This window comes from Triticum urartu, chromosome 2 (genome assembly GCF_003073215.2).
Source record: "Triticum urartu cultivar G1812 chromosome 2, Tu2.1, whole genome shotgun sequence".
NCBI lineage: Eukaryota > Viridiplantae > Streptophyta > Magnoliopsida > Poales > Poaceae > Triticum > Triticum urartu.
In genome coordinates, this window is record NC_053023.1 from 102773222 (window position 1) to 102917400 (window position 144179).

General features: G+C 44.0%; 3 protein-coding genes, 3 long non-coding RNA genes and 1 other non-coding gene across 7 annotated transcripts; 6 read left to right on the top strand and 1 right to left on the bottom strand.

Annotated features, from left to right (window-relative positions):
• Positions 1-23620: 23620 nt before the first annotated feature.
• TRNAW-CCA lies at positions 23621-23692 on the top strand. Its single transcript has one exon. It is a non-coding gene; the product is annotated as a tRNA-Trp (tRNA).
• A 182-nt stretch (positions 23693-23874) lies between these two features.
• LOC125536141 (developmentally-regulated G-protein 3) lies at positions 23875-29467 on the top strand. The gene is made up of 10 exons (XM_048699287.1): positions 23875-24046; positions 25155-25208; positions 25724-25897; positions 26006-26077; positions 26171-26230; positions 26973-27082; positions 28319-28618; positions 28715-28906; positions 28989-29040; positions 29113-29467. The coding sequence occupies exons 1-10, from the start codon at positions 24005-24007 to the stop codon at positions 29161-29163; spliced, it is 1107 nt and encodes a 368-aa protein (XP_048555244.1). The 5' UTR covers positions 23875-24004; the 3' UTR covers positions 29164-29467.
• Positions 29468-31887: 2420 nt separating this feature from the next.
• Positions 31888-35042, top strand: LOC125536142 (very-long-chain aldehyde decarbonylase GL1-9). The gene is made up of 2 exons (XM_048699288.1): positions 31888-32558; positions 34042-35042. The coding sequence occupies exons 1-2, from the start codon at positions 32319-32321 to the stop codon at positions 34576-34578; spliced, it is 777 nt and encodes a 258-aa protein (XP_048555245.1). The 5' UTR covers positions 31888-32318; the 3' UTR covers positions 34579-35042.
• Positions 35043-36626: 1584 nt separating this feature from the next.
• Positions 36627-37543, bottom strand: LOC125541202. The gene has a single exon (XM_048704668.1). It carries the CDS (start codon positions 37385-37387, stop codon positions 36947-36949), a length of 441 nt encoding a protein of 146 aa, XP_048560625.1. The 5' UTR covers positions 37388-37543; the 3' UTR covers positions 36627-36946.
• A 20526-nt stretch (positions 37544-58069) lies between these two features.
• On the top strand, positions 58070-59111 carry LOC125536143. The gene is made up of 2 exons (XR_007294920.1): positions 58070-58319; positions 58674-59111. It is a non-coding gene; the product is annotated as an uncharacterized LOC125536143 (long non-coding RNA).
• Positions 59112-67891: 8780 nt separating this feature from the next.
• On the top strand, positions 67892-68866 carry LOC125541203. The gene is made up of 2 exons (XR_007297456.1): positions 67892-68027; positions 68433-68866. It is a non-coding gene; the product is annotated as an uncharacterized LOC125541203 (long non-coding RNA).
• Positions 68867-71916: 3050 nt separating this feature from the next.
• LOC125536144 lies at positions 71917-72574 on the top strand. The gene is made up of 2 exons (XR_007294921.1): positions 71917-72118; positions 72469-72574. It is a non-coding gene; the product is annotated as an uncharacterized LOC125536144 (long non-coding RNA).
• Positions 72575-144179: the final 71605 nt, after the last annotated feature.

Genomic DNA, 144179 nt, shown 5'->3' on the forward strand with positions numbered 1-144179 from the left:
AGTCTTGTTAACAAACCCGTTCTGATAATCATGAAACCAGAGAAATTTCGAATAACACTAAGTTACCTGAACGGGGATATGCACATCCCCAATAATAAGTGTATCATATTTCTTTTTGACAGAAGGAAGAGGAAATTCAAAACCTCCAATTATAATCGATGGAATTTTTCCAATGGAGTTGATACTATGAACTTGAGGTTGTTTCCTCGGAAAGTGTACCGTATGCTCATTACCATTAACATGAAAAGTGACATTGCCTTTGTTGCAATCAATAACTGCCCCTGCAGTATTAAGAAAAGGTCTTCCAAGAATAATAGACATACTATCATCCTCGGGAATATCAAGTATAACAAAGTCCGTTAAAATAGTAACGTTTGCAACCACAACAGGCACATCCTCACAAATACCGACAGGTATAGTAGTTGATTTATCAGCCATTTGCAAGGATATTTCAGTAGGTGTCAGCTTATTCAAGTCAAGTCTATGATATAAAGAGAGAGGCATAACACTAACACCGGCTCCAAGATCACATAAAGCAGTTTTAATATAATTTATTTTAATGGAGCAAGGTATAGTAGGTACTCCGGGGTCTCCAAGTTTCTTTGGTATTCCACCCTTAAAAGTATAATTAGCAAGCATGGTGGAAATCTCAGCTTCCGGTATCTTTCTTTTATTAGTAATGATATCCTTCATATATTTAGCATAAGGATTTGTTTTGAGCACATCAGTTAATCGCATACGCAAAAAGATAGGCCTAATCATTTCAGCAAAGCGCTCAAAATCCTCATCATCCTTTTTCTTGGATGGTTTTGGAGGAAAAAGCATGGGTTTCTGAACCCAATGTTCCCTTTCTTTACCATGTTTCCTAGCAACAAAGTCTCTTTTATCATAACGTTGATTCTTTGATTGTGGGTTATCAAGATCAACAGCAGGTTCAATTTCTACATCATTGTCATTACTAGGTTGAGCATCATCATGAACATCATTATTGATATTTTTACTAGGTTCTTGTTCATTACCAGATTGTGTTTCAACATCAGACATAGATATATCATTTGGATTATCAGGTGGTTCAGCAATAGGTTCACTAGAAGTTTGCACAGTTCTATCATTTTTCTTCTTCTTCTTTTTAGAAGAACTAGGAACATCAATATTATTTCTTTGAGAATCTTGCTTGATTCTCTTAGGGTGGCCTTCAGGATACAAAGGTTCCTGAGTCATTCTACCAGTTCTAGTAGCCACTCTAACAGCATAATCATTTTTTCTTACTATTCATTTCATTAAGCACTTCTTTTTGAGCTTTAAGTACTTGTTCTACTTGAGTGCTAACCATAGAAGCATGTTTGCTAACAAGTTTAAGTTCACCTTTAATATTAGCCATATAATCACCCAAGTATTTAAGCATATCGGAATCATATTTCAATTGTCTACCAAAATAAGCATTGAAATTTTCTTGTTTGACAATAAAATTATCAAACTCATCAAAGCATTGCATAGCAGGCTTATATTGAGGGATATCACCTTCATCAAATCTATAGAGTGAATTTACCTTTACTACCTGTGTCGGGATATCGGGATCAGGAGGTTCTTCAATAAATAAAGGATTAAGATCACATGTTTCTTCAACAGGCGGTATATTAAGACCATGCATTTCTTCAATAGGAGGTAAATTCTTAACGTCTTCAGCTTTAATACCTTTTTCTTTCATAGATTTCTTTGCCTCTTGCATATCTTCGGGACTGAGGAATAGAACACCTCTCTTCTTCAGAGTTGATTTAGGGATAGGCTCAGTAATTGGAGCAGGAGATGGCTCAGGAGCTGGCTCAGGAGGTGCCCAATTATTTTCATTTGTCAACATATTATTCAATAGAATTTCAGCTTCATCCGGTGTTCTTTCCCTGAAAAGAGAACCAGCACAACTATCCAGGTAATCTCTGGAAGCATCGGTTAGTCCATTATAAAAGATATCAAGTATTTCAGGTTTCTTAAGAGGATGATCAGGCAAAGCATTAAGTAACTTGAGAAGCCTCCCCCAAGCTTGTGGGAGACTCTCTTCTTTAATTTGCACAAAGTTGTATATTTCCCTCAAAGCAGCTTGTTTCTTATGAGCAGGGAAATATTTAGCAGAGAAGTAATAAATCATATCCCGGGGACTACGCACACAACCAGGATCAAGAGAATTAAACCATATCTTAGCATCACCCTTTAATGAGAACGGAAATATTTTGAGTATATAAAAGTAACGCGATCTCTCATCATTAGTAAACATGGCAGCTATATCATTTAACTTAGTAAGATGTGCCACAACAGTTTCAGATTCATAGCCATAAAACGGATCAGATTCAACCAAAGTAATTATATCAGGATCAACATAGAATTCATAATCCTTATCAGGAACACATATAGGTGAAGTAGCAAAAGCAGGGTCGGGTTTCATTTTATTTCTAAGTGATTCTTTGTTCCATTTAATTAATAAACTCTTAAGCTCATATCTATCTCTGCAAGCTAAAATAGCTAAAGAAGCATCTTGATCAAATAAATAACCCTCAGGAATAACATGCATATTTTCATCATCACTATCATCATCGTATTCAGATTCAATAATTTCTCTTTCTCTAGCCCTAGCAATTTGTTCATCAAGAAATTCACCAAGGGGCACAGTAGTATCAGACATAGAAGAAGTTTCATCATAAGTATCATGCATAGCAGAAGTGGCATCATCAATAACATGCGACATATCAGAACGAATAGTAGAAGCAGGTGTAGGTGTCGCAAACTTACTCATAACAGAAGGTGAATCAAGTGCAGAGCTAGATGGCAGTTCCTTACCTCCCCTCGTAGTTGAGGGATAAATCTTGGTTTTTGGATCTCTCAAGTTCTTCATAGTGTCCAGAAGATATAAATTCCAAGTGACTCAAAGAATAGAGCTATGCTCCCCGGCAACGGCGCCAGAAATTAGTCTTGATAACCCACAACTATAGGGGATCGCAACAGCTTTTGAGGGTAGAGTATTCAACCCAAATTTATTGATTCGACACAACGGGAGCCAAAGAATATTCTCAAGTATTAGCAGTTGAGTTGTCAATTCAACCACACCTGGAAACTTAGTATCTGCAGCAAAGTGTTTAGTAGCAAAGTAATATGATAGTGACGGTAGCAGCAACAAAAGCAAAGACAACAAAAGTAATGTTTTTTGGTATTTTTGTAGTGATTGTAACAGTAGCAGCGGGAAAGTAAATAAGCGAGAACCAGTATATGGAAAACTCGTAGGCACTGGATCAGTGATGGATAATTATGCCAGATGCGGTTCATCATGTAACAGTCATAACATAGGGTGACACAGAACTAGCTCCAATTCATCAATGTAATGTAGGCATGTATTCCGTATATAGTCATACGTGCTTATGGAAAAGAACTTGCATGACATCTTTTGTCCTACCCTCCCGTGGCAGCGGGGTCCTATTGGAAACTAAGGGATATTAAGGCCTCCTTTTAATAGAGAACCGGAACAAAACATTAGCACATAGTGAATACATGAACTCCTCAAACTATGGTCATCACCGGGAGTGGTCCCGATTATTGTCACTTCGGGGTTGCCGGATCATAACACATAGTAGGTGACTATAGACTTGCAAGATAGGATCAAAAACTCACATATATTCATGAAAACATAATAGGTTCAGATATGAAATCATGGCACTCGGGCCCTAGTGACAAGCATTAAGCATAGCAAAGTCACAGAAACATCAGTCTCAGAACATAATGGATACTAGGGATCAAACCCTAACAAAACTAACTCGATTACATGATAAATCTCATCCAACCCATCACCATCCAGCAAGCCTACGATGGAGTTACTCACGCACGGCGGTGAGCATCATGAAATTGGTGATGGAGGATGGTTGATGACGACAACGGCGACGAATCCCCCTCCCCGGAGCCCCGAACGGACTCCAGATCAGCCCTCCCGAGAGGTTTTAGGGCTTGGCGGCGGCTCCGTATCGTAAAACACGATGATTTCTTCTCTCTTATTTTTTCTCTCCAAAAGCAAATATATAGAGTTGGAGTTGGCATCGGAGGGTTTCCAGGGGGCCCACGAGGTAGGGGGCGCGCCCTAGGGGGGGCGCCCCCCACCCTCGTGAGAAGGAGTGTGGGCCCCCTGGTCTTCATCTTTGGCGAGGATTTTTTATTGTTTTTTCTTAAATGTTCCGTGAAGTTTCAGGTCATTCCGAGAATATTTGTTTTCTGCACATAAAACAACACCATGGTAATTCTGCTGAAAACAGCGTCAGTTTGGGTTAGTTCCATTCAAATTATACAAGTTAGAGTCCAAAACAAGGGCAAAAGTGTTTGGAAAAGTAGATACGACGGAGACGTATCATCCACGTACCCTCGTAGACCGAAAGCGGAAGCGTTAGCACAACGTGGTTGATGTAGTCGTACGTCTTCATGATCCGATCGATCAAGTACCGAACGCACGACACCTCCGAGTTCAGCACACGTTCAGCCCGATGACGTCCCTCAAACTCCAATCCAGCCGAGTGTTGAGGGAGAGTTTCGTCAGCACGACGGCGTGGTGACGATGATGATGTTCTACCGACGCAGGGCTTCGCCTAAGCACCGCTACAGTATTATCGAGGTGGACTATGGTGGAGGGGGGCACCGCACACGGCTAAAAGATCAAACGATCAATTGTTGTGTCTCTAGGGTGCCCCCTGCCCCCGTATATAAAGGAGCAAGGGGAAGGTGTGGCCGGCCTAGAGGGGGCGCGCCAGGAGGAGTCCTACTCCTACCGGGAGTAGGACTCCCTCCTTTTCCTTGTTGGATTAGGAGAGGAGGGGGAAAGAGGAGGGAGAGAGGAAGGAAAGGGGGGGGGCGCTGCCCCCCTCTCCTTGTCCTATTTGGACTAGGGGGAGGGGCGTGCGGCCCTGCCCTGGCCGCCTCTCCTCTTCTCCACAAGGCCCACTATGGCCCATTAAGCTCCCGGGGGGTTCCGGTAACCTCCCGGTACTCCGGTAAAATCCCGATTTCACCCGGAACACTTCCGATATCCAAACTGTTGGGGATTGTAGTAATTTCAAAAAAAATCCTATGCACACGCAAGATCATGGTGATGCATAGCAACGAGAGGGGAGAGTGTTGTCCACGTACCCTCGTAGACCGAAAGCGGAAGCGTTATATCAACGCGGTTGATGTAGTCGTACGTCTTCACGATCCGACCGATCCAAGCACCAAAACTACGGCACCTCCGAGTTCTAGCACACATTCAACTCGATGACGATCCCCGGACTCCGATCCAGCAAAGTGTCGGGGAAGAGTTCCGTCAGCACGACAGCGTGGTGACGATCTTGATGTTCTACCGTCGCAGGGCTTCGCCTAAGCACCGCTACAATATTATCGAGGAGTATGGTGGAGGGGGGCACCGCACACGGCTAAGAAAACTATCAAGAAGATCAACTTGTGTGTCTAGAGGTGCCCCCCTGCCCCCGTATATAAAGGAGCAAGGGGGAGGGGCGGCCGGCCAGGAGGAGGCGCTCCAGGGAGGAGTCCTGCTCCTACAGGGAGTAGGACTCCCTCCTTTTCCTTGTCCAAGTAGGAGAGGGGGAAGGAAGGGAGAGAGGAGAGGAAGGAAAGGGGGGCGCCGACCCCCTCCTTGTCCAATTCGGACTAGAGGGGGAGGGGGCGCGCGGCCTGCCCTGGCCGCCCCTCCTCTTCTCCACTTTAGGCCCATGAGGCCCATTAACCCCCGGGGGGGTTCCAGTAACCCCCCGGTACTCCGGTTTTATCCAAAACTTCTCCGGAACACTTCCGGTGTCCGAATATAGTCGTCCAATATATCAATCTTTATGTCTCGGCCATTTCGAGACTCCTCGTCATGTCCGTGATCAAATCCGGGACTCCGAACAACATTCGGTACATCAAAATATATAAACTCATAATGAAACTGTCATCGTAACGTTAAGCGTGCGGACCCTACGGGTTCGAGAACAATGTAGACATGACCGAGACACGTCTCCTGTCAATAACCAATAGCGGAACTTGGATGCTCATATTGGCTCCTACATATTCTACGAAGATATTTTATCGGTCAGACCGCATAACAACATACATTGTTCCCTTTGTCATCGGTATGTTACTTGCCCGAGATTCGATCGTCGGTATCTCAATACCTAGTTCAATATCGTTGCCGGCAAGTCTCTTTACTCGTTCCATAATACATCATCTCACAACTAAGTCATTAGTTGCAATGCTTGCAAGGCTTATGTGATGTGCATTACCGAGAGGGCCCAGAGATACCTCTCCGACAATCGGAGTGACAAATCCTAATCTTGAAATACGCCAACCCAACATTTACCTTTGGAGACACCTGTAGAGCTCCTTTATAATCACCTAGTTCGTTGTGACGTTTGGTAGCACACAAAGTGTTCCTCCGGCAAACGGGAGTTGCATAATCTCATAGTCATAGGAACATGTATAAGTCATGAAGAAAGCAATAGCAACATACTAAACGATCGGGTGCTAAGCTAATGGAATGGGTCATGTCAATCACATCATTCTCCTAACAATGTGATCCCATTAATCAAATGACAACACATGTCTATGGTTAGGAAACATAGCCATCTTTGATTAACGAGCTAGTAAAGTAGAGGCATACTAGTGACGTTTAGTTTGTCTATGTATTCACACAAGTATTATGTTTCCAGATAATACAATTCTAGCATGAATAATAAACATTTATCATGATATAAGGAAATAAAATAATAACATTATTATTGCCTCTAGGGCATATTTCCTTCAGTCTCCCACTTGCACTAGAGTCAATAATCTAGATTACACAGTAATGATTCTAACACCCATGGAGCTTTGGTGCTGATCATGTTTTGCTCGTGGAAGAGGCTTAGTCAATGGGTCTGCTACATTCGGATCCGTATGTATCTTGCAAATCTCTATGTCTCCCACCTGGACTAGATCCCGGATGGAATTGAAGCGTCTCTTGATGTGCTTGGTTCTCTTGTGAAATCTGGATTCCTTTGCCAAGGCAATTGCACCAGTATTGTCACAAAAGATTTTCATTGGACCTGATGCACTAGGTATGACACCTAGATCAGATATGAACTCCTTCATCCAGACTCCTTCGTTTGCTGCTTCCGAAGCAGCTATGTACTCCGCTTCACATGTAGATCCCGCCACAACGCTTTGTTTAAAACTGCACCAACTGACAGCTCCACCGTTTAATGTAAACACATATCCGGTTTGCGATTTAGAATCGTCCGGATCAGTGTCAAAGCTTGCATCAACGTAACCATTTACGATGAGCTCTTTGTCACCTCCATATATGAGAAACATATCCTTAGTCCTTTTTAGGTATTTCAGGATGTTCTTGACCGCTGTCCAGTGATCCACTCCTGGATTACTTTGGTACCTATAGGATCGAAAGTATGTCTAGAGGGGGGGTGATTAGACTACTTGACCAAATAAAAACTTAACCTTTTCCCAATTTTAGTTCTTGGCAGATTTTAGCTATTGTAGGACAAGTCAAGCAATCATCACACAATTCAAGCAAGCATGCAAAGAGTATATTGGCAGCGGAAAGTAAAGCATGCAACTTGCAAGAATGTAAAGGGAAGGGTTTGGAGAATTCAAACGCAATTGGAGACACGGATGTTTTTCCCGTGGTTCGGATAGGTGGTGCTATCCTACATCCACGTTGGTGGAGACTTCAACCCACGAAGGGTAATGGTTGCGCGAGTCCACGGAGGGCTCCACCCACGAAGGGTAATGGTTGCGCGAGTCCACGGAGGGCTCCACCCACGAAGGGTCCACAAAGAAGCAACCACCCACGAAGGGTCCACGAAGAAGCAACCTTGTCTATCCCGCCATGGCCATCGCCCACGAAGGACTTGCCTCACTAGCGGTAGATCTTCACGAAGTAGGCGATCTCCTTGCCCTTACAAACTCCTTGGTTCAACTCCACAATCTTGTCAGAGGCTCCCAAGTGACACCTAGCCAATCTAGGAGACACCACTCTCCAAGAAGTAACAAATGGTGTGTTGATGATGAACTCCTTGCTCTTGTGCTTCAAATGATAGTCTCCCCAACACTCAACTCTCTCTCATAGGATTTGGATTTTGTGGAAAGAAGATTTGAGTGGAAAGCAACTTGGGGAAGGCTAGAGATCAAGATTCATATGGTAGGAATGGAATATCTTGGTCTCAACACATGAGTAGGTGGTTCTCTCTCAAAACATATGAGTTGGAATTGTGTATGTGTTCTGATGGCTCTGTCCATGAATGAAGAGGAGGTGGAGGGGTATATATAGCCTCCACACAAAATCCAACCATTACACACAGTTTTCCAATCTCGGTGGGACCGAATCAACAAACTCGGTCGGACCGAAAAGGTAAACCTAGTGACCGTTAGAGATCTTCGGTGGGACTGACATGCAACTCGGTAGGACCGATATGGTTAGGGTTTGGGCATAACGTAATCTTACACAAACTCGGTGAGACCGAGTTTGGTAATAAGCTAACCAGAGAGTTGGTCAGGGAAACTCGGTGGGACCGATTTGCTCTTTCGGTGAGACCGAAAAGTTACAAAAAGGAAACATAGAGTTTACACTGCAATCTCGGTGGGACCGATTCGCTCTTTCGGTGAGACCGAAAAGTTACGAAAGGGAAACAGAGAGTTTGCAATCCCATCTCGGTGAGACCGAGATCCCTATCGGTAGAACCGAATTGCTAGGGTTTGGCAGTGGCTTATGACAAGTGAAACTCGGTGGCGCCGGATAGAAAGAATCGGTAGGACCGAGTTTGGCTTAGGGTTTAGGTCATATGTGGATATGGGAAAGTAGTTGAGGGTTTTGGAGCATATCACTAAGCACATGAAGCAAGAGGCTCATTAAGCAACACCTCATCCCTCCTTGATAGTATTGGCTTTTCCTAAAGACTCAATGTGATCTTGGATCACTAAAATATAAAATGAAGAGTCTTGAGCTTTTGAGCTTGAGCCAATCCTTTGTCCTTAGCATTTTGAGGGTTCCACTTTCACATCCATGCCATGCTAATCATTGAGCTTTCCTGAAATAGTCATCTTGGAATAGCATTAGCTCAATGAGCTATATGTTGTTATGAATTACCAAAACCACCTAGGGATAGTTGCACTTTCAGTACCTCCCTGCTAGACTTATAGCAAGACACACATCAGGTCTGGTACACAGCATTGCATACATGATAGAGCATATGGCTGAAACATAGGGAATATCTTTCATTTTCTCTCTATCTTCTGCATTGGTCGGGCATTGAGTCTTACTCAATTTCACACCTTGTAACACAGGCAAGAATCCTTTCTTTGCTTGATCCATTTTGAACTTCTTCAAAACTTTGTCAAGGTATGTGCTTTGTGAAAGTCCAATTAAGCGTCTTGATCTATCTCTATAGATCTTAATGCCCGATATGTAAGCAGCTTCACCGAGGTCTTTCATTGAAAAACTCTTATTCAAGTATCCCTTTATGCTATCCAGAAATTCTATATCATTTCCGATTAGTAATATGTCATCTACATATAATATCAGAAATGCTACAGAGCTCCCACTCACTTTCTTGTAAATACAGGCTTCTCCAAAAGTCTGTACAAAACCAAATGCTTTGATCACACTATCAAAGCGTTTATTCCAACTCCGAGAGGCTTGCACCAGTCCATAAATGGATCACTGGAGCTTGCACACTTTGTTAGCTCCCTTTGAATTGACAAAACCTTCCGGCTGCATCATATACAACTCTTCTTCCAGAAATCCATTCAGGAATGCAGTTTTGACATCCATTTGCCAAATTTCATAATCATAAAATGCGGCAATTGCTAACATGATTCGGACAGACTTAAGCATCGCTACGGGTGAGAAGGTCTCATCGTAGTCAATCCCTTGAACTTGTCGAAAACCTTTTTTGACAAGTCGAGCTTTGTAGACAGTAATATTACCGTCAGTGTCAGTCTTCTTCTTGAAGATCCATTTATTCTCAATTGCTTGCCGATCATTGGGCAAGTCAACCAAAGTCCATACTTTGTTCTCATACATGGATCCCATCTCAGATTTCATGGCTTCAAGCCATTTTGTGGAATCTGGGCTCACCGTCACTTCTTCATAGTTCGTAGGTTCATCATGATCTAGTAGCATGACTTCCAGAACAGGACTACCGTACCACTCTGGTGCGGATCTTACTCTGGTTGATCTACGAGGTTCGGTAGTAACTTGTTCTGAAGTTTCATGATCATTATCATTAGCTTCCTCACTAATTGGTGTAGGTGTCACAGAAACCGGTTTCTGCGATGTACTACTTTCCAATAAGGGAGCAGGTACAGTTACCTCATCAAGTTATACTTTCCTCCCACTCACTTCTCTCGAGAGAAACTCCTTCTCTAGAAAGGATCCATTCTTAGCGACAAATGTCTTGCCTTCGGATCTGTGATAGAAGGTGTACCCAACAGTCTCCTTTGGGTATCCTATGAAGACACATTTCTCCGATTTGGGTTCGAGCTTATCAGGTTGAAGTTTTTTCACATAAGCATCGCAGCCCCAAACTTTCAGAAACGAAAACTTTGGTTTCTTGCCAAACCACAGTTCATAAGGCGTCGTCTCAACGGATTTTGATGGTGCCCTATTTAACGTGAATGCGGCCGTCTCTAAAGCATAACCCCAAAAATATAGCGGTAAATCTGTAAGAGACATCATAGATCGCACCATATCAAGTAAAGTACGATTATGACGTTCGGACACACCATTATGCTGTGGTGTTCCGGGTGGCATGAGTTGCGAAACTATTCCGCATTGTTTCAAATGTAGACCAAACTCATAACTCAAATATTCTCGTCCACGATCAGATCGTAGAAACTTTATTTTCTTGTTACGATGATTTTCAACTTCATTCTGAAATTCTTTGAACTTTTCAAATGTTTCAGACTTATGTTTCATTAAGTAGATATACCCATATCTGCTTAAATCATCTGTGAAGGTGAGAAAATAACGATATCCGCCATGAGCTTCAACATTCATTGGACCACATACATCTATATGTATGATTTCCAACAAATCTGTTGCTCTCTCCATAGTACCGGAGAACGGTGTTTTAGTTATCTTGCCCATGAGGCACGGTTCGCAAGTACCAAGTGATTCATAATCAAGTGGTTCCAAAAGTCCATCAATATGGAGTTTCTTCATGCGTTTTACACCGATATGACCTAAACGGCAGTGCCACAAATAAGTTGCACTATCATTATCAACTCTGTATCTTTTGGCTTCAACATTATGAATATGTGTATCACTACTATCGAGATTCATCAAAAATAGACCACTCTTCAAGGGTGCATGACCATAAAAGATATTACTCATATAAATAGAACAACCATCATTCTCTGATTTAAATGAATAACCGTCTCGCATCAAACAAGATCCAGATATAATGTTCATGCTCAACGCTGGCACCAAATAACAATTATTTAGGTCTAATACTAATCCCGATGGTAGATGTAGAGGTAGCGTGCCGACCGCGATCACATCGACTTTGGAACCATTTCCCACGCGCATCGTCACCTCGTCCTTCGCCAGTGTTCGCTTAATCCGTAGTCCCTGTTTTGAGTTGCAAATATTAGCAACAGAACCAGTATCAAATACCCAAGTGCTACTGCGAGCTCTAGTAAGGTACACATCAATAACATGTATATCACATATACCTTTGTTCACCTTGCCATCCTTCTTATCCGCCAAATACTTCGGGCAGTTCTGCTTCCAGTGACCAGTCTGCTTGCAGTAGAAGCACTCAGTTTCAGGCTTAGGTCCAGATTTGGGTTTCTTCTCTTGAGCAACAACTTGCTTGCTGTTCTTTTTGAAGTTCCCCTTCTTCTTCCCTTTGCCCTTTTTCTTGAAACTAGTGGTCTTGTTGACCATCAACACTTGATGCTCCTTCTTGATTTCTACCTCCGCAGCTTTCAACATTGCGAAGAGCTCGGGAATAGTCTTATTCATCCCTTGCATATTATAGTTCATCACGAAGCTCTTGTAGCTAGGTGGCAGTGATTGGAGAATTCTGTCAATGATTCAATCATCTGGAAGATTAACTCCCAATTGAATCAAGTGATTATTATACCTAGACATTTTGAGTATATGCTCACTGACAGAACTATTCTCCTCCATCTTGCAACTATAGAACTTATTGGAGACTTCATATCTCTCAATCCGGGCACTTGCTTGAAATATTAACTTCAACTCCTGGAACATCTCATATGCTCCATGACGTTCAAAACGTCGTTGAAGTCCCGATTCTAAGCCGTAAAGTATGGCACACTGAACTATCGAGTAGTCATCAGCTTTGCTCTGCCAGACGTTCATAACAGCTGGTGTTGCTCCAGCAGCAGGCCTGGCACCCAGCGGTGCTTCCAGGACATAATTCTTCTATGCAGCAATGAGGATAATCCTCAAGTTACGGACCCAGTCCATGTAATTGCTACCATCATCTTTCAACTTTGCTTTCTCAAGGAACGCCTTAAAATTCAACGGAACAACAGCACGGGCCATCTATCTACAATCAAACATAAACAAGCAAGATACTATCAGGTACTAAGTTCATGATAAATTTAAGTTGAATTAATCATATTACTTAAGAACTCCCACTTAGAAAGACATCCCTCTAATCTTCTAAGTGATTACGTGATCCAAATCAACTAAACCATAACCAATCATCACGTGAAATGGAGTAGTTTTCAATGGTGAACATTGCTATGTTGATCATATCTACTATATGATTCACGCTCTACCTTTCGGTCTCAGTGTTCCGAGGCTATATCTGCATATGCTAGGCTCGTCAAGTTTAACCTGAGTATTCTGCGTGTGCAAAACTGGCTTGCACCCATTGTAGATGGACGTAGAGCTTATCACACCCGATCATCACATGGTGTCTGGGCACGACGAACTTTGGCAACGGTGCATACTCAGGGAGAACACTTTTATCTTGAAATTTAGTGAGAGATCATCTTATAATGCTACCGTCAATCAAAGCAAGATAAGATGCATAAAAGATAAACATCACATGCAATCAATATAAGTGATATGATATGGCCATCATCATCTTGTGCCTTTGATCTCCATCTCCGAAGCATCGTCATGATCACCATCGTCACCGGCACGACACCTTGATCTCCATCGTAGCATCATTGTCGTCTCGCCAATCTTATGCTTCTACGACTATCGCTACCGCTTAGTGATAAAGTAAAGCATTACAGGGCGATTGCATTGCACACAATAAAGCGACAACCATATGGCTCCTGCCAGTTGCCGATAACTCGGTTACAAAACATGATCATCTCATACAATAAAAATTAGCATCATGTCTTGACCATATCACATCACAACATGCCCTGCAAAAACAAGTTAGACGTCCTCTACTTTGTTTGTTGCAAGTTTTACGTGGCTGCTACGGGCTTAAGCAAGAACCAATCTTACCTACGCATCAAAACCACAACGATAGTTTGTCAAGTTGGTGTTGTTTTAACCTTCACAAGGACCGGGCGTAGCCACACTCGATTCAACTAAAGTTGGAGAAACTGACACCCGCCAGCCACCTGTGTGCAAAGCACGTCGGTAGAACCAGTCTCGCATAAGCGTACGCGTAATGTCGGTCCGGGCCGCTTCATCCAACAATACCGCCGAACCAAAGTATGACATGCTGGTAAGCAGTATGACTTATATCGCCCACAACTCACTTGTGTTCTACTCGTGCATATAACATCAACACATAAAACCTAGGCTCGGATGCCACTATTGGGGTTTCCTACGCACACGCAAGATCATGGTGATGCATAGCAATGAGAGGGGAGAGTGTTGTCCACGTACCCTCGTAGACCGAAAGCGGAAGCGTTATATCAACGCGGTTGATGTAGTCATACGTCTTCACGATCCGACCGATCCAAGCACCGAAACTATGGCACCTCCGAGTTCTAGCACACGTTCAGCTCGATGACGATCCCCGGACTCCGATCCAGCAAAGTGTCGGGGAAGAGTTCCGTCAGCACGACGGCGTGGTGACGATCTTGATGTTCTACCATCGCAAGGCTTCGCCTAAGCACCGCTACAATATTATCGAGGAGTATGGTGGAGGGGGGCACCGCACACGGCTAAGAAAACGATCACGAAGATCAACTTGTGTGTCTAGAGGTGCCCCCCTGCCCCCGTATATAAAGGAGCAAGGGGGAGGGGCGGCCGGCCAGGAGGAGGCGCGCCAGGGAGGAGTCCTGCTCCTACAGGGAGCAGGACTCCCTCCTTTTCCTTGTCCAAGTAGGAGAGGGGGGAGGAAGGGAGAGAGGAGAGGAAAGAAAGGGGGGGCGCCGCCCCCCTCCTTGTCCAATTCGGAATAGAGGGGGAGGGGGCGCGCGACCTGCCCTGGCCGCCCCTCCTCTTCTCCACTTTAGGCCCATGACGCCCGTTAACCCCCGGGGGGGGGGGCCCGGTAACCCCCCGGTACTCCGGTTTTATCCAAAACTTCTCCGAAACACTTCCGGTGTCCGAATATAGTCGTCCAATATATCAATCTTTATGTCTCGACCATTTCGAGACTCCTCGTCATGTCCGTGATCAAATCCGGGACTCCGAACAACATTCGGTACATAAAAATATATAAACTCATAATGAAACTGTCATCGTAACGTTAAGCGTGCGGACCCTACGGGTTTGAGAACAATGTAGACATGACCGAGACACGTCTCCTGTCAATAACCAATAGCGGAACCTGGATGCTCATATTGGCTCCTACATATTCTACGAAGATCTTTTATCGGTCAGACCGCATAACAACATACGTTGTTCCCTTTGTCATCGGTATGTTACTTGCCCGAGATTCGATCGTCGGTATCTCAATACCTAGTTCAATCTCGTTGCCGGCAAGTCTCTTTACTTGTTCTGTAATACATCATCTCGCAAGTAAGTCATTAGTTGCAATGCTTGCAAGGCTTATGTGATGTGCATTACCGAGAGGGCCCAGAGATACCTCTCCGACAATCGGAGTGACAAATCCTAATCTCGAAATACGCCAACCCAACATTTACCTTTGGAGACACCTGTAGAGCTCATTTATAATCACCCTGTTCGTTGTGACGTTTGGTAGCACACAAAGTGTTCCTCCGGCAAACGGGAGTTGCATAATCTCATAGTCATAGGAACATGTATAAGTCATAAAGAAAGCAATAGCAACATACTAAACGATCGGGTGCTAAGCTAATGGAATGGGTCATGTCAATCACATCATTCTCCTAATAATGTGATCCCGTTAATCAAATGACAACACATGTCTATGGTTAGGAAACATAACCATCTTTGATTAACGAGCTAGTCAAGTAGAGGCATACTAGTGACGTTTAGTTTGTCTATGTATTCACACAAGTATTATGTTTCCAGATAATACAATTCTAGCATGAATAATAAACATTTATCATGATATAAGGAAATAAAATAATAACATTATTATTGCCTCTAGGGCATATTTCCTTCACAAACATAGGCTTCCAAAATATCAATCTTCATGTCACGACCATTTCGAGACTCCTCGTCATGTCCGTGATCACATCCGGGACTCCGAACAACCTTCGGTACATCAAAACATATAAACTCATAATATAACTGTCATCGAAACGTTAAGCGTGCGGACCCTACGGGTTCGAGAACTATGTGGACATGACCGAGACACGTCTTCGGTCAATAACCAATAGCGGAACCTGGATGCTCATATTAGCTCCCACATATTCTACGAAGATCTTTATCGGTCAGACCGCATAACAACATACGTTGTTCCCTTTGTCATCAGTATGTTACTTGCCCGAGATTCGATCGTCTGTATCTCTGTACCTAGTTCGATCTCGTTACCGACAAGTCTCTTTACTCTTTCAGTAATACATCATCCCGCAACTAACTCATTAGTTGCAATGCTTGCAAGGCTTATAGTGATGTGCATTACCGAGTGGGCCCAGAGATACCTCTCCGACAATCGGAGTGACAAATCCTAATCTCGAAATACGCCAACCCAACAAGTACCTTCGGAGACACCTGAAGAGCACCTTTATAATCCCCCAGTTACGTTGTGACGTTTGCTGGCACACAAAGTGTTCCTCCGGTAAACGGGAGTTGCATAATCTCATAGTCATAGGAACATGTATAAGTTATGAAGAAAGCAATAGCAACAAACTAAACGATCAAGTGCTAAGCTAACGGAATGGGTCCAGTCAATCACATCATTCTCCTAATGATGTCATCTCATTAATCAAATGACAACTCTTTGTCTATGGTTAGGAAACATAACCATCTTCGATCAATGAGCTAGTCAAGTAGAGGCATACTAGTGACACTCTGTTTGTCTATGTATTCACACATGTATCATGTTTCCGGTTAATACAATTATAGCATGAATAATAAACATTTATCATGATATAAGGAAATAAATAATAATTTTATTATTGCCTCTAGGGCATATTTCCTTCAGATTGGTGTGCACTTTTTTATAAGAATGAAATATCGAATCCTATATAGCTGAACAAATCCAGAAGAACAGATCAATAGAGGACATACCTAAGCAAAGTACAAAACCATTAACTCTAACCATACTCAGATATTTACAGTCCTTGCCGCAAACCCATCAGGACCCAAAGGAGCAGGACTAACTCCCCAGATGTAGGATCCTAGCTTGCCAAAAAGAAGTGGATACCATTGCAGTAGTAGAAGCTCCTCTCAGAATCAGTCGGGACCGCACTCGCCGGAGGAATTGGATCAAGCACTCCTACAAGTTGTCCCCGTGAACATAAGCCATGGCCTGAGTTGCCAACAAATCGGCTCTTATAGACTAGCAAGAATCCATGTCAGCGTCGCCACCAGAGCATCCTCCCTGCCAGAAATAACCCTCGCGGCTGGTCTGATCCAGTGAACTACAGAGGGCCGGCCTCCCAGGGATGCTGCAGCTACCTTCGCCGAAGCAAACACATATATGGCGGGTGAATAGGACAAGTTGGGGAGATGATTGGAGGAAAGGTGAGGAGACACCGGTGGGGTTTCAGGAAACTGGAGAAGGTGGAGAGGGCAAGTTACGGAGAAATTAAGAGGCACCACGATGGGGAACACCACGAACGGTTTTGTAAGAACATGCGGTGCCCCCATGTTTGGTTTTGGTAATTAATGACAATCTCTATTGACTAATGGTTGCTTTGAGTTATATTTGAAGGTTTTGTCCATAGGCTTTTCTTGGATTACATCAAGGAGAGTTTGTGTCGACCAAGGTGCTACTTGTCGACTCTCCTTGATTCCTTGAAGGATTTGGATTCAAGGAGAGTTTGTGTCGACTAATGGATTACCTCCCCTGCCTCTTCTTTCTATAACCAGTCACTGTTTTGATGCTACTCGTCGTCTTGTATCCAACAAGCTTGAGTTTTCTCAATTCGGAGCTCATTTGCGGAAGTTTTGGCAGTTCTGGTTTTCCTTGGAGTATACTTGTTTTCGTGGAAGTGGCATAAGGATGGCGCCAGCGGTAGTACCGCTGGGCCGGAGCGGCAGTACCGCGTATCGCCACAAGCGGTAGTATCGCTGTCCCACACGGTAGTACCGCCTATGCCCATAAGCGGTAGTACGGCTCCGGTTCCGCGCTGGTACCGCCTCGATTCGAGATGTGGTTTTCTCGTGTCAGGTTCAGCAGTAGTAGGAGCGGCAGTAGAAGCGGTAGTACCGCGGCTACCACCGCCCCTAGTGCCGCTCAATGGCCCTCTTCCCTGTTCCTTCTCCCTGTGCTCGCGGTAGGCGTTGTGCGCGGTCCCAGTGGTAGTACCGCTGTGCCAAGCGGCAGTACCGCTGTGGCCTACGGTAGTACCGCTGGCTCCAGCGGTAGTGCCGCTCATACGGCTCTGCCTCGCCCTCTGTTTTGCTCCGCTCTCCGTGTTCTACCGCCCGGGCGGTAGTACCGCTCGTGCGTGGACTGAGCACATAAAGGTTGGATTCGGGACCTCCTATAAAAGGGGGTCTTCTTCCCCATTCAACCTTATCCTTTGAGCTCGTGTTCTTCCCCCATTGTTGACCTTCTTCGAGCTTTCTAACTCTCAATCCCTCCATGGATTCTTGCTAGTTTTTGAGGGAAAAGAGAGAGGAGATCTAGATCCACACTTCCACCCATCACTTTCTCCTCTATGTGAGGGGAACCCCTTGGATCTAGATCTTGGAGTTCTTGGTGTTCTCCTTCTTGTTCTTCCTCTCACTTTCCTCCCTAGCATTAGTTGCTTTGGTGGGATTTGGGGGAGAAGGACTTGGGCACTCCGTGTGCCCTTGCCATTGCATTTGGTGCATCGGTTTGAGTTCTCCACGGTGATACGTGGAAGTTACAAGTTGAGAATCTTATTACGCTTGGGTGCTCGGTACCCTTGAGCTTGTTCCTCTTGGGTGCTTGGGCGCCCTAGACGGTTGGTGGTGTTCGGAGCTCAATCATTGTGGTGTAAAGCTTCGAGCAAGCGTCGGGGTCTCCAATTAGGTTGTGGAGATCGCCCCGAGCAATTTTACGGGTTCCAGTGACCGCCTCCAAGGTTTGCCAAAGTGTACGGGTTCGGTGTCCGCCCCCAAGGGTTGCCATTTGTACGGGTTCGGTGACCGCCCCCAAGGGTTTCCATTTGTACGGGTTCGATGACCGCCCTCAAGGGTCCCTTAGTGGAATCACGACATCTTGCATTGTGCGAGGGCGTGAGGAGATTACGGTGGCCCTAGTGGCTTCTTGGGGAGCATTGTGCCTCCACACCACTCCAAACGGAGATTAACATCCGCAAGGGTGTGAACTTCGGGATACATCGTCGTCTCCGCGTGCCTCCGTTATCTCTTACCCATTCCCTTTACTTATGCACTTTACTTTGTGATAGCCATATTGTTTCTTGTCATATATCTTGCTATCACCTAGTAGTTTATATTGCTTAGCATAAGTTATTGGTGCACATAGGTGAGCCTAATTGTTGTAGGTTTGGTGCTTGACAAATTAACCGCTAGGTTTATTCCGCATTTGTTCAAGCCTAAACCGTAATTATTTTAAAGCGCCTATTCACCCCCCTCTAGGTGACATCCACGATCTTGTAGGTTTCTCTGGAAAAAATGATGACGTGTTACAACTTACAACTTACAACTGAGAGGCAAATGGACTGTACATGTAGGCACCTATAAAGAGAACAATTGGTTGGTGTTTACAAAGTAAAAAACTAAACGCTGATGTGGATAGTGTGCATTAGCGAGAATAGCTAGTAGTGGGGATCAACTTCTTAAGAATGTAAGATTATACCACTAGCCTAAGACTAAGGAAAGAACTTAACACATTGCTTAGAGCATCTTCAATAGATGATGTATATTTTGGTGCTCTAAAACGGTGATGGTTCAAATTTGGAGCACCAAAAAATGCTTTTTACATCTTCAAAAAGGCTCAACTCCAACAGATAATCCAAAACGAAGATGTAAATAAAAGAGCAACTCCAACAGATGATCCAAAACAAAGATTAAAACGACCAACTACTACTTCATCTCAACATAGTTCAAACATGAAATTCAACATAGTTTCATACACAAAATCAACTACTACTTATTCGAACTAATAGATGAAACTACTCCTTATCGTCGGAGTTGAGGAACTGCTCCCAGAACTCGTCCTTAGTCGGGTCATCGCACCCCTCGTCCTCCTCGGAGTCACCCCAGTCCTCATCCGACGACTCGATAGGTCGACGGGCCGGCCTCGTCCTCCTTCTTCACTGTTGGGGAACGTTGCAGAAAACAAAATTTTTCCTACTCGTTTCACCAAGATCATCTAGGAGTTCATCTAGCAACGAGTTATTGGATGCATCTACATACCTTTGTAGATCGCGCACGGAAGCGTTCAAAAGAACGGTGATGATGTAGTCGAACACGACGTGATCCAAATCACCGATGACCAAGCGCCGAACGGACGGCACCTCCGCGTTCAACACACGTACGGGACGGGAGACGTCTCCTCCTTATTGATCCAGCAAGGGGGGAGGAGAGGTTGATGATGATCCAGCAGCACGACGGCGTGGTGGTGGATGCAGGGCGTCACAGTAGCAGGGCTTCGCCTATACTACACGAGAGAGATGTAACGGGGAGAGAGGGAGGCGCCAGGGGCTGGTGTATCAAGTCCCTCCTCTCCCCCACTATATATAGGAGGGCCAAGGGGTGGTGGTGCGCAGCCTAGGAGATCTGATCTCCTAGGTGCGGCGGCCAGGGGGAGGATTCCCTCCCCCCCAAGGCACCCAGAGGTGCCTTCCACCACTTGGACTCCTCCCCCTTGGAAACCCTAGGCGCATGGGCCTAGTGGGGCTGGTTCCCTTGGCCCATGAAGGCCAAGGCGCACCCCCTACAGCCCATGTGGCCCCCCCGGACAGGTGGCCCCACCCGGTGGGCCCCCGGGACCCCTCCGGTGGTCCCGGTACAATACCGATAACCCCGAAACTTGTCCCGATGGCCGAAACAGCATTTCCTATATATAATTCTTTACCTCCGGACCATTCCGGAACTCCTTGTGACGTCCGGGATCTCATCCGGGACTCCGAACAACATTCGGGTTTCTGCATATACATATCTTCACAACCCTAGCGTCACCGAACCTTAAGTGTGTAGACCCTACGGGTTCGGGAGACAAGCAGACATGACCGAGACGACTCTCCGGTCAATAACCGACAGCAGGATATGGATACCCATGTTGGTTCCCACATGCTCCACGATGATCTCATCGGATGAACCACGATGTCGAGGATTCAATCAACCCCGTATGCAATTCCCTTTGTCAATCGATATGTTACTTGCCCGAGATTTCATCGTCGGTATCCCAATACCTCGTTCAATCTCGTTACCGGCAAGTCACTTTACTCGTACCGTAATGCAGGATCCCGTGACCAGACACTTGGTCACTTTGAGCTCATTATGATGATGCATTCCCGAGTGGGCCCAGTGATACCTCTCCGTCATACGGAGTGACAAATCCCAGTCTTGATCCGTGTCAACCCAACAGACACTTTCGGAGATACCCGTAGTCTACCTTTATAGTCACCCAGTTACGTTGTGACGTTTGGTATACCCAAAGCACTCCTACGGTATCCGGGAGTTACACGATCTCATGGTCTAAGGAAAAGATACTTTGACATTGGAAAACTCTAGCAAACGAACTATACGATCTTGTGCTATGTTTAGGATTGGGTCTTGTCCATCACATCATTCTCCTAATGATGTGATCTCGTTATCAATGACATCCAATGTCCATAGTCAGGAAACCATGACTATCTGTTGATCAACGAGCTAGTCAACTAGAGGCTTACTAGGGACATGTTGGTGTCTGTTATTCACACATGTATTACGATTTCTGGATAACACAATTATAGCATGAATAAAGACAATTATCATGAACAAGGAAATATAATAATAATGCTTTTATTATTGCCTCTAGGGCATATTTCCAACATTCACCCCTTCTTCTTTTCCTCGGCGCCGCGCTTTCAGTAGTGCTCCAGCTCGGCCTGGACATACTGCGGATGCTCTCGCGCAAACCGAGCCATCGCCGCCTCATCGCTCTCGCCGGGAGCGACGACAACCGCCGATCTCTTCTTCGCCTTCTTTGCCGGTATCTCCTCCATCCGGATGCCCTGCGGCACGGGCCACTTCGCCACTGCCTGGGACTCGGTCTCCGGGAAGTTGAGGTCCGTCTTCGGCCGTCCGGCACGCCACACCGCCACGTCGTAGGCACGCGCGGCCTCATCAGCGGTGGGATACGTGTCGAGCCACCAACGCTGCCCGGCGTCGGAGAACTCCACTCCGAAGTTCCCGGAGGGCTTCGCCCTCACGCTGAAGAAATTGGACTTGCCCTTTGGCGTCTTCTTCGGCGCCATCGGGGAGTGAGTCGGGGCGGCGGCGTGCGGCATGGGGCGGAGGCCGACGGAGCGGGGCGGCGGACGGACCGGAGGTGGAGGCGGACGGAGCGGGGCCGGGCGGAGGACGGACCGGAGGTGGCCGGAGAGGAGACGAACGGGGTCGGGGCGGGGCGGAGGCGGCCGGAGCGGATGCAGACACGATGGGGCGGCGCGGCGGCAGGTGACGGTCCAGGTGGGGTGGAATCGGCGACGGGGGCTAGATCTACGGCGGGGCGGCGTCGGAGAGCTGGGGCGGACGAGGAGCGGGCGGGCGATCGCGAGGCGGAAGGGGAACGAAGTGGCGGTTGATCATTTGGCGGGCGGCTGTGGTTTTACATCAGTTGTATCTCGTGATGTAAATTTGCATCATGAAGTTTTCAATTTTACATTTCCCGAAGGCGGTGGTCTAATTTTTTATATATGAACCATCTGTTAAAGCAACATTTTTTAATGCAAAGCTTCAAAAATTAGTTATTTTTACATATGGACCGTCTATTAGAGATGCTCTTAGCAAAGCTGAACCCATCCGTTCGGAGACGCGGACTGGTGGGTACACCTTCCTGCGTGCACAGCTGAAGGGTGTGTTTGGTAGGGTGCATGGAGGGTGCATGAGGGCAAAAGTTCCCAATCCGACCCACTTTTGCTTGTTTGGTAGGGTGCATGGGCTCATCTGAGCTATGCTCATCTGATACATAAAAGTGCACTCAGCCATGCTCATCTCATGCACCCCAGACAGGGTGCATCGAGGCAGCTATGCTGGCCCTGACACTCGTCCCCACCGACCAGACCACGTCCAGATATGTTTATTTTTTCAAAAAGAATCATAATTTCAAAATTTGTTTAAATTTTCGAAAAACCTTAGAATTTCAGAAAAAATGAAAAGTTTGAATTTCAAAATTGTTTAAATTTTCAAAAAAATCATAATTTCAAAATTTGTTTGAATTTTCAATAAATATTTGAAATTTCAATTTTTCTAAAAAACGTAAATGTTCGGAATTTCAAAAGGAAATCAATTTTTTTTTGAATTTTGAAAAAAATAGAATTTTATTTTTTTATAAAATTTTCAAATCTCGTTTAAATTTTCAAAAAAAACTCGTAATTTTAAATATGTTCAAATTAAAAAAAGAATTTCAAAATTTATTTTAATTTTCCAAAAAAGTTTAGAATATCAAATTTTATTTAAATTTTCAAAATATGTTTAAATTTGTGTTGAGATTTTTTCGATTTTGTTCATCATTCAAAAAATATATTCAGAATTCGAAATTGTTCAGCATGTCTAAACACATGCAGGCTACCAAACAAAATCTCAGCTCAGCATGTCTCAACGCATACATCACTGCCAAACAACAGCAACTGCATGGACTCAGCATGTCTACACTCAACATGTATGACATGAGAACAACTAGACTAGGTCCATACATACTACCAAACACACCCGAAGTACAGCCGGATATCTTTGCGGTGCATGACCAGCTCAGAGCATCGGCCGCTCGGCATCTAGTGCGGTGCTACGCAAGTAACTCGTGTCACCTTCCGTTGATTGTGGGCAAGGGACGAGCAGTTAGGTCAGGATCTTATTCATGCTGCCTGCCTCGTTCAGGTGCCACGATGGAGGCAGCCGTTATACCGCTGCATACTCATAGAATAAAGTGCCGCTCGTATCATCACCGGATCCGTGGCGCAATGGTAGCGCGTCTGACTCCAGATCAGAAGGTTGCGTGTTCGATTCACGTCGGGTTCAATGCCCCGAACATATAATCCGGTCCTTTTTCAGCCCTCAACTTTTGCCGTTTTGGGCCCTTGTGGCAAACGAAACAGCAAACTGAGGCCCAGCCCTTTTCTCCATCCCCGAAGGCCCGTTTTGCAAATAAGCCCATGGAGAGTCGTGGCCCGCTCCGCCGCCTCCGAACCAAAACCCTCAGAAGCCACTTCGCGAACATTCTCCTCTCCCCCGACCCCCCTTCCGCATCCACGCGAGCGAAGCCGCGCCGGCGAAGAGCAGGCGACACTTCTACAACCCTCCGGCTCCGCCCCCCTTCCGCGGCCCGCAGCCATGGCGACCGTCATGCAGAAGATCAAGGACATCGAGGACGAGGTACTTACTCGACCGTGGCCTCCGGCCCTCCAGCGACCCGCCGCGACGGCGGATGGATTTGACTCCTGCGATTAGTAGTGCTAGAGCTGTACTCCGTGCGGGCTTTGCTTAGTTTCGAATTGAAATTGTTCGGTGCTGGTTCGCCGTGGCTCACTGCTTGTGCGGTTTGAGCTGTAGGTAGGCAGATTGGATTTGGGGGGGCATGTTAGGTTTAGAAGTAGCAGTAGCAGTGGCTTAGTTTTTTGTTCTTCTTACAGTGTTGATTTAGAACTGTTTGTTTTCAGCTCGCTTTGCTACATGTTTCATGTGGTGGAGCTGCGCCTACCTGTTGCTACACCTGATTTGATAGGATACCCATAGATTCTAGACATATGCTTAGTTGAGGGCTATTGAAGCTTTGGTGGCATTTGGTCTCTCCGTCGCTGGTCTTCACCTTTTGGTCATGGACTGAAATGATTTGGATAAAAAAAATCTTTGAATTGTGATGCATTTTGTTGTTTTGCAATAAATATAAGTTAATAAAATACTGGCCTTTAGGTTGCTGATAGCTTTTTACCATATATATGCCTGATTAAGCGTGTCTTATCAAACGGGGCTTAGTTGATATAAATGGGCGCTCAGGTGTTAGCTGTAATGTTATGTGAGAAGGAGCATTTGTTTTGCTCGCAAGTCATGATCAAAGATGCTCGGAAACTGGTGCAGAGGATATTAAATTGGCTAGTTGTGGTTTATACTGGAGTGGCGGGGTTCAATGGCAATTCACTTACTAATTCATCTGCCTGTTTGTGATTTGATAGTTGTAACTGTTCACCCGCATATTGTATGTCATAGTGATGATTTAGTCAAGTGGTACTTAATTGGACACTAATATGATTCTGGAGTCAGATGATACGTTGGTGTTTTGGTTTGTGATTAACATTTGACAATAATTAAATTGTTGTGAAGTAGTGAGACCCTGAAAATGTTACTTATATATGCATAATGCTCTTGCTACTCTGGAAGGATTGGACAAGTGTGCATGAACGTTTCAGATAGTTGGCCAAATGCCCAGATTTATCCACTTTCTGAACCCTGTGCTTATGTTCTTTGCTTCTGTTTTACTTGACAGATGTCAAAGACGCAGAAAAACAAAGCCACTGCACACCATCTTGGTCTTCTGAAGGTGATTTGAAGCTCCTATCCATTTATCTCAATTAACTGGAACCATTTCATCATATATCATGCTATATCTAGGACTCCGAAGAACTAGCTTACAGACAGTTTAGCTATTTCACAAAAGCTGATGCCTAAATGTATGTGCTGCTGTTGCTTGCATATAACTTGCCTTACTTCATGTCCAACCATATGGCGGTGCTGTCAGTTTTAATCTGGATCATTGGCTTGACAGTGTGTAGAGATTGACTTTTATCAAATCTGATAGCATGGTTCCCTCTGTTGTGCTTGGATCTTTGATGCATAATTGTCGAATGAGGGCCAGGTCAATGCATTACTGTGGTTATATGCTGCACGATGTAAGATCTTGCATGTAGGGTTGAGATGTGCTTGAAACGGGGTCTCAAGCTCCATTCCATCAGCTAGTTGAATCATTGTTCTTCTGTAGGATTGATGGTTACAAGCATCTCTGTATGTTTAAGCTATTATTGCTACTTTTATAAAAATAAATATTCCTTTGGTCAGGCTAAACTTGCAAAATTACGGCGAGAGTTGCTCACTCCTACAACCAAAGGTGGTGGTGGTGCTGGTGAGGGGTTTGACGTGACGAAAAGTGGAGATGCACGTGTTGGTTTGGTGGGCTTTCCTTCGGTTGGGAAATCAACATTGTTGAACAAGCTGACGGGAACTTTTTCAGAGGTCTGCTCTTGCTGTACTAATGTTTTTTTTACACTTTTCTGGACTATCATGTTAGTTTCAATGCTGATATAGTAACACATTCTTTCTGTTCCTTATATGATTCAAAAGGTTGCGTCCTATGAGTTTACAACTTTAACATGTATTCCTGGAGTTATTATGTACAAAGGAGCTAAAGTACAGGTATTTTTTCACTTTCAAAGGAAGCTACGAGTTGGCTTTTGTTGCCAGAGAATATTTGTTCTTTGTTTGTAATAGGCACTACTTGTTATTCAGCTTCTAGATCTTCCGGGAATCATTGAAGGTGCTAAAGATGGAAAGGGTAGAGGGAGGCAGGTAAAATATGTCCAACTTTTGCTCTATTTTTGCAGTCCAGTTAATATACATGGACGCATCACGCATGGTCTCAACAAACATGTCATGATGTATCATACATGAATAGTTATATTATTTACAAGTTCTCATTGCACTTTTAGTTTAATACTTTCGTGAACATTTAGAAACCATCTTTTGTGCGAATCATCTGAGCACCCACCTATTATATTAATCATTGGTGGCGGCAGTATGCACGTGTGTACAAAAATGCATTGTCACTCCCTCCGGATAATATTTATTTTTAGGGAAAAAAACTGGCTATAGTGCACCATATAAATCATACTAATTGTATTGTAGCAATCACTATTGTTTTTTTTTTCTTTCTAGCTCATAAAGCACATTGTTACTGGATATTTCAGGGAAGTTACCTGGATATTCTTTAAAATCTTCCTTGAGATGGCAAAAAGTAATTTCATTTGTGTTGCACCTTTTCAGAGTCATGTAATTTGTTGACTATTAAGTTTCCTGCATGTTCTACTTACCAACTTTGGAAGTAATTTCATGCAAATTCATATGCTTTTCAATACTGTAAAATACTAAGCTTTATATTACCACAAAGGGGTTTGTCCCTGTGTTATAATTTATTCTTTTATCCATTACAATTTATGCACACTTCAGGATAAGAATTTCCTGAACCATTCCCTATTCTGATCATGAGTTATATGTCATGTCTCCTTGGCTTAATGATTGATACGATTTTCAGGTCATCAGTACAGCCAGGACATGTAATGTCATTCTGATTGTTCTTGACGCCATAAAACCAATAACTCACAAACGTCTCATTGAGAAAGAGCTTGAGGGATTTGGCATCCGGTAAGTCTCTATGTTGATACCATCTTCAGCACTTGTTGTCTTGCTCTTCCACGCTGGAATTGTTGTCAGTGAGCTAAATGGTTTTGTTTAGCTTTGCTGTGGATTTGGCATTATCAATCTTCAAAAAAGTGGTAAGCATAAGCAGAGCGGAAGGCCGCAGCTTAGAGCAATGGCCGCTTAAGCGCAGCTTAATCGGGATTAAGCGTTTTTTAAATTAGCCAGAATTTGGCTGTTTTTGAATAATATGCATAAGAAAATAGGGAACATAGCACATATAGATAACTGAAAGTCTGAAATAGCATATAAGTATAAGGTTTAGTGGTTCACACAGCAAGCATAAATGCATAATAATGTCTTAATAGCATATAAGATAAATGGCAGCAGCTCAAGCAGCCAAGCAGCAGCCCCAGCCCAAGCAGTAGCTGCTCAAGCAGCAGTACATGCCTTCATGGATCAATCCTCATCCACATAAGTGCTTCCAATCACCAGTTCATCTTCATCATCCTCATACTCTATCTCCTCCTCTGAATCTGTCTCCTATAGTTCTTCTTTGTCGGACTCGAACTCTTCATCATGGAGATCTATGGACAATGGATCAGAGGAGGAGAGGAGAGGACGAGATCCTCACCTGAAACTGTAGGGGTGGACGTCCAAGAGGAGGAGGAGCTGTCGGCGTTCAGATCCAGTAGGGTGAACCTCCAGGAGGAGGAGGAGCTGCCACCGCCACTGGAGCTCTCTTCTCACCCATTCTAACTGAGTAACCCTAGCCGAACAGGCCAGTTTTGGGCCAGGCCTTTGTTATCGCTTAAGCACGCATAGCGCTCACTTAACCAACGCTTAGCGCTAAAACGGTTGCTAAATCTCGCTTTTTTCGCTCAACGCTAAAAGTTGCGCCTAGGGCAGAAGCGAAGCGTTTAGCTGTCGCTCAGCTTAAGCGCGATTAAGCGCCACCTAAAAACGCTTTCTTGAACACTGGGAATTATCCAGTTACATTAGTGACAACCATGTCCACTGGGCATTGGCAATTCCAGATTCTGTATGTGATAATATTTGTTCTTGTATGGTGTTTCTTTCTCAAACAGCATTGTACTAAGGTGTTCCATGGTGGACCGCATTCTTCCCTTTACTTCTTTGCCACCTGCTCAGTTTGTTTCCGATGAAATGATTTCATCTCTGAATGCCTTGGCTGTTGAGACGAGGTTGATGTTTAACCTGTATGAGCTTTCCATGTATTAGGTTGAACAAGACACCTCCCAATATGACATTCAGGAGAAAGGAAAAGGGTGGCATCAATTTTACATCAACAGTAGCGAACACACACTTGGACCTTGACACAGTAAAAGCAATCTGTAGTGAGTACAGGATTCATAATGCTGATGTCTCCCTGAGATTTGATGCAACAGCAGATGACCTTATAGATGTCATTGAGGGAAGTAGAATCTACATGCCTTGCATCTATGTCGTCAACAAAATCGACCAGATCACAGTTGAAGAGCTGGATATCTTGGACAAACTTCCCCATTACTGCCCAATTAGGTGAGTCTTTACTTGGCTTCTTGATATGTGTGGTTTCTCTTATCTATTTTTCCTTGGCAATTAAAGCACTTTCTTCTTTCTGTTACCTGCTGACAGTGCACATCTGGAATGGAACCTTGATGGGCTTCTAGAGATGGTCTGGGAATACCTAGATTTGTGCAGGCTATACACAAAACCCAAAGGGCTGAACCCAGACTATGAGGATCCTGTGATCTTATCATCCAAGAGGAAAACAGTGGAAGACTTCTGCAACCAAATCCACAAGGACATGGCGAAACAGTTTAAATAGTGAGTACAGCCACATCTCCCGGCTTATTTGCTTCCTTGTAACCATTAATCTGTGTGGCTAATTGACCGGTAAAACTTGCAGTGCACTGGTGTGGGGTTCTAGTGTGAAGCATAAGCCTCAGAGAGTCGGCAAGGTACGCATTCTTCAGCCACTGTCGTGCTGTACATTGTGTTCTTTCTAGCACTAATCCGCAAGATCTCTGCAGGAGCATGAGCTTGAGGACGAGGACGTTGTTCAGATCATTAAGAAAATATAAGCTACACACCGTGGGGCGAGTGATTCTGTTTTGCGGACCAGGAAGGAGTTCTCAGCTATGAAACTTTTTGAGAAGCAGCTACATTTGGGCCCTTGTTCCTTTTGCTAGCTCTGATGCCCATTGTTGGGCTGCTGTTTGCATAAAAATCCGGTTTCGATCACAAGACAAAATGTGGACAGTTTTTTATTTGTTAGCTTGTGCCAAGTAGCCATATGTAATTGTGAGTTTGTGACTGATGCCTGTCATGCCGCAACCGCTGAACACATGGAAAGATGCTTATCTATCTTGACGAGATGTTCTTATAGCCTGGCAAGTGTTTCAGTTTGGTTAGTTTATCATTTCCGTTTCCGATCTCCCCGATGATGGGACTGCTCATTGCTTTGTCAATGATGGACAAAAACTTGAGGATAACATGGCAGGTGTAGTGGTTGCCATTGCCATTACTATTACCAGATCCCGTATCGTTTGGCTGTTAGTCGACCTGCATTATGATCCTTGACCATCTGGCAGCATCCTTTGTACGGGGCAGGCATCGCTGTTCTGATACAAGCATGTGACGGTGCCTTGTCAAGTTGTGGGTGTACGCATGTTCGCTAGTATCAATGATCGGGACGTGTAGATCTCCATTTCGTTTGATGCTGCTTCCTTATGTACCTGTGAGAATGTGGCTTTATCTGTCGATGCGTCCTGTGATCTCGGAGCGTCCACTAACCGGAGTAGTTTCTTTTTTTTGCGGGGTCCGGAGCAGTTGATTTGACATGGCACCGTTGATCCGTCTCTGATAGGTCAGACGCGTCATACCGGTTCCCATTTGGAAGTACAAACACATAGATTTCAAAAGAATCTCGTCCGAATCACAAGCATTTATTATCAAAAGTTCATCAAAAGTACTCCATCCGTTTCAAATTACTCGTCGCAGAAATGAATGTATATAAAACTAAAATACATCTAGATACATCCATACCTGCGACAAGTAATTTAGAACGGAGGGAGTACAAAGCTAATTATACTTGTCAATGACAGTCCAGTCACATCTTACCACATCTCACGTTAGACTACTCACAATGGAAGTAATATAGGTGGTAACATCATACATCTTTAAATAAAATAGATGATGCGACAAGCATTTAATGAAGAAAAAAATGCATGTGGTAACATAGCTAGCTACCAAGGCTGGTCATAGTGGAGAGTAACTTATACTAGTATCATGCATATGACACTAGTTTAAGTTACAACCTTCATAGTGCAAAGTAATATAGAAGCAGTGTCATATTTGGCTTCATTTAATAGCTTGTAGACTCACCTTGTCTTGGAAAACGCTATCTTACCGTAATATATTATGTTACTACTTCTCATTAACTACGTGCCACGTAAGCAAAAAATTCTCGAAGTGCGCTATATTACTACCTAAGAGCATGGTTAATAATACAGCCAACTGATGGCTATAAGATGTTGCCATATCATCTATAGTCACCACATATAGTCACTCATACAACAAGGTTAGCTATAAGATTAGTATTTTTTCTCATCTTCTCTCTATCTCTTTTCTCACATTTATTGCATCTGTCTTGGAGCACGTGTATAGCCAGACTCTTGCATGAGAACCCACTCCTCTTATTTTTTCATGTCTCTCTTCTTCACATAGGCAAAATTGCCATGTAAGCAAGCTATAAACCCACTATTGTACTTGCTCTAAGTTACTCCCACTATGACTAGCCTAACTAGCGACAATGGGCCCATGTTACTACTCTATATTACTACCTCTATAACGGAGAGTAACATATGTGTGGTAACATGCAACACTTCATTTATTAGCATATAGACTCATCTTGCCTGATATGTGTGATGTTACTCATACTAGTAGTAACTAGCTATGTTACCGCATGTCTCTCTTTCTTCATTTATTGCTTGCCACATCATCTATTTTATCTTGATATATGTGATGTTACTACCTATGTTACTCCCACTATGGGTAGTCTAATAGTATGAGTAACATCACACATATCAAGGCAAGATGTGTATAAACCTAATAAATAAAGTGTTACATGACACCACATAGATGTTACTCTCTACTATAAAGGTAGTAACATTAGACTAGTAACATATGCATGCTACTAGTCTAAATTACTCCTTACTGTGCCTAGCCTTAGGCAAGTTTGACTAAATTAGGTGGGTGTTTGATTCTATTCACATCTAAGGCAAAGAATTTTTTAATAAGCAGTGAATCCCACATGTCATAGACACAAAAAGTATGACAAAATTCCTTTATAGGCAAACCAAAATACAACTAACAATTTGGACAACTTAAATACGACAAGTGTAACAAAAATAATATGGTAATATAAGGCAAAGATAGTTACAATCCAAACAGCCCCTAACTAACTCTAGACAAGCTTAGGGCATGTACAATGGTGCTATCTTAGGAGTGTCATGTAGGATAAATGATGAGGTGGAGGAGAGAGAACTCGTAAGAAAAGACTTGTCTTTTCTTATTTAAGATAAGACGAAAGATGATCTCTTAGTACAAGTTGTCTAACCATATTTTAAGGAATTGCTAGTTATTGAAAATAAGGCTAAGATATAACCTATTGTAGACATACTTTTTATCATCTCTAAATTATATGCAAAACTTAAAATAAAACTATCTTATCAACCATTATACATGCCCTTAGACCCGAGACGAGGGGCGCTTACTTTGCTCGGAAAAAGATCGACATGCCGATGTATTGGGAGCAAATAAAAGATCCACCTCCATGCAATAATTTTCTCGACGACGAGAAGAGGCGACGAAGGCGGCGTCGTCTTCTCTTCCCTCCCTGTCATCCGGTCTCCTCTTTGATTCTTCTGCTAATCATCAGCTGATCCTTCCTTCTCCCCTCTCCCCTCCGTGCTCCCTGCACAATCCGTACCCTCCTCCGTCGTGCCATTTCGTTTTGGCCCCGTCCAATCCCCCCATCCGAGGCGGACAAGAACACGGCCGGCCGTTCCCTGTTCCCTAGATCTGCGTGGCGGCGGCGACAGGCCGAGTCCGTCAGGAGGGCGCTCCCCCGCCGTCAAAACCCAATCTTGGCGTCTGGCTGCGCGTCTTCTTCTTCCTCCTGCGTGCTGTCGAGGGCGACAAGGGAAGGAGGAGGAGGAGGATAAGTTGGTCAGGGATGGTGCCGTGGGAAGGCTACGTGAGCGACGAGACCATGGGCACCTTCGCGCCCATCCTGCTCTACTGGGTCTACGCCGGCGGCTACCAGCTCGTCCTGCACCGCCGCCCGCTCGAGCGCTACAGGCTCCACACGCGGGCCGAGGAGGAGGACAAGAACCTCGTCGCCCTCCCCGCCGTCGTGCGCGGCGTGCTCCTGCAGCAGCTCGTGCAGGCCATCGTCGCCATGATCCTCTTCATGGTAAGTAAGCCTACAATCCCTTCAGGCTTTGGCATTGCTGCTCCCATTACTTCAGTGACGTAAGCTGCCATGGATATGAACAGAAACCCGGCCGAGCTATTCAGTATAATTCCTCACATTTTGGCTTGTGCTACAGTTACAGCTTTTTTTTTCTGTCTCTTTTGCATTGCAGACCATTGGCACATTAGGTTGCTACCATCACTATATGAATATGGTTTATTACTCAAAAGTGTTCTGATAAAAAGTTACTCAAAAACTTCAATGGAAAACCTTCAGAGCAGAGTCGATTCTCTTGTCTCTCTGGTGATAATTCTTTCGAGTTGGGCGGGCAAGGAAAAAGAATATGCTGTGTTATAAGAGCTTGGACACGTAGAAATTAACAAGACTAATAGTTGGAGGCAGTTTCTTAACATTTTTCACATAGGCAGTTCATTTGGTGAAGAATATTACTGCTGTCCTTGATACAGTGAATGTATATGTTCATTGTCTTCTGACCTTTGCTCTATGTGGATTTCAAATAGAGTGGTTTTTCTGGCTAACTAGTTAACTTTTGGAGAAATTGTCTGTAGTTGAATTATGATTGCTTAAATACCTACCACTTATGATAACTTTATAAGTGGTAGCCAGAATGATAACTTTATACTTATCACTTTTGGAGAAATTGTCTGACCTTTGCTCTATGTTGGCTAACTAGTTAACTTTTCAAATAGAGGTGTTGACTTATCCATCGACTGGCTTCCCCTGATTCAACACCTCTGTTTTCAAAACAGTTGGCTCTGAAAAGCTCTGCTCATTCTGGCTTCTATCCAGTCACAGTGTCATGTAATATTGTCTTACATAGTGGAACAGATAACCTATCCATTGACCAATGAGTGCGGCTAATCACTTTCTCCTAAAAGATGTCATATTTATCCAATGTGGGACAACAGTCCATAATTTCTCAGAATGAGCATTACTCTTCACTGTCCTAATTCACTAAAGTTCACATTATTCATCAAGTGAGAACAGCAGTTTGTAAAGTCCTAGCAGTAACACATCAGCACATCAGCCCTTTTGTATGTAATCTGTTCAGAATGGTTATTTCATTCTGGACGATTTTACCTGCATCCAACGAATGAATGGACCATTTCTTATAAACATTGCATGCTTGCAGAATTAAAAGCAAAGTTGGTTGATGGCTTGAAATTGCTGAAAATAAAGCTGCAGCATTGATATTATCCTAAAGATTCAGGCAGGCTTCGTAAATTCACTCATTTTAGTTATCTGTACTGTCCTGAAGATTTCTAATCACAAAGAAAAGCAAGGCAATTGTTTGTCGATGGTGCCAACAATAGAACGGCTGTATGCTTGTGCTGGTCTGTTTATGTTGCATCTGTCAGGTTGATGAGAACTTTCAACAATTGTCGTTTGTTTTCAATTTTCTTAATGGACAAATAATTCATCGTTTAACCTATCTAACCTGATCCTGTGGCATTATTTGCAGATTACTTCAGATAGTTCAACGGTTCTAGTCCAGCCATCTATGGTGGTTCAGTCGTTTCAGTTCTTGGTTGCAATGCTGGTGATGGACACATGGCAGTATTTCGTGCACCGCTACATGCATCAGAACAAATTCCTTTACCGACATATCCACTCACAACATCACCGGCTGATCGTTCCTTACGCTATCGGGGCTCTCTACAACCACCCACTGGAGGGGCTCCTATTGGACACTTTAGGTGGTGCTATGTCCTTCTTGGTCTCCGGTATGACGCCAAGGACCGCCGTATTCTTCTTCTGTTTTGCGGTACTCAAGACGGTTGATGATCACTGTGGACTTTGGTTGCCATATAACATCTTCCAGCACTTGTTCCAAAATAACACGGCGTACCATGATATTCATCATCAGCTCCAAGGCACAAAGTACAATTACTCTCAGCCGTTCTTCTCAATATGGGACAGAATCCTAGGAACCCACATGGCCTACGACCTAGTGAGCCGCAAGGAAGGGGGGTTCGAAGCGAGGCCATTGCGAGACTAGCTTCGAGCTCATTGAAGTGTATAGAACTCCAGCGATTCAGCGGGATATCCGATGCTCTTCCACTCTCCTCGTGATGGTCAGTTCACAGGGGCCATCTAACTTCTTGTAAGATGATGAAGGTATTCCAGCACTCCCGGTTCGTCTCTTTTTTCGCGTCTTGGTGGAAGCCATTCGGCACCGTAGAAGACGCTGAAGATGTCGCGTTCCTTGTTGTTTTTTCGGTTGTTCCTACAGTTGATATAGTGCGCGTGTTTCTGTACGGGTATAGCCGGGGTACTTGCGAGTCTCTGAAGGTTCCTTCTTGTGGAAAGCTGCAGTTTAATTACGTCGCTGTGCAGATAGTGTATTCGCAAATCAGTCACACTTCTGTATGTATCCAATTATTTATGTAACTGAATCTTTGGGCATGACTATGACCTTCAACCCCACATTTGGCTGCTAGTGTATAGTTTCTGTCTGATTAATCACATGTCAATCAGCTTTGATGGTATTCATCGTGTGCCAATTATTGAGATGCATGTAATCTGGATGAGAATTCAGGTCCGGTCTGTTGCATGTTTCAGAAACAGAAAACATGAAAGGAATGGGGAAAAAAAAGAAGAAATCCTGTTTTGTATGGTTCTTTAGTTTTTTGCCATCTCGAAGTGAAAGTTCTATTACCTGTTGGGGATGAAACACACCTCTTTGCAGACAAGTACAGTATGAGACTAGCTGGCTATACGTCAGTTGCCTGACAGAAAAATCATTTCAGTCGATTCCTCGGTCTCCATCCTCCTCGTCCTCTGATGTTTACCCGCCGGCCTGACTCCCGTTCACCTTCACCTCCACCCGTGGCTGGCTTCGCCGCCTCTGGTTGAACGCCGTGTGGCAGGCCGCACCGTCCCGTCTCTAGCTCGTGGAAACTGATCGACGCCGATTCCATTTTCAGGCGAACTAGTGTTTGGCAAATGCGGAGAGACGGAGAAGGTAAAGGCGAAGATAGTAGAGTGTTATGATCAGTGGTGCCGTTCCAAGTGGTACTAACACAGTCGACAGAAGATGCCAAGCTCAGATGGTAGTGACACCACCATGCGGCGGTTTGGTGCTGACGAAATCAGATCGCTCGCCATGCCGATGCCGGTAGGGCCTGTACTCTCGGGTGCCGGGTTCCTTTCACGTAGCAGCAAATTAAGTCCCCGGGGAAGCCATGGCAGTTCACGTCGAGCGCATCGCTCTGTGAGTGGCTCCGGTGCGAGAGGTGAGGTGACACGAGTTGAACTTGGGATGGAGGCGAGCCAACGACTCCCGGTGCTCAGCTCAACCGAGGCGCCGGCCGTGGATCGTGTCGTGAGCCTCGACCCTTTTGGCATGGCGTGTTGGATTCTAGCTCGCGCATCGGCATCGCATGGTAGGTGTTGGGTAAGTAAGCTGTATATAGCCGTGGCTGATCCGTAGAGGCGAAGGGATGGCGACGAGGCCTGCTGCATATGTAATGCACGTTCCGTGGAAGATCATGCACGCAGGGCAGGCTTGAGGCTTGACATATTCAGGCAATCAGGCAGCGACCTCGTCGCATGTCCGGCGGCTGTCACATCTCGTCTCGCTTTAAGTACATCGCCTGCATTCTGTTTGATTTGATTTGATTGGGCCCTAGGCAGCCGATCCAATCCATCACTGATACACGCCTCGACGACATCGACCCCCCAACAAGTTGCCCCCGCGCGCGCGTCGGCTAGCCGGCCGGCCGGGGAGACTACCGGCGACGGAGCGCCGTGCTAGTGGGCGGGGCACCTTGGCATTTGGGGTGCTCCGGCTGGCCGGCCGACACGGTCTGCCCATCATCCATGTGGCCTCCTGCCTGCCACATTGATCATTGACATTGAGACCGTCCACAGCACCGATGACCAGCTACGCAGGTTACGCCTCAGGGTAGCTGCCACGTCCGGTCGAACAACTCGCTACGGCGAGTCGATCGTGCTCAGAAATCCGTCGCGAGCCAAAAGTAGTTGGCTCGCAAGAGAATCTGCGGCCGGTAACATAGCACCACCCAAGTGTTCATCCTGTGTGTGTTCTAAAGAAATGTTTCCTCCATCATCAGATTATTATTTAACTTCAGTAATAAGCTTACATAAAGTAATTAACCAGGTTCCACGCTCTTCCGCGCTATGAACCTGCATCCAGTTGAATCGATCCACAGACACAGAGTCAAAGACACATATGTGGATCATGCATCCCTGGCTAGCAGCTTAATTAGTGCACGTACTAGTGGACGATCGAATTACTACACGGGGTAGTAGTACATGCTATGGTGTACGCGTACGTGCGTAATACGATGAGGATCATCGCTGGTAAACGGATCGAGTTCATAGCTTTGGAGAAGCTTAATGAACTAGCGCTTGAGCTTGAACCCGTGGCCGTCGTCGTGGTGCTCCTCGTCCTCCTCCTCCTCCGAGTAGAACTCCACGATCTCCGACAGGTCGTCGGCGGCCGCGCCGTCGGTGGCGGCCAGCCAGAGCAGGTGCTCGAACAGCAGCGCGTCCACGGCCACCGCCACCGCGCCGCCAGCGGTCCGGCGCCCAGCCGCGGCCAGCAGCCGGCGCACTGGCTCGGCCTCCAGCACTGCCGGGTCCACGTGGAACACGCTCCTCGCCTTTGCCGTCGTGCCCACCTCCACCCTCACCACGTCGACGGACGCCGACTCGAGGCGCCGGTATCCGTGGCCGTGGCCGCGGCGGGAGGCGGCCGAGCGGAGGAAGGTGTAGCAGCCGGCGGCGGAGGGCCGCGGCGACGGGGCCTCCTCGTCGGGGAGCGCGCCGTGGTGGTGAGGCATTGTTGCGGGGTTTCTTGCTATTGGCCTACGGGAGGAACTGGCCAGACCGGAGGTAACCTGGCGGCCGGCCGGAGGCAAAGTGTTTGGCTTCCGTGAGTGAGCGAGCGAAGCGATCGGCGGCCTTGCGTTGCGTGGTGAAGTCCTTTTATGTTGGACGGAGGGTTTGGAACTAACGGTCGAGTTACCACCCGGGCGGGGGGTTCTGCCGGAATGGATCCGGATCACGGAAGGTGGCTTTTGCGTTTACTTTTGGTTTTCCTTTCGTTTTCTCTCTCTCGATCGACATGGAGTCGTTGTTTTTGTTGCTCATAAACTGATAGGATCGGCCACCTAGAAACCTGCTTGGTGTCATAATCCCTTCATATATACGCTCTACTGCCTTACTTCGACGCAAATATTTTTTTATCTCATTTCACACATTTTACATTATTAAAATGCATTGAGATTTTATGCGCACACTGCGCCGCCACACCCCCTCCTCCGTTTGTAGGTCGCATTTCCCTCCTCCATTGACTTGAATGGAGTGCAGGGAGGCCCCGATCTGCTTGTGGCTTTTAGTAGGTTGGTGGCGATGGTGTTGATCTGGTCAATAACGTTTTCTCGAGTCTCCTCATCTCAACGGTGTTGATTGCGGTTGGGCAGATGGTGTTGGAAATATGCCCTAGAGGTAATAATAAAAGGATTATTATTATATTTTCTTATTCATGATAATTGTCTTTTATTCATGCTATAATTGTGTTATCTGGAAATCGTAATACATGTGTGAATACATAGACACCAACATGTCTCTAGTAAGCCTCTAGTTGACTAGCTCGTTGATCAACAGATAGTCATGGTTTCCTAACTATGGACATTGGATGTCATTGATAACGAGATCACATCATTATGGACAAGACCCAATCCTAAACATAGCACAAGATCGTATAGTTCGTTTGCTAGAGTTTTTCCAATGTCAAGTATCTTTTCCTTAGACCATGAGATCGTATAACTCCCGGATGCCGTAGGAATGCTTTGGGTGTACCAAACGTCACAACGTAACTGGGTGACTATAAAGGTATACTACGGTATCTCCGAAAGTGTCTGTTGGGTTGACACGGATCAAGACTGGGATTTGTCACTCCATATAACGGAGAGGTATCTCTGGGCCCACTCGGTAATGCATCATCATAATGAGCTCAAAGTGACCAAGTGTCTGGTCACAGGATCATGCATTACAGTACGAGTAAAGTGACTTGCCGGTAACGAGATTGAACGAGGTATTGGGATATCGACAATCGTCGGGCAAGTAACGTACCGATTGACAAAGGGAATTATATACGGGGTTGCTTGAATCCTCGACATCGTGGTTCATCCGATGAGATCATCGAGGAGCATGTTGTGGGAGACTGTTGGAAATATGCCCTAGAGGCAATAATAAATTGATTATTATTATATTTCCTTGTTCATGATAATAGTTTATTATCCATGCTAGAATTGTATTGATAGGAACTCAGATACATGTGTGGATACATAGACAACACCATGTCCCTAGTAAGCCTCTGTTGACTAGCTCGTTGATCAATAGATGGTTACGGTTTCCTGACCATGGACATTGGATGTTGTTGATAACGGGATCACATCATTAGGAGAACGATGTGATGGACAAGACCCAATCCTAAGCCTAGCAGAAAGATCATGTAGTTCGTATGCTAAAGCTTTTCTAATGTCAAGTATCATTTCCTTAGACCATGAGATTGTGCAACTCCCGGATACCGTAGGAGTGCTTTAGGTGTGCCAAACGTCACAACGTAACTGGGTGGCTATAGAGGTACACTACAAGTATCTCCAAAAGTATCTGTTGGGTTGGCACGAATCGAGACTAGGATTTGTCACTCCGTGTAAACGGAGAGGTATCTCTGGGCCCACTCGGTAGGACATCATCATAATGTGCACAATGTGACCAAGGAGTTGATCACGGGATGATGTGTTACGGAACGAGTAAAAGAGACTTGCCGGTAACGAGATTGAACAAGGTATAGGGATACCGACGATCGAATCTCGGGCAAGTATCGTACCGCTAGACAAAGGGAATTTGTATACGGGATGATTTGAATCCTCGACATCGTGGTTCATCCGATGAGATCATCGAGGAGCATGTGGGAGCCAACATGGGTATCCAGATCCCGCTGTTGGTTATTGGCCGGAGAGTCGTCTCGGTCATGTCTACGTGTCTCCCGAACCCGTAGGGTCTACACACTTAAGGTTCGGTGACGCTAGGGTTATAGAGATATTAGTATGCGGTAACCCGAAAGTTGTTCGGAGTCCCGGATGAGATCCCGGACGTCACGAGGAGTTCCGGAATGGTCCGGAGGTAAAGAATTATATATAGGAAGTGCTATTTCGGCTATCGGGACAAGTTTCGGGGTCACCGGTATTGTACCGGGACCACCGGAAGGGTCCCGGGGGTCCACCGGGTGGGGCCACCTGCCTCGGGGGACCACATGGGCTGTAGGGGGTGCGCCTTGGCCTATATGGGCCAAGGGCACCAGCCCCAAGAGGCCCATGCGCCAAGAGATGAGGGAAAGGAAGAGTCCTAAAGGGGGAAGGCACCTCCGAGGTGCCTTGGGGAGGAGGGACTCCTCCCTTGGCCGCACCCTTCCTTGGAGGAAGGGCCAAGGCTGCGCCCCCCCTCTCCCTTGGCCCTATATATAGTGGGGGGGAAGGGAGGGCAACCATACCTAAGCCCTGGCGCCTCCCTCTCCCTCCCATGGCACATCTCCCTCCTCCCGCAGCGCTTGGCGAAGCCCTATTGGAATCCCGCTACTTCTACCACCACGTCGTCGTGCTGCTGGATCTCCATCAACCTCTCCTCCCCCCTTGCTGGATCAAGAAGGAGGAGACGTCTCTGCTCCGTACGTGTGTTGAACGCGGAGGTGCCGTCCGTTCGGCGCTAGGATCATCGGTGATTTGGATCACGACGAGTACGACTCCATCAACCCCGTTCTCTTGAACGCTTCCGCGCGCGATCTACAAGTGTATGTATATCCACTCCTCCCTCGTTGCTAGATGACTCCATAGATAGATCTTGGTGACACGTAGGAAAATTTTGAATTTATGCTACGTTCCCCAACAGTGGCATCATGAGCTAGGTCTATGCGTAGTTTCTATGCACGAGTAGAACACAAAGTAGTTGTGGGCATTGATTTTGTTCAATATGCTTACCGTTACTAGTCCAATCTTGATTCGGCGGCATTGTGGGATGAAGCGGCCCGGACCGACCTTACACGTACTCTTACGTGAGACTGGTTCCACCGACTGACATGCACTAGTTGCATAAGGTGGCTAGCGGGTGTCTGTCTATCCCACTTTAGTCGGATCGGATTCGATGAAAAGGGTCCTTATGAAGGGTAAATAGCAATTGGCATATCACGTTGTGGTTTTTGCGTAGGTAAGAAACGTTCTTGCTAGAAACCCATAGCAGCCACGTAAAACATGCAAACAACAATTAGAGGACGTCTAACTTGTTTTTGCAGGGTATGCTATGTGATGTGATATGGCCAAAAGGATGTGATGAATGATATATGTGATGTATGAGATTGATCATGTTCTTGTAATAGGAATCACGACTTGCATGTCGATGAGTATGACAACCGGCAGGAGCCATAGGAGTTGTCTTAATTTATTTATGACCTGCGTGTCAACATAAACGTCATGTAATTACTTTACTTTATTGCTAACCGTTAGCTGTAGTAGTAGAAGTAATAGTTGGCGAGGCAACTTCATGGAGACACGATGATGGAGATCATGATGATGGAGATCATGGTGTCATGCCGGTGACAAGATGATCATGGAGCCCCAAGATGGAGAACAAAGGAGCTATATGATATTGGCCATATCATGTCACTATTATTTGATTGCATGTGATGTTTATCATGTTTTTGCATCTTATTTGCTTAGAACGACGGTAGTAAATAAGATGATCCCTCATTAAAATTTCAAGAAAGTGTTCCCCCTAACTGTGCATCGTTGCGAAAGTTTGTCGTTTCGAAGCACCACGTGATGATCGGGTGTGATAGATTCTTACGTTCACATACAACGGGTGTAAGACAGATTTACACACGCGAAACACTTAGGTTGACTTGACGAGCCTAGCATGTACATACATGGCCTCGGAACACAAGAGACCGAAAGGTCGAGCATGAGTCGTATGGTAGATACGATCAACATGAAGATGTTCACCGATGATGACTAGTCCGTCTCACGTGATGATCGGACACGGCCTATTTGACTCGGATCATGTAATCACTTAGATGACTAGAGGGATGTCTATCTGAGTGGGAGTTCATAAGATGAACTTGTTTATCCTGAACATAGTCAAAAGGTCTTCGCAAATTATGTCGAAGCTCGCACTTTAGTTCTACTGTTTAGATATGTTCCTAGAGAAAATTTTAGTTGAAAGTTGATAGTAGCAATTATGCGGACTAGGTCCATAGACTGAGGATTGTCCTCATTGCTTCATAGAAGGCTTATGTCCTTAATGCACCGCTCAGTATGCTGAACCTCGAACGTCGTCTGTGGATGTTGCGAACATCTGACATACACATTTTGATAACTACGTGATAGTTCAGTTAAACGGCTTAGAATTGAGGCACCGAAGACGGTTTTGAAACGTCGCGAAACATATGAGATGTTTCGAGGGCTGAAATTGGGAGGCTCGTGCCCACGTCAAGAGGTATAAGACCTCCGACGATTTTCTTAGCCTGCAAACTAAGGGAGAAAAGCTCAATTGTTGAACTTGTGCTCAGATTGTCGAGTACAACAATCGCTTGAATCGAGTGGGAGTTGATCTTCCAGATGAAATAGTGATGGTTCTCCGAAGTCATTACCACCAAGCTGCTAGAGCTTCGTGATGAACTATAATATATCAGGGACATATATGATGATCCTTGAGATATTCGCGATGTTTGACACCACAAAAGTAGGAATCAAGAAGGAGCATCAATTGTTGATGGTTGGTGAAACCACTAGTTTCAAGAAGGGCAAGAGAACAAAGGGATACTTCATGAAACGGCAATTCAACTGCTGCTCTAGTGAAGAAACCCAAGGTTGAACCCAAACCCGAGACTGAGTGCTTCTGTAATAAGGGGAACAACCACTGGAGCAGAATTACCCTAGATACTTGGTAGATGAGAAGGCTGGCAAGGTCGATAAAAGTATATTGGATATACATTGTGTTGATGTGTACTTTACTGGTACTCCTAGTAGCACCAGGGTATTAGATACCGATTCGGTTGCTAAGTGTTAGTAACTCGAAATAAAAGCTACGGAATAAACGGAGACTAGCTAAAGGTGAGATGACGATATGTGTTGGAAGTATTTCCAAGGTTGATCAAATATCGTACGCTCCCTCTACCATCGAGATTGGTGTTTGTGTTGAGCATAGACATGATTGGATTATGTCTATCGCAATACGGTTATTCATTTAAGGAGAATAATGGTTACTCTGTTTATTTGAATAATACCTTCTATGGTCTTACACCTAAAATGAATGGTTTATTGAATCTCGATCGTAGTGATACACATGTTCATGCCAAAAGATAGTAATGATAGTACCACCTACTTGTGGCACTGCTACGTAAGTCATATCGGTATAAAACGCATAAAGAAGCTCCATGTTGATGGATCTTTGGGCTCACTCGTTTTTGAAAAGTTTGAGACATGCGAACCATGTCTATTGGTGTATATGCATGAAGAAACTCCATGCAAATGGACCGTTTTGACTCACTTGATTTTGAATCACCTGGGACATGCAAATCATACCACATGGGCAAGATGACTGAAAGCCTCATTTTCAGTAAAATGAAACTAGAAAGCAACTTGTTGGAAGTAATACATTTTGATGTGTGCAGTCCAATGAGTGCTGAGGCATGTAGTGGATATCGTTATGTTCTTACTTCACAGATGATTTGAGTAGATGTTGGGTATATTTACTTGATGAATCACGAGTCTGAATTATTGAAAGGTTCAAGTAATTTCAGGGTGAAGTTGAAAGATCGTCGTGACAAGAGGATAAAATATCTATGATATGATCATAGAGATGAATATCTGAATTACGAGTTTGGCACAGAATTAAGACATTGTGGAAATTGTTTCACAACTAATACAGCCTGGAACACCATAGTGTGATGGTGTGTCCGAACATCATAACTGCACCCTATTGGATATGATGCATACCATGATGTCTCTTATCGAATTACCATGATAGTTTATGGGTTAGGCATTAAAGACAACCACATTCACTTTAAATAGGGCACCACGTAATTCCGATGAGACGACACCATATGAACTATGGTTTAGGGAAACCTAAGCTGTCATTTCTTCAAAGTTTGGGGCTGCGACGCTTATGTGAAAAAGTTTCAGGCTGATAAGCTCGAACCCAAAGCGGATAAATGCATCTTCATAGGACACCCAAAACAGTTGGGTATACCTCCTGTCTCAGATCCGAAAGCAATAAGGGATTGTTTCTGGAATCGGGTCCTTTCTCGAGGAAAAGTTTCTCTCGAAAGAATTGAGTGGGAGGGTGGTGGAGACTTGATGAGGTTATTGAACCCGTCTCTTCAACTAGTGTGTGGCAGGGCACAGGAAGTTGTTCCTGTGGCACCTACACCAATTGAAGTGGAAGCTTATGATAGTGATCATGAAACTTCAGATCAAGTCACTACCAAACCTCGTGGGATGACAAGGATGCGTACTACTTCAGAGTGGTACGTAATCCTGTCTTGGAAGTCATGTTGCTAGACAACAATGAACCTACGAGCTATGGAGAAGCGATGGTGGGCCCGGATTCCAAAATGGCTCGAGGCCATAAAATCCGAGAGAGGATCCATGTATGAAAACAAAGTGTAGACTTTGGAAGAACTACTTGATGGTCGTAAGGCTGTTAGGTACATATGGATTTTAAAAGGAAGACGGACAATGATGGTAAATGTCACCATTAAGAAAGCTCGACTTGTCGTTAAGATGTTTTTCGACAAGTTCAAGGAGTTGACTACGATGAGACTTTCTCACTCGTAGATGCTAAGAGTCTGTTGGAATTATATTAGCGATTACTGCATTATTTATGAAATCTTGCAGATAGGATGTCAAAACATTGTTTCCTCGATGATTTTCTTGAGGAAAGGTTGTATGTGATACAACCGGAAGGTTTTGTCAATCCTGAAAGATGCTAATAAGTATGCAAAGCTCCAGCAATCCTTCTAAGGACTGGAGTAAGCATCTCGGAGTTGGAATGTACGATGAGATGATCAAAGATTTTGGGTTTATACAAAGTTTATGAGAAACTTGTATTTCCAAAAAAGTGAGTGGGAGCACTATAGAATTTCTGATAATATATGTTGTTGACATATTGTTGATCAGAAATGACGTAGAATTTCTGGAAAGCATATAGGGTTATTTGGAAAGTGTTTTCAATGGAAAGCCTGGATTAAGCTACTTGAGCATTGAGCATCAAGATCTATAAGGATAGATCAAAACGCTTAATGGTACTTTCAAATGAGCACATACCTTGACATGATCTTGAAGGTGTTCAAGATGGATCAGTCAAAGAAGGAGTTCTTGCCTGAGTTGTAAGGTATGAAGTTAAGACTTAAAGCTCGACCACGGCAGAATAGAGAGAAAGGACGAAGGTCGTCCCCTATGCTTAAGACATAGGCTCTACAGTATGCTATGCTGTGTACCGCACCTGAAGTGTGCCTTGCCATGAGTCAGTCAAGGGGTACAAGAGTGATCCAAGAATGGATCACAGGACAGCGGTCAAAGTTATCCTTAGTAACTAGTGGACTAAGGAATTTTCTCGATTATGGAGGTGGTAAAAGAGTTCGTCGTAAAGGGTTACGCCGATGCAAACTTTGACACTAATCCAGATTATTCTGAGTAGTAAACTGGATTCGTATAGTAGAACAGTTATTTGAAATGGCTCCAAATAGAACGTGGTAGCATCACAAGATGACATAGAGATTGCGAAGTACATACGGATCTAAAAGATTCAGACCCGTTGACTATAACATCTCTCACAAGCATAACATGATCAAACCCAGAACATCGAGTGTTAATCACATGTATGTGAACTAGATTATTGACTCTAGTAAACTCTTTGGGTGTTAGTCACATGGGGATGTGACCTGAGTGTTAATCACATAGATGTGAACTGGATTATTGACTCTAGTGCAAGTGGGAGACTGTTGGAAATATGCCCTAGAGGCAATAATAAATTGATTATTATTATATTTCCTTGTTCATGATAATCGTTTATTATCCATGCTAGAATTGTATTGATAGGAAACTCAGATACATGTGTGGATACATAGACAACACCATGTCCCTAGTAAGCCTCTAGTTGACTAGCTCGTTGATCAATAGATGGTTACGGTTTCCTGAACCATGGACATTGGATGTCGTTGATAACTGGATCACATCATTAGGAGAATGATGTGATGGACAAGACCCCAATCCTAAGCCTAGCACAAGATCATGTAGTTCGTATGCTAAAGCTTTTCTAATGTCAAGTATCATTTCCTTAGACCATGAGATTGTGCAACTCCCGGATACCGTAGGAGTGCTTTGGGTGTGCCAAACATCACAACGTAACTGGGTGGCTATAAAGGTACACTACAGGTATCTCCGAAAGTGTCTGTTGGGTTGGCACGAATCGAGACTGGGATTTGTCACTCCGTGTAAACGGAGAGGTATCTCTGGGCCCACTCGGTAGGACATCATCATAATGTGCACAATGTGACCAAGGAGTTGATCACGGGATGATGTGTTACGGAACGAGTAAAGAGACTTGCCAGTAACGAGATTGAACAAGGTATCGGGATACCGACGATCGAATCTCGGGCAAGTATCGTACCGCTAGACAAAGGGAATTGTATACGGGATTGATTAAGTCCTTGACATCGTGGTTCATCCGATGAGATCATCGTGGAACATGTGGGAGCCAACATGGGTATCCAGATCCCGCTGTTGGTTATTGACCGGAGAGTCATCTCGGTCATGTCTGCATGTCTCCCGAACCCGTAGGGTCTACACACTTAAGGTTCGGTGACGCTAGGGTTATAGAGATATTAGTATGCGGTAACCCGAAAGTTGTTCGGAGTCCCGGATGAGATCCCGGACGTCACGAGGAGTTCCGGAATGGTCCGGAGGTAAATAATTATATATAAGAAGTGCTATTTCGGCCATCGGGACAAGTTTCGGGGTCACCGGTATTGTACCGGGACCACCGGAAGGGTCCCGGGGGTCCACCGGGTGGGGCCACCTGCCCCGGGGGGCCACATGGGCTGTAGGGGGTGCGCCTTGGCCTATATGGGCCAAGGGCACCAGCCCCAAGAGGCACATGCGCCAAGAGAAGAGGAAAAGGAAGAGTCCTAAAGGGGGAAGGCATCTCCGAGGTGCCTTGGGGAGGAGGGACTCCTCCCTGGCCGCACCCTTCCTTGGAGGAAGGGCCAAGGCTGCGCCCCCCCTCTCCCTTGGCCCTATATATAGTGGGGGGAAGGGAGGGCAGCACCAACCTGAGCCCTGGCGCCTCCCTCTCCCTCCCATGGCACATCTCCCTCCTCCCGCAGCGCTTGGCGAAGCCCTGTTGGAATCCCGCTACTTCCACCACCACGCCGTCGTGCTGCTGGATCTCCGTCAACCTCTCCTCCCCCTTGCTGGATCAAGAAGGAGGAGACGTCGCTGCTCCGTACGTGTGTTGAACGCGGAGGTGCCGTCCGTTCGGCGCTAGGATCATCGGTGATTTGGATCACGACGAGTACGACTCCATCAACCCCGTTCTCTTGAACGCTTCCGCGCGCGATCTACAAGGGTATGTAGATCCACTCCTCCCTCGTTGCTAGATGACTCCATAGATAGATCTTGGTGACACGTAGGAAAATTTTGAATTTATGCTACGTTCCCCAACACCAACATGGGTATCCAGATCCCGCTGTTGGTTATTGACCGGAGAGCCGTCTCGGTCATGTCTACATGTCTCCCGAACCCGTAGGGTCTACACACTTAAGATTCGGTGACGCTAGGGTTGTAGAGATATGAATATGCAGTAACCCGAAAGTTGTTCGGAGTCCTGATGAGATCCCGGACGTCACGAGGAGTTTCGGAATGGTCCGGAGGTGAAGAATTATATATAGGAAGTGCAGTTTCGGCCATCGGGAGAGTTTCGGGGTCACCGGTATTGTACCGGGACCACCGGAAGGGTCCCGGGGGTCCATCGGGTGGGGCCACCCATCCCGGAGGGCCCCATGGGCTAAAGTGGAGAGGGGAACCAGCCCATAGTGGGCTGGTGCGCCCCCTTGGCCCACCCCATGCGCCTAGGGTTAGGAACCCTAGGGTGGGGGGGCGCCCCACCTGGCTTGGGGGGCACTCCACCCCTTGGCCGCCGCCCCCCCTAGGAGATCCCATCTCCTAGGGCCGGCGCACCCCCTAGGGGGCCTATATAAAGGGGGGGAGGGAGGGGCAGCCGCACCTTTGAGTCTTGGCGCCTCCCTCTCCCCTGCTACACCTCTCCCTCTCGCAGAAGAACGGCGAAGCCCTGCTGCAGTGACTGCTGCATTCACCACCACGCCGTCGTGTTGCTGGATCTTCATCAATCTCTCCTCCCCCCTTGCTGGATCAAGAAGGAGGAGACGTCACGCTGACCGTACGTGTGTTGAATACGGAGGTGCCGTCCGTTCGGCGCTAGGATCTCCGGTGATTTGGATCACGTCGAGTACGACTTCCTCATCCCCGTTCTTTGAACGCTTCCGCGCGTTATCTACAAAGGTATGTAGATGCAATCCGATCACTCGTTGCTAGATGAACTCATAGATGGATCTTGGTGAAACCGTAGGAAATTTTTTGTTTTCTGCAACGTTCCCCAACAGATGGCTCAATTGGCGTAGATTCATGCTAGTCTCTCTGGCCGTTGAGTTAGGGTTTGCAAGGTTTGTCGGCATGGTGGCGAGGGTATCTTCCCTTTGCCTCCTATTCAATCATGTATGTTCGGCCTCCGGTGCCGGAGTGAGGCTTGTCAGCTTGTTTGGAGGTTGGGATCTTGGATCTTTTGACGACAACGTCTTTTATGGTTTCTTCTCCGGGGCGCTGGTTCGTTATGACTATGGTTTTGATGTCATCTTATTCACGATTAGCAATGATTGGCCGGCTCCAATGATGAAGAGGCAACAATGCAGCACACCATTGGCCCATTTGGGACGAATAAGACAATCATCCCTCTAGGGACCTCGATATATTTTCCTTATTTTCAGAGGTGTCTATACTCTTAAGCGTTTCAAGACTAGCATGTTAGAAAATGTTACTCCCTCCAATCCGAATTATTAGAGGCTGTGTCAATTAATTCGTATCAGAGACAGTAAAATTTGTATGAATAAAAATGTCGTTAGTTCAGATATCATGTAGGGCAACTTCATATTGCATGAACGTTACCTCCAATCACATGGCTATGACCTTCCTTCTAAATTGCTCAAGCATCTCTATACACTAGTATTTGCTTGGGACTCAAACTTATCAATAGGCAAGTATGAAATCACCATAAATCATTGCCGAGGACCATTGCGCCGTGGAAAGATCACTGTCCACCACGTGGAAAGATTTAGTAACGGCTCGAATATCTAGATCTAACACTAGTTTATCAAAGACTGCCCAATCACTCACACTAACACAAGTACTTTAATGGGACAGGCCCACAGACGACAATTAATATGTCTCCCATATTCTCTTTGGAAGAAACCATGTCGCCTTGTCACTAAAAAAAGGATTAGCTGGATACTACTCCCTCCGTCCCAGAATATAAGAACGTTTTTAACACTATATTAGTGTTAAAAACGTTCTTATATTTTAAGACGAAGAGAGTAGTTAGCATCAAATATTAGTAGACAACGACGACGTGGTTGTTAGGTTTTGGCATTTTGAAGAGATATAATAGAAGTAATGACTGATCAAGAAGCTTCTCGGAATGGGTGAAGTTAAACTGCACATAAGAACATGCAAGTTTTGATGAACAAACAAGGAGTCCCAAATGAGCATCCACTCGTTTCAGCAACAGTTAATTCCGGACGAAGGTTGTACAATTTTCATGGTGTTCTGGTGGCCGGTTGCCCAACACAACACGTAGAACGGAGTACTCCCGTGACATGATTCGGTGGTTCAAGTTTCATGTCTCGTTACCAGTCGTGGCAGCCTCGCCTTGGATATGCTAATTATGATGGCCTTGATGTGTCGTACGTACGTAGGCGCGCAAGATTTTGTTGTCTCATTTGGAGATCTGTTAACTTCAGCTTCAGCGTCGTGCAACCAGGCTTCAATTGCGTGCAATCAACTCCTCGGCCATTACACGGCGCACAGGAGGAGTGTACAACAACTAAACTGCACTTAGTTTGTGCACGACATGTATTATTGCATTACGTTAATTAGTACTCGCTCCGTAAACTAATATAAAAGCGTTACAGAGGGAGCATGCCCTACTCCCAGCTATATATCCGTTTCATAATATACTGCACAATTTGATTAAATTTATCTAAGGAAAAATCAAAATAAATACAATATAAATATATATCTTAGGATGCATCTAATGCATGGTATTATTTGATATCATAATTCTAGATATTTTACTTTATAAAATTTGGTCAAAGTTTGGCATTTTGAACATCTAAACCACACTATATTATGGAACTGAGTACTAGAGCAGGGCAAAAAATATATCTTAAAATAGCTATTGCATGGTAAGGACTAAGGAGTCATCTTCAACTGTGTTTATCTGCGTGTATATGATGAGCACCTGTGTTTGTACCATGCTAAAAATAAAGTGCATTTTTAGTGCCTTAAATACATATTGTATTTCTCCGAGGCGTCTGCGATGACTTCGTCAATCTCAATATATGATGTTGTCTCAGTATCTCGAAGGTGCTCGTAGTGGTAGGGTGCGTTCGTTTATATAGACGAGTGTAGATGGACATTTGTACTGCTAGTTGCAGGCGATGAAGCATCATATGGAGACTCGGGAGTTTGTTCCATCAAAAATCAAGCGTGAGCAAAACAGGGTAGCACATCAGTTGGCTTTGTATAGTCGTACGGAGTTTGCTGTATGGCTAGGGAGAAGCCCTCTTTGTATCGAGGATTTGATGCCTCTTGATTGTAACCCTATGCATATGGAATAAGACTCTCTTTCTATAGCAAAAAAAAAGTTGCAGGCGATTTTTTCTTGAGAAACTGTTACAGGTGGTTTTGCAACTGTCGCACACCCTCCTTCCTTCGCTTTGATTCTTCTTGGGCCGGCCTATTAAGAGTCTCTAAACGACAGCTTCAGTCTTCCCAGGCCTGTTTTGGGAAGCTTTTGGAAACTTCCAGTCTGAGCTACTTTCTATCATTTTTTCTATATGGGTTTCTTCGGTTTTTCTCTTCGTTTTTTTCATTTTCATTTTTAATTTTCATTTCTGAATTCATGAGTCATTTTTAAATTTGCAAACTTTATAAGTTTGTGATTTTTATAAAATCACAAACCTTGTTTTTCAAAACCATGAATTATTTCAAATTCACCGACATTTTTCAAATCCGTGAACCTTTTTTAATGAACTATTTTTTTTTCAAATCCAGGTTTTTTAATGCATTTTTTTCAAATTCATGATTTTTTCCGAACTCGTGAACATTTATGCGTTCACGGTTTTTTTACCTCGTGAATATTTTTTGAATCGATGAGCATTCGTTTTTGAATTCTTGTTTTCAGAATATTTCAATTTTTTTTTCTGAAAGTCAATGGTTAATGGTTGTGAGATACCCCAGTGAATTTATGGATCCCAGTGCATTATTCCTTGTGATCACAAGTTCACAACCTCGATCAACCCTTTTTCTTATTGTTTACACGCTGATCCGTTTCGTTTACTTTCTTGCAACCACCACTTTCAACCACAAAATACATTACTTATAAATAGAAGGACTAGTCAGGTGGATACCCTTACTAGAAGCACTAGTAGAGAAATGGCTAGCCACAACTTTAGTTGGTGACACACTATTTTCAATCAACGCCATCACTATTTTTTCAAATAGTGCCGGCATTGGCATATTTGGTACGACATTACTAAAACCATAGTGGTGGCGTTCGAAAATAGTGAACGCCACTTGTAGGTGGGACTCACAGTTGGTACAAGGCGCCATATAGTGGTAACGTGGCATAACATGGAACACCAACACTGTTATGTTAGTTGTGGTGTGTCATGTGTTACCATGTCAACACTATATGATGTGGGGTCTATTTTTTAGAATTACTTTTATTTTTAATCATATATTCTTAATTTATTAAAGTGTGTTTTAGTAGTAATTAAATATTTTAGCCAAAAAAACTAGGGCTTATGTTTATAGAATGAAAAAAAAATATAATCTCCAATGGCCATCGACACATTTTGCTGCATCAGCGAGATACACTATCGCTCTCATTTTCATGAAATCGTAAACAAATTTTCAAAATCATGAACATTTTTTAAACTTGTGAACACACCTGAAATTGTAAAAAATATATTTCAAATTCGGTAATTTTTTTACAGATTTTTGAATATTTTTTAAAATCATGAACATTTTATAATATTTGCAAATATTTTTATAAAAAATTTGAATACTTTTTAAAATATTTTTCTTGAATAGGCGAACATTTTTTTGGAAATTGTTTGGTGGAACAAGTTTTGAAACTTACAAACATTTTTTAGATTTAATAAACATCTTTTAAATGCATGATTATTTTTTGAAACAGTGAACATTTTATGAACCAATAAACTATCTTGTAAGTCATGAACAGTTTTTAAATATTTAGGATATTTTTTAATTCATGAACATTTTTTGAGTTGGCGAAATTTTGTTCAACTTCGTTAGCATTTTTTAATACACGATTTTTTTCCAAAAATCATGAACATTTTTTGATTTCCCGAACATTTGTTTCAGAATTGTGAATATTTTCTGAATACGCGAACATTTTTTAAAAATCATGAACATTATCGGAATGTACAAAAATTTAGGAATTCTAAAACATTTATTTTGAATTTCTCATTTTTTTTAATTTTCTGAAATTTTTTGAAGTCCCAAATTATTTAAAATAGAAAAAACAAAGACAAAAAAGGAAAAAAAAACAAAAAATGTAATTTTAAAAACAGGCCGCCTGGACATGGGCCGGGCAAATAGGCGCGTTGTGTCTTCTCCTAGCGCGCAAAGCGAAGTATAGAAGGTTCCTACTGCATGGGCCGGCCCAGGCAGGGATTCCCCTGTGTGAAATGTTTTTTTATCACTTGTCGATGGCATGAGTCAGTAATATTTTGCAACTTTAAGGGCAATTTCGATGATGCACCACCAAAAGCAATAGCCCCTTTGTTGTTAGGTATAAATTGTTACTTACTATTCAGATATGGCAAGCTGGTTTCATAACCTTGTTCAAAGGTTTAGGTTATGAGTTGGAGTTGCATTTCTGCATTGCATAGTGACATGAATAGGTCTAAACTTGATAGTTCAATTGTCATATGTTTTCTTATATAGTTCAATTGTAAAATGCCGCGATATAATGACATGAATAGGTACTAAACTTCATAGTTCAATTGTCATATGTTGTCATAGTTCAGTTGGTCCTAGCTGTAGTTGTCATGGCTGACTTGGTATTATTTTGTAGTTGGCGCTAATGAGTTCCTACAACAGCCACTACCAGTCTTCTAGCAACTTCGCGGCGTATGCAAATCGAGGCGAAGGAGGCACTAACCAGGTAAGATTCCAAACACATCCATGATCTTTGCAAACACATGCATGTATCTAACTGTTCATGATGATTGCAAACACACATGCATATATAACGATTTCAAACATTTGACCTGGTAGGGTTACGTATTTGATCTGATACCCATCGAGGAGAAGATATATGATGTGGACATGCTCAACCGCTAGCTCATAGAGCCTCATGAAAGTACCATCAAGGCCCTAAAGGAGGTGAATGCCTCGCTGAAGGTCAAGAGGGATCAGCTGATCGACGAGAAGGCTGATCTCTTCGACAAGACTCTTAGGCTGAGGGACCAGAGGAATCAGCTGATCAAGGAGAGGGATAAGCTCAAGAATGAGAGAAAGCTCCTCAGGGCCGAGAGGGATGAGCTCAAGATGGAGAAATCTCATTTCAAAGAAGAGGGAGAGAACAATAGATACAAGATTCATTAGTTGAAGTTAATCCTTGATCAAGAAATGTGATCGACCACCTAGGTTAGCTATGGATGATGTCGTTTGGTTGTTGAACGGTTTGTGAAATTGAACTAGTTTAGTTCTTGAACTACTAACTTTTGTGAAGTTGAACTAGCTGATGCAGTAGTATATCTTAAATTAGTCGATAGGTTATATAGCTGCATACAATATTTTTTATAAGCAAAAAATTAATTTGCTATCATCGGGCCAACGAGGCACGTCAATGGTAACATACACTTACTACTAGAATTGGTCACGTGTAGTCCTGGCCATGGGAAGCCCGGCCCAAAAAAGCCCGACCCGGCCCGGCCCGACGCTGCTCCTGGGCCGGGCTCGGGCCTAGATTTTGAGCCCGAAGGTCAGGCCGGGCCCGGGCCCGTCATTTTTGCAATTTCCTGAAGAGGCCCGGCCCGATGCTCGAGGCCCGTCGGGCTTTTATGTTTTCGGGCCAGGCTCGGGCCTAAAAACCAGGCCCGATGGTCGGGCCGGGCCGGGCTTGGGCCTGGGTTTTTTGACTCGGGCTTGGCTAGGCCCGGGCCGAAGCCCGGCCCGGCTCGAGTTTTGTCCAGGTATAGTCACGTGGCACGCCATCAATATGTAAAATACTGCTGACGTGTGCTTCAGTGCCACCAGTAAATTTTGTCACTAGTGCCATATTGGTGGCGTTGGAACTCAATGCCAGCAAGGCCAATTTTATCATGCCATAGGTAGGCTTTTCTGCACTAGTGGAGTGTTGCAGACAAAGTGAAGTGGTCTTATTTGTGTGTATGTATCGATCACTGACTGCAAACCAAGACTTTGCAGATTGATACCTTGATTCTCAAATGGGGAAAACTTACTGCATTCTACAAACCCTTGCACTTCGGGGCCCAAAAAACTCCGTCCACAAAATAAAGGATATCAGTACCAAAAAGCTGGGGTTTATAGCATGAAGCGAGTTTCCCTCAGTTAAGAACCAATGTATAAATCTGTGGAGTTCTTTAATGAGTCAATTATCAGTGCGCGCACACACAACTAGAAAACTTCTGTTGGTCCCCAACTTAGACTAGTGAGGTTGTCGATTCCACTATCTTTGCTAGTTACAAGCATTAATGTATTTTGTGGTTCAATTGATGTTTTAATTGATGAAAGTAAAAGTTTGGATTGTAAAATAATAGAAAACAAAGTTCTGAGGAATAAAGGGTCTGGGTCCATAATTTCACTAGTGGTATCTCCCCTAAAGCATCAAAGGTGAGGTGAACAAATTGCAATTACATATTGATTAAATTGCGGTGTTTATGAGTAATCATACATGCCATGATTGCATATAGGCATTACACTCTTATGTACGTAGACCATTAACCAATTGCATCTATATCGAATACTCCTCATACATCTCAAAATATTAAGTAAACTAGAGTATTACATTCAGCAAGGTGAAATAATGTTGATATTGTATTCTCTTTACCTCCCATTGATCAATGAGATAACTACGCAACTATCTTTTTATGCTTAGTGTCAATAACATAGTACATGCCTTTTCTTCTTTTTCCTGTCACTAAGATAGATTACGTACAAGGTTAAACTCGTGTAGCATACACAACTCCCTCTTGGAGATCATTCATTGAAACATGGATAGTGCAAGACTAATAGATCGGAGAACATGTACGTATATAGATCACGCATCAAAGATCTCAAATATCTGATAAAAAATGACAATTCATCACACCACAATAAACACGCCATGAATTACATTGGATGGATCATAATCATGTAGGGCATCTCATGTGATCTTTGTATAAAGAAACAAGGGAGAGGAGATGTCACATATCTATTGTTATGGACTCATAGTCCTAGGAGGACTACTCACACATGATCATTGGAGCAACAAGGCTGATGTAGATGGTCCCGACATCAATTTTCCCCTCCAGCAGAGTACCGGAAAGGATTCCAGATTGGATCACCTTGAAATGCATCCAAGCGGCGGCGTAAAAATTCTCGAAAAATATAGGGTTTTGGGTATATATAGATCCAGGGGACCAACATTCGAGGAGATGATCACCAAAGGGCATACAACCATATGGCGCGACTAGGGGTCTGGCCCTGTGGCCCACACGCTTGGGGCCCCTGGCCTCCCTCGACATCTCTACGGCCCCTAGTGGCCTTATAGTGTTGAATCTTTGAAACATATTTTATTGTATACTTTAGTTCTTGGAAACTAATAATTTTGAAATTTTCAAAAACATGAAAGCAACAATTGATACTGGACACTATATTAATAGGTTAATCCAATAAAATTCTTTAAAGAAGTGGCAAAACTATGTATAAATGATATAAAAGTAGCACAAACTTGACAAATATTATAGATACATTTGAGACGAATCATGATTTCGCGGCTCCGAGGCTATATTTTGGAGTTGAGGTGATGGAGGCGGACGGCGTTGCACTGTCGAGGATTCACACGACTTCAATTTAGTGAAGGCGAGCAACGTCGTGGTATTGAGGTTTCATACGACATTAAGGTGATGGGGATAAGAAGCACCACAAGCTCAAGGGTCTGTGCGGCTTCGAGCTGACGAAGGAAAGAGGTATCGCGACCTCAAGGCTTCGTTGCATCAAGGCATTGGATGTTGTGCAAGGATATTGGTGATTGTTGCCAACAAATAAATAAAAGTGATGACTATAAATGGTAGCCAAAACTAGTAAAAGCAAGCTGAGGATATTAAAATGCGACGAATTTGGGACATCACATGGATGATATATCACTCATACGATAGTGTGTATATTTAGTTGAGCAAGTAATTCTAAATACATGTTCTTTTGCCTACATAGGCATGTGTTCCTAACGTTATAAGATGTACTTATATAGGTATCATCCATCTTTTATCCGACCCATGCAAGTCACTGTGAATATATAGTGTATTACGATGGTCATTTCTCGAAACCATTGAAGCAACACTATAACACTGAATGGACACATTTGATCCACAAATTATAGTCCACACCCGTGATATTATGGTATGTTGCTCTTAGGGGCACCTGTTTGGAGTCCGAACTTGTGGCACTTGGGTGTTGGTGCATCTGACATACAAAAATAATTTAGTAATTCAAAAATAAAGGAAGAAATGAAAATTCTGGAAACATACATGACCAAGTGTTGTACCCGTATAAAAAAATTCCGTGAAGAAATACCTCCAGCGAATTCTATGAAAACCAAAATCAAGACTATATGCAAGTTACTGTTCATTAGTTTTGTACTAGGAAATTTGTTATTTTGGCCTGAGGTCGGTGGAAGTTTATTCATGTGCTAAACCTTTTATATGGATACAAAGGCAGGTCAACTTTGTTTCAAAAATAGTTTCGGGATTTTTTTGAATTTTTCTGTAATTAATACCAGCACCCGAGTGTATCAGGTATTACCCCACCTGTTTGGAGATATAAAGGTGAAACAGCTTGTAGGAATATTCTAAACACATAAACATGATGATAACATATATGATTCATATCCGAAATGTTGCTACTTTTGGGCCCTATTCAAAATATTACACACAACAAAGTTGCAAAAAACAATAGTCAATCACAATAATATAACTAGAACCACTAATATAACATCACAACACTATTACATCAGCTAAAAGAACACTATTACATGATTGGAAACACCCAATTCCCATCCATCTCATATGCCTACCCAAATCGCTCACACATGAATAGAAAAACTGATAGCGGCAATGGAGGAAGACATGGTGCCAATGACTATGGAGAGGAGGCCTCCGGGACAAAGCAGAAGGCAATCTGATCTGCCCCCAAAATGATGATCAAAAGATACATCGGCTCTCGCCATGGAAGAAAGATGAGCAAAAATAATAATTCTTGAGGGTTTTCGGTGGAACCCCTTATATGATCATAACGGGAGCTTCATGAGGCACACCTAGGGGCAACATACCCACACCCAGGCCCTAGATGGATGGCACGAGTGTGAGAGCCCCAAGTGTGGACCCTCCCAAGTTTTCTTTTGTGTGCCATTATTTTTCTTCTGAAACCCTGGAATATATTTTTATATTATTTTCTCTAGGCTTAAATTCCTACACATTCACATACACAATTTTGGGTTTCTGCCAAAAGCAGTGCTAGTAACAATAGTCTTTACTTATGAGGGTAAAGTTATACGTCAAATTATACACAAAGTGGCTAGAAAAATAGATACATTTTCACCGTATCAGCTCCTCCAAACTTAATTTATTACTTGTCCGCAAGTTATCACGTCCTAACCATATGGTACACCTTGACCCGCAATTTAGCATCACATTAGAAAAACGTTCGTTACTCGTTTGTTGCTCCTGCAATGTCTCAGTTATCTTTGTGACCTAGCTGCATTTGTATCTAGTCATCACTACAATATGATAAGTTTTTTTTGACAGAAAGATGATAAGGTTTTGGTCAAACCTCACATCTACACGTATCAACGTGCGCAGGCTTGCGGGGCCTGAAATGTTGACAATAACAACATCTCAACATGCACGTGAATGTGTGTGGTTGCCGTGAGAAGCTTGCACAGACACGGCTTCGAAACATCTCTCTGTTATTTATTTAGCATTGCCTATAATTTTTTTTCGACAAAGAGCATTGCCTATAAATACAGGGCAGATTCATCCAGACATCTACATCTGGAAAGCAAGCCAGTGCTAGAAAAGACCAAATCACATAGAGGTACATAGAGCGGCTGGTGAGTACCATGTCTTTCCTCACTATTTTTTGAGCAGATCTTTGTTATTCTATCTATTCTTCGGTTTAGAATGCCATTTATCGCAGGCATCTCTAGCAGCATGATCAGAAATTCATAGTATCCATTGTCTTCTCTCTTTCCATGTTATTCACTATTTTCTCTTTTTTTGTACTTAGAAAGTGTTTCTTTTACATGCTCCAAACTAGGAGTACTACTTACAAACTTATAAAGGAAAAATTAAGCTGAAGACCAACTGCTGGATTGAGTTGTGGCTTAGCTAAAAGTGAAGCCTACTTAAGTGGGAACTGAAAATTCATTTCGCTGATGTTGACCAGGAAGCACTACTACTTGCAGGCGTTTGTCCAATTTCGTTTCCAACATGAGCACGCCATGCGACGGCCCCAAGACGGAGTGGCCTGAGCTGGTCGGCCGGACGATCAAGGAGGCGGAGGAGAAGATCAAGGCGGACCGACCGGACCTCACCGTGGATGTTGTCCCAGTAGGAACTAATGTGATGGGTGAGTTCAATGAGAACCGCGTCCGCGTCTGGGTCGACACGGTGGCGGAGGTTCCCCGGATTGGCTAAGCTGCTTTTAATTAGCCTACAGGAGTACTGGCCCGTGCAGGTCTCCACATCGTCTAGTTAATCGACCGAATAAATAAGCATGGGCACGGTCTGAAAAATGTATGGATGTACTATGTCATGTTGTTCTGTTGTGAGTTGTAAGCATGAGTAATATTGTGGAGCCACTGGTTATTGTTTAAGAGATATAATCTACTTTGGCATTAGGACATGCTCTGTGAATTCTTTTTTTTTTCTTGAGTGAATTCCGGTTTTTACCCCCTATTTTGACATTTTTGACACTAATTACCCCATTTAGCAAGATTTCATCCATTTTACCCCATTTAGCAACAATGTTGACACAGTTTACCCCGTTTAATTTTTTTGAGCATTCTGACTGGTGGGTCACAATTGTCGGGTCCAGCTGGCATGCCACGTCAGTGGTTTTTCCTGGCTATTTTTCTCACTGCTGAACTGGGCAGCGCCGCTTCTTCTGACCGGCTCAGCCGATGGAGGTCGCTCGCGGCACGTCCAACGTCCAAGTCGGCCGCGCGCCACGCTCGCCTCCCATGGCTTCTCGTTTGTGTTGCTCTCCCCCAATTAACATTCAAATTGATTTTCTTATAAGCATCAAGTTCCTCTAGCATGTTCACCATGCCTGCATCATCTGTTAACTCAATCATGGAGTTCCCGTTGGCCCCCTTCTTCTGATAATTAGCGCTGTCCCAAGGGTTGGAGCCCAATTCTTTCATCTTCTCTTTTATATCAAAATAAATAATGAAATACCTCTCAATCATCTCTGGCTCTGGATTCTTGTATCCACGGACATGTAAAATATGCCTAACACTCTACATCTCCGTTGCCATCCGCTTTGTGCAAGAAAAAGAAAAATGAATTAGTGGTTGCAATCATAATATACTCTAATACGGTGAACGAACACGTTTCAGCATGCATCATAAGATACAAAGATCCAAACTTCCTTTACAGCTAGCAAGTAACAACACATACTCTTCAGTCAACATATTTGCTACCTAGATATTTAGATATGTAGGTGCATCAGAGTTAGTAAAGTAGTATATTTACATCACTTTAATCTAATCTACAGAACCATCCATACTTAAGGCCATATATGATAACTGAAGAAAAGCATACATGATTTTAGATTATATTGGTAACAATTTCTCCTATAATTTATTCAATGGTAATATGACATGCTGATCAAGTACAATTGTCCCATCAGAATACTTCAAACCGAAAATGAGTTTAGTAGGGAGAAAAATAGACAGAAAAAACCCGTTGACGTGGCATGCCAGCTAGACCTGACAAATTGTGACCCGTAGGTCAGAACGCATGCAAAATTTAAAAGAGGGTAAATTGTGGCAACACTTGTGCTAAATGGGGTAAAACGGATGAAATCCCGCTAAATGGGGTAATTAGTGTCAAAAAAGTCAAAATAGGGGGTAAAAACCGGAATTCACTCTTTTTTCTTCGACAAAGGATGAATTTTATTGGCTCAAAATTGAGCATCAAGAGAATACATAACACAATGAGCACACACCCGGCGTTTGCATAACTAGGATGCACATAGCCAATCCAACACACACGCACACCGACAACTAGCAAAGTCATAAGACCAAAGGCTATGTGTCGGCAAGGAAAAAAAGAAAAAAAACCCAAAACGATCAGATCGGTGATCGACAAACTACAATTGAGACCATATCCGCACAAACCATTGACACCACAATGATAACGAGGATCTTCAATAGCAACATCTTCAGAAAGGGAGCGACACTCAAGCACCGCCGTCATCGGATCTAACCACAAAAGCCAGAATCTAAATTTTCACCATGAAGAACCAGTCCAAGCAAACCGAGCAATGCCTCAACAAGGTAACGACGTAAAAAATCATCACCATTGCCAGGTGTAACCACTCGGGTCTGACCTAGGTTCTCACCCCGGAGCTCGAGACCTAGTGCACGCAACACCACCATCCAAGTCATACAAGTGTCGTCGCCCCCACTTTCCGCAATCCCAGCAGCTACAATTGATCGCCACCACTCTACAACTTACCCTTTGCGTCAAGTCATCATCCGTAATTTGTACCATATCACTGAAGTCATCCACCAGATCAAGAGATAAAACCTCCCGAAGTCTTTTCGATGACCTCCGCTGTCGTGGATCCATAGGAAGTCCTTGCAGGGCAATCTACAGTCACCACCATCTGGCAGATCTGATCTATATCACCACCACCAACCAAAGATCGCAGCGATGTCGGCCAACACCGCACACGTGGAAGGCCAGCACATCGCCGCAGCCCCACATGCTCAACGCAACGACCCTACGGGCCGCCGTCTACACCTTGCGTCATCCCGGGGTCAGATCCTTGAAGAGCGTCATCGTGCGCCACAAGGGTGGCCCCGAGGCCAGCCAAAGAGGACACCATCCCAACCCCAGGTCCAGCTGTGAATTCTTCTTGAAGGCCATGCATGCAGGGTACGATTTTCTAATAAGTTCAATGAGGCATGAAGACATAACCTTGTTACCTTCCCTGTAGTTCCAGAATAGACCTATCATTCAAATCTATTGGGCATATTTCTTGTTTTGATAGCTCAAATGCTCAATCAGGAAGTTGGATAGAGATGTCAGCAGTCATTTGGCTCTTGGTTATAAGTCGAGTAACCACAACAATCCTGTTGGTATAAGACGTCCTCTTTTTCCTAGACTCGACAAGAATAAAAGGTTGTTCATTCTTTGTATTGTCATTTTCTTGGGAAGAGACGCACACAAATTTAAGGGAGTTTTATCGCCATTATGGTTTTCTAATATAAAGGATGTAATCTTTCACATGGTTAGTTACAATTTTAGTAGCTAGCCCATCCCAAGCAGATTCAAATCATTTAACATACCTCACAAAGGAAAATCATCAAAGAGAATGTTAATAACCATCAAAGAAGCTTTAAGCATACGTTTCTTATCGCATACACGACAGAAGAGTTAGGGGTAGAGGTTGAAAAGGGGTTACCTTACATATCCCTTTCCAAGTAAGGTTATTTGCTTGATAGATCACCTTATCCATATGGCACAACTAGGTGCGCAAACAAAACCGAATGCTCTCCGCAACTCCACAATCATCAAGTGCATAAGACGAAAAATAGCCATCCTTAAATGTACAGTATTTTTGAAGGGATTGAACCAAGTAACCAGGGGATTAAGTAACAAAAGTATAAGCTCCAGACTCAATTTCCATGACATGAGGTAAAGGAGGCCAATCGTGCACACTTAGTCTAACATGATATATAATAGTGCGTCTTAAGCCCCATTAATTTTGGTGATTAATGACAAACAATTAAGAGGACAAATGTTTTATCAAAACTATTCAGGAACTTTGTTTACTGGAATCGGCTAATTTACCGTCAGCCACACAAAGGCGACAAAGGCCTGAAAACAGACAACAAAGAATTTGCCATCAGCTAGAAATCGGCGAAGAGCTACTTTGCCGTCAGCCGAATATCCACAGACGGCAAAGTCTTTGCCGTCAACTAAAGTATATCTTTGCCATCAGCCAAATATTCACAGACGGCAAAGAGATTGGTAAATATTAAGAAGAACCAGCTGCCCGTAGCTCCATCGGCCGGCGCCGCCGTGACGCTCATTGTCATCACTTCCACGGCCCACGCCCTTGCTGTAGGGTCGCTCGATGCCTCTGCCCTCACCCACGAGGAGGTCGCCGTCGCCACGGCCTCCGCCTTGGCCGCACTTGCTACCGCCCGGCTCTGCTCACTCGCGCCGCCGATGTTGTCTCCGCCCTCACCCACGAGGAGGCCGCCATCACGGCAGCGTCCACTCCGGTCGTCATCTTGGCAATGTGTGGCCCCGCTTGCCCGTGTCACCGATGTCGTCCCCACCCTCACCCGCGAGGAGGCCGTCGTCACCGTGAAATCCGTGTCGACCACCGTCCCCGCGCTGTGTGGCCCCGCTCGCCTGTGCTGTCGATGTCGTCTTCACCCTAACCCGCAAGGCCGCCACCATCGTCGTGGCATACGCATAGGCCGCCCTCACAATCGTTCAACCCCGCTCGCCGGCTTCCCCTCGAGCTCAAGCCAGAGAAAGGAAGGAGATAGAGAGGAGGCTCGGGAGAGAAATAAAGAAAGGAGAGAGAGGAGGGTCAGGCATGTGCGTGGTGGGGGTGGCTGCCCCTGCCACATCATCGATCCACATGATCTATCTGCGAGATGTGCTTTCTCTTTGCTGACAGCCTAAAAAACAGATGACAACGTCTTTCTTTGTCGTCAGTAAAAAAACAAACGACAAAGTGAGCTCTTTGCTATCAGAAAAAAAAAGACGACAAAGTCTTTCTTTGCCTTCAGTAAAAACAGACGACAAAGTCTATTTTGTTGTCAGCCATTCTTTGTTAATTGTAGTTGACGTCAAAAAGTCTGACGGCAAAAAGTGGTCTTTGCCGTCAGGCCCGACGAAATGCTGACGACAAAGAGCCCCACAGACGACAAATTACCTGATTTCTATAGTGTCTATATTGCTGAGTGGAACATCATTGGTGAATGCTAGTTTTTGTGCTAGCAAATGGTTGTCCCTTTGAGATCATAGTGTGTGATTTATAGGGTTTTAGTGGATCAAAAATTCATGTTGAGTTTAAGGGCAACTGTACTATCGAGAGGGGCAAATAAAAATTAACTACTACCGAACTCGATCTCAAGTTCCTAAACCAAATCCCTAAGCTTTTCACACCAACCACTCAATTTCTTAAGTTTTCGGCTTCCTCAGTAGTTTCGAGTATTTCCTATGCGACACTACCTTTTCTGTGAGGAATGAATGTTTCAGCTGATCGAACAAAGTTCACTAAATTTTCTTTGGATGCCAATATTTTTCTCGTGTACCATGGAGATTTTTGTGCAGTACCCTGGAGTTATGTTTTTGTTGATGCCATCTCTATTAGCTCTAGCACCTCCAAGTTTTACTGTTTCCTACACTTCTATGAACCTCTTGGTTTGCTTCAGCCTATCGACTCAGTATAGATCTAATAAATCCAAGCTTTCTATCTTCCGATGCCTTTGAATATTTGGTTCTTTGAGAGTCTTACTGAATAGCCAGGTACCTCCGAGTACAGCACACTTCCACGAACATCTTGTTTTCCACGAGACCGCTCAAACTTAGAACTAATCCAGTAGTACCATGAAAACTTGGGCTAGTTAAAATTTTCAAGTGTAACATTAAGTTTTCTGCTTTCTCTAGAAATAGAACCCCACAACTCTTGAGTGGGTCGGCCAATTTGAGTGTGACCATGAGAGTGTTTTCATGGCAGAAAATTCAGAGCTTGATGATCAAGCTCCTCCCTTTCTTGAACCTGTCCTTCGGACTCCATTTGTCTTTGCTTCAAGCATATGTTTGTGTGTGTGTAAGAGAGAGAGAGAGAGAGAGATCGATCATATGAGTTCTTGAGAGAGTTGATTGAAGATCTTTTTAGGACCTCGTCCGACTTTGCTTTGCTTTTTAGTCTTCGAGGATATGCACCTCTTAGACGATTAGGAGTCACTTGAGAGCCTTCAAGGCTGTGAAGAATCAAGAGTTTATTCGAGGTTCGATGAGCACCTTCTTCGTGCAAGATTAACTCCAGAGTGAGATTTAGTTGGAGATGTTGTCGAGACCTTTGTGGTCTTAGGACTTTGTGTCCAAACCTCCACCAATGAGGAGTAGGATAGGAATCTTGGAAAAACATCATTGTGTCAACTATATTTGCTATCTCTTTTCCCTTAGTCCTAGTTTTGCTGCAAGTTTACCTTCCGAACTCATAGATAGTTGTATACATGTTTGGGTAGATTCTCCTAAGAAACCAAGTACAAATGCTCATTACTTGCCAGCTAAAATTTGAGGATATAATTTTTATGTGAGTATTCATCCTCTCACCTCTAGTCCATAACACTCGGTCCTACGAAATCATAGGATGGACTCTGATGCCCACAAATGTAGGGGATGTCAGTCTTCAATGGAAGTATTTTACCTTGATATGTATTTTACACAACGGGAAAAAGAAAATCTTGATAAGACTTTATTAGTTGAGTCATCAACCTTAAACACAGATATAACAAGAATTTATTTGATATACTTTGTTAGTACGGATTATGATTGACTATTCATATTGGTGATAGTTCCAAATAAGTAAATAAAAGTGGTGGTTGCCTGGTGGTAGTCAAGAAATGTGTGATAAAAGAGGGCAACCGTATTAAAATGGCAGGCATGAGTAGTATCTAAGATTTTTCTGTATCTAAATATGTTCATGTGACGAGAGTAGAAGAGATCCCGGTCTATACGTCCACCAAGTCAAAAGGCGTGAAAGGTGATTCCCCTTTAGATCCCTTGTGCATCTTATTACTCTTGGGGTTGTGAGGATAGATGATATTAAGCGTCACCCTGAGCTTCCGAGTTGTGGACTTGTGCTCTCGAAAAATTTGTCAGGGTTTGAAGTTCGCCTGAAGAACTGCTGCTAGTGAAGAGAGAGATGAGACATTTGTTAGCCAAGTCTCTTGGGGGTCTACGAGAAACGTTCATTTTCATGAGGGTGTTCATTCGTCTCCTTCTATCCAATAGAGATTAGTGTGAACCTCAGACTGGGTGTTCATTCGTCTCCTTATTCAATAGAGATTAGTGTGAACCTCATACTACAATTTATCTCCAACACTTATTTCGTCTCCCAAAGTTTTACTATGTGCTATTACTTGCTTTTGCCAGCTTTACCATGTGTTGCTTGCGTGCGTGTGTTAGCTCATCATCTAGGGTGTAACATTTGTTGAAAAAATAAACAATTTCATGATTAATTCCAGAATTCATAAATAAAGCAACTATTCACATGTAAATCTCCATCATACTAGATGAATTAAATGGCTTGTTCAACAACATCACACACATAGCAACCATAATTAAAGAGTGGATCAGATCTCGTCACACGTAATGATGAAGAAGTCGTCGTGGCTAGTGCAGAAGTGATGTTGTTGGCGAAGACTGGTTGAAACAGACAACTACAGAGTAGGGTGTGTGGCACCGACTCACGTAGAAAACGGTCTAATGTCGACATCACAATCTAAACCAACTAGTTTTTCAACTCCTAGCCTTAACAGCCAAGAAACCAAGAACAAAATGGCAAAATGAAGCTGTGCAACGCTCCTAGGCCGGATTCCAAATTTCGGCGAATCATTCATGCACTACCACACTGAGCCCCTATGTGGACGGCCCAGGCCATTGGCATAGGCCCGATTCCCGTCGCGATAGACCTATGCCAACGGCCACCGTCGGCGTAGGGCCGTCGGCAACATATACGTCGGCGTACCCCAGGGGCCCATCGGCATAGATGCCTACCCCGACGACGTCCGTACATCTATGCCGACGGCCCAGACCACCGGCAACATTCCACGCCAACGGCGTCTGACGGCGCCGCCGTCCAAAGCGACGTAGCATCGACATGTGGCGGCCGCTGGCAACTCCTGGGCCGTAGCTACGCCGACGGCCTAGCCGTCAGCATATCTTATGCCGACAGCCTAGTAGACAGCCTAGCAGACGGCCTAGCCGTCGGTGTAGCTACGGCCCAGGAGTTACTAGTGGCCTCCACGTAGCGCCTATGTCGACGGCGGCATATGTTAAAACTATGCCGATGGCTAGGCCGTCGGCAAAGGCTCCACGTGGCGGCCACTTGTAACTCCTGGGCCGTAGCTACGCTGACGGCTAGGCCGTCGGCATAGGCTCCACGTGGCGGTCACTGGTAACTCTCGGGGACTCTATGCCGACGGCTAAGCCGTCAGCATAGTTTTTGTCTGTTTTGTTCTGCTTTCTGTTTCAAATCAATTCAATTCAAATCATATCAAATATCAGATATAGAGCAGGTATATAGCCGGGTGCTTGCGCCTGCCACCACGCTTCTACATGCGTAGGAGGGCCCACCACAAGACCTGGCGTGTAAGCTACTCCCCAGGTACCCAGTCCCGTCTAACCAGATTCCCTCCGTGTTGACCATTTCCCCCCACGGTGACACGGCGGCAGCGACGTCCGTGAGGGGGGGGGGCAAATGATATATAATTTAGGTATGTTTTTTGTTTAGATAAGACACATTTATGTTTTGAAACAAAAAAGAAATAAAATTGGGAAAAATAGGCACAAAATCTATGACGACATAGCTGCACCCACGGGTCGGCGATGCCCTGGATCGATGAGGTGACGAAGCACGCGGGTCGATGACGTGTCACAGGCCATGGGCTAGGCCTATGCCTACGGCTAGGGCCGTCGGCATAGCTCTGCCACCCGTCGGGCCCTCCTCGGCCTCGGATCGATGATGTGGACACGGCGCGGATCGATGATGTCAGCAAATCTATGCCGACGGCTTTGTCATCGGCATAGCTATGCCGATGGCCGCCGTTAGCACCTGTCGGCGTAGGGCCAACGCCATCAAACGGTCATCGCTAACCGTGTAGCCGGGCCCGGGCTTTGCCGACGACCGCTGATATGCCGACGGCCATCGTAGGCGTACCTCGAGCGGTCCCGACAGTCATACTATGCCGACGGCCCTCGTCGGCATAGATGGATATATGCCGACGGCTTGGCTACGCCCACGGCCTGACCTAGGCCGTCGGGATATATCCATCTATGCCGACGGCCCCGTCGGCATAGATACGGCCGTAGGCAATTGGGTAAATCCTGGTAGTGATGCGCATCTTGCAACCCCCCCCCCCCCGACAAGGCGAGGATGGTGCGCGTGTGATGTTGTTCTCTTTCTCTCCTCGTACCCATCACTTAGTTGTTGCTTCGTCGCATTGTCTCAAATATATTTGCAAGTTGGTTGTATTTTTATGTATTCACTGCTACAAGATGATAAGGTTTTGGTCAAACCTTCATATCTACACGTATCAACGTGCGCGGGATTGCGGGACCCGAAATGTTGACAATGGCAACATCTTGAATATGCACGTGAATGTGTGTGGTTGCCGTGAGAAGCTTGCACAGACACGGCTTCGAAACACCTCTTTTTTATCTATTTAGCATTGCCTATAATTACAGGGCGACTTCATCCAAATCGACATCTGGAAAGTAGAAAGCAAGCCAGTGCTAGGAACGACCAAATCACATAGAGCTAGATAGAGCTGGTGGTGAGTACCATGTCATTCGTCCCCTTTTTTCTGAGAAGATCATTGTCATCCTGTCTATTCTTCCGTTAGGAATGTCATTTGTCGCGGGCATCTCTAGCAACATGATCAGAAATTCATATTATCCATTGTTTTCTCTCTTTTCATATTATTCACTATGTTCTCTCCTTTTTGTACTCCCTCCATTTAAAAATACTTGTCATGATTTTAGTTCTACTATAAGAAAGTGTTTCCTTTACATGCATGCTCCAAACAAGTACCAGTACTTATGCAAACTTATAAAGGAAAAAAGTTAAGCTGAATACCAGCTGCTGGATTGAGTTGTGGCTAGCTAAAAGTGAAGCCTAGTTAATTGGGAACTGAAAATTCATTAAGCTGATGCTGACCAGGAAGCACTACTACTTGTAGGCATTTGTACGATTTCTTTCCAACATGAGCAAGCCATGCGACGCCAAGACAGAGTGGCCTGAGCTGGTCGGACGCACGATCAAGGAGGCGGAGGAGAAGATCAAGGCGGACCGGCCGGACCTCAAAGTCATCATTGTCCCGGTAGGAAGTTTTGTGACAACAGACGTCGATTTGAACCGCGTTCGCGTCTGGGTCGACACGGTGGCGGAGGTTCCCAAGATTGGCTAAGCTAGCTTAATTAGCCTATCACTGGAATAAAGGCCCATGCAAGTCTCCACTTTGTTCAGTTAATTGGCCGAATAAATAAGCATGGGTACAGTCTGAAAAATGTACGGATGTGCTATGTAATGTTGTTTTGTATGTGAGTTGTAAGCATCAGTAATATTGTCGAGCCACTGTTTATTGTTCAAGAAATATAATCTACTTCAGCATTAGGACATGATCTATGAATTCTTCTTGAGGGCCAATAATATGCACGGTATGATTTCTAATAAGTTCAGCGAGGCAGGAAGACATAACCTTGTTACCCTCCCCTGGACAAATCTTTTGGGCATATTTCTTGTTCTGATAGCTCTTATCAGGGGGTTGGATAGAGATGTGAGCAGTCTTCTAGCTCCTGGTTAGAAGTCGAGTAACCACAACGGTTCTTTTGGTATAAGACGTCCTCTTTTTCCTAGATCAACAAGAGTAAAAGGTTGTTCATTCTTAGTGCCATCATTTTCTTCAGAAGAGATCCAATGCAAATTTAATGGAGTTTTATCGTCATTATAATTTCGAATATAAAGGATGTTATCTTTCACATGGTTTGTTGCGATTTTAGCAGCTAGCACATCCCAAGAAACTTCAAATTATTTATCATACTCCACAGAGGAAAATCATCAAAGAGAATATTAATAACCATCAAAGAGGCTCTAAGCATAAGTTCCTGATCAGACACTCAACAAAAGAGTTAGAGGTAGAAGTTGAAAAGGGGTTACCTTACATATCCCTTTTCCTTGTAAGGTTAGTTGCTTGAACGATCACTTTATTCATATCGCACAACTGGGTGCGCCGACAGAGCTGAATGTTTCCACAACTCCACAATAATCAAGTGCATAAGGAAAAAAATAGCAAGCCTTAACATACATCATTTTTAAGGGATTGAACCAGGTAACCAGGGGATTAAGTAGCAAATAAGGGCCAGACTCAATTTCCATGACATGAGGTAAAGGAGGCCAATCGTGCACACTTAGCCTAATATAATATATAAAAGTGCATATTAAGAACCATTAGATTTTAGTGATTAATGACAAAAAAATTAAGAGGACAAATTTTTTATCAAGTCTTTCAGGAACTTGATTCATATTGGTGAGTGGGACATCATTGGTGACTGCTAGTTTTTGTGCTAACAAATGGTTGGCCCTTTGAGCTTAGAGTGTGTAATTTATAGGGTTTTAGTGGATCAAAGATTCATGTTAAATTTAAGGGCAACTGTACTATCAAGAGGGACATGTAAAAATTAACTACTACTAAACTCTATGTGAAGATCCTAAACCAAATCCCTTCACTCCTTCCACCCAATTTCTCAAGTTTTCATCTTCCATGGTAGTTCAGAGTATTTCCTATGCGACACTACCGACTCTATGAGGAATGAGTGCTTCTGCTGAGCGAACGAAGTTCACTAAGTTTTCTTTGGATGCCAAGATTTTTCTCGTGCACCGTGAAGATTTTTCTGCAGTACCCTGGAGTTGTGTTTTGTTGAGACCATTTCTATTACCTCTAGCACCTCCAAGTCTAACTGTTTCCTACACTTCTGTGAACCTCTCGGTTTGCTTCAGCCCATCGACTCAGAATAGGTCCGATACTTCCGAACTTTCTATCTTCCGATACATGTTCATATTTGGTTCTTTGAGAGTCTTACTGGACGGCTAGGTACCGCCGAGTACCGCGCATTTCCATGAATATTTTATTTCCCACCTGACCGCTCAAACTTTGAAAACGTCTAGTAGTACCATGAGCACTTCGACTAGTTAAATTTTTAAGTGTAACAATAAGTTTTCCACTTTCTCTGAAAATAGAACCCCCCCCCCCCCAAACTCTTGAGTGGGTGGGCCAATTTGAGAATGTTTTCATGGCGGAAAATTGAGAGTTTGATAGCCAAGCTCCTCCCTTTCTTGAATCCATCTTTCATACTCCCTCTCTCTTTGCTTCAAGCATCTGTGTGTGTGAGAGAGAGAGAGAGATCATATGAGTTCTTGAGAGAGTTGATTGAAGATCTTTTCAGGACCTCATGCAATTGACTTTGCTTTGCCTTTTAGTCTTCGAGGATGTGCACCCGCTAGGTGATTAGGAGTCACTTGAGAGCCTTCAAGGTTGTGATGAAATCAAGAGTTTGTACAAGGCTCGATGGTCACATTCTTCATGCAAGATTAATTCTAAGTGGGACTTTGACCTTAGTGGTATCATGGTCCTTGTGGGATTTTAGTTGTAGACACTGTCAAGACCTTTGTGGTCTTAGGACTTTGTGTCCGAACCTCCACCAATGAGGAGTAGGATAGGAATCTTGGAAAAACATCGTCGTGTCAACTGTATTTGCTATCTCTTTTCCCTTAGTCCTACATTTCTTGCAAGTTTACCTTCCAAATTCATACTTTGTTGTAGACATGTTTGAGTAGGTTCTCCTAAGAAACCAAGTACAAAATCTTATTACTTGCCAACTAAAATTTGAGGATATAATATTTTATGTGAGTATTCATCCCTTCACCTCTTGTCCATAGCACACGGTCCTACAAAATCATAGCATGTCACTCTGATACCCACATGTGTAGAGGGGTGGAGGCAATCTCCAGCAAAAATATTTTACCCTGATATAATTTGTTAGTAGGGATTATGACTGAGTATTGATATAGGTAATAGGTTCAGATAAGTAAAAGAAAAGTGGTGGTTACCTGGTGGTAGTCAAGAAATAAGTAATAAACGGGAAAAAAATTAAAATAGCAGGCATTCAACCATAATTAAAGAGTGGATCAGATCTCGTCGCCCATACTGATCAAGAAGACGTCGTGGCTGTTGCAGAAGTGATGTTGTTGAGATGTCGTTGGCGAAGATTGGTCGAAGTAGACAACTATGGAGTAGAGTGTGTGGCGCCGCATCACTTGGATGGAGGACGGTCTCATGTCGCCATCACGATCTAAATCAACTAGTTTTTCAATTCCTAAACTTAACGGCAAAGAAACCAAAAAATAAAATGGCAAACCAAAGCTGCACTCCTCGACCAGATTTCGGATTTTGACGGATTATTCACGAACATGTCATACGCCACAACGAGCCGAGCGCACACATGTTCTCTTTTTCTCATCATACCCATCGCTTGATCGTTGCATCCTCTGAAATATCTTTGCAAGTTGGTTATATTTTTATTCATAGACTACTACAAGATGATAAGGTTTTGGTCAAACCTTCATATCTACACGTATCCACGTGCGCGGGATTGCGGGGCCTGAAAAGTTGACAATAGCAATATCTCGAACATGCACGTGAATGTGTGGTTGCGGTGAGAAGCTTGCGTAGACACGGCTTTGAAACTCTCTCTTTTATTTACTTAGCGTTGCCTATAAATACATGGCCGCTTCATCAAGACATCTACATCTGGAAAGCAAGCCGGTGCTAGGAACGATCAAATCACATAGAAGTGCATAGAGGTCGTGGTAAGTACCATGTCATTCCTCCCTCTTTTTCGAGAAGATCCGTGTTCTATCTATTCCTCCAGTTTACCATATCATTTGTCATGTACCATTGTCTATGAAATTTGTCGCCCGTACTCATGGGCATCTCTAGCAAATGATCAAAAATTCATATTAGCCATTTCCTTTATTTCCATATTATTCGTTATCTTCTCCTTTTCTACTACTATGAGACTGCTAATACTGTACAAATTTAGATAGAAAAAGAGTACAAAAAAGAGGCTAAAAGTTGTGACCAAGGCTAAAAGTTGAGTGACTGGGAACAGATAATTCATTTGCCTGATGTTGACCACGAAGCACTATATTCCTTGCAGGCGTTTGCCCAATTTCATTCCCACCATGAGCAAGCCATGCGACGGTGCCAATCCCAAGACGGAGTGGCCTGAGCTGGTCGGGCGCACGATCAAGGAGGCGGAGGAGAAGATCAAGGCGGACCGACCGGACCTCAAAGTTGTCATTGTCCCGGTAGGAAGTGTTGTGACACAGGAGGTCGATCTGAACCGCGTCCGCGTCTGGGTCGACACAGTGGCGGAGGTTCCCAAGATTGGCTAAGCTAGCTTGTAATTAGCCAACTGGAATAAAAGCCCATGCAAGTCTCAACATCGTCCAGTTAATTTGCCGAACAAATAAGCATGGGTATGTTGTGAAGAAAAATAAGTATTGTTGGTGTTTTGCGGAAATGTATCATGTGTGGATCTGTTATGTATGTTATTTTGTTGTAAGTTGTAATAAGCATCGTTAATATTATCTGGCCCTGTTTATATTGTCTAATAAATATAATCTACTTTAGCGGAGTGAAATCCGTTTCATACCTTTGGCAGAGTCACATCTTAACGTTTTAACCACTGAAATTGGCATGATCCTGGTCGATTTTGACCTTATGGGAGTAAAATTCCAACACTTTACACTTGGAGAGATTGTGAGATACGCAAAGGTGTTTCTAACAGATGAGATACCTATCGGTGCTTTGAAATCCATATGTAACGGGGCTCATCCATATGTATAAGTGTATAACGATGTATTGTGGCAGCCCGTATTTTCGTATCTCCATTATAGTCAAACAAATGTGCTTTGAATGGGGCCATGTCAACAAAAAGTACTACTTCTGTCAGTGGAGTGTACGCAGGCATGCAACATGTCTCCTCTCTCTTCCTCCCGACCAATCCATAGATTTTATTTTAGCTTATAATTTTAGATGGTCACTGCCTTTCACACTAAAATTCTGTTATTGAATTTTTCATATATTCAAATTCCTTGCAACAAGATCTTTAGAACAAGGTCAATCTTGAATATATTTAAACTAGCTTTAAAAACAACATGTTTCACATATTTCAAAAAATTACTCATTTCATCGATTTCACTTAGTTCAAAACACTACTTTCCATCATTTCATATATTTCAATTATCTCAAAGAATTCAAACATGTCTTGTTAATTCAAAATGGGTGAAATCGATTTTTTTAAATGAGTGAACCAGTTCTTGAAATGACTGAAATATGTGCTTTGAAATGAGTAAATCGTTTCCCTAAACGAGTGAAATGATTTTCTGTTGTTGAGTGAAATTGTATATGAAATTAGTGAAATATGTTTTCACAACTAAGTGAAATTATTTTTTTGAAATGAGTAACATCAGTATTTTGAAATGAGTGAAATTGTTTTTTTAAGAAGGTGAAATGAATTTTTTATTGAATGAAATCAGTTTTATGAAATGAGTGAAGCCAGTTCTTCGAACCGACTGAACTTGTGATCTGTTTTTCAAAGTGAGTGAAATATTTTTTTAATTGAGGAAATCCATTTTAAAAAACTAAAAATGTTTTTTAAAAGGAGTGGATTTTAAAACAGTGAGTATTTTTTTCTATGAAGCAAAACAAGTTTTTGGAGATGAGTGAACTCAGTTTTTTGAAATGAAATAAATGAGTCAAATCAGTTTTCAAACATGCGCAAAATCTGTTTCCTAAAATGAGTGAAGTTTGTGATATGAAACATTTGAAATCACTTTCCGAGATGAATGAAACCAGGTTTTAGAAATATGTTTCTAAGTGAGTGATTTTTTCGATATAATTGAAATGGCCCTTTGAAATAACTGAAGTGGGTCTTTCAAAATTATTGAAATGATTTTTTTGAAATCACTGAAATCGATAGTTCAAAATAATGGGAATTGGTCTTTTAGAAATAAATTACGAGATTGGCATTTTCAAATAATTGAAATGGGTATTTCGATATAATTGAAATGGGTCTTTTGAAAATATAATGTCTTTTGAAACAGTGTAGTACGAATCACTTTTTATAAAATAGGGAAACAATTGGATTCACTTTAAAATAAATAGTAGTTCAAATTTTTCCAACATTGATCATGTTCTTAAGGTCTTGTGACCGCGGATTCAAATATATAAAAAAGTTCCAAAAATGGGCATTTGGTTCAAAAGATATCAATTATTTAAAATATGAGGATGAAATTAAATGCATGTTCGTTTGTGGGGGAAAGAATGCATGCATGCACAGGTCTTTCACTCCACTCTAACTCTCCCTCTCTCCTGCTCAAAAAAAAACTCTCCCTCTCTCTTCTGTAAAAGGCTGACATTGTCTGACTTGTGTCAGATCATATTTCTAGATATAGCTGCGAGAAAGGATTACCGTGTATATACCCGCCGATGACGCACCAATCTTGATGAAAACAGACCATGGACTCTCCACGAGTGCATAACAGTTCCCTTAGATTTACTTATGAGGTAAAAGCATTCCAAATACCCTAACTTGCACAATATGTGATATTTTAGTCTTAAAATTAAAAAACTCAACCCCACGATACTCCAAATTGCACTGCATGTGACGTTTTAGTCCCAGGCCAATGACAGCTGCACAAGTGGCAGCAAGGTGGCTGGCCCGGTCATCGCACGCATTTTTACGATAAAAACCCTGGCATTTTCTCTAATCAGCCCACAGTATAACACAACACCTGAATTAATTCTGTCTGAATCTTCAGTTAACTACAAATTCTAGCCACTAAATCAAGCTCACGTGTAAGACCCGGGAACGAGCAAACCAACAAAGCGCAGGAGCCCACACGCGTAGCAGCAACTTGCATCGTTTGAGATCAGGCGACCATGCTTGGAGTGGCTAGCTAGCCTCGCCTCGGCGCACCCACACCAGCTGCTGCGCCGGCGCCGGCGGCTGGACAGCGGGGGTGGCGCGCGGAGGGACACGTCGGCCGAGGTGCCTGGGCTCGGCCGAGGGCGGGTCGGCGGCGTCGTCGCGTGCGCCCGGCGCTAAACTGCGCATTGGGGGCGTGATGCCCCCAGTCGCGGTGTCCATGTTTTTTTTGAAAAAAATTAAATACGGCGTAAACACGGCTTAAATTTAACGTAAACATCGAAGAGTTTGTTCAAATTTAAATATATTTTACAAAAAAAGAAAAATCTACTACGGGCTGCCCCGCCATCTCCATCGCCGCTCCTCGCCGTCTACCTCGCCGCTCCACGCCGCCCGCCTTTGCAGTTCTACATGCCGAGGAGGCGGTAGAACCGCGTGTAGTCGTTGCCGCCGTCCCTACTGCATCCCTCCCCCGGTTGGCGCGGCGGGTTGGACGGTCCGGGGGCGTCCTCGTCGTCGTTGTTGTCGAGGATCACGATGTCGTGCTCGTCCTCGCGCCCACGCTTGCGGGCGGCGATCTCCTCCAGGGCCCGGCGCTGCCGGACCATCTCGTCGCGGAGGTAGTCGTCCCGCGCCCACTGCAGGTGAAAGAACATGCGGTGCCCCCATGTTTGGTTTTGGAAATTGATGACAATCTCTATGGACTAATGGTTGCCTTGAGTTATATTTGAAGGTTTTGTCCATAGGCTTTTCTTGGAGTACATGTGTTGGTTTCAAGAAAAGTTTGTGTCGACCAAGGTGCTATTTAAGGAATTATCCAAAGATTGGTCATTTGAGAGTTGAGCTTATTGCAAGCATGTCTTGAAGAAGAAGATTGTGTGATCATTCATGTTTACCTTCAAGACATCATCCAAACGAAGAGAGTTGGAAAGATTCAAGGTTGATCAAGACTAAGTCAAGAGTGAATCAAGTTGATCAACTCACAAAGCATAGAAGATGTACCGAGAGGGATCAAGTGATCCCATGGTTTGGTAAGCATTGTCCATTGTGCTTTGTGTACTAACCCATGGTCTATGTGAGAGTTCTACGTGGGGTTAGGTACATGTTCATGGGCTTGTGTCAAGAGGAAGATATCTCTCAACCCATGGAGAGGATGACATCAAGTGGTGATCGTCATCAAGATTGCCGTGTGCAAGTTCAAGTGGATCATCGCGAAGAGATCAAGTGCTTGAAGCTTGCCGGCCATTATGGTGACAATTGACTTGTGAAGATGTGCCGAAGAGTGGATCACCCATAGTGGTCTATGGGGGAGCAATCATCTAGTCTTCATCGTGCCAACACAATCAAGAAAGGTGGTCCAACTTGAGTAAGTCAAGATCGTCATCATCTAGCTCAAGTGGACCATGTGCAAGGCAAAGGTTTGCCCTTGATAGGTTTTCTATTTTACCGGTCTCATGATGGTAGTTGGGAGACCGGGTTATAGGATCGATTGCCGTACTATCAAGGGGGGCTCTCGATGAGTAGCTTGATCGTATCGTTCGTAGAGAGCTCAAACCATTGCATCCTTGCATCATCTTTCTTGGTTCTTGTTTGGTTCTCTTTGTGAGTCTTAGAGCTTATGGTCATCTTGATGACAAGCTTGAGTTCATCGAAAACGGAGTTCGCATGCTTCTTCTATGATGTTTTCAATGTTGGAGGTTTTGCCGGTTCTTCTCGGTTGGAGGTTTCACTCCTCTATTTGTTGGCATTCCTCCCCTGCCTCTTCTTACTATAACCAGTCGCTGTTTTGATGCTACTTGTCGTCTTGTTTTCAACAAGCTTGAGTTTGCTCAATTCGGAGCTCATATGCAGAAGTTCTGGCAGTTCTGATTTTCTTGAGTGTGGTTTTTGTCAGGGTCCCAGCGGTAGTACCGTGGTACCCAGCGGTAGTACCGCTGAGGAGTCACAAGCGGCAGTACCGCTCCGCAGCGGTAGTACCGCGGGCCACAGCGGTAGTACCACTCCTCGGAGCGGTAGTACCGCTTGATGGTCTCAGCAGTAGTACCGTTGCGGCTCCGTGCTCCTATCGCCTCGTCTCGAGTGCGCTTTTTCTCGTGTCGGGTTTTGCGGCACTTGCTGCGGGAGTAGTGGCGGTAGTACCGCTTATTAGCGGTAGTACCGCCCTGCCTCCACGGTAGTATCGCTCTGGGTCCCAGCCCCAGCCCCTTTTCTTCTGTCGCGGCAGTACCGCTGAAGGGGAGCGGTAGTACCGCTTATGAGCGGTAGTACCGCCCTGCCTCCGCGGTAGTACCGCTCTCTGCGGGGCTGAGTGGGGGATAACGGTTGGATTTTCCCCCTCCTATAAAAGGGGGCCTTCTTCCCCTTTGCACCTTATCCTTTGAGCTCGTGTTCTTCCCCCATTGTTGACCTTCTTCGAGCTTGCTAAACTCTCAATCCCTTCATGGATTCTTGCTAGTTTTTGAGGGAAAAGAGAGAGGAGATCTAGATCCACATTTCCACCAATCACTTTCACCTCTATGTGAGGGGAACCCCTTGGATCTAGATCTTGGAGTTCTTGGTGTTCTCTTTCTTGTTCTTCCTCTCATTTTCCTCCCTAGCATTAGTTGCTTCGGTGGGATTTGAGAGAGAAGGACTTGGGCACTCCGTGTGCCCTTGCCATTGCATTTGGTGCATCGGTTTGAGTTCTCCACGTGATACGTGGAAGTTACAAGTTGAGAAGCTTATTACTCTTGGGTGCTTGGTACCCTTGAGCTTGTTCCTCTTGGGTGCTTGGGCTCCCTAGACGGTTGTTGGTGTTCGGAGCTCAATCATTGTGGCGCAAAGCTCCGAGCAAGCGTCGGGGTCTCCAATTAGGTTGTGGAGATCGCCCCGAGCAATTTGACGGGTACCGGTGACCTCCCCCAAGGGTTGCCAAAGTGTACGGGTTCGGTGACCGCCCCCAAGGGTTGCCATTTGTACGGGTTCGGTGACCGCCCTCAAGGGTCCCTTAGTGGAATCACGGCATCTTGCATTGTGCGAGAGCGTGAGGAGATTACGGTGGCCCTAGTGGCTTCTTGGGGAGCATTGTGCCTCCACACCGCTCCAAACGGAGATTAGCATCCGCAAGGGTGTGAACTTCGGGATACATCGTCGTCTCCTCGTGCCTCGGTTATCTCTTACCCGAGCCCTTTACTTATGCACTTTACTTTGTGATAGCCATATTGTTTCTTGTCATATATCTTGCTATCACATAGTTGCTTATCTTTCTTAGCATAAGTTGTTGGTGCACATAGGTGAGCCTAGTTGTTTTAGGCTTTGTGCTCGGAAAATTAACCGCTAGGTTTATTCCACATTTGTTCAAGCCTAAACCGTAATTATTTTTAAACGCCTATTCACCCCCCCCCTCTAGGCGACATCCACGATCTTTCAGCAGGGCGTCCTCGTCGGAGAAGCCGCGTCGGGCTATCTCCTCGTACTCCGCGGGGAGGCCGGGCTCCGGTTTGGGCTCGACGAGGACGAAGCGGCCGGAGGGGGGTGGAATCGCCGATGCGGCCGCTGGAGCTGCGGGTGCGCGCGCTGACAGGCGTGTCTTGGGGCTCCGGCTTGATGGGGCGGAGGCAGGGAGAGCCCGACGAGCGGCCGGACGAGGAGGAGGACGCCCCGGGCCGCTCCATGCGCCTCGGCGTCCAGGAGCTCCCACGGCGGTGTGAGAAGGACGGGGGAGCGGGGTACTCGAGGCGCGGCGTGTTGCCGCCTTCGATGTACTCGAGGACGGCCTCCAACGTGCGGCCGGGCACGCCCCACCACCGGCGCCGGCCCTCGGAGTTGAGCCTGCCGGAGGGCACGACGCCGTTGGTGGCCTCGAGTTGCTCGGCGTGACGGCGGCGGAAGTAGGGCTCCCAGAGCGGGCTGTCGGGGACGTAGCGTGGCCCCTCCCTCGCCGCCCGCGGCAGGGACGCGCGGATACGTGCGATCTCCGCACGCCGCGCCGCCCTTGTGGGTGGTGATGGCACTGGCACGCCGTCGGCGCTGATCCTCCAAGCCCCGGGCACCCGCATGTCCGGCGGGACCGGGTACTCGGCCTCGAAAAGGAGGCGAGCCTCGTCCTCGTGAAGATGGCGGCGCCCGAACCCATTCGCCGCCGCGCCGTCGCCTGGGAAGCACTCGACCATTCTTCTGAACTAGAGACGGCGAGAGGAGGAAGGGGGGAGAAATGGGCACGTCGGCGGTGGAGTATCTGTGCGTGTCTCCGGCGCGCTGGTGGACGGCTTATATAGGCGGAGGCGTCGGGTGGTAGGCTTGGCCGGCGCGTTACGCGTGGCGTGGTGGCGTGGCGGGCGAGGGGACGCGCGTCACCGGGCATTCACTGCGTCGCCCGTGAGGCATTAATGGAGGCTGACCGGCGCGGCAGCGCGTGTAGCTTTGGCATTGATTCGCCACGGAAAACGAGACGATGAGGACGACGAAGCGACGAGAAGAGAGTCGAGTCGCTGACACGGCTGGCCCGTAGCTCTTCGCGCCAAAAATGATTTGCCCGACGCCCCCGAGCGGCCCCAGCGCGCCGGGTTTGAGTTGGGTCCGCCGGCGCCAATTTCGGCCCGAGCCGACAAAAACTGCGCCTTTAGGGACGCGATTGGTCCAATTTTTTGACGCCGGCGACCAAAAAATCGTCTTGAGGGCTTTCTTAAGGACGCGGCTGAAGATGCTCTTAGAGAACAAATCGCATCCATGCATGCATGCATCGACGGCACGGAGGAGTCTCCTGCGTGCACGTTCGTTAATTACCTGCATGTAGGCCGCGCCGATGTTGATGATCTTGCCGTTGCGCAAAGTTTCTTTTACCGGTGGCGGGAGGTACCGGCTAAGCATCCGCCGTTCATTCACTTTGTGATTCGTGCACTTTGCTGGCCCGCATTTCATGTATATTAATGTATTCTCAAATAGCATGGCATATTCAATATTATATCACATCAAATGGCAGGTCCAGGTCAGTGAAAAGTAGTACTTGATACATGTCTGATCCATTCTCTCTTTTGGTTCACGTAAAGATGTATCCGCATGCGAGATTAAATCCTGCTCTTTATTTTCTCTTTAGCAATTTCATTCATTCATATCTTTAAAACTATAATCCCATTTTAGAAACATTTTATATATTTCAATTCCTGGCGTCAAGACTTTAGAACAAGATCAATCTTGAATGCATTTAAACATGATTAAATTTCAATGTTTCAAATGAGTGAAGTCAGATTTCTGAAATAAGTGAAATAAGTTCTTTGAATTGAGTGAAACCAATTTTTTTGAAATGGGATTTTTTTGTTTTTCATGTATATGAAACATATTTCGGTGCAAAATATGTGAAACTTGTCATTTAAAAAATGTGAAACTAGTTATTTAAGAAATGTGAAGCTGATTATTTCCAGTCAGTTTTAAAAATAAGTGAAATCTATCTTTGAAACAAGTGAAATTGTTATTTCAATTTAGTGACTATAATATGTTTTTCTGAATCTAGTGAAATGGGTGAAATCTATCTTTTGTAATTAGTGTAATCAGATATTTGAAACAAGTGGAATATAGTATTTTAATTGAGTGAGTGTAATGCGTTTTCTGAAATGAGTGAGATGTGAGAAATAAGATACTTGAAAAAAATGAAATATATCCATTATTCAGTGAAACTATCTATTTCAATGTTTGAAACTTATTTTTTGTGATGAGTGAAATACGTTTCAAGATATTTCATAAATACAGTATTAGAGATTTTTTTGTAAAGAGTGAATCAATTTTCCAAATCAGTGAAAGGTGTTTTTTCAAACTAGTGAAATATTGACTTTGGAATGCGTCGAATTATATTCTTCGAAATGAGTGAATCTATCTTTTGTATATTAGTGTAATTTGTTTTCTGAAACTAGTGGAATGGGTGAAATCTATCTTTTGGAATATGTGAAATCAATTTTTTGAAACAAGTGAAACATAATATTACAATTCAGTGAGCGTAATGTGTTTTCTAAAATGAGTGAAATTAGTTTTGAGATCTATCTTGTTTAATGAGTGAAATCAATTTTTTTTAAAAAGTGAAATATAGTATAGTATTTCAATTGAGTGAGTGTAATGTGTTTTCTGAAATGAGTGAAATATATCTTTTGAAAATGAGTGTAATGTGTTTTTTGAAATTGTGAAATCTATTTTCGGAACGAGTGAAATTTGTTTTCTTAACTGATATTTTTTAATGAGTGAAATCATTTTCCTGAAATTGTTTTTTTTGTGTGGGGAAATATGCTAAATGGGTTATTTCAAATACATTCAAATGATTATTTAAAATATACTAAATTGGTATTTGTGAAATACATGAAACATATTTCAATGTGTTTGTCAAGTTGTTTATTCAATGTGCGAAACTGATGTTTGTGAAATACAACTAGAACTGAAATATGAAAGCTATAAAATTCAAATTGTTCAAAATATATCCAAGATCGGTCTTGTTTCAAAGGTCTTGTCGCTTTAAATTCCAATATATGATTTTTTTCCAAAAACAAAGTTTAGATTCAAAGCATATTTACCATTTTGTCTATTACTATCACCAAAACACGGCAAACAAGTAGGTACATACTCTGCCAAACTGTGTCTCGCCAAAAGAAGAAGTACTTTGTGAAACTACGGTACTTATTTTTCTGACTTTCATTTGCCTCTGTTATTACACCACACGAAGGACGATGTGCAGAAGAGAAAAAGAAGAGGATTAACGATGGCTTTCGTCCATTTAATGACAGTGCGACTAGTCTGTTCCGCTACGGCACAAGAAAAAATGCAGGCAAGAAATCACCCTGTCAAACCGTGAGAGAAGAGCGAGCATGAGATGAATCACCTAAAATCCATGGGCAGGTAGAGGAAATCATACGCGGCGGTCACGGCGCCGGGGCCGCGCCGCCTGTTCACGCGGGCGCAGTGGTCGTCCAGCAGCTTCATCACCGAGGCGCGGCTGCAAGCGACGGCGCACACCGAAACGCGAAAGATCCATCAGCTAAAACGCAGGCACGAACTGAACACAACGATGGAGAAGATAGCGTGGCGTGGGGCTAGCTGGTCACTTACGTGAGCTTGATTTAGTGGTTAGAATTTGTAGTTAACTGAAGATCCAGACAGAATTAATTCAGGTGTTGTGTTGTACTGCGGGTTAATTAGAGCAAACGGCAGGGTTTTTTTTGCAAAAGTGCGTGCGACGACCGGGCCAGCCACCTGGCTGCCACTTGTCGAGCTGCCATTGGTCTGGGATTAAAACGTCACATGCAGTGCAAGTTGGGGTATGATGGGGTTGAGTTTTGCAAACTTGAGACTAAAATGTCACATATTATGCAAGTTAGGGTATTTGGGTGCTTTTACCTCTTTACTTATTCCAGTGAGTTAGTTCCAGACTGAAAGAAGGAAGAAGGACCACAACCAAAGAGCCCCAAGCTACAATCCTAACACTTCCAGAGCTAAATATCCGCAACATAGCTAGCATCCACACTGATTTTAATAGCACAGTAGGAAAATGGACAACAAAACACTTTCACCACCAGCAGCACTTACAGAAGGGCGCGTCAAGCTTCATCGCCATAATTCCGCCGCCGCTTCTCCCGAGACAAGGTGATCAGCTTTAGGTACGGAATGGGGTGGGACAAGTGTAATAGCTGCAAGGACATGGAGATGCACGTGGTGAAGGAAATATGCCCTAGAGGCAATAATAAAGTTATTATTTATTTCCTTATATCATGATAAATGTTTATTATTCATGCTATAATTGTATTAATCGAAAACATAATACACGTGTGAATACATAGGCAAACAGGTTGTCATTAGTATGCCTCTACTTGACTAGCTCGTTGATCAAAGATGGTTATGTTTCCTAACCATGGACATGAGTTGTCATTTGATTAACGGGATCACATCATTAGGAGAATGATATGATTGAATTGACCCATTCCGTTAGCTTAGCACTTGATCGTTTAGTTTGTTGCTATTGCTTTCTTCATAACTTAAACATGTTACTATGACTATGAGATTATGCAACTCCCGTTTATCGGACGAACACTTTGTGTGCTACCAAACGTCACAACGTAACTGGGTGATTATAAAGGTGCTCTACAGGTGTCTCCAAAGGTACTTGTTGGGTTGGCGTATTTCGAGATTAGGATTTGTCACTCCGATTGTCAGAGAGGTATCTCTAGGCCCACTCGGTAATGCACATCACTTAAGCCTTGCAAGCATTGCAACTAATGAGTTAATTGCGGAATGATGTATTACGGAACGAGTAAAGAGACTTGCCGGTAACGAGATTGAACTAGGTATTGGAATACCGACGATCGAATCTTGGGCAAGTAACGTACCGATGACAAAGTGAACAACGTATGTTGTTATGGGGTTTGACCGATAAAGATCTTCGTAGAATATGTAGGAACCAGTATGAGCATCCAGGTTCCGCTATTGGTTATTGACCGGAGACGTGTCTCGGTCATGTCTACATAGTTCTCGAACACGTAGGGTCCGCACGCTTAAAGTTCGGTGACGGTCATAATTAGAGTTTTTGTGTTTTGATGTACCGAAGGTTGTTCGGAGTCCCGAATGTGATCACGGACATGACGGGGAGTCTCGAAATGGTCGAGACATAAAGATTGATATATTGGAAGCCTATATTTGGATATCGGAATCGTTCCGGGTGAAATCGGGATTTTACCGGAGTACCGGGGGGTTACCGGACCCCCCCCCCCGGGGTTAATGGGCCTACATGGGCCCTAAGGGATAAGAGGAGGGCTGGCCAGGGCAGGCCGCGTGCCCCCTCCCCCCTAGTCCGAATAGTACAAGGAAGGGGGGGGGCGCCCCCCTTTCCTCTTTCCCCCTTCCCCTTTCCTTCTCCAACAAGGCAAGAGGGGGGAGTCCTACTCCCGGTGGGAGTAGGACTCCTCCAGGCGCACCCCTAGGGGCCGGCCGGACCTCCCCCTCCCTCCTTTATATACGGGGGCAGGGGCACCCCATGACACACAAGTTGATCTTTGTGATCGTTCCTTAGTCGTGTGCGGTGCCCCCTTCCACCATATTCCACCTCGGTCATATCGTAGCGGTGCTTAGGAGAAGCCCTGCGTCAGTAGAATATCATCACCGTTATCACGCCGTCGTGCTGACGAAACACTCCCTCAACACTCGGCTGGATCGGAGCTCGAGGGACGTCACCGAGTTGAACATGTGCAGAACTCGGAGGTGCCGTACGTTCGGTACTTTGATCGGTCGGATCGGGAAGACGTACGACTACTTCCTCTACGTTGTGTCAACGCTTCCGTTGCCGGTCTACGAGGGTACGTAGACAACACTCTCCCCTCTCATTGCTATGCATCACCATGATCTTGCGTGTGCGTAGGAATTTTTTTGAAATTACTACGTTCCCCAACAGTGGCATCCGAGCCTGGTTTAGCCTGGTTTTATGCGTTGATGTAATAAGTACGAGTAGAACACAAGTGAGTTGTGGGCGATATAAGTCATACTGCTTACCAGCATGTCATACTTTGGTTCGGCGGTATTGTTGGATGAAGCGGCCCGGACCGACATTACGCGTACGCTTACGCGAGACCGGTTTCACCGTCGTGCTTTGCACACAGGTGGCTGGCGGGTGTCAGTTTCTCCAACTTTAGTTGAACCGAGTGTGGCTACGCCCGGTCCTTGCGAAGGTTAAAACAGCACCAACTTGACAAACTATCGTTGTGGTTTTGATGCGTAGGTAAGAACGGTTCTTGCTAAGCCCGTAGCAGCCACGTAAAACTTGCAACAACAAAGTAGTGGACGTCAAACTTGTTTTTACAGGGCATGTTGTGATGTGATATGGTCAAGACATGATGCTATATTTTATTGTATGAGATGATCATGTTTTGTAACCGAGTTATCGGCAACTGGCAGGAGCCATATGGTTGTCGCTTTATTGTATGCAATGCAATCGCCCTGTAATGCTTTACTTTATCACTAAGCGGTAGCGATAGTCATTGAAGCATAAGATTGGCGAGACGACAATGATGCTACGATGGAGATCAAGGTGTCGCGCCGGTGACGATGGTGATCATGACGGTACTTCGGAGATGGAGATCACAAGTACAAGATGATGATGGCCATATCATATCACTTATATTGATTGCATGTGATGTTTATCTTTTATGCATCTTATCTTGCTTTGATTGACGGTAGCATTATAAGATGATCTCTCACTAAATTTCAAGATAAAAAGTGTTCTCCCTGAGTATGCACCGTTGCCAAAGTTCGTCGTGCCCAGACACCATGTGATGATCGGGTGTGATAAGCTCTACGTCCATCTACAACGGGTGCAAGCCAGTTTTGCACATGCAGAATACTCAGGTTAAACTTGACGAGCCTAGCATATGCAGATATGGCCTCGGAACACTGAGACCGAAAGGTCGAGCGTGAACCATATAGTAGATATGATCAATATATTGATGTTCACCATTGAAAACTACTCCATTTCACGTGATGATCGGTTATGGTTTAGTTGATTTGGATCACGTGATCACTTAGAAGATTAGAGGGATGTCTTTCTAAGTGGGAGTTCTTAAGTAATATGATTACTTGAACTTAAATTTATCATGAACTTAGTCCTGGTAGTATTAGCATATCTATGTTGTAGATCAATAGCTCGTGTTTAGCTCCCCTGTTTTATTTTTAATATATTCCTAGAGAAAACTAAGTTGAAAGATGTTAGTAGCAATGATGCGGATTGGATCCGTGATCTGAGGTTTATCCTCATTGCTGCACAGAAGAATTATGTCCTTGATGCACCGCTAGGTGACAAACCTATTGCAGGAGCAGATGCAAATTTTATGAACATTTGACTAGCTCAATATGATGACTACTTGATAGTTTAGTGCACCATACTTAAATGGCTTAGAATCGGGACTTCAAAGACGTTTTGAACGTCATGGACCATATGAGATGTTCCAAGAGTTGAAGTTAATATTTCAAGCAAATACCTGAGTTGAGAGATATGAAGTCTCCAACAAGTTCTATAGCTAAAAGATGGAGGAGAATAGCTCAAGCAGTGAGCATGTGCTCAGATTATCTGGGTACTACAATCACTTGAATCAAGTGGGAGTTAATCTTCCAAATAAGACAGTGATTGGCAGAGTTCTCTAGTCACTATCACCAAGTTACTAGAACTTCGTGATGAACTATAATATGCAAGGGATAACGAAAACGATTCCCATGCTCTTCGTGATGCTGAAATCGACGAAGGTAGAAATCAAGAAAAAAAATCAAGTGTTGATGGTTGACAAGACCATTAGTTTCAAGTAAAGGGCAAAGGGAAGAAGGGGAACTTCAAGTAGAACGGCAAGCGAGTTGCTGCTCAGGAGAAGAAACCCAAATTTGGACCTAAGCCTGAAACTGAGTGCTTCTACTGCAAGCAGACTGGACACTGGAAGCGGAAATGCCCCAAGTATTTGGTGGATAAGAAGGATGGCAAAGTGAACAAAGCTATATTTGATATACATGATATTGATGTGTACTTTACTAGTGTTTATAGCAACCCCTCGGTATTTGATACTGGTTCAGTTGCTAAGAGTAGTAACTCGAAACGGGAGTTGCAGAATGAACAGAGACTAGTTAAGGGTGAAGTGATGATGTGTATTGGAAGTGGTTCCAAGATTGATATGATCATCATCGCACACTCCCTGTACTTTCGGGATTAGTGTTGAACCTAAAATAAATGTTATTTAGTGTTTGCATTGAGCATGAATATGATTGGATCATGTTTATTGCAATACGGTTATTCATGTAAGTTAGAGAATAATTGTTGTTCTATTTACATGAATAAAACCTTCTATGGTCATACACCCAATGAAAATGGTTTGTTGGATCTCGATCGTGGTGATACACATTTTCATAATATTGAAGCCAAAAGATGCAAAGTTAATAATGATAGTGCAACTTATTTGTGGCACTGTCATTTAGGTCATATTGGTGTAAAGCGCATGAAGGAACTCCATACTGATGGACTTTTGGAATCACTTGATTATGAATCACTTGATGCTTGCGAACCATGCCTCATGGGCAAGATGACTAAGACTCCGTTCTCCGGAACAATGGAGCGAGCAACTGACTTATTGGAAATAATACATACTGATGTATGCGGTCCGATGAGTGTTAAGGCTCACGGCAAGTATCGTTATTTTCTGCCATTAACAGATGATTTGAGCAGATATGGGTATATCTACTTGATGAAACACAAGTCTGAAACATTTGAAAAGTTCAAAAAAATTCAGAGTGAAGTGGAAAATCATCGTAACAAGAAAATAAAGTTTCTACGATCTGATCGCAGAGGCGAATATTTGAGTTACGAGTTTGGCCTTCAATTAAAACAATGTGGAATAGTTTCACAAAACTCATGCCACCTAGAACATCACAGCGTAATGGTGTGTCTGAACGTCGTAACCGTACTTTATTAGGTATGGTGTGATCTATGATGTCTCTTACCGATTTACCACTATCATTTTGGGGTTATGCATTAGAGACAGCTACATTCACGTTAAATAGGGCACCATCTAAATCCGTTGAGACGACACCATATGAACTATGGTTTGGCAAGAAACCTAAGCTGACGTTTCTTAAAGTTTGAGGCTGCAATGCTTATGTGAAAAAGTTTCAACCTGATAAGCTCAAACCCAAATCGGAGAAGTGCGTCTTCATAGGATACCCAAAATAAAATGTTGGGTACACCTTCTATCACAGATCCGAAGGCAAGATATTCATTGCTGAGAATGGATCCTTTCTAGAGAAGGAGTTTCTCTCGAAAGAAGTAAGTGGGAGGAAAGTAGAACTTGATGAGGTAACTGTATCTGCTCCCTTATTGGAAAGTAGTTCATCACAGAAATCTGTTCCTGTGACTACTACACCAATTAGTGAGGAAGCTAGTGATGATGATCATGTAACTTCAGATCAAGTTACTACCGAACCTTGTAGGTAAACCAGAGTGAGATCCGCACCAGAGTGGTATGGTAATCCTGTTCTGGAGGTCATGTTACTTGACCATGACGAACCTACGAACTATGAGGAAGCGATGATGAGCCCAGATTCCACGAAATGGCTTGAGGCCATGAAATCTGAGATGAGATCCATGTATGAGAACAAAGTATGGACTTTGATTGACTTGCCCAATGATCGGCGAGCCATTGAGATTAAATGGATCTTCAAGAGGAAGACGGACGCTGATAGTAGTGTTACTATCTACAAAGCTAAAATTGTCGTAAAAAGGTTTTCGACAAGTTCAAGGTGTTGACTACGATGAGAGTTTCTCACTCGTATCTATGCTTAAGTCTGTCCGAATCATGTTAGCAATTGCCGCATTTTATGAAATCTGGCAAATGGATAAACAAAACTGCATTCCTTAATGGATTTATTAAAGAAGAGTTGTATATGATGCAACCAGAAGGTTTTGTCAATCCTAAAGGTACTAACAAAATATGCAAGCTTCAGCGATCCATCTATGGACTGGTGCAAGCATCTTGGAGTTGGAATATACGCTTGATAAGTTGATCAAAGCATATAGTTTTATACAGACTTGCGGTGAAACCTGTATTTACAAGAAAGTGAGTGGGAGCACTACAGCATTTCTGATAAGTATATGTGAATGACATATTGTTGATCGGAGATAATGTAGAATTATTCTACAAAGCATAAAGGAATGCTTGAAAGGAGTTTTTCAAAAAAAGACCTCGGTGAAGCTGCTTACATATTGAGCATCAAGATTTATAGAGATAGATCAAGACGCTTGATAAGTTTTTCAATGAGTACATACTGCTACCTCTTGAGCTTGCATTAGATTTCCCCAAAGAGGAAGGGATGATGCAGCAGAGTAGCGTAAGTATTTCCCTCAGTTTTTGAGAACCAAGGTATCAATCTAGTAGGAGGCCACGCTCAAGTCCCTCGTACCTGCACAAAACGATAGCTACTCGCAACCAATGCGATTAGGGGTTGTCAATCCCTTCACGGTCACTTACGAGAGTGAGATCTGATAGATATAATATTTTTGGTATTTTTGGTATAGAGATGCAAAGTAAAAAGTAAAAGGCAAAGTAAAAAAGCAAAGCAAGATTAAAGTGATGGAGATTAATATTATGAGAATAGACCCGGGGCCATAGGTTTCACTAGTGGCTTCTCTCAAGGGCATAAGTATTCTATGGTGGGTGAACAAATTACTCTTGAGCAATTGACAGAACTGAGCATAGTTATGAGAATATCTAGGCATGATCATGTATATAGGAATCACGTCTGTGACAAGTAGACCGAAACGATTCTGCTCTACTACTATTACTCCACTCATCGACCGCTATCCAGCATGCATCTAGAGTATTAAGTTAAAAACAGAGTAACGCTTTAAGCATGATGACATGATGTAGAGAGATAAATTCATGCAATATGAAATAAACCCCATCTTGTTATCCTCGATGGCAACGATGCAATACGTGCCTTGCTGCCCCTTCTGTCACTGGGAAAGGACACCGCAAGATCGAACCCAAAGCTAAGCACTTCTCCCATGGCAAGAACTACCAATCTAGTTGGCCAAACCAAACGGATAATTCGAAGAGACTTGCAAAGATAACCAATCATACATAAAAGAATTCAGAGAAGATTCAAATATTATTCATAGATAAACTTGATCATAAACCCACAATTCATCGGTCTCAACAAACACACCGCAAAAAGAAGATTACATCGAATAGATCTCCACAAGAGAGGGGGAGAACTTTGTATTGAGATCCAAAAAGAGAGAAGAAGCCATCTAGCTACTAACTATGGACCCAAAGGTCTGAGGTAAACTACTAACACTTCATCGGAGAGGCTATGATGATGTAGAAGCCCTCCGTGATGACGGCCCTCTCCGGCGGAGCTCCGGAACAGGCCCCAAGATGGGATCTCATGGATACAGAAAGTTGCGGCGGTGGAATTAGGTTTTTGGCTCCTGTTCTGATCGTTTGGGGGTACGTAGGTATATATAGGAGGAAGGAGTACATCGGTGGAGCACCGAGGGGCCCACGGGGCAGGGGGGCGCGCCCCCCACCCTCGTGACCGCCTCTTTGACTCCTTGGAGTAGGGTCCAAGTCTCCTAGATCACGTTCGGTGAGAAAATCACGTTCCCGAAGGTTTTATTCCGTTTGGACTCCGTTTGATATTCTGTTTCTCCAAAATACTAAAATAGGCAAAAAAACAGCAATTCTGGGTTGGGCCTCCGGTTAATAAGTTAGTCCCAAAAATAATATAAAAGTGGAAAATAAAGCCCAATATAGTCCAAAACAGTAGATAATATAGCATGGAGCAATCAAAAATTATAGATACGTTGGAGACGTATCAGGCATCCCCGAGCTTAATTCCTGCTCGTCCTCGAGTAGGTAAATGATAAAAAGAGAATTTTTGATGCGGAGTGCTACTTGGCATAATTTCAATGCAAATATTCTTAATTGTGATATGAATATTCAGATTCGAAAGATTCAAGACAAAAGTTTATATTGACATAAAAATAATAATACTTCAAGCATACTAACAAAGCAATTATGTCTTCTCAAAATAACATGGCCAAAGAAAGTTATCCCTACAAAATCATATAGTCTGGCTATGCTCTATCTTCACCACACAAAGTATTTAAATCATGCACAACCCCGATGACAAGCCAAGCAATTGTTTCGTACTCTAACTTTTTCAAAACTTTTTCAATCTTCATGCAATACATGAGCGTGAGCCATGGATATAGCACTATAGGTGGAATAGAATGGTGGTTGTGGAGAAGACAAAAAGGAGAAGATAGTCTCACATCAACTAGGCGTATCAACGGTCTATGGAGATGCCCATCAATAGATATCAATGTGAGTGAGTAGGGATTGCCATGCAACGGATGCACTAGAGCTATAAGTATATGAAAGCTCAAAAAGAAACTAAGTGGGTGTGCATCCAACTTGCTTGCTCATGAAGACCTAGGGCAATTTGAGGAAGCCCATCATTGGAATATACAAGCCAAGTTCTATAATGTAAAATTCCTACTAGTATATGAAAGTGATAACATGAGAGACTCTCTACTATGAAGATCATGGTGCTACTTTGAAGCACAAGTGTGGTAAAAGGATAGTAACATTGTCCCTTCTCTATTTTTCTCTCATTTTTTTTATTTGGGCCTTTTCTCACTTTTTTGATGGCCTCTTTTTTTTATTTGGGCTTCTTTGGCCTCTTTTATTTATTTTTCGTCCGGAGTTTCATCCCGACTTGTGGGGGAATCATAGTCTCCATCATTCTTCCCTCACTTGGGACAATGCTCTAAAAATGATGATCATCACACTTTTATTTTTCTTACAACTCAACAATTACAACTCGATACTTAGAACAAAATATGACTCTATATGAATGACTCCGGCGGTGTACCGGGATATGCAATATGAAAATGATGGAGTGTGTCATAATAAACGGAATGGTGGAAAGTTTCATGGCAATATATCTCGAAATGGCTATGGAAATGCCATGATAGGTAGGTATAGTGGCTGTTTTGAGGAAGGTATATGGTAGGTGTATGATACCGGCGAAGGGTGCGCGGTATTAGAGAGGCTAGCAAAGGTGGAAGGATGGGAAAAAGTGCATATAATCCATGGACTCAACATTAGTCATAAAGAACTCATATACTTATTGCAAAAATCTAGAAGTTATCAAAGCAAAGTATTACGCGCATGCTCCTAGGGGGATAGATTGGTAGGAAAAGACCATCGCTCGTCCCCGACCGCCACTCATAAGGAAGACAATCAATAAATAAATCATGCTCCGACTTCATCACATAACGGTTCACCATACGTGCATGCTACGGGAATCACAAACTTTAACACAAGTATTCTTTAAATTCACAACTACTCAACTAGGATGACTTTAATATTATCACCTCCATATCTCAAAACAATTATCATGCTTCAATCTTTTCTTAGTATTCAACACACTCAAAAGAAAGTTTCACAAATCTTGAATACCAAGCATATTATTATTAAGCAAATTACCATGATATTAAGAGAATCTCAAAATAATTTAAGTGACGCATGAGAGATCAATAGTTTCTTTAAAACAAATCCACCACCGTGCTCTAAAAGATCTAAGTGAAGCACATAGAGCAAAATTATAACGCTAAAAGATATAAGTGAAGCACATAGAGCAAAACTACATAGCTCAAAAGATATAAGTGAAACACATAGAGCAAAACTACATAGCTCAAAAGATATAAGTGAAGCACATAGAGCAAAATTATAATGCTCAAAATATATAAGTGAAGCACATAGAGCAAAACTACATAGCTCAAAAGATATAAGTGAAGCACATAGAGTATTCTATCAAATTCTAATTCATGTATGGCTCTCCCAAAAGGTTTGTACAACAAGGATGATTGTGGCACACTAAAACACAAAGACACAAATAATACAAGACGCTCCAAGCAAAACACATATCATGTTGGTGAATAAAAATATAGCTCCAAGTAAATTACCGATGGAAGTGGACGAAAGAGGGGATGCCTTCCGGGGCATCCCCAAGCTTTGACTTTTTGGTGTCCTTAGATTATCTTGTGGGTGCCATGGGCATCCCCAAGCTTAGGCTCTTGCCACTCCTTGTTCCATAATCCATTAAAAGAATTCACCCAAAACTTGAAAACTTCACAACACAAAACTTAAAGTAGAAAACTCGTGAGCTCCGTTAGCGAAAGAAAACAAAAGACCACTTCAAGGTACTGTAATGAACTCATTATTTATTTATATTGGTGTTAAACCTACTGTATTCCAACTTCTCTATGGATTATAAACTATTTTACTAACCATAGATTCATCAAAAGAAGCAAACAACACACGAAAAACAGAATCTGTCAAAAACAGAACAGTCTGTAGTAATCTGTAGCTAGCGCAAGATCTGAAACCCCAAAAATTCTAAAATAAATTGCTGGACGTGAGTAATTTATCTATTAATCATATTCAAAAAGAATTAACTAAATAGAATTCTCCAAATAAAAATGACAGCAGTTCTCGTGAGCGCTAAAGTTTCTGTTTTTTTACAGCAAGTTCAACAAGACTTTCCCCAAGTCTTCCCAACGGTTCTATTTGGCACAAACACTAATTAAACACAAAAAACACAACCTTAACAGAGGCTAAATAATTTATTCATTACTAAACAGGAGCAAAAAGCAAGGAATAAAAATAAAATTGGGTTGCCTCCCAACAAGCGCTATCGTTTAACGCCCCTAGCTAGGCATAAAAGCGAGGATAGATCAATGTATTGCCATCTTTGGTAGGAAATCCATAAGTGGCTCTCATGATAGTTTCATATGGCAATTTTATTTTATTTCTTGGAAAGTGTTCCATGCCCTTTTTTAATGAAAATTGAAATCTAATATTCCCTTCCTTCATATCAATAATCGCACCAACCGTTTTAAGGAAAGGTCTACCAAGAATAATAGGGCAAGAAGGATTGCAATCTATATCAAGAACAATGAAATCTACGGGCACATAATTTCTATTTGCAACAATAAGAACATCATTAATCCTTCCCATAGGTTTCTTAATAGTAGAATCCGCAGGATGCAAGTTTAGAGAGCAATCATCAAAATCGCGGAAATCTAGCAAATCACACAAAGTTTTCGGGATAGTGGAAACACTAGCACCCAAATCACACAAAGCATAAAACTCATGATCTTTAATTTTAATTTAATAGTTGGTTCCCACTCATCATAGAGTTTTCTAGGGATAGAAACTTTCAACTCAAGTTTTTCTTCATAAGATTGCATCAAGGCATCAACAATATGTTCGGTGAAGGCTTTCTTTTGACTATAAGCATGTGGAGAATTTAGCACGGATTGCAACAAGGAAATACAATCAATTAAAGAGCAACTTTAATAATTAAATTCCTTGAAATCCAATATAGTGGGTTTAGCAACATCTAGATTTTTATTTCTTTCAATCCCACTTTCATCAATTTCATCATAAAGATCTAAATACTCCAAATTTTTAGAACGCCTTCTAGGTAAAGGAAGATCATATTCAGTTTCATCAAGATTCATATTGCAAAACAAAGATTTAATAGGAGACACATCAATAGCTTTTAGATCTTCATCTTGATTTTCATAGGAAGTACACGCTTTAATAAAGGCATCTTTGGAAGCACGCATCCTAGCGGTTCTTTCCTTGCACTCATCAATGGAAATTCTCATGGCTTTGAGAGACTCATTGATATCATGCTTAGGAGGAATAGATCTAAGCTTTAAAGAATCAACCTCAAGAGAAATTCTATCAATGTTCCTAGCCAAATCATCAACTTTAAGCAATTTCTCTTCAAGCAAAGCATTAAAATTCTTTTGTGAATTCATAAACTCTTTAACACTATTCTCAAATTCAGAGGGCATCTTATTATAATTTCCATAAGAGTTGTTGTAGGAATTCCCATAATTATTAGAAGGATTACTAGGATATGGCCTAGGATTAAAATTCCATCTATAAGCGTTGTTACCAAAATTATTCCTACCAACAAAATTCACATCCATAGATTCATTGTTATTCTCAATCAAAGTAGACAAAGGCATATCATTAGTATCAGAAGAAACACTCTTAGTAGCAAATAATTTCATAAGTTCATCCATCTTTCCACTCAAAACATTGATTTCTTATATCACATGCACTTTTTTATTAGAAGATCTTTCAGTATGCCATTGAGAATAATTAACCATAATATTATCTAGGAGTTTAGTAGCATCTCCTAAATTGATTTCCATAAAAGTGCCTCCCACGGCCGAATCTAAAAGATTTCTAGAAGCAAAATTCAATCCGGCATAAAAAATTTGTATAATCATCCACAAATTCAAACCATGAGTAGGGCAATTACGTATCATTAATTTCATTCTCTCCCAAGCTTGTGCAACATGTTCATGACCAAGTTGCTTAAAGTTCATAATATCGTTTCTAAGAGAGATGATCTTAGCGGGAGGGAAATACTTAGAGATAAAAGCATCTTTGCACTTGTTCCAAGAATCAATACTATTTTTAGGCAAAGATGAAAACCAAGCTTTAGCACGATCTCTAAGCAAAAAAGGAAATAGCTTCAATTTAACGACATCATTATCGACATCTTTTTTCTTTTGCATATCACATAAATCAACGAAGCTATTCAGATGAGTAGCGACATCTTCACTAGGAAGGCCGGCAAATTGATCTTTCATAACAAGATTCAAGAAAGCAGTATTGATTTCACAAGATTCGGTATTGGCAAGAGAAGCAATCGGAGTGCTAAGGAAATCATTATTATTGGTATTGGTGAAGTCACACAATTTGGTAGTATCTTGAGCCATCGCGACAAACAAGCAATCCAACACACGAGCAAACAAAAAGGCAAGCGGAAAAGAGAGGGAGGAGAAGGAGAAGGAGATTGGGAAAGAGAGGGCGAATAAAACGGCAAGGGTGAAGTGGGGGAGAGGAAAACGAGAGGCAAATGGCAAATAATGTAATGCGAGAGATAGGGATTGTGATGGGTACTTGGTATCTTCACTTTTGCGTAGACTCCCCGGCAACGGCGCCAGGAATTCTTCTTGCTACCTCTTCAGCTTGCGTTGGATTTCCCCGAAGAGGAAGGGATGATGCAGCAGAGTAGCGTAAGTATTTCCCTCAATTTTTGAGAACCAAGGTATCAATCCAGTAGGAGGCCACGCTCAAGTCCCTCGTACCTGCACAAAACGATAGCTACTCGCAACCAACGCGATTAGGGGTTGTCAATCCCTTCACGGTCACTTACGAGAGTGAGATCTGATAGATATAATATTTTTGGTATTTTTGGTATAGAGATGCAAAGTAAAAAGTAAAAGGCAAAGTAAAAAAGCAAAGCAAGATTAAAGTGATGGAGATTAATATGATGAGAATAGACCCGGGGCCATAGGTTTCACTAGTGGCTTCTCTCAAGAGCATAAGTATTCCACGGTGGGTGAACAAATTACTGTTGAGCAATTGACAGAATTGAGCATAGTTATGAGAATATCTAGGCATGATCATGTATATAGGCATCGCGTCCGTGACAAGTAGACCGAAACGATTCTGCATCTACTACTATTACTCCACTCATCGACCGCTATCCAGCATGCATCTAGAGTATTAAGTTAAAAACAGAGTAACGCTTTAAGCAAGATGACATGATGTAGAGAGATAAGTTCATGCAATATGAGATAAACCCCATCTTGTTATCCTCGATGGCAACGATGCAATACATGCTTTGCTGCCCCTTCTGTCACTGGGAAAGGACACCGCAAGATCGAAACCAAAGCTAAGCACTTCTCCCATGGCAAGAACTACCAATCTAGTTGGCCAAACCAAACGGATAATTCGAAGAGAATTGCAAAGATAACCAATCATACATAAAAGAATTCAGAGAAGATTCAAATACTATTCATAGATAGACTTGATCATAAACCCACAATTCATCGGTCTCAACAAACACACCGCAAAAAGAAGATTACATCGAATAGATCTCCACAAGAGAGGGGGAGAACTTTGTATTGAGATCCAAAAAGAGAGAAGAAGCCATCTAGCTACTAACTATGGATCCGAAGGTCTGAGGTAAACTACTCACACTTCATCGGAGAGGCTATGATGATGTAGAAGCCCTCCGTGATGACGGCCCTCTCTGGCGGAGCTCCGGAACTGGCCCCAAGATGGGATCTCGTGGATACAGAAATTTGCGGCGGTGGAATTAGGTTTTTGGCTCCTGTTCTGATCGTTTGGGGGTACGTAGGTATATATAGGAGGAAGGAGTACATCGGTGGAGCACCGAGGGGCCCACGAGGCAGGGGGGCGTGCCCCCCACCCTCGTGACCGCCTCTTTGACTCCTTGGAGTAGGGTCCAAGTCTCCTGAATCACGTTCGGTGAGAAAATCACGTTCCCGAAGGTTTTATTCCGTTTGGACTCCGTTTGATATTCTGTTTCTCCGAAATACTAAAATAGGCAAAAAACAGCAATTCTGGGTTGGGCCTCCGATTAATAGGTTAGTCCAAAAAATAATATAAAAGTGGAAAATAAAGCCCAATATAGTCCAAAACAGTAGATAATATAGCATGGACCAATCAAAAATTATAGATACGTTGGAGACGTATCACATACCTTGACAAAATTTTGAAGTAGTTCAAAATGGAACAGTCAAAGAAGGAGTTCTTGCCTGTGTTACAAGGTTTGAAGTTGAGTAAGACTCAAAACCCGACCACGGCAGAAGATATAGAGAGAATGAAAGTCATTCCCTATGCCTCAGCCATAGGTTCTATAAAGTATGCCATGCTGTGTACTAGACCTATTGTATACCCTGCCCTGAGTTTGGCAAGAGAGTACAATAGTGATCTAGTAGTAGATCACTGGACATTGGTCAAAATTATCCTTAGTGGAATAAGGATATGTTTCTCGATTATGGAGGTGACAAAAAAGTTCGTCGTAAAGGGTTACGTCGATGCAAATTTTGACACTGATCCAAATGACTCTAAATCTCAATCTGGATATATATTGAAAGTGGGAGCAATTAGCTAGAGTAGCTCCGTGCAGAGCATTGTTGACATAGAAATTTGCAAAATACTTACGGATCTGAATGTGGCAGACCCGTTTACTAAACTTCTCTCACAAGCAAAACATGATCACACCTTAGTACTCTTTGGGTGTTAATCACATAGCGATGTGAACTAGATTACTGTCTCTAGTAAACCCTTTGGGTGTTGGTCACATGTCGATGTGAACAATGGGTGTCAATCACATGGTGATGTGAACTATTGATGTTAAATCACATGGCGATATGAACTAGATTATTGACTCTAGTGCAAGTGGGAGAATGAAGGAAATATGCCCTAGAGGCAATAATAAAGTTATTATTTATTTCCTTATATCATGATAAATGTTTATTATTCATGCTATAATTGTATTAACCGGAAACATAATACATGTGTGAATACATAGACAAACAGGTTGTCACTAGTATGCCTCTACTTGACTAGCTCCTTGATCAAAGATGGTTATGTTTCCTAACCATGGACATGAGTTGTCATTTGATTAACGGGATCACATCATTATGAGAATGATATGATTGACTTGACCCATTCCGTTAGCTTAGCACTTGATCGTTTAGTTTGTTGCTATTGCTTTCTTCATAACTTATACATGTTCCTATGACTATGAGATTATGCAACTCCCGTTTACCGGAGGAACACTTTGTGTGCTACCAAACGTCACAACGTAACTGGGTGATTATAAAGGTGCTCTACAGGTTTCTCCAAAGGTACTTGTTGGGTTGGCGTATTACGAGATTAGGATTTGTCACTCCGATTGTTGGAGAGGTATCTCTGGGCCCACTCGGTAATGCACATCACTTAAGCCTTGCAAGCATTGCAACTAATGAGTTAGTTGTGGAATGATGTATTACGGAACGAGTAAAGAGACTTGCCGGTAACGAGATTGAACTAGGTATTGGAATACCGACGATCGAATCTCGGGCAAGTAACATACCGATGACAAAGGGAACAACGTATGTTGTTATGCGGTTTGACCGATAAAGATCTCCGTAGAATATGTAGGAACCAATATGAGCATCCAGGTTCTGCTATTGGTCATTGACCAGAGACGTGTCTCGGTCATGTCTACATAGTTCTCGAACCCGTAGGGTCCGCACGCTTAAAGTTCGGTGATGATCGTAATTAGGGTTTTTGTGTTTTGATGTACCGAAGGTTGTTCGGAGTCCCGGATGTGATCACGGACATGACGAGGAGTCTCGAAATGGTTGAGACATAAAGATTGATATATTGGAAGCCTATATTTGGATATCAGAATCGTTCTGGGTGAAATCGGGATTTTACCGGAGTACCGGGGGGTTACCGGAACCCCCCCGGGGGGTTAATGGGCCTACATGGGCCCTAAGGGATAAGAGGAGGGCTGGCCAGGGCTGGCCACACGCCCCTCCCCCCTAGTCCGAATAGGACAAGGAAGGGGGGACGGCGCCCCCCTTTCCTCTTTCCCCCTTCCCCTTTCCTTCTCCAACAAGGCAAGAGGGGGGGTCCTACTCCCGGTGGGAGTAGGACTCCTCCAGCTGCACCTCCCCCCTCCCTCCTTTATATACGGGGGTAGGGGGGCACCCCATGGCACACAAGTTGATATTCGTGATCATTCCTTAACCGTGTGCGGTGCCCCCTTCCACCATATTCCACCTCGGTCATATCGTAGCGGTGCTTAGGCGAAGCCCTGCGTCGGTAGAACATCATCACCGTCATCACGCCATCGTGCTGATGAAAATCCCCCTCAACACTCAGCTGGATCGGAGCTCGAGGGACGTCACCGAGTTGAACGTGTGCAGAACTCGGAGGTGTCGTACGTTCGGTACTTGGATCGGTCGGATCGGGAAGACGTACGACTACTTCCTCTACATTGTGTCAACGCTTCCGTTGCCGGTCTACGAGGGTACGTAGACAACACTCTCCCCTCTCGTTGCTATGCATCACCATGATCTTGCGTGTGCGTAGGAATTTTTTTGAAATTACTACGTTCCCCAACACGTGGAAGGAATGGATCGTACTTACAATGAAAATCGGCAGTTGGAGTAAAAAAAGTAGATACCGTAAAAAATAGGGGCGGAGACTGGACCCAGGGCCTGGGCCTGGGGAGTGAGGCCCAACTTCTTTGCTGACTCTCTGTAGTGGCTTTTGAAGGTGGCCCGGGGCCTGCTACCGGCCTGACTCCGCCCTTGGTAACATACGCAGGTTACGAAATTTTTGTCTCAAGCGAATCTCCCGCTTCTCCGCCCTTGGTAACATACTCCTTGGTGACGAATCTGTACTTGAACCATTGCTCGGCCCAGTATCTTCGAATCCATTGGATTCATGTCTTGCGCTGACCATAGCTTTCTTCGGGGTCAGTTTTGTATAGTTCATAGAGATCTTCGGGTAGGTCCATTGATGTACCCCCACGGCGTTGTCTGCCACCCTTCCTTGCTGATTTCTCTTTAGCCATGAAGTTTAGACTGAAAGGCTTCAACACTGTCAAAGTCTTCCGTCTACTGGTCAGACAGGAATTGGCTTCAGGAGAATTTATGTGATGCTATAAGAACTCTGCAAATGAATGCAGACTATGAGAACCAAGGGATTCTCCCACGGACATGTACCTGTGACAGCATTAGAGATGCGAGGGAAGGGGAAGAGATCATATGCATTCTTAGAAGATTTTGAAGATAAATCAGTTTAGAAGACATTGACCTCATAGTGCGAAGACATTCACTCATATGTAGAGAATTGGTTCCAGATTTGTACGAATCCACGAATAAGTACAAGTGATGAATCTAACTACTTTGTGAAGCATAAGTGAACATACTAGGCATGCTATGAGATGCAGAACAGGATAGATCCAACTTTGTAGCAACAGAGACCACTTGTGGTTAAAAAGGATGAATCTATCCGATCAAAAAGACTGTAAAAAGAGTTTTTATTTACCACTCGAGGAACTGCTAGACAGAGTAGGAGATGAGGCCGAGCAGTTCGATCTTCCGTGCCCTAACTTGGCGACAGGGGACACCTACGGCGACGGCGGAGGAGACGATGTCCGCGGCCGGCGTGAGGACGGCGTCGGTGAGGTCGCGGCAGCTAAGCGCTTCGTCGCCGGCGTTAGCGAGGGCTAGTGGTGGCGCTAGGGTTTGTGCGAGAGAGAGAGAGAGAGAGAAGTGGAAGAAGAGATAATGACTGGGGTGAGGCGTGTATTTATAGGGACAGGGATGACACATCGTTATTACGCAGGTGCCCCTGGCGGTTCACATCTGAAGGACACGTGGCGATCATTCAACACATCAAAGGTTGTTCCACGTTCCCACGTACGCCTGGATTGTAGGGTGGTCGTTCCCGCTTCTCCGGGTTTCAGGTAAAAAGGATTGAGCATTGAAAACAAATTAATGTTTTTCTCTGTATCTTCTGCTGACAAGGACGCAGAGAAGACATTCAACAGTTTCAATAGAATGCATATGATTTGGATAGATAGATTTGAGACGGGAGCATAGAAAGGTTAGGGTCCGATCACATTCACTTAGTTCAAAAGATTCAACTAGAAGACATAGCTATAAGTGAATGCTATAGAGGACAGAAGCCAAATCAATATATTGAAGATAAACATGAAGCCATGTTAACATTGAAGAGAAACCAAATGCGAAGACTTTGCAAATGTAACGCCAACAGAAAGTATTCCAAACAAAAGTTTGATGGTGGCGTTACCCACCGTATAGGAAGTATTAGACCCAGACACGGCGCACAATTATCGTGGCGCTCCGAAGTCAAATTCTGTGTTAATGTATTCACACTTAGAGTGTAAGTCTTCATTAGTTGAAGATATACGTTACTTCATGTGTTCGCACATCTAAGTCATCAACATGCATAAGTGTTAGGATGTGTGCATGATCACAGAACATTTGAGGATTCCAAGATATTTATCTCACACCGCAACTTGCAAAACCTTTTCTCATCCAATGGCTTTGTCAAGATATCTGTCAGTTGCTCTTCAGTGCTGACGTGAATGATATCAATATCTTCCTTCATGACATGATCTCTGAGAAAGTGATGACGGATCTGAATGTGCTTTGCCTTCGAGTGCTGAACTGGGTTGTTGGCGATCTTGATAGCGCTTTCATTGTTGCGGTAGAGTGGCACTTGCTTCAGATGAATGCCATAGTCTATGAGTGTTTGCTTCATCCATAGAAGCTAAGTGCAGCAAGATCCAGCAGCAATGTATTCAGATTCAGCAGTGGAGAGAGATACACAGTTCTGCTTCTTTAAAGACCAACACACAAGTGATCGTCCCAGAAAGTGACATGTGCCTGATGTAGACTTGTGATCCACCTTGTCACCAGCATAATCAGTGATGTCTACTACACAACCTTCTTCTTGTAGACGTTGTTGGGCCTCCAAGTGCAGAGGTTTGTAGGACAGTAGCAAATTTCCCTCGAATGGATGACCTAAGGTTTATCAATCCGTAGGAGGCGTAGGATGAAGATGGTCTCTCTCAGGCAACCCTATAACCAAATAACAAAGAGTCTCTTGTGTCCCCAACACACCCAATACAATGGTAAATTGTATAGGTGCACTAGTTCGGCGAAGAGATGGTGATACAAGTGGTATATGGATAGTAGATAAAGGTATTTGTAATCTGAAATTATAAAAACAGCAAGGTAACTAATGATAGAAGTGAGCGTAAATGGTATTGCAATGCTAGGAAACAAGGCCTAGGGTTCATACTTTCACTAGTGCAAGTCCTCTCAACAATAATAACATAATTGGATCACATAACTATCCCTCAACATGCAACAAAGAGTCACTCCAAAGTCACTAATAGCGGAGAACAAACGAAGAGATTATGGTAGGGTACGAAACCACCTCAAAGTTATTATTTCCAATCAATCCGTTGGGCTATTCCTAGAAGTATCACAAACAGCCCTAGAGTTCGTACTAGAATAACACCTTAAGACACAAATCAACCAAAACCCTAATGTCACCTAGATACTCCAATGTCACCTCAAGTATCCGTGGGTATAATTATACGATATGCATCACACAATCTCAGATTCATCTATTCAACCAACACATAGGACCTCAAAGAGTGCCCCAAAGTTTCTACCGGAGAATCACGACAAAAACGTGTGCCAAACCCTATGCATAGGTTCATGGGCGGAACCCGCAAGTTGATCACCAAAACATACATCAAGTGAATCACGTGATATCCCATTGTCACCACAGATATGCACGGCAAGACATACATCAAGTGTTCTCAAATCATTAAAGACTCAATCCGATAAGATAACTTCAAAGGGAAAACTCAATCCATTACAAGAGAGTAGAGGGGGAAGAAACATCATAAGATCCAACTATAATAGCAAAGCTCGCGATACATCAAGATCGTACCACCTCAAGAACACGAGAGAGAGAGAGATCAAACACATAGCTATTGGTACATACCCTCAACCCCGAGGGAGAACTACTCCCTCCTCATCATGGAGAGCACCGGGATGATGAAGATAGCCACCGGAGAAGGATTCCCCCTCCGGCAGGGTGCCAGAACGGGTCTAGATTGACTTTCGGTGGCTACGGAGGCTTCTGGCGACGGAACTCCCGATCTATTGTCTGTTCTGGAAGTTTTAGGGTACGTGAGTATATATGGGTGCAGGAAGTACGTCGGTGGAGCTTCGGGGGCCCCACGAGGCAGGGGCATGCCCTAGGGGGGCGCGCCCCCCACCCTCGTGAGCACCTCCCTTGGCTCCTGACGTGGGGTCCAAGTCCATCCGGTAGCTTTCCTTCCAAAAATAACTTCTCCGGTTGATTTCGTTCCGTTTCGACTCCGTTTGATATTCCTTTTCTTCGAAACACTGAAATAGGCAAAAAAAGCAATTCTGGGCTGGACCTCCGGTTAATAGGTTAGTCCCAAAAATAATATAAAAGTGGATAATAAAGCCCAATATTGCCCAAAACAGTAGATAACATAGCATGGAGCAATCAAAAATTATAGATACGTTGGAGACGTATCAAGCATCCCCAAGCTTAATTCCTGCTCGTCCTCGAGTAGGTAAATGATAAAAGAAAGAATTTTTGATGTGGAATGCTAGTTGGCATGATTTCAATGCAATTCTTCTTAATTGTGGTATGAATATTCAGATCCAAAAGATTCAAGACAAAAGTTCATATTGACATAAAAATGATAATACTTCAAGCATACTAACTAAGCAATTATGTCTTCTCAAAATAACATGGCCAAAGAAAGTTCATCCCTACAAAATCATATAGTTTAGTCATGTTTCATTTTCGTCACACAAGAATGCTCTCATCATGCACAACCCCGATGACAAGCCAAGCAATTGTTTCATACTTTTGTAATCTCAAGCCTATAAACTTTCACACAATATATGAGCGCGAGCCATGGATATAGCACTATGGGTGGAATAGAATATAATGAGGGGGGTTTGTGGAGAAGACAAAAAGGAGAAAGTCTCACGTCAATGAGGCTAATCGATGAGCTATGGAGATGCCCACCGATTGATGTTAATGCAAGGAGTAGGGATTGGCATGCAACGGATGCACTAGAGCTATAAATGTATGAAAGCTCAACAAAAGAAACTAGTGGGTGTGCATCCAACTTGCTTGCTCACGAAGACCTAGGGCACTTGAGGAGGCCCATTGTTGGAATATACAAGCCAAGTTCTATAATGAAAAATTCCCACTAGTATATGAAAGTGACAAAACAAGAGACTCTCTATCATAAGGATTATGGTGCTACTTTGAAGCACAAGTGTGGCAAAGGATAGTAGCATTGTCCCTTCTCTCTTTTTCTCTTATTTTTTTTATTTTTTTTATTTTTTGGGCCTTCTTGTTTTATGGCATTTCTCTTTTTTTGGGCCTTCTCTTTTTTTATGGCCTTTCTCTTTTTTGGGCCTTCTCTTTTTTATGGCCTTTCTCTTTTTTTTTTCCTCACTTGGGACAATGCTCTAGAAAATGATGATCATCACACTTATATTTATTTACAACTCAATGATTACAACTCGATACTAGAACAAAAGATGACTCTATATGAATGCCTCCGGCGGTGTACCGGGATATGCAATGGACCAAGAATGACATGTACGAAAGAATTATGAACGGTGGCTTTGCCAAAAATACTATGTCAACTACATGATCATGCTAAGAAATATGACAATAATGAATGTGTCATGAGGAACGGAATGGTGGAAAGTTGCATGGCAATATATCTCGGAATGGCTATGGAAATGCCATAATAGGTAGGTATGGTGGCTGTTTTGAGGAAGATATAAGGAGGTTTATGTGTGATAGAGCGTATCATATCACGGGGTTTGGATGCACCGGCGAAGTTTGCACCAACTCTCAATGTGAGAAAGGGCAATGCACGGTACCGAAGAGGCTAGCAATGATGGAAGGGTGAGAGTGCGTATAATTCATGGACTCAACATTAGTCATAAAGAACTCACATACTTATTGCAAAAATCTACAAGTCATCAAAAACCTCGGCACTACGCGCATGCTCCTAGGGGGATAGATTGGTAGGAAAAGACCATCGCTCGTCCCCGACCGCCACTCATAAGGAGGACAATCAAATAACGCCTCATGTTTCAAATTTGTTACACAATGTTTACCATACGTGCATGCTACGGGACTTGCAAACTTCAACACAAGCACTTCTCAAATTCACAACTACTCAACTAGCACGACTTTGATATTATTATCTCCATATATCAAAACAATCATCAAGCATCAAACTTCTATTAGTATTCAATACTCTATATGAAAGTTTTTACTATTCTTGGATGCCTAGCATGTTATGATTAGTTAAGCAAATTACCATGCTATTTAAGACTCTCAAAATAATATAAGTGAAGCATGAGAGTTCATCTATTTCTTCAAAATAAAACTACCACCATGCTCTAAAAGATATAAGTGAAGCACTAGAGCAATAACACACTACTCCGAAAGATGTAAGTGAAGATCAATGAGTAGTCGAATAATTATGCAACTATGTGAAGACTCTCTAACATTTAAGAATTTCAGATCTTGGTATTTTATTCAAACAGCAAGCAAAGTAAAGTTACATTCTAAGAATGGCAAACATCATGTGAAGAAGCAAAAACTTAGGATCAACCGAAACTAACCGATAGTTGTTGAAGAAGAAAGGTGGGATGCCAACGGGGCATCCCCAAGCTTAGATGCTTGAGACTTCTTGAAATATTATCTTGGGATGCCTTGGGCATCCCCAAGCTTGAGCTTTTGTGTCTCCTTAATTCCTCTCATATCACGGTCTCCCTAAATCTCAAAAGCTTCATCCACACAAAACTCAACAAGGACTCGTGAGATAAGTTAGTATAAACCATTGCAAAAACCTTATCATACTCTACTGTAGCAAATCACTAAAATTATTATTCAACATTGCATACTAAATGCCTCTGCATATTTAATAGTCCTATCCTCAAATAGAATCATTAAATAAGCAATCATATGCAAACAATGCAAACATAACAGCAATCTGCCTAAACAGGACAGTCTGTAAAGAATGCAGCAACATCCATACTTCCCTAACTCCAAAAATTATGAAAGAAAATTCCCACTGTAGTAAATTTATTAGATCTTAATATGCAAAAGGTTTCAACATTTTATCACATTATTAATTTTCTAGGGAATTATTGCAACAGCGGTAAACTTTCTGTTTTCAAACAGCAACATGTGGACTTGTAACATAGGCATAGTAAAGACTATCAATGCCACTTTTATTAGAATAAAAGATGCAAAACATTTTTCTAAATAACAGAAAGAAAATATTAACAAAATAAATTGACGCTCCAAGCAAAACACATATCATGTGGTGAATAAAAATATTGCTCCAAGTAAAGTTACCGATGAACGAAGACGAAAGAGGGGATGCCTTCCGGGGCATCCCCAAGCTTAGGCTCTTGGTTGTCCTTGAATATTACCTTGGGGTGCCTTGGGCATCCCCAAGCTTAGGCTCTTTCCACTCCTTATTCCATAGTCCATTGAATCTTTACCCAAAACTTGAAAACTTCACAACACAAAACTTAACAGAAAACTCGTAAGCTCCGTTAGCGAAAGAAAACAAAACACCACTTCAAGGTACTGTAATGAACTCAGTATTTATTTATATTGGTGTTAAACCTACTGTATTCCAACTTCTCTATGGTTTATAAACTATTTTACTAGCCATAGATTCATCAAAATAAGTAAACAACACATGAAAACAGAATCTATCAAAAACAGAACAGTCTATAGTAATCTGAATCAAATGTATACTTATGGAACTCATAAAATTCTCAAATAAATTGCTGGACCTGAGGAATTTATCTATTAATCATCTGCAAAATGAATTAACTAAATAGCACTTTCCAAATAAAGATGGCAGCAATTCTCGTGAGCGCTAAAGTTTCTGTTTTTTACAGCATGATCAACAAGACTTTCCCCAAGTCTTCCCAAAGGTTCTACTTGGGACAAAGACTAATTAAAAGAATAAAACTACATCTAAACAGAGGCTAGATGAATTATTTATTACTAAACAGTAACAAAAATCAAGGAACTAAAATAAAATTGGGTTGCCTCCCAACAAGCGCTATCGTTTAACGCCCCTAGCTAGGCATGATGATTTCAATGATGCTCACATAAAGGATACGAATTGAAACATAAAGAGAGCACCATAAAGAATATGAATAGCACATTTAAGTCTAACCCACTTCCTATGCATAGGGATTTTGTGAGCAAACAACTTATGGAAACAAGAATCAACTTGCATAGGAAGGTAAAACAAGGATAACTTCAAGATTTTCAAGACATAGAGAGGAAACTTGATATTATTGCAATTCCTACAAGTATATATTCCTCCCTCATAATAATTTTCAGTAGCATAATGAATGAATTCAACAATATAACCATAACCTAAAGCATTCTTTTCATGATCTACAAGCATAGAAATTTTATTACTCTCCACACAAGCAAAATTCTTCTCATGAATAATAGTGGGAGCAAACTCAACAAAATAATTATCATGTGAGGCATAATCCAATTGAAAACTAAAATCATGATGACAAGTTTCATGGATATCATTATTCTTTATAGCATACAAGTCATCACAATAATCATCATAGATAGCAACTTTGTTCTCATAATCAATTGGAACCTCTTCCGGAATAGTGGATTCATCACAAAATAAAGTCATGTCCTCTCCAAATCCACTTTCATCAATATAATCATCATAAATAGGAGGAATGCTATCATCATAATAAATTCTCTCATCAAAACTTGGGGGACAAAAAATATCATCTTCATCAAACACAGCTTCCCCAAGCTTGTGGCTTTGCATATCATTAGCATCATGGATATTCAAGGAATTCATACTAACAACTTTGCAATCATGCTCATCATTCAAATATTTAGTGCCAAACATTTTATAGATTTATTCTTCTAGCACTTGAGCACAATTTTCCTTTCCATCATACTCATGAAAGATATTAAAAAGATGAAGCGTATGAGACAAACTCAATTTCATTTTTTTATAGTTTTCTTTTATAAACTAAACTAGTGATAAAAACAAGAAATTAAAAGACTCGATTGCAAGATCTAAAGATATACCTTCAAGCGCTAACCTCCCCGGTAACAGCGCCAGAAAAGAGTTGATGTCTACTACACAACCTTCTTCTTATAGACGTTGTTGGGCCTCCAAGTGCAGAGGTTTGTAGGACAGTAGCAAATTTCCCTCAAGTGGATGACCTAAGGTTTATCAATCCGTAGGAGGCGTAGGATGAAGATGCTCTCTCTCAAGCAACCCTGCAACCAAATAACAAAGAGTCTCTTATGTCCCCAACACACCCAATATAATGGTCAATTGTATAGGTGCACTATCTCGGTGAAGAGATGGTGATACAAGTGGTATATGGATAGTAGATAAAGGTATTTGTAATCTGAAATTATAAAAACAGCAAGGTAACTAATGATAAAAGTGAGCGTAAACGATATTGCAATGCTAGGAAACAAGGCCTAGGGTTCATACTTTCACTAGTGCAAGTCCTCTCAACAATAATAACATAATTGGATCACATAACCATCCCTCAACATGCAACAAAGAGTCACTCCAAAGTCACTAATAGTGGAGAACAAACGAAGAGATTATGGTAGGGTACGAAACCACCTCAAAGTTATTCTTTCCAATCAATCCATTGGGCTATTCCTAGAAGTGTCACAAACAGCCCTAGAGTTCGTACTAGAATAACACCTTAAGACACAAATCAACCAAAACCCTAATGTCACCTAGATACTCCAATGTCACCTCAAGTATCCGTGGGTATGATTATACGACATGCATCACACAATCTCAGATTCATCTATTCAACCAACACATAGGACCTCAAAGAGTACCCCAAAGTTTCTACCGGAGAATCATGACAAAAACGTGTGCCAACCCCTATGCATAGGTTCATGGGAGGAACCCGCAAGTTGATCACCAAAACATACATCAAGTGAATCACGTGATATCCCATTGTCACCACAGATACGCACGGCAAGACATACATCAAGTGTTCTCAAATCATTAAAGACTCAATCCGATAAGATAACTTCAAAGGGAAAACTCAATCCATTACAAGAGACTAGAGGGGGGAAGAAACATCATAAGATCCAACTATAATAGCAAAGCTCGCGATACATCAAGATCGTACCACCTCAAGAACACGAGAGAGAGAGAGAGAGATCAAACACATAGCTACTGGTACATACCCTCAGCCCCGAGGGAGAACTACTCCCTCCTCGTCATGGAGAGCACCGGGATGATGAAGATGGCCACCGGAGAAGGATTCCCCCTCCGGCAGCGTGCCGAAACGGGTCTAGATGGACTTTCAGTGGCTACGGAGGCTTCTGGCGGCGGAACTCCCGATCTATTGTTTGTTCTGGAAGTTTTAGGGTACGTGAGTATATATGGGTGCAGGAAGTACGTCGGTGGAGCTTCGGGGGCCCCACGAGGCAGGGGGCGCGCCCTAGGGGGGGCGCGCCCCCCACCCTCGTGAGCACCTCCCTTGGCTCCTGACGTGGGGTCCAAGTCCATCCGGTAGCTTTCCTTCCAAAAATAACTTCTCCGGTTGATTTCGTTCCGTTTCGACTCCGTTTGATATTCCTTTTCTTCGAAACACTGAAATAGGCAAAAACAGCAATTCTGGGCTGGGCCTCCGGTTAATAGGTTAGTCCCAAAAATAATATAAAAGTGGATAATAAAGCCCAATATTGCCCAAAACAGTAGATAACATAGCATGGAGCAATCAAAAATTATAGATACGTTGGAGACGTATCAATCAGCATCCGAGAATCCAACTAGATCAAACTCTGAGCCCTTTGGATACCATAATCCTAGTGTTGGGGTGTAAGCCAAATATCAAAGAATTCGCTTCACAGCTAAGTGATGCAATTCCTTTGGTGCCGCTTGGAATCGGGCACACATGCAAACACTAAGCATGATATCTGGCCTAGATGCACATAAATAAAGCAAAGAACCAATCATGGAGCGGTATACCTTTTGATCAAACTCTTTACCATTGGCGTCAGAATCCGGATGACTCTTGGTAGGCATTGGCGTTGTATAACCCTTCCAGTCTTGCATTCCAAACTTCTTCAGGCAATCTTTGTGGTATTTTTCTTGAGATATGAAAATGCCGTTGAGTTGCTGTCGTATTTGAAGACCAAGGAAGAACTTTAGCACACCCATCATGGACATCTGATATTGCTCTTGCATCATGTATCCAAACTCATCACTGTATTTCTGATTAGTGCAGCCGAAGATAATGTCATCCACATATATTTGGCACACAAACAGTTCACCATCATATGTCTTCGTGAAGAGAGTGGGATCCAGGGAACCAGGTTTGAAGCCTTTGCTCTTCAGGAAGTCTTTGAGTGTGTCATACCAAGCACGAGGGGCTTGTTTGAGGCCACGCAGTGCCTTGTTGAGCTTGTAAACCATGTCAGGATGTTTTGGATCTTCAAAGCCAGGCGGTTTTGCAACATACACTTCTTCTTCAATCTTGCCATTGAGAAAAGCACTCTTCAATCCATTTGATACAGAAGGATGTTATGATGATTTGCATAGGCTAGCAGTATGCGTATAGCTTCAAGCCTAGCCACAGGAGCAAATGTTTCATCGAAGTCAATTCCTTCAACTTGAGTGTATCCTTGAGCAACGAGACGAGCCTTGTTTCTGACAACTTGACCATGCTCATCTTGCTTGTTGCGATATATCCATTTAGTGCCTATGATATTGTGTTTACGAGGATCGGGACGCTTGACCAGTTCCCATACATTATTCAGCTCAAACTGTTGAAGCTCTTCTTGCATAGCTTGAATCCATTCAGGTTCCATGAAGGCTTCATCAACTTTCTTGGATTCAGATATTGAGACGAATGCAAAGTGCCCACAGAAATTTGCTAGTGTTGTTGCCCTTGAACGAGTGAGTGGACCACGTGCATTGATACTATCGATTATCTTCTCAATTTGTACTTCATTTGAAACACGAGGATGAACTGGACGGAGATTTTGCTCTTGTCGATCATTGTCATCGTTTGAAGGATTGTCTTCAGGTTGAGCATTGTCTTCAGCTTGATCAGGTGCAGAGATGATAAGTTCCTCTTCAGGCTGTACTTCAGGCGATGTGATTTCTCCAGTTCCCATAAGCTTGATGGATTCACTGGGTGGAATTTCATCTAGCACATTTGGCAGATGCTCTCTTTGCGAGCGTTAGTCTCATCGAACCGCACACCCACAGTTTCAACCACTTTATAGTGAAATAGGTTGAAGACTCTGTAGGAGTGCGAATCCTTTCCGTAACCAAGCATAAAACCTTCATGTGCTTTCGGTGCAAATTTTGAAGTGTGATGTGGATCCTTGATCCAGCACCTGGCACCAAATACTCTGAAGTAACTGACGTTTGGCTTCTTACCAGTGAGGAGTTCATATGATGTTTTCTTCAGAAGCTTGTGAAGATAAACACGGTTGATGACATGGCATGCAGTATCAATAGCTTCAGGCCAGAACTTCCTTGGAGTCTTGTATTCATCAAGCATTGTCCGAGCCATCTCAATGAGTGTTCTGTTCTTGTGTTCCACGATGCCATTCTGCTGAGGCGTGTATGGAGCTGAGAACTCATGAGTGATGCCCAATGTATCAAGATAAATGTAGAGGCCGGTATTCTTGAATTCAGTGCCATTGTCACTTCGAATGTGCTTGATCTTGACGCCATAGTTGTTCATGGCTCGATTGGCGAAGCGTCTGAAGACATCATGCACTTCAGTCTTGTAGAGGACTATATGCACCCATGTATATCTTGAATAATCATCAACAATGACGAAGCCATAGAGACAAGCAGTAGTAGTAAGGGTTGAGTAGTGAGTAGGGCCGAAGAGGTCCATGTGTAGAAGTTCAAAGGGTTGAGTCGTTGTCATGATTGTCTTCGAGGGATGCTTGGCCCTCGTCATCTTTCTAGCTTCGCAGGCACCGCATAAGTGATCCTTCTTGAACTTGACGCCCTCGATGCCTATGAAATGCTTCTTCTTTGCAAGAGTGTGCAAGTTCCTGATGCAAGCATGCCCTAGCCTATGATGCCACAGCCAGCATTCTGAAGCTTTTGCAAGAAGACATACGGCAAGCTGTGGTCCTGCTGAGAAATCTACCATGTACAAATCATCTTTCCGATACCCTTCAAAGAGTAGAGACTTGTCAGATTCCATTAGAACTAGGCAACGATATTTTCCAAATATCACAATCATGTTCAAATCGCAAAGCATTGAGACGGACATTAAGTTGAAACCAAGAGATTCAACAAGCATCACTTTATCCATGTGCTGATCCTTTGAGATTGCAACTCTACCTAGACCCAATACCTTGCTTTTACCAGTATCAGCAAATGTGATGTGACTTTGTCAGATGGACGTAAGGTTGAGTCCATGAGAAGACTTCTCTTGCCAGTCATATGATTAGTACATCCACTATCAATAATCCATTCCGAAGCAGCTGGTGTCATACCCTACAGTGCAGTTAGGGGGATAGGCTTCACGAAGAGAATTGTGAAGCATAAACATTTGACGAGCAAGAGGATTATTAAAGCTTAGATCGAGGTTAGGACTGATAGGGCAAGTAGCAAGCGACTCAGGAACAAAATACATAATAAGACCATTTGGGCATTTGATCTTGCGCCCTACAAGATGTTTAAGGTCCCCAACAATAGCTTCAGACGCATTTGATTTTCGGCTGGAGACCTTTCCCTGCAAAAGAGAGTTAAGCTTTCTTAGCCACCCACATCTTCAAGGGTGGCTTCAAAGCAATGAGTCTAAGTGCAGCATCTGAGAACTTTCGCTTTGGAGCCCTAGCAAATAGTCTTGCAGGTGGACAATAGTACTCATAAGAATAAGCAAAGTAGTTCTGGGTCTTATGAACATGGCGGTTTGATGAAACACGCTCGTATTCATAGGCCTGAGTATGGTTTCCCTGCAAAACATTTGAGTTAGTGCGACTCAGGTGAGTCCTCTGTCTGTATGAAGCATTTGGACCATATGAAGCTTGTGGTCTGGGGTTTGTCTTCTTCACTTGTGGTGTCATGACGACATTCACAGGAAGATTCTCCAGACACTTTTTCGGCACCCAGACTTTCTTCATAGGTGGCCCATTCCTGCAGTTAGTTCCAATGTACCTGGCAAACACTTCACCATTCTGATTCTTAAACAGTTTATAGTTTGCATCAAAGGATTCATCAATGACAATGGGATTAGCACAAGTGAAGCCAGATAGGGTGGATGGATCCACTGAAGGTTCCTTTGCAGCAACCCATGTGGTTTTGGAGTACTGCTTAGGTTTCCAGTAAGAGCCATCAGCATTCATTTTCCTTTCGAACCCAACACCCTCTTTCCTAGGGTTTCGGTTCAGGATCTGCCTTTTGAGGAGATCACATAGTGTCTGATGCCCTTTGAGACTTTTGTACATCCCTGTTTCAAGCAATGTCTTCAACCTAGCATTTTCATCAGCAATAGCAGTGGCATACTCAGCAGAGGGGTTAGTTACCACATCAACAGTTGAAGATATTGCAACAGTAGCAGCAGTAGAACATCCAGCAACAGAAGTAGCGTTGTCACGCTCAATGCATTTAAGACATGGTGGTTCAAATCCTTCCTGAGCGGAACTGATCTGTTTAGCGCGAAGTGACTCGTTTTCCATTTGAAGATCTTCATGAGCCGCTCTCAATTTCTCAAGATCTTGCTTTCTTTGAAGATAATCATAGGAAAGATTTTCATGAGTTGTTGAGAGCGTTTCATGACGACTTTCACGTTCCTCATACTTAACATGAAGATTTTTTTTATGTCTTCAATTAAGGATTGAGATCGAGTCATTTCAGCGTCTAACAGGTCATCGCTTTTGTCTAACAGTTTTTGAATATGTTCCATAGCTTTCTGTTGTTCAGTTGCAATTTTAGCAAGTGTTTTGTAGCTGGGTTTGGAACCACAATCAGAGTCATCTTCACTGGATGTTTGAGAGTAGTGCGTGAGTTTACCTTGGCACCGCGTGCCATGAAGCAGTAGGTGGGAGCGGAGTTGTCCTTGTCATTAGCATCGGCGTCGGTGATGAAGTCATTGTCTTCAGTGTTGAAGATGGACTTGGCAACGTAGGTTGTAGCCAGACTTGCAACGCCAGAATCGGACTCCTCCTCAAACTCCACCTCCACCTCCTCAGAAGCAGACTCCTCCTCTGAATCCATTTCCTTGCCAACAAACACACAAGCCTTGCCAGATGAGCTCTTCTTGTGTGATGAAGACTTTGAGGAAGACTTGGAAGAAGACTTTGAGTATTTCTTCTTCTTCTTGTCGTCAGAATCATATTCCTTGCTCTTCTTCTTGTTGTTGTTCTCATTGTCCCAGTGCGGACACTCAGAGATGTAGTGACCAGGTTTCTTGCACTTGTGGCATGTTCTCTTCTTGTAGTCATGAGCAGAAGCTTCATCATTCCTTGAGCTGGATCGTGAGCACTTTCTGAAGCCTTTCTTCTTGGTGAATTTCTGGAACTTCTTCACAAGCATAGCAAGCTCCTTTCCAATGTCTTCAGGATCATCAGAACTGCAGTCAGATTCTTCTTCAGATGAGGAAACAATTTTTGCCTTCAAGGCATGACTCCACCATAGTTGGGACCGTAGATGTCTCTTTTCTCAGAAAGCTGAAACTCATGTGTGTCGAGCCTTTCAAGTATGTCAGACGGATCGAGTCTCTTGAAGTCAGGGCGTTCTTGAATCATCAGGGCTAGGGTGTCAAACGAGCTGTCAAGTGATCTCAGGAGTGTCTTGACGATTTCATGCTTGGTGATCTCAGTAGCACCGAGAGCTTGAAGCTCATTTGTGATGTCAGTGAGTCGATCAAACGTGAGCTGAACATTCTCATTGTCGTTTCTCTTGAAGCGGTAGAATAGGTTGCGAAGGACACTGATGCTTTGATCTCTCTGTGTTGAGACGCCTTCATTAACCTTGGAGAGCCAGTCCCAGACTAGTTTGGATGTTTCCAGAGCACTCACACGGCCATGCTGCCCTTTGGTCAGATGACCACAGATGATATTCTTGGCAGTGGAATCCAGTTGAACAAACTTCTTGACATCAGCAGCGGTGACACCTTCACCAGCCTTGGGGACGCCATTCTTGACGACATACCAGAGGTCGACATCAATGGCTTCAAGATGCATGCGCATCTTATTCTTCCAGTAGGGATATTCAGTTTCATCGAAGACGGGGCACGCAGCGGAGACTTTGATTATCCCTGCAGTCGACATAGCTAAAACTCCAGGTGGTTAAACCGAATCACACAGAATAAGGGAGTACCTTGCTCTGATACCAATTAAAAGTGCTAGTGATCGACTAGAGGGGGGTGAATAGGCGATTTTTATGGAAGTCTTCAAAACATGGAAGTTTCGAAGACAAACGATAGAAATAAACCTATTACCATGCAGTGGAAGGTAGACTACACTAGGCAAGCCATAGTCAAGTATTCAATAAAGTGAAAGCACAAAGACTAATAGCAGCTAGGCAGTATAGATCAGGATGGAAGATAGTATGAAGCCGATCAGAACAAGCAGTCACTCAGTGAAGACAAAAAGATAATGCAAACAGGCAATGACTTCACAAGGACCAACTACAAATAAAGAGATGGGAAGGATAGAACCAGTGGCTCGTTGAAGACAATGATTTGTTGGACCAGTTCCAGTTGTTGTGACAACTGTACGTCTGGTTAGGGAGGCTGAGATTTAACTCAGAAGACCGCGTCTTCACCTTATTCCCCTTGAGCTAAGGACACCCAGTCCTCGCCCAATCACTCCGGTAAGTCTTCAAGGTAGACTCCCAAACCTTCACAGACTTCGTTCACCGGCGATCCATAATGACTCTTGGATGCTCAGAACGCGACGCCTAACCGGCTGGAGGATTCACAGTCCTCAAGTGTAATAAGTCTTCAGATCACACAGACAGGAAGACTTCAGTGATGCCTAACACTCTTTGGCTCTAGGTGTTTAGGGCTTTGTCCTCGCAAGGATTTCTCTCTCAAAGGCTTCAAGGTGGGTTGCTCTCAAACGGCAAAAGCCGTGCACTAACTCTGAGCAGCCAACCAATTTATGGTGTAAGGGGTGGGCTATTTATAGCCACTAAGCAACCCGACCTGATTTGTCCGAAATGACCCTAGGTCACTCAGGAACTGACACGTGTTCCAACGGTCAGATTTCAAACACACACGGCAACTTTACTTGGGCTACAAGCAAAGTTGACTTATCCAGCTCTGGATAAGATTTGCTCTCATTGTCTTCGCTCGAAGACATAGGATTTTGGTTAAGCATCACTTCAGCCATTCTGACTGGTTCACTTGGACCCCACTTAACAGTACGGTGGTTCCTATGACTCAACAAAGAAGAAAAGGAAACAACGAAACAACTAAATCTTCGCGCTCCATAGTCTTCACTCAATGTCTTCTCTTGTCATAGTCTACAATGTGAATTTGTTCACATACCACCTTTGTCTTCAATGTCTTCATACATTTTTAGGGGTCATCTCTGGTAGGAAAACCGAATCAATAAGGGACTTTTACCTGTGTTATACTGCAATTCTCGCAAACACATTAGTCCCTCAACCAAGTTTGTCGTCAATACTCCAAAACCAACTAGGGGTGGCACTAGATGCACTTACAGGTCTACAGCCAGACGCTTGGAGGCGGGGGCTATCTGTGGATGCATGGCAAGATGGTCACGTACTACCATGCAGAGGGCGGCAAGCCGTGCGGCAGCGAACTCAATGATGTGTCGATACGAGTCAAGCAATAAGAAACACACCCAACCAAGATACGTGTCACGCCTCTCAAACTGCTTGTTTATGTTAATCGGTTTGGGCATGCACCTATTTAGTGTTTGTTCGACAGCAGGATCAAAGTGGAATCTTCAGGTCTTTTCATAGGGCAGATTCTTCTTCAGGTGCTAGTAGTCGATGAACTTGTAAGGACTACTATGGGTTATGTTCTTGTTTTAGGTTGTGATGTTTGTGTTATGTTGACTACATCGTTCTTGTTTATTTTCTAAGGGTATGTCTAGGTCACATCTAGGATTACACCTTCTTCTTCTTCGTTTTTCCCTTTTTGCACCATCTCCACCTAACCTCTTTTGTTATTTATATCGGCTAAAATTAATGATTGTGCTAGCCGCCATCGAGATGGCCTGTCCTATTTGAGAGTCCTCGAATAGCGACCTAACACGTACCCCCTTGCGCGCTTGGTCCTTTGTATGGGCTGGCCCATTTTTGGGTTTCTTCCCCACCAGTGCCGGAAGGTTCTAGAACTTCACTGAACCGGGTTTTTTAATTTTCCTTTATTTTATATTTATTTTTAGTTCTTTTTCTTCATTTCGTGAACACCATTCCAATTCATGAACATTTTTTGAATTCCCAGACAGTTTTTTCAAAACTGTGAATATTTTTCAAACTTGCGAACATTTCTAAAGACTACCTTTTTTCAAACTCGTCAACATTTTTTAAAAATTTGAGAACATTTTGTGTTTTGATGAACCATTTTTGAAATGGATGAGAATTTTACGATTTTCGATTTTTTTTGAATCATCAATCATTTTCTGAAGCGGTGATTTTTCATATATATTTGGCTAAATTTGAAATTCACTAACATTTTTTGAATTTTGTGAACATTATTTTGAAAAATCATGAACAATTTTTTAATTAAATAATTTTTTTAATTTACAAATATTTTTTTAATCAGGAATATTTTTTAATATGTGAACATTTTTCCAAAATCTCAATCATTTTCTGAATCCGCGAACATTTTAAGATTTCACGAACACTGTTCTGAATTCACAAACATTATATGATTTGTTGAACATTTTCCTTGAATTTTGGAAATTTTGTGAATTCTTCAATTATTTCGAAGAAAAAATTGATAAAGATAGGGGTCGTCCCGCCCCGCACATGTCAGACCAAACGGGCGCACCGGGGGGGGGGGGGGGGGGGGGGGGGGGGGGTTGCGCGTTTCACATCTTCGGGGAGATCCTAACCGGCGGCTTCAGCGCCGGTTGGAGTTTCCGGCGCCCACGCCCACGTAGCACCTGGTATGGGCCAGCCCATCACGAGGCAATTCAATGAATCGCTCGCCAGCTCACGCTTGCGTACGCTTCGTTCTCTTTTAAAAAAACTATGCTTCGTTCTTCACTAAAAAAACGTACGCTTCGTCCTCTACTCAAACAAACGTACGAAAAAAAGTTCATCCGTTTCCAAAAGTAAGTTCATCTGTTTTTATAATAGTTCATCAAATTTGAAAAAAGTTCATCAATTTTGAAAAAAGTTCACCAATTTTGAAAAAAGTTCATCGATTTTCAAAAAATGTTCACAAGTAAAAAAAATCATCGGTTTTCTAAAATAGTTCATCAAATTTGAAAAAAAGTCATCGATTTTGAAAAAAAAATCACCGATTTTGAAAAAGTTCATTGATTTTCGTAAAACGTTCACAAGTAGAAAAATCATCGGTTTTCTAAAATAGTTCATCAAATTTGGAAAAAGTTCATCGATTTTGGAAAAAAGTTCACTTATTTTGAAAAAAGTTCATCGATTTTCAAAAAATGTTCACAAGTAAAAAGATCATCGGTTTTCTAAAATAGTTCATCAAATTTGAAAAAAGTTCATCGATTTTGAAAAAAAAGTTCACCGATTTTGAAAGAAGTTCATCGATTTTTAGAAAATGTTCACAACTAAAAAATAGTTCACCAAATTTGAAAAAAAAAGAGTTCACCGATATCGGGTTTGAAAAAAAGTGCATCGAAAATGAAAAGGTTCATCGATTTTTGAAAAAGTTTAGCATATTTGAAAAAAGGATTATCAAACTCGATGAACTTTTTCCGTTGAATTAGAAAAAGGAAAGAGAAAAAGAAAAAACGGAAGAAAGAACAAAATGATAAAAAAAGGTTACAGATCACCACATCGGTGGGATTGGTGTGGTTGGCTATCGAAGCTAGCTTGCACGAGTACGTGGGGGGTTCGAATCCTGCCGATCGCTTTCTTTTTTGCGCCAGTTTAAAATAGAAAAGGAAGGGAGTATGGGCCAGCCCAGCTCGACGTGGGAGGTGTGCGCCGGAAAAGAATTCTATGAGACCAGGTCTCACGCGAGACCCATCCTGATGGATGACACGTGACATTCACAAATCACAGATGCTTTGTGATTTGTGAATGCCACGTGTCATCCATCAGGACGGGTCTCACCTGCTAACCGTGAGACCTGGTCTCATATAATTTTTTCCCGTGTGCGCCCGTTTGCATAGATGGAAGGAACGGGCGCAGAGGACGCCGTTTAGGGTTTGCCACGTCTTCGCGCCACGTAGATCGCCAAATAGAAGGCCCACATCGAGTCTTTGTCATACTAATAATCGGGCTGGTTGTGTTGTCTACAAATTTTCTAGGTTGGCTCGGCTATGGGGTTTTCTCTTTCTTTCTTTTTTGTCTGCAACATAACCAATTTTTCTTTTACAACATTGATTGCTTTCTGGTTCTTGAACTACAGTTCTTTTTGGCTCTGCCGGTTTCTCTTACCTCTCTACCTTTTCTTTTTTTTCCGGTTTTTATTCTATTTTTACCTATTTTTATTATTTCTTTTCATTTTATTATTTTCTTATATAAATCTATTTTTTATACATTTTTTAAAATGTATGTTGAACATTTTTTAATACACTGAACATTTTGTAATATATGCTAAAACAATTAAGTACACGGTGAATATTTTTCAAATATACGGTGAATTTATTTTTTTCATAACATAATGAACAATTTTTCAAAAAAGGCGGACATTTTCTAAATGCACTTTGTACTTGTTTTGTCATATACGTTGAACATATTTCAGCAGTAATTAAATGCATTTTCTTTTAATTTTTTAAACAATCAATTAGTCAAAATATGACTGCAACATGGTATCTTTCTATTTTTTTCGTCTAGCATTTACCTTTTACAATTCTTCTCATGTCAGCATTTTTGTTCAAGAAAAATGAATGCCCAAACAATCAACGCACGAATGAAATAGTAAATAAAAAACTGAAATAGTCAGCTAAACACAGTCAGAAAAATGGAGGAGGAACACACGCTAGAAAGAGAAACATAATGTACGAAACGGGAAAAAGGGGTAAAAAAATTAATGGGCCACAAAATGGTTGATTTAGAATATCTATCTTTTGCCGAATCAGATTCAAAGAGTAATGGCCGAATCAGATTCCATGAAAGTTGTGAACTTTTGCACTGGGCAAACCCAATGATGGGATCCTGCAGCAGCAATGTATGCATAATGTGTGGATGTGGTTACTATGATTGGGAAGGTCGACTTTCTACATTGTCCTTGAGAAGCTAATGGCCCGACTCATGAGATAGCTAAATGTAGTTTTTTGAATAAAACTCACTATACTTGAGATGATGATCCCCCTAGTTGGCTATACTCAAAATTTCTAGACGATGTAATGTTACTTAACAATCAATAAAGCTAGCCATGGAGTCCTTACAAAAAATAATATCTATCTTTTAATTATCAAAGAATTGTTCTATTTATTTTGACTATTTTTTATACTCCAAGCATAAAAAACTAAGCAGAAGAACAGTTGATGTGTATTTTAGATGGGCGACTCCCAGCCCACTATTAATGGACATATGCAGATGCGTCCGCCAGCGTTTGACACCGTTTATTTGGTAATCCCACATAGGAGTTGTTTTAGAGCATCTTTAATAGATGATGTAGATGCTTATACATCTTCAAGGCCTAAAAACCCATCTTCAGATGATGTAAAATACAACATTTGAAGATGCAGATTTTGCATATCTATCTCTAGGAGATGTAAAACAGTCGGTTGCACACCAACCGTCCAACGACTTTCATTTTCGTTTCGCAAGCCGCCCACCGACCGCCACCAGGGCCATGGCCGACTCCCACGACCCCGCCGCCTCCTCCGACGCAGCCACCCACCCCGCGCGGCCTTCACGGCGCGACCACCTTCCCCAATCCCGCCTCCGCCTCCGCCTTGTCGTCGCCCCGGTTTTACCCCACCCCTGCCCGTCGCCATCGCGGGCGCACCGCCGTGAGGAAGCAGCGGGCCGCCAATCCCCACAGTGGAGGTGTGAAGCGGCCTTCAAGGCGCACCCCGACGATGAACCCATCTCGGGTGGCCAAAAAATCAAAGGCGGCCGCGGTTGCGTCGGTCGATTCGCTGCCTCCGGTGGCCATGGCGTCCGCATCCGGTCAAGGAACTCCTACTCCAGTGGTCATGGAGGATGTCATGGGCACGCCCACGGCCACCGCATCCAACGTGTTCGGCGAAATGCCGTAAAGGTAAAAAAATTCTGATTTCCTCTTGTTTGTTCTTTCAATTTCCGATACGAATAGAATGCGAGGATGATTACGTGTACGTCCATTTGTTTTCTTGATGATGAAACTTTCATGCACGCGACAAATGTGTCAAACGATGATTATTTCTCTCAAGAGTATGCAACAAGACTTCAACGTATAAAAACGTCGACAAAGAAATCATTGATGATTATGATCATACCACCGTCCACAATGTCACTAGTGACAAGGAGAGGACGAAAATTGAGTGATATGTTTGATGTTCATGTGCATTTTAATTTGTTAGGCCAAGAAGTTTGTTTGAGACAACACACTTTTGGTTGTATGATTTCCAATTTTAATTGATATGATGCACTTTTATTGGTAGAAATCTGAAATTTATTGCTATTTGAATGTTCGGATGCGGCTGTACACATCTGCGCGGCAGTTGGCCGGTTTTACATCTCCAATTTGCATCATATATTGGAGTTGTGCTTTTACATCATCAATATACGTCACGTGTTGAAGTTGCCTCTTTTTTAGGATGTAAAATACACTTTTTAGTGATGTAAATTACGTATACACCATCCAGTTTTACCTCTCCAAATTTGCCTGATGTTCTTACGTATAGCATTGCTCGCTTGAACCAGCTCAGCGTAGGCGATGGCGTAACCTCTAACTCAGTATCCAAACAGGACCATTGTTCGTTGGTGCACCTAGCCATTTTCGTTCCGCTTCCGCTGGCTGACGGGGTAATAAAAGTAAAACAGTCATTCGTACCCCGGTCAAGGTCTTGACCCCCTGCTCCCTCGAAACTAGCACCGCTACAGAGAAAAGCACTGCTACAGAGAAGTGGACACTGCCAGACCATGCAGGCCAGCGCTAGCTGGAGCAGGATTTAATTTGTGAATAATCGCACACATGATGACGCATCCTTGTGCCCTGTGTCACGCTCGTGTACTCGTACCAAGGTGGTGGTGAAGTGGCCGGGTGGTCTTTGCGTTGCATAGGATGCCGCCGTTGGTGGACGCTTTCGGCACTGACAGCCGTAAAAGGACCCCATCAAAAGAGGCCGCCACTGAATCCGACTCCCACTGCCACTGCCCAGGTCCCAGCGCCAGCACCACCAGCAGCAGCTTTGAACGAAAAGAAAAGGACGGTGACTGACTGCGCTCGGAAAATTAACCGATTATAGATTCCGGCCCAAAAGGGCAGATGTGCCGGGCGAGGCAGGTCATTTGTGTGTGACGCCGAGCTCCGATCACATCACGCACGCTCGTGCGTTGCACCCCAGTCCGTGTGGCGAAGCCGGATGGATCATGGATGGACGGGCACTGCGAGCACCCAAGCGACGACACAGCCTATCTAAGTCTTCTATATTTTTTTTGCGGGTGCTCCCGAGTCTTCTTTGCAGAGGTAATAAAGAGGATGAAACCTACAAGCAGCCTTAACCACGCTGATTTCCCTAATTCGGTGGTAGTAGCTTCTTTGCCTTTTCTATTGTAGTAGTTTTCTATTAGCCGGCTATCATTTTACATCTTTCTGGCCATTTCATCCCCTGGCCATGGGTGCATGGTCGATCCCGGCTCTTGTCGATAGGAGGGATTCGTTTTCAGATGCCTCTACAAGTCTTGTCAGAGTCTGTGTCCTGCTCAGAAACATGAGACGGCGGCGGCTTCTTGAAGATGAAATAAGGTTCTTTCTGCCTAGCTCTCGTCTCGGTGTTGCGCCTAATATCGTCGGAGGGTGCATGGAGGTGTGTCTCCGGCATATCTCATGGGATTCGGTCGGTGGTTGTCTTTGGTGGATCCGTTCGGACCCGGTCTTTGTTCATGTCTTCAGGTTGGATCCTTTCGATCTAGTCTTCTCTTCATCGGTGGCGGTTGCTGTTCTGGTGCGTTGGTCCTATGGGGGCCTAGCTCGACGACTTCCCGACTGTCTACTACAACAAGTTGTGCTCGGCTTCAGCAAGGGAGGGCAATGACAGCGGCGAGTCTTCGGCTCGCTTCAGTGCTTATAGTCGTCGCTAGGTGGTTTACGAATCTGAATGTAATTTTTATTATTTCTTATGTTCGTTGTACTCCCATGATTGGAGTTGAATAGATTGGAAGTTTTATGCGGAAAAAAAACTTTGTGCTATCTTCTTCTGTTTTACGGTCTTCCTTGTATTTTAGGTCATATTTTAACCTTAATTTTAACTAATAGAATATAAATTATATGTAGCAAAAATTATATCATCAAAAACTATATTTAAATACAAATCCAACAATATAATTTTTAGCAACATGCATTAACATTTTGCTAATCAAATACGTAGTCAAATTCAAAACGCGACGGGGGCTAGTAAACTCGGACGAAGGTGTAACACGTAGGGGGGATTGATGTCGAGTAGTCCTGGCCATGGGCAGCCCAGCCCGGCCCGAAAAAGCCCGACCCGGCTCGGCCCGACCTTGTCCATGGGCCGGGCTCGGGCCTAGGTTTTGAGCCCAAAGCCCGGGACGGGCCGGGCCCGGGCCCGTCGATTTCGCAATTTAAGGAAGAGGCCCGGCCCGTGGCCCGAGGCCTGACGGGCTTTTAGTATGATGGGCCGGGCTCGGGCCCGATTTTTAGGCCCGACGGCTGGGCCGGGCCTGGGTTTTTTGCGTCGGGCTTTGGTTGGCCCGGCCCGAAGCCTGGCCCGGCCCGAGGAATGGCCATGTATAATGTCGAGCATTTTTTTTGAAAGATCCAGCATCGCTGGTTTCATTGATTTAGCAGGAAGGAGAGTACAAAGGTTGATCGGAACGATCAGGAAGAGAAAATAAGGAAGAGATGGTCAAGAGACCATCATCTTGTGCAGGAAACATCGAAATTAATCTTCTCCCAACATTTCCCCGAATGGGGTCTCTAGTTTCTACGCTCCTGCCAATCTCCATTGTTCTAAGTTACTACTGATCTTTGCACATATCCGTTGATGACATGGGGTCGCCCCCCTGAAGGTGCAGTCATTCCTCTCATTCCAGATCTCCCACAAGATCATAATGATCATTGATTTGATTGCTCTTCTGTTTTGTGGTAAAGTCCGGTTGATGGTCTGCTGGCATACCTGAGCAGATGAGGTGGGGTCCCTGGTCGAGGGTGACAGGGAGGAGCATCCAGATCGCCTTGCCGTGTGCAGCCAAATTTCCCGCGCAAAACTGCAATCCCAAAACAAATGTGTGGACGTTTCAAGATTGCGGAGGCATAGTTGACAGAAGTAACTGTTCGGCCAACCCCTCCTCTGAAGTCGATCGTTGCACCAAAGCCTGTCCTGGGGGAGCAGCCACATGAACATCTTGTGCTTGTTTGGAGCCCACACCTTCCAGATTAGATAGTTGAACATGGGCTGACCCGAGAGATGAAATTGTGTATTGTATGCTGAATTTGCAAAGTAGTAACCATTGTTGGTGTGCCGCCATCGAATGCGGTCGTCTTCTTGTGGGCTCAACACTGTGTTTTCGGCCTGTATCATGCGCCACATGGATAGAAAGTTTGGTGCAATGGCCATGGTGTCACCATGCTGCAGATCTTTAATCCACCGATCATTCCGGAGGGATGCTTCAACACTTCTACTTTTTCTGCGGGCGTGATTGTAGATTGTTGGGTAGGAGATTGCCAGCGGGGAATCGCCTAACCAATTGTCTTTCCAGAAGTTTGCTTTGCGGCCATTCCCAATCTGAACTTTTGTTGCCAAACTGAAGATCTGTCGGTCCTTCTCCGACACCGGGGGTTGTAGCTGCACCCACGGCCTTGCTGGTTGATCCCATGCTAGCCACTGCCATCTGAGGCGAAGGGCAGTGCTGAACTTGTTTAGATCTAAGATGCCCAACCCTCCTTGACGCACTGGGGAGCAAACCTTCGACCAGGCCACCTTGCACTTACCCCCCGCGAGCTCGTCATCCTGGCTCCGTAGGAATCACCTTCGGGCCTTGTCTATCTCTCGTATGATCTTCTTTGGCACTTTTAGCACAGTCATGGCGAAAGTTGGCAGGGCGGAGAGGACGCTGCGTACCAGAACCCTCCTACCTACCAAGTTGAGTAGTTTTCCTTTTCAACCTGCCAGACGCGCTTTAATCCTGTCTATCAAGAACTGGAAGTGGCTCAGCCTCAGCCTGGCCGTCGAGATCGGCAAGCCAAGGTAGGTCAGCGGGAACCCGGTCAGAGAGCCGCCGAAGCCCTGTAGCACTTCAGACAAATTGATGTCGTCACACCGAATGGCTGCTACTGAAGATTTGGTTTGGTTGAGATGCAGCCCCGTCGCTTCCCCAAATTTTGTCAACAGATCGAGCGGCGCATCAACCTCGCCCTTGGATGGATTGGCGAATATGACCGCGTCGTCTGCGTACAGGCAGACCCTCATACTCGTACCCCGGCCCGGCAACCGGGCCAGCGTCCCCCTCTCCGCAGCCGCTACTAGCAGACGATGAAGCGGGTCAATGGCGATGATGAAGAGGAGCGGGGAGAAAGGGTCTCCCTGACGCAGGCCTTGGCGGTGCCAGAACTTCTCACCCGGCTCGCCGTTCATCGGGATGAAGGAGGAGGCTGAAGATAGCAGCATGGTGGTCCAGTCCCTCCAACGTGAGCTAAAACCCAGTTTCTGCAGCAGTTCCAGTAAGTATTCCCAGGAAACTGAATCGAAGGCCTTGGCAATGTCCAGTTTGAAAAGAAGGGCCGATTTTTTGTCCCTGTGAAGCGCTCTAACGCAGCCCTGTACATACTGATAGCTATCATGGATGCACTTGCCCTTTTGGAAAGCAGTTTGCGCCGGGAAGATGAGGTCCTTGAGTTTTGGGGCCAGCCGCATAGAGAGAACCTTAGCTATCAGTTTCGACATGGAGTGTATGAGGCTGATAGGCCTAAAGTGGCACATCTCTGTTGCTCCATCTTTTTTCGGCAGCAGTGCTATGAACGCGTTGTTTAGATCATCAAAGTTTGCTCTGCTAGGTCATAGAATTTTTGAAAAACTGCCATAATGTCGTGCTTGATGATGTTCCAACAAGCCGTGAAAAAACGACCGGTGAAGCCGTCCGGTCCAGGCGCTTTTTCAGCTGCTGAGGCCTGAATTGCCGCCCACACTTCATGCTCGGTGAAAGGTAGATCGAGCCCCGTCATGTCGACTACCGGCAGGTGCAGTTCGTCCCAATTTAGAGTGCAGTTGCGCTGCCGGCTCCTTCCCAAAGCCTCTATAAAGTGGTCGCGCGCGGCTGATGCCTTCTCCTGGTGTTCAGTGATGTCTGCGATGCCCACCCTGATCGAATGAATGTAGTTCTTCCTCCTTCTTGCTCTGATTTTTGCATGGAAAAATTTTGAGTTTGCGTCGCCAGCTTTGAGCCACATGATCCTGGATGCCTGTCGTTTTCTGGCTCTCTCAATGGCGGCCAATCCAATCACCTTGAGTTTAAGCTGCTTGCGCAGCTGGCGCTCCTGCTCCGTCAGGTGCCTGGCCTCCTGCGCCAAGTCCAACTGCAATATCACCGTGTTTGCAATGTGGAACTGCATCTTGGCGCCTCCAAAGAGCGATCTACTCCAGATTTCTAGGTTAGCCCCAGTCCTCTGTAGCTTCCTGCCGATGCGAATGAATGGGCAGTCGTGATTCACCGGTCGATCCCAGGCGTGCTGCATTGTCTCGTGGAAGTGCGGAAATTGCGGGCAAAAGCTTTCAAACCTGAACCTAGCTTTCCTAACTAGCGGCATACCATTGGCTAACAGGAGGGGGCAGTGATCGAAGAAGGACGTAGAGGCCGCCGTAAGCAACACGTCGGGGAACATGTCTTCCCATGCTAAGTTGAAAAAAACCTTGTCAATGTTGCATAAAGTAGGTGCTTCTCGCTCATTACTCCAGGTGAATCGCCTGTTTCTGCACTTGACTTCTCTGACCCCTGCGTAGTCGATCGCTCGGCGAAAGCGGCCCATCATCCTTCTGTTGATCAGGCCGTTGCTTTTGTCTCTGGCTTGGTAAATCATGTTGAAGTCGCCATTAAGCATCCACGGATCCGATGGGGGAGGGGCCGCGCTGGCAAGTTCAGAAAGGACGTTTTCTTTCTATTCATCCGCTGTCGGCCCGTAGACGGTTGTCATCCAAAAGAAATCGCTGCTGCCGACGAATTGGACCCTAACCGTGATGGAGAAACTAGCGATCATGTGCGATACTATGTCGACTACTTGCTTATCCCAGAAAATGGCTGCACCGTCTCTAGTGCCTGTTGCGGGTAAAACCACACAGCCCTGAAGCGAAGGACCCCCTACTTCTACTACTACTTGTGTGGACCAGGATTCGATCTTTGTTTCCTGTAAATTTAGGATTGAGATTTTGTTGGCGTGAGCCACCTAATGTCGAGCATTGGTTGTCTTACTATCACGATAGAAGAAATATGCACATATGTGGATACTTGAAAGTTATGAAGTTAGAACAACCATCCATTTTTGTAAGAAACTGACCAAGAGTCAACCAATAATGAGCAGAAAAATTAGAACGTTATTATTTGCACAAATTCAATCAATCAAAGTTATCTATAGAGTCAAGATTGCCATGCATACGAGAAAGTATAAAATACATGAGGTACAGAAGGAGAAGAACCTCGACAACTTTTCCATATGATAAAATTAACAAACAAAGCAACGGAAACACAAACAATACTCTGAAAAGTTGGTGGGCAATTTGGAAACATATATGCTTTAAAAGAAGGTTCCTCGCAGGTTTGATGGCAGCTTATTTGTTCTCGTCAAAATAGCAAGACAGAAGAGCGTGATTAAAGCTTATTTGTTCCCATCTATCCAGTAGTAACTTCCAAGGAAAAATATGCGAACATATCCTTGATGTAAACAAATTAATTTCCATCGGTAGTCACATCACATCATAGGCGATTTTGAAGTAAAGGTTTACCTCATACGAAGAACTAGACCCTCTTTTTTCTTAATTGGTGGATGAATGGAATCATTTCTTCCAATCAACCTCTATGCTACAAAAATCAAGTAAAACCTAGTGCAAATTCATGCGTTGGAACTGATTTTGCCTCGTCAACAGGTGGGTTCATTGGACCGTCGGTGGGCACCAATACATTCAAATCGGAGACTCGCAATATTAAGCAGCAACAACTTCACTAATTCTTTCGACGCCTAAGCAAAAGAAATACATTTTGAGTAGGCAATAACTCTTATGATTGATTATATTGGACATGTAAGCTAAAAAGTTTTTGGGTCTCCTGAATCAGAGAGTATCATTTACTAGAAGCTATGAATCTCACTATCATGATGCAAGCTAAAACATTTTTAATATCCCAAATCCGAGACTCTCCATTATATGGTCTCTCAGTTACATGTTTGGTTTCCAATTGTAATTATGGTTTTCCAGGCCAGATAAAATATAAGTAAATGTACAAAATAATTGTCCAACTAATAAAGACACAATCATGGCACCCTTCGAATAGATAGGGATGATCCAATATAGGACCGATGACAACAATTGTCAGGGTAAATACATAGAAATAGTACTCCCTCCGATCCATATTAGTTGACTTGATTTAGTACAAAGTTCTAAATCAAGCCTAATGCACCAGGTCATCGTCCATTGCATATAGGCCCACAAGTGACCCTCGAAGGCCTGACGCACCAGGAGTCAACGGCCCTAGAGATCTTAGAATCTTAGAAGAAGCGAGCCCACATGTCGGTGTCAAAACCGGCAGATCTCGGGTAGGGGGTCCCGAACTGTGCGTCTAGGCCGGATGGTAACAGGAGTCAAGGGACACGAAGTTTTACCCAGGTTTGGGCCCTCTTGATGGAGGTAAAACCCTACGTCCTGCTTGATTAATATTGATGATATGGGCAGTACAAGAGTAGATCTACCACGAGATCAGAGAGGCTAAACCCTAGAAGCTAGCCTATGGTATGATTGTTGTTTTCTATGTTGTCCTACGGACTAAAACCCTCCGGTTTATATAGACACCGGAGAGGGTTAGGGTTACACAAAGTCGGTTACAATGGTAGGAGATCTGAATATCCGTATCGCCAAGCTTGCCTTCCACGCCAAGGAAAGTCCCTTCCGAACACGGGACAATCTTGTATCTTCATAGTCCAGGAGTCCGGCTGAAGGTATAGTCCGGCCATCCGGACACCCCCTAATCCAGGACTCCCTCAGTAGCCCCTGAACCAGGCTTCAATGACGACGAGTCCGACGCGCAGATTGTCTTCGGCATTGCAAGGCGGGTTCCTCCTCCAAGTACTTCATAGAAGATTTTGAACACAAAGATAGTGTCCGGCTATGCAAAGTAAGTTTCCACATATTGCCATAGAGAGAATAATATTTACACAAATCTAATCTGCTGATGTATGCCGTAGCGTGACACACCACGGCCAAGCCTTTATCCGATTCGTTTCATTATCCCACCTCAGTGTGTTATGCGAGGCGGTTTCCTTGGCACGTCTTTGTCAAAGCAGAGATCGTGTCCCCTTATTCCGGGATTCTCATCAATACGGGCATGGGTAACCCAACTGCTTCTAGGACTCCTAAATCATAGGCAAGTCCAAACGGACACGGAGAGGACGCTTGATGTTCACCCTCTTTATAAAGGGACAAGGCTTTTATTTTTCCCTCTCGTGCTCAATCAAATCCTTCCGCCGCCTCAAGCTCAAACGCCCAAAGCTCAGGTCAGGTGCTCCGAACCTTCAGTCATGTCCGGATCTAGGCTTCAAGGCCGATGGGTGCCTTCCTCCGTCACGGAAGAAGATATCAAAAAGTTGAGGGAGGCCAGATATCTGACCGCCGAGATTTTGCATCGGCTGCCTCACCGGGGGCAGGCCGTCCCCTCCCCCGAACCCAACGAGAGCGTCGTGTTTGTCTCCCACTTCCTCCGAGGTCTAGGCCTTGCTTTGGATCCTTTCGTCAGGGGCTTGATGTTTTACTACGGGCTAGATTTCCATGATCTGGCTCCGGACTCCTTTCTTCATATCACGACATTTATTGTCGTGTGCGAGGCCTTCCTCCAGGTTACCCCTCACTTTGGCCTATGGCTCAAGACCTTTGAAGTAAAGCCGAAGATGATCGAGGGGCAACATGCGGCGTGTGGAGGTGCCTCAATACGCAAGATGACGGGAGCTTCATGGCCCAAAGGTTCCATTCCAGAGGTGTCTGAATTGTGGCAACAGGAGTGGTTCTACATCACGGCCCCTAGAAGTGCCAAGTGGGCGGCCGCCCCTGTTTTCCGCCTGGGCCCTCCACCACAACTGATGTCATGGATTAGCAGAGGATTGAGCTGGGGTCCAGCCAAGGACGTACCTATACTACAAAGCCGCATTCAAGATCTCTTCAATGGAGATTTCAGTTTGGTTGCGGTAACACAAGTTATGCTGGTTCGTCAAGTCCAGCCTTGCAAACGTCAGCCCCTTCGCTTGTGGGAGTTCAATCCCGAGGGACCGCGTGCCATTCAAAATTTCCTCAGCCTGATGCATGAGGAGATGTACAAGTCATTCTTCAGACCTCGGATAGAGTGTCCGGAAATCACCGAGGACATGGGCCTGAGCAGTAACCGTGCCGCTGAACAGGTAAGAAATCTTCCGGCCGAACATATTATCTCTCATTTGTCACGAAGTTATTTCTGAGAGTTCGCTTTTTGATTAGGACTGGCTAGCAAAGGCGAAGTTGATTCGGTGTTCGGCCCCCCTCCCTGAGGGTTTGGAAAATCCGGTACTGGAAAAGATGCTCCAGATCGCACCTTGCCCGGAGCCCTTGAAGGAAGATACTGCGGAGGACAATAAGGGCGGACGCGGGCCCCCAACGCTGCCCATTCTAACCGAGGGAGCGGGCGTCTCCATGAAGGAAGACGACTGGAAGAGGAAAAGGACCGCGCCCGGGGATTCGGAAGCCGAAGCTTCCAAACGAGAGAAGAAGTCTCCCACCGAGGGTCCTACCTTGTGGGGTGTTGTTGCCGCACAAAGTTCGTGGGGGGATCAATTCTCCCACGAGTCATAAGTGACCCGAAATACTTTATCAGTACAGATATGCCATCTTTTTCTTCTGAGAAAATAACCACCGCATATATCTTTGCAGTTCGGGCCTTAGCCCCTCTCAAATGTGCTCGTCTTCGGGGATCTTCTTCCAGAGATGATGGAGAGCGAAATGCCTCCTCTGGACTCCTCCGCTCCGGAAGCGGGTGACCCTGAAGTGTCGTCGCGGAGGGCCTCTCCAAGTCCGGCGAGGCCAGAAGGTAATCCCGTCGACCCCCGAAGCTCCCAGTGTCCGGCTCCCGAAGAGAGCAGACAAAAGAGTCCGGCACCGTCTAGTGTGCGATCGGATGTTCTGAGGGAGTTGGTGGGGCGAGCGTCCATCTCAGATGAACACTGTATGCTGATGGATACGGTGGTGGAGAGAATCGCGTCCGCCGAAAGCGGATTGCATGAAGCTTTTATGAGTCTACTGACAGGCTTTGAGGTACGTAAAAATAATGTATGATAGTCCTGCACATGCTAGGTGTGCCCTGTGTAGATAGTAGCCGTTGAGACTCTGGTTGTCGTCGGAAACGATGACGAACAGAGGATCATATTCTCAGGTAATAATCGAACTGCCTTTATGTGCAGGTGATGGAAACTCCGGTGGCTGGCCGGACTAGCGAGTTTGCCCATTTAAAATGGCAGTTGGATGCGGCACACGCCGACATCGAGCTTGTTAACAAAAGGCTTGACGAGGCACAGGGTAAGCGTTATAATCTGGTAAACGCCACACAGGAAGAGCAGCATGATGCCAGTATCTTTAACATGTTGTGACTGCAGATGGAGCTGCCACTGTTGAAGCCTTGCGGGCAGAACTTGCCCGAGCCAAGGAACAAGCGAGGTTGGGTAATGAGGCTGCTTTGAAGACAGTCGAAGAGTTGCGAGCCGAGAAGGCCGCGCATGGCGAGAGCCGAGATAAGATGGCCAAAATGGCTATAGAATTAAAAGCCGCTGCCGACCGTTGCCGGGTTCACGAAAAGGAAAACCAGGCGAAGGCATCGGACCTTGAGAAGGCTGCGGCGACGAGAAAAGACCTCCGCTCTGCTATGAGGGCGAAGACGGAGGAGCTGCGGGAAGCCAGGGAAATTGTAGCTGGGAAATCCTTTATGTTGCGGAGGAAGTTCGGAGATCCACGGTATGCCCCTCTGGATCGGCTGTGGAGTTCGGAGGATGTGTATATGGATTTGGCAGCGAGCGCTGCCGATGCGGCCAAGTACTTCCGGGGTCAGACGGACCGTGAAGTAGACCAGCTGTTTTGGAGACAATTCCATTCTCCCGAGCGTCCGCTTTCATTGACTGATCAATTAGCCGAATGGGCCGAACTAAATAGGTTGTCCGGACTCTCCATGAGGTCTGTTGTGGATCAGCTATGGCCGGAAGGGTCAAAACCGAACAGCTATTTCAGCTTGGTGCAGCGATTCCTTGACGCGGTGCCGCGCATTGATGCGATGAAGAGGTCGGCGTGCATAGAGGGCGCACGGATGGCCTTTGCCCGTGTGAAAGCACACTGGGTGGAGATGGATGCTACCGCTGTTGCAGCGCAGGATTCGGCCATAGGTCGAAGGGCTGCTGAGCACTATTTTGAAGAAGTTCTTGAGGGTGCTCGTTTGATAGAGACCCAGTGCTCAAAAAATATTATGTTTGAGTGATATGTAATCTCATTGTAAGCAAAATGCTTTTATAAATTTTCATAAGGCTATTTTTATAATTTTGCCTGAAAGTAATATGATGCCTCCTGGGCGGCCGTTTATGTATACATGTGTATAACCTAAAAGATTGCAGTCGTCGGCTTCAACCCACACGCATATAATGCGGAGGTGTTCGCAGAAACACGCGTTCACACTTAAGCCAACGTCTTGGTCCTATTAAGGAGGTGATAGCGGAGCGAGCGAGGCAACCAGACTATAACGCTTTAACACTTTCACTTAGCCATAAGAGTTTGACAGTGGGGCTACTAGATAGCCCCTAGTGGCTCCGCACTCTCCCGATCCCGGGGTGCGTACATGCCTGGCCAGAAGACGGCCCATCGTTAAGGCGGAGGAATTCTTAACATTCCAACAGGTCATCGAGTGGTTGACCAGTCTCACGCTATATCATGACAGTTAGTTTTCGGCTTTCTCTACTGAGGTGCTCGTCCGGATGAACCAGGGCACAATCGCAGTAGTTCTCCTGGTGCTACCTTAGCCGGTAAAGCGGAACGTAAGGCACCAAAACACAGGAGCCAGCAAACCCAACATTTGACCAAAGACAATGATTCGGAGCTGATGCATATAAGGGCCAAACTCGCGACGCCGAACACTCCCTAAGGTATTCGGTCTTTGTGGTATAAACCGGGCCTAAATAATGGCCTTTGTAAGAAGCCCCTTGTGTCCAGGTACGTGCATTGTTCTGGCGTGGCCACATGCCAAGACGTCAGCATCCTTCTCAACGGTGGATATGTATCAACAAGAGACAGTAAAAAAGGTTTACGCAGGGTCTTAATCTAAAAAGAATCCTTGGAGCGGGTCCCTGCTGCACGTCTGCGCCTGTGTCTCCGTTGTGCCGTATCCTGGACGGGTGTAGCACGATGATCGTCTGTAAAAGAGAGGAATTTAGGTGAAAAAGTTGTCGTGCAAAAAGATAGTTTTTAAAGAAACCATGTATAATTCAAGATGAGAAGAAATTGCCACTTGTCTGCGCGCGTTGAGCCCCTTGTATTGACAAATAGGGGTGTGACCATTTATTCGGTATAAATAGCGGCGCCGGACTTGATTAGTTGTGTCTGAGGTCTTGACGACCTATTGGATGCTTTCGCTGGTCCGGGCGCCTTTAGTGTGCGGCTGCCAAGGCAGCCGCACTCTCTTCGGCGCGCAGAAGATCGCTTGATATTTTCCGTTCACTGAAATGATGCCACGGGACCGGGCATCTTGAGTGTGAGGGAAGGCGTAGTGTGGTATTGCATTAAAGCGAGCGAAAGCTTCGCGTCCGAGTAGTGCTTGATAGCCACTTTGGAACGGAGCGATGTGGAAGGTTAAATGCTCGCGATGGAAGTTATCGGGGAAGCCGAATATAACTTTAGTAGCAGGGAGCCGTGCAATCGGCCTGGCGTTATGGAGATCTTGGAGGAGGGAGCCCGTACAACGAGCCCCTGGGCCTGGCGTTACTCCTTTAAAGGTAGTATTGCTATGGCGAATTTTTGTTGGGTCTAACCCCATCCCGCGGATTGTATCCTGATATATTAGGTTTAGATTGCTGCCAGCGTCCATCAAGACTCGTGTGAAGTGATATCCGCCAATTACTGGGTCTAATACTAGGGCAGCCCATCCTGCGCGTCGGATACTTGCTGAGTAATCACGATGGTCGAAAGTGATCAGTTGAGACGACCAGTGGCAGGACTTCACGGTGACAGGCACTTGGGTATATTTTCCTGGGAGTGCCGCGTTGTTTTTTTTCCTTGATCACGTGTAACACGTTTACTGTTTTGACTTCTGGTGGAAATTTCTTTTGTTCCCCAGTGTCTTGCTTGGGAGGCTCGTCCTCGTCTTCACTTGGTGTATCCTCCCCCTTGTGTACGGCGTTGAGCTTGCCGGACTGCTTGAAGACCCAACATTCTCTGTGGGTATGATTAGCAGGTTTACTAGGGGTACTATGGATCTAACATACTTGGTCCAGAATTTTGTTGAGGCTGGACAGTTCATCCCTGGTACCTTTAGAGGGCGGCTTTTGACCTGGCCGAGAGCTTTTGAATCCGGCGTTTACTGCCGTGCCCTTCGTGCTTCGTTCTTTATTCTGGCGTTTGTTATTGCTGTTGTGCGCCATGATTTCCCGTTTCCATCTCTAACTTCAGATGTACTGGGGTCGCTGGTGCTGCATCTGGCTAGCCAGCTGTCCTCACCCGCGTAAAAGTGGGTCATGAGGCTTGTTAATGCGGCCATCATTCTCGGCTTATTTTGGCCGAGGTGTCTGGCGAGCCATTCGTCACGGACGCTATGCTTAAAAGCTGCCAAGGCTTCGGCGTCCGGACAGTCGACAATCTGGTTCTTTTTAGTAAGAAACATGTTCCAAAGCTTTCGGGCTGACTCTCCGGGCTGTTGAGTTATATGACTCAAATCGTTCCGCATCGGAGGTCGGACATAAGTCCCTTGAAAATTTGCCCGAAAGGCGTCTTCAAACTCTTGCCAACTTCCAATGGAGCTTTCGGGGAGGCCTTTAAGCCAGTGACGAGCTGGCCCTTTGAGCTTGAGGGGTAAGTACTTGATGGCGTGGAGATCATCTCCTCGAGCCATATGGATATGAAGGATGTAGTCCTCAATCCAGACCCAAGGGTCTGTTGTTCCGTCGTATGCCTCTATGTTTACGGGTTTGAATCCCTCTGGAAATTCATGGTCCAGCACCTCATCGGTGAAACATAGGGGGTGTGCGGCACCCCTGTAGCTGGGTGTACCGCATTGTTCGGATGTTTGTGGTGTTGCATTGTATGCTGGGGCGTGCTTGCGTGGTCCATAGATGGATCTTGTCGCACCGTCCTTTGGGTGCGAGCCCTCGCATGGGTCGCGTGTTGTATTGTGAGCGGCGTTGTATGCCGCTCTGTGTTGGTAGAGGGGTCGTCTATCCGGCCAGGTGGCTGCTTTGATATTTGGTTGTGGGGGGTCTGAGGCCTCCTCATCGAATTCAGGTAGCAGCTTCCGCTTTGGGTAGCTCTTGGAGGAGCGATTGTCGCTGTACCTCGCTGTTGTGTTGAGTATTTTACTCCATCTTATTTGGAGTGTGTCTTGCACAGCCTTGAGCCTTTGCTTCTGCTTTTTAAGACTCCTCGCGGTGGCAACAAGCCTTTTACGGGCAGTCTGCTGCTCCGGGTGCCTGTCCGGCGTTATGTCGTCCGGACCATTATCCTTGATAGATTCTGTTTGTTCGGTTTGATTATCCGGATTGCTGTTGTCCGGTGGCAGTTCGCCCTGCTCCAGCGCTGGGTCTGTGTGATCGTTATTTCTGTCGAGGCGGGATTTGGGGCGGGGCTTGCGTCGCCGCCTTGACTGCTTCTCGAGGGAACAAGCCTTCGGTGCGTCCTTCCGCTCCTCGTCGTCATCTTTTGGTGTGTCCACCATGTATACGTCATATGACGAGGTGGCTTTCCAAGGCCCAATAGGCGATGGTTCTTCATTGTCTCCTTCATCATCGTCCATACCGTCGATGTCTTCGGAGTCGAAGTCAAGCATGTCGGTTAAATCGGTCGACAGTGGCTACAAAGTGGATGGTGGGTGGGCTTTTAATTTTTTCATCGTCCGTATCCCAACCTTGTTGACCGTAGTCCGGCCAGGGCTCTCCTGATAAAGAGAAAGACTTTAGTGTCTTCGGAATATCGCTGAAAGGCGAGTGCTGAAAGATGTCCGTGGCAGTAAACTCCATGATCGGCGCCCAATCGGATTCGATCGGCAGGTGCGCGGAGGGTCTGGAGTCCGGAGAGGAGTCTAGCTCCTTGGAGTCACGAGTCTCGCGAAGTGCGGGGCTAGTGTTCGGCTCGATCGCCGTTGGGATCGCAGCCCCCGAGGCGGCGTCCAACCACCCATCCTCGATCAGCGCAGTTGGCTCCAAATTAAAGGTCGAAGCCGATGCGGTGCGGCCTCCAGGGCACTATTCGGCAGCATAGCTAGATCATGCTCGTCGTGATAGTGCGTCGCGCTCGGCAGTGGCTCGAATCCGTCGAAGATCAAGTCCCCGCGGATGTCAGCCGTGTAGTTTAAACTTCCAAATCTGACCTGACGGCCAGGGGCATAGCTTTCGATCTGCTCCAGATGGCCAAGTGAATTGGCCCGCAGTGCGAAGCCGCCGAAGACGAAGATCTGTCCGGGGAGGAAGGTCTCACCCTGGACTGCATCGCTATTGATGATCGTAGGAGCCATCGAGCCTAACGGCGACGACACAGAGGAACTCTCAATGAAAGCACCAATGTTGGTGTCAAAACCGGCGGATCTCGGGTAGGGGGCCCCGAACTGTGTGTCTAGGCCGGATGGTAACAGGAGGCAAGGGACACGAAGTTTTACCCAGGTTCGGGCCCTCTTGATGGAGGTAAAACCCTACGTCCTGCTTGATTAATATTGATGATATGGGTAGTACAAGAGTAGATCTACCACGAGATCGGAGAGGCTAAACCCTAGAAGCTAGCCTATGGTATGATTGTTGTTCTGAATGTTGTCCTACGGACTAAAACCCTCCAGTTTATATAGACACCGGAGAGGGTTAGGGTTACACAAAGTCGGTTACAATGGTAGGAGATCTTCATATCCGTATCGCCAAGCTTGCCTTCCACGCCAAGGAAAGTCCCTTCCGGACACGGGAAAAATCTTCAATCTTGTATCTTCATAGTCCAGGAGTCCGGCTGAAGGTATAGTCCGGCCATCTGGACACCCCCTAATCCAGGATTCCCTCAATGGGCGTTTATTGGCAAAAAGCTTTGTAAAAATGAAGTGTGTGGAATTACTTCGGTCATAAGTTTACCCTTGGGTGATGATGTCAAAGTTACACAGAAGGGTGATGATGGACACTCGAGTGTGATAATTAATTACGCACTCTAAAGTGCACACGGTGGAAGAAACCAACTATGTGCAATAATGTCGAAGATCGCAGTCGAGTTAGCTATACAGATTGTGTGCTGTGAGATCGACAAGGTAAAATGATTCAAGAATGGTTAATAAAATCTAAGACCATTGCATATTAAGGTAAAAATATTGCTAGCAATATATGAGTCTCATAGGATGCCATTTCAACGATTGTACCACAAAAGCTCGAAATGTTACAAGGTTCAAATTCCAGAGTTATATGGCTCAAATTCGAATATTACAAGGTTCAAACTGATATTAGAAATGAAATTCAACTCATCAGCTGCAAACGCTCGCGCTGATCCGCTGAACATGGATATCAGAGAGGTTCAAACTAATATCACTGCTTCTATGTCTGGCTTTGAAACCTCACAATTTTTGCAAAGGGGTCAGCCACTGAGAAGTCATTATGGGGTTGACATGATGACTTCTGATTACTCTGTCATCTCAAGTTCCAAAATGAAATTCAACAATTTTGGATCCTACTCCATTCCGCCGCAGGCGCCGACACTGATCAACAAACCATTCATATTTGCTAAATAAATGTAGGGCAAACCTCATTTCCTTTAGCACCCTTGTTCTGAGAACAAAGAACCAGGCGAATATAATCTCCGGTAAGGTCCCTCGGTTAGGATTTCAAAGTAATTTCGGAGAGATGCAGATCTAGGCATTCGACGTGATTGTTATATTGTATCACATTATCCACCACTGGGCCTAATCTTATCTGCAAAAGAAGAAAATGTGTTAGTGCCTACATGCAATTTTGAACATTACTATAACCCTAGCTATTTGGTTTGCAGGATTTGTAAAATGCACTAACATGCCATCGTCGAGCTGACATGATTAACATGGGCATTTGATTACATTCTAGAAAAATGTAGCCTTCTTCACATGAGGTTGGAGTGGATGAAAATTTCCCTAAGAAAAGTAGTATAGATGAATCCAAAGGAGAAATGCTTATTGATTGTAACCATATGGATCAAGAAACCAATATGGGGGGCATGTATGTACTGAAATCGTCCAAAAGAACCTTCAGAAATCATAGTACATTGTCACTGTAAACTTGGAAAAAGGTGTCACAAATTGAACTCCCTTATGGTTAACATTTAACAGGAAAGGAACATCACCTCTATATATAGCTTCTCCAGGCAAAGCATCTCAGGAAACAGATAACTTGCTCCAGGTTGAGCCAGATAGGTTGTAGTTCCAAGACCTTCACTACGCGCAGTTTCGGGGTCAAGCTTGTCGGAATCATTTTCTGAATGACAGACGAACAAACATCTTCAAAATTAGAAATAATGTTAATTTATAGAAGGAGACTTAGAAGGCGGCTGTTGTACCTGAACGAGTGTGGATCCAATAACAAGTTCGGAGCATTTGTCAGACGAGTAGCCCACCACTATCAATTTCGGCGTAGAAATGACATTGATTCTTGTTGGACCTTCTTGATCAACTACAAGTAACCTCTCAAGTGCAGGTGTGTCCTGGATGACGATACCGTGGTACACATCTTGTGATGTCTTCTTGCCGCACCAGCAACCCACATAAATAGTACGAAGAGCCATGGAGGTGATGTGGAAGGTACTCAACCCATTGATCGCCTCAAGACGAAGGTACTCGAGTGCAGTACAGCCACGGAGCAGGCGCTCCACGTCACCCTTTGATAGGCAGACGGCGACGAGCTCGAGGTGCTTTAGTCGTGGTAGAATAAGAGCGGGCGCGTCATTAAGGGGCAGGAAATGGCAGTTCCTGAACTTGGCGATGCGCAACGTGGGCGCGAGGTGGAGTGCAGATGTTGGCAGCGACCGCATATTCCCATCATCAAAAGTGAGCTCCTCAAGCTGATCTAGGGCGGGGGATCGAAACCAGTCATCAAGCTTGGCTCAGTCCTTGCGATGGAACGGAACTTGCCCATTCTAAGGCCTTTGGTTGGGCCAAGGTGACTGCCGAGGATCTTGGAGAACGCATCCAAGCTTTTGCGATAGCCATGGCAGAGCTCATGGGTGTTGATGAAGTCGAGAGGGATGGAGTTCCATAGGGGGCGCCACCGTCGAGAAAGGAGGGTCGTATGCGCCCCATATTTGATTGGGAGGAGGGAGATGATGACTCTCAACATATCATCGGGGAGGCTGCTGATTAAGTCTAGGCTTGCTGGAGTCGCTTGCGGTTCTAGCTTGCCCTGCCTCCGCTTGTTGGCAGCCCTGTTCTCCACTAGATAACCCACAAGTATAGGGGATCGCAACAGTTTTCGAGGGTAGAGTATTCAACCCAAATTTATTGATTCGACACAAGGGGAGCCAAAGAATATTCTCAAGTATTAGCAGCTGAGTTGTCAATTCAACCACACCTGGAAAATTAATATCTGCAGCAAAGTATTTAGTAGCAAAGTAATATGATAGTAGCGGTAACGGTAGCAAAAGTAATAGTTTTGGTTTTATAGTGATTATAACAGTAGCAACAGAAAAAGTAAATAAGCAAAGAACAATATGTGAAAAGCTCGTAGGCAATGGACCAGTGATGGATAATTATGTCGGATGCGATTCCTCATGCAATAGTTATAACATAGGGTGACACAGAACTAGCTCTAGTTCATCAATGTAATGTAGGCATGTATTCCAAATATAGTCATACGTGCTTATGGAAAAGAACTTGCATGACATCTTTTGTCCTACCCTCCCGTGGCAGCGGGGTCCTATTGGAAACTAAGGGATATTAAGGACTCCTTTTAATAGAGTACCAGACCAAATCATTAACACTTAGTGAATACATGAACTCCTCAAACTACGGTCATCACCGGTAAGTATCCCGATTATTTTCACTTCGGGGTTAACGGATCATAACACATAATAGGTGACTATAGACTTGCAAGATAGGATCAAGAACTCACATATATTCATGAAAACATAATAGGTTCAGATCTGAAATCATGGCACTCGGGCCCTAGTGACAAGCATTAAGCATAGCAAAGTCATAGCAACATCAATCTCAGAACATAATGGATACTAGGGATCAAACCCTAACAAAACTAACTCGGTTAAAAGATAAATCTCATCCAACCCATCACCGTCCATCAATCCTATGATGGAAATACTCACGCACGGCGGTGAGCATAATAAAATTGGTGATGGAGGAAGGTTGATGATGACGATGGCGACGGATTCCCCTCTCCGGAGCCCCGAACGGACTCCAAATCAGCCCACTCGAGAGAGATTAGGGCTTGGCGGCGGCTCCGTATTGTAAAATGCGATGAATCCTTCTCTCCGATTTTCTCCCCGAACGTGAATATATGGAGTTGGAGTTGAGGTCGGTGGAGCACCAGTGGGACCACGAGGCAGGGGGCGCGCCCCCACCCTCGTGGACAGGGTGTGGGCCCCTGGCCTTGATTCTTTCGCCAGTATTTTTTATAAATTCCAAAAATATTCTCCGTTGATTTTCAGGTCATTCCAAGAACTTTTATTTCTGCACAAAAATAACACCATGGCAATTCCGCTGAAAACCGCGTCAGTCCGGGTTAGTTCCATTCAAATCATGCAATTTAGAGTCCAAAACAAGGGGAAAAGTGTTTGGAAAAGTAGATACGATGGAGACGTATCAACTCCCCCAAGCTTAAACCTTTGCTAGTCCTCAAGCAATTCAGTTGATAAACTGAAAGTGATAAAGAAAAACTTTTACAAACTCTGTTCGCTCTTGTTGTTGTAAATATGTAAAGCCAGCATTCAAGTTTTCAAAAAAGATTATGAACTAACCATATTCACAATTACATTTAGGTCTCATGTTTACTCATATCAATGATATAATCAACTAGCGAGCAATAATAGTAAATCTCGGATGACAACACTTTCTCAAAACAATCATAATATGATATAACAAGATGGTATCTCGCTAGCCCTTTCTGAGACTGCAAAACATAAATGCAGAGCACCCCTGAAGATCAAGGGCTGTCTGGAAATTGTAATTCATGGTAAAGGAGATCCAGTCAAGCCATATTCAATGTAAACTAACAATAATACATGCAAATGACAGCGGTGCACTCCAACTGGTGCTTTTTAATAAGAGGATGATGACTCAGCATAAAAGTAAATAGATAGGCCCTTCTCAGAGGGAAGCAGAGATTTGTAGAGGTGCCAGAGCTCGATTTTGAAATAGAGATGAATAATATTTTGAGAGGTATACTTTCATTGTCAACATAACAACCGAGAGATCTCGATATCTTCCGTGCTACACACATTATAGGCGGTTCCCAAGCAGAATGGTAAAATTTATACTCCCGCACCACCAACAAGCATCAATCCATGGCTTGCTCGAAACAACGGGTGCCTCCAACTAACAACAATCCTGGGGGTGTTTTGTTTGCAATTATTTTGATTTGATTTGAGCATGGGACTGGGCATCCCTGTGACCAGCCATTTTCTCGTGAGTGAGGAGCGGAGTCCACTCCTCTTGAGAATAACCTTGCTAGCATGGAAGATAGAGATAACCCTAGTTGATACATGAGCTATTCGAGTATACAAAACATAATTTAATTTGAAGGTTTAGAGTTTGGCACATACAAATTTACTTGGAATGGCAGGTAGATACCACATATAGGAAGGAATGGTGGACTCATGTGGAATAACTTTTGGGGTTTATGGAGTTGGATGCACAAGCAGTATTCCCGCTTAGTACAAGTGAAGGCTAGAAAGAGACTGGGAAGCGACCAGCTAGAGAGCGACAACAGTCATGAACATGCATTAAAATTAAACAACACTGAATGCAAGCATGAGTAGGATATAGTTCACCATGAATATAAATATCATGGAGGCTATGTTGATTTTGTTTCAACTACATGCATGAACATGTGCCAAGTCAAGCCACTCGAATCATTCAAAAGAGGATACCACCCTATCATACCACATCACAACCATTTTAATAGCATGTTGGCACACAAGGTAAACCATTATAAACTCCTAGCAAATTAAGCATGGCATGAGAAACTATAATCTCTAATTGTCATTGCAAACATGTTTCATTCATAATAGGCTGAATCAGGAACGATGAACTAATCATATTTACAAAAACAAGAGAGGTCGAGTTCATACCAGCTTCTCTCATCTCAATCAGTTCATCATATATCTTATTATTGCCTTTCACTTGCACAACCGAACAATGTTGATAATAATAGTGCACGTGCATTGGACTAAGCTGGAATCTGCAAGCATTCAATTCAAGGGAGAAGACAAGGTAATACCGGCTCTTTGTTAGATTAACAATAATGCATAAGAGAGCCACTCAACATTTTCATCAAGTTCTTCTCCTCTCGACCCCCAAAGAAAAGAAAGGAAACAAAACTATTTACACGGGAAAGCTCCCAACAAGAAAAAGAAGAACAAGAAATCTTTTTGGGGTTTGTTTTAGTTATTACTACTACAGGCATGGAAAGTAAACTAGCTAGAAGCTACAACTAAGTTTTTTTTTTCTTAAGGGTTTTCAAACACACAAGAAGAAAGCTTAAAACAGAAAATAAACTAGCATGGATGATACAATGAAAAAGTATGAGCACCGACAACTGGCATGAGTGTGTGAACATGAATGTAATGTGGGTGAGAGATATGTACTCCCCCAAGCTTAGGCTTTTGGCCTAAGTTGGTCTATGGCCATGGATCAAAGCTTCCCTCTCTAGTGTACTGAGGAGGGTCCTCGGGTTGCCACTGGTTGGCGATCTCCTCCGGATCCCACTGATGAACAGACTGACGGTGGGGATCAGATAGTGGCTCCGGCTCTGGAGCTGATGTCAGGCTCTGGTATGCCTGAACGGCCTCTGAAAAAACAAGGTACGTGCCTGAAAATATGTTGAACAAGGAGGGAGCAGGCAAGGTAATAGTCTTAAAGTAATTCTTATCAAATATTAGTCTATAGTTAAGCAGCTTTTTCTTATTCTTAACAATAAAATC

Bases quoted from the DNA above. Each gene is read 5' to 3' on its own strand.
- LOC125541202 (XM_048704668.1), bottom strand. From the start codon at position 37,387: ATGCCTCACCACCACGGCGCGCTCCCCGACGAGGAGGCCCCGTCGCCG.
- LOC125536141 (XM_048699287.1), top strand. From the start codon at position 24,005: ATGGCGACCGTCATGCAGAAGATCAAGGACATCGAGGACGAG. The intron at 25,898-26,005 runs GTCTGCTCTTGC...ATGATTCAAAAG, and splicing joins TGACGGGAACTTTTTCAGAG to GTTGCGTCCTATGAGTTTAC. The intron at 26,078-26,170 runs GTATTTTTTCAC...CTTGTTATTCAG, and splicing joins ACAAAGGAGCTAAAGTACAG to CTTCTAGATCTTCCGGGAAT.
- LOC125536142 (XM_048699288.1), top strand. From the start codon at position 32,319: ATGGTGCCGTGGGAAGGCTACGTGAGCGACGAGACCATGGGCACCTTC. The intron at 32,559-34,041 runs GTAAGTAAGCCT...CATTATTTGCAG, and splicing joins TCGCCATGATCCTCTTCATG to ATTACTTCAGATAGTTCAAC.